Source organism: Trichosurus vulpecula, chromosome 1 (assembly GCF_011100635.1).
Source record: "Trichosurus vulpecula isolate mTriVul1 chromosome 1, mTriVul1.pri, whole genome shotgun sequence".
NCBI lineage: Eukaryota > Metazoa > Chordata > Mammalia > Diprotodontia > Phalangeridae > Trichosurus > Trichosurus vulpecula.
The window spans coordinates 57879074-57993881 of record NC_050573.1 but is presented as its reverse complement, the minus strand read 5'-3'; the positions used below and the strand labels follow the sequence as shown (position 1 = coordinate 57993881).

Below are 114808 nucleotides of genomic sequence, written 5' to 3'. Positions count from 1 at the left end.
GGGAGAGGGAGGGAGGGAGAGAGAGAGAATTATTGTTCCTTTGATACAAATTTGCAAAGTGGAGATGGAGAGTTTTATACTAGGAATACCGAATAGGCAATAAGTCAGTAATACAGTGACAGAGGGAAATTGGAGTGGTTGAACAGCACTGTTAGCCTCCACAGCTACAGAAGACTTTATATTTATCAGATTAAATTTTATCTTTTTGGATTTGGCCCAATGTCCCAGGCTCAGTTTGATGGCCTTTACTTAGGTCACTGCTATGTATTTAAAAAAATATGGCAAAGAACTTGAGATTTTTATCCAACTCAGTATCCAATATTTCCTGTTTGGCTCCCTTAGTAATGAGTTCCTCAGACAGCGGTAGTATATAATGGACTGGAACCAGGATTGAGGAGACCTGGGTTTAATGGTTATCAACACTGACTTGTGTTGTCAGCTCAGACAAGCTATTCTGTTTTAGAACATGGAACATCATACTTCAGGGGGACCCTAGGATCCGGGAAATAGGATGGCAGAGCTGACTGAGAACTTACAAAATAGCAGGCTGGAGCTAGAAGGGAGCCTAGAACATAAAACACAGAATACAAAAGCTAGGAACACCCTTAGAACATAGAAATTGGAGTAGCAGTGTAGGAGGGCACTTAGAGGCACTGGACTCTGAGAGCCTGAAGGATGTTAGAACACGCACAGAGGAATGCTGGCATTAGAAGAAACTCTAAAGCATCAAATGTTGGAATTAGGAAGGGCCTCAGTTTCTTCATCTGCAAAACTGGGAGAATAACTTTCACATTTCCTATTTCATAGGGTTGTTGTAATAAAAATAAAAACAAACAAAAAACCCCAACTGTTTGTCAGCCATAAAGCCCTCAAGAAATGTGAGCCCCAGATTAGAAGCCCTTTCTTTTTATTTGATCAAAGGAATTCTACTCTTCAATTTAATCAACTGACCATTTATTCTCAAATTACAGGGCCCATTTGGCCGGGAGGGAGGAGGAAGTGAAAGCTCTACACCTGGATCAGTTTTCATTTTACCTCTCAGGAGTGGCATTGGCCCAAGTCTCCCTGAGAGGTTCACAAAGAGTCTGGATTCTTGGTGTCCTAGGATTCTGAACGAACAGGAGAGGGAGGGAGGGAGTGAAGGAGAGGGAGAAAGAGGGGAACAGAAAGAGAGAGGGGAAAGGAGAGAAGGAGAAATAGATTCAGCGAGAGCAACCGTCCTGAGAGCCAATTAGCACTGTGTGAAGTGGCCATCCCAGGGTTAAATGGGACACTCAACATCTCTCTGAGACCAAGAATGGGCAGATACCCACAAAGGCACTGGGTCTAATTGTCCGTTGCCACATTCAAAGAAAACAGTTTGAATTCCTATTGACCAAGACTGGAAGGGCAAGGTTGGAGTGAAAAACTGTCAGACTGGTTTTAATACAAGAAGAAAACTCAGTTCAATAGATATTTACTGATTGGCGGCTCTGTGTTAGGCAGGCACAGTATCAGATAAAGGACGTCCAGTAGACATCTTAAACACAACATGTCCAAAACTGAATTCATTTTGTCTCCCACTGTACTCTCCCCTGCTCCTACCCCATCTCTTACTGTCAAGGTACCAACATCCTGCCAGGCTCCCAGCTTCCTCCCAGGTGCGATCCCTAGCTCCTCACTGTCTTTCACACTCTACCCCCCTGCCCCCCCATATCCAATCTGTTGCCAAGACCTGTCAATTTCACCTTCAAATAGTCCCTGCCCTCAGGGAGTTTACATTCTACTGGGAAATTTCTTACAGTCATAAGAGTCATAGCTGGTCAGAATTGGAAGTCCCCTTAGAACACAGAAGATCATCCTCACCCTCACGGACATTTGTATGGTCCTTTAAGGTTTGCAAAACACTTTACAGGTATTATCTTAGTGCAGGACTCGGCACAGTACCTAGCGCATAGTAGGGGGTTTAATAAATACTAGTTAACTGATTACCTCATTTGCTCTTCACAGCAGCCCTGTTAGAAAGATGCTGTTACAGCCCCCATTTCACAGATGAGAAAACTGAGACCTAGAAAGGTCCTTGGTTAGGATCACTCAGCTATTGAGTGTCTGAAGTAGGATTCAAATCCAAGTCTTTCCTGACTCCAAGTCTTGCATTGTATTTAATCTGCAAATATTTTGAGCTCATAGGTTGGGGCAGGATAGGTAGATTGGACAATCATCAGCGTAGAGATGGTGATTAAATCCATGGGAGCTGATGAAATCACCAAGTGAGGTAATATAAAGGGAGATGAAAAGAAGGCCCAGGACAGAACTTTGAGAGACAGCTACAATTAGAGGGTGTGATCCAGAGGAGGATCCAGCAAAGGAGAGAGAAGCGGCGGTCAGAGAGGTAGGAGAACCAGGAGAGAGAGGGCGGCACCCTAAAAACTTAGAGAGAAGAGAGTATTGAGGTGGAGAGAGTAATCAACAGCATCAAAGGCTGCAGAGTGGACAAGAAGAATTAGGATTGAGAAAAAGTCATTGGATTTGGCAGCTGAGAGGTCATTGGCAACTTTGGAGAGAGTAGTTTTGGTGGAATGATGGGTTTGGAAGCCCACATTTTAAAAGGTTAAAAAAAAGGAGTGAGAGTTGAGAAAATGAGGGCCCTATGCTACAATGTCTGGGAAGATCCTTAGATCAAAGACTATCAGAGCCAGGAGGACCCTTAGGACAGAGAATATCAGAGCTGGGAGGGCCCTTAGAGCACAGAGCGTCAGAGTTGGGAGGACCTTTAGAACACAGAATGTCAGAGCTGGGAGGGGCTTTAGAACAGGGAATGTCAGAGTTGGGAGGGCCCTTAGAACACAGGGTGTCAGAGCTGGGAGGACCCTTAGAACACAGGATGTCAGAGTTGGGAGGTCCCTTAGAACACAGAATGTTAGATCTGGAAGATACCTTAGAAGAGACAATTCTCCAAATCAGTTTATCCAGCCCCAACCTCTCTGCTGAGATCTAGGCTATCATCAGTAACTGCCTACCGAGTATGTCAAAATGGATGCCCTGTAGACATCTCAAAATTAACATGTACGAAACACAGCTGGAAATCTTTCCCCCCAACTCTCTCTTTCCTGAACTTCCCCCTTACTATCAAGGACACCACCACCCTCCCAGTCACCTAGACTTGAGTCTCAGTATCTTCCTCTGCTTCTCACTCACACTCACCCCACATATCCAATCAGTTGCCAGGTTTTATCATTTGTGATCCCTTTATTTCCACCCTGGTGCAAGCTCTCACCATCTCGTGCCTGGACTGTTCCAATGGCCTTCTGGTCACTGCTCCCTCTGCCTCAAATCTTTCCTCACTTGGGTCCCTCACCCAAGTAGCTGTCAAAGTGATCTTCCTAAAGCATAATTCTGATTGTATGATCTCTCCTTCAATAAACTCCATATTATTGGAGTTTATTTATTCCCTCCAGGATCAGATATAAAATCCTCTGTTTGACTTTTAAAGCCCTTTACAAACTGCTCCCTCTGACCTTTCTTTGCTTCTTCCACTTCACTCCCCTCCCCGTCCTCTACGATCCAGGGACACCGGCCTCCTGGCTGTTCCTACCACAAGATATTCCCTCTCCACACTGTGCCTTTTTACTGTCTATCCCCCATCCCTGAAATGCTTTCCTGTCTTGCCTTGGCTTCTCCGGCTTCCTCCAAGACTCAGCTCAAACCGCACTATCTTCAGGACTGTTCCAGTCTCCTTCCTTCCCACCCCCCCTCCAATAATATCTTCCCTCTGAGATTACTTTCCATTTGCAGTGTGTACACCTTGTAGGTACATAGCTGTTTGTTTCCCCAATTAGAATGTGATCTCCTTGAGAACAGAGACCATATTTTCCCCTTTCTTTATATCCCCAGGGCTTAGCATAGTGCCTAACATATAGTAAGCATTTAATAAATAATTGTCAACTGTTGATTGAAGGGCCCTTAGAACGCAGAATTTCAGAACTGAGAAGACCCTTAGAACACAGAGTATCAGGGCCTTTAGAACACAAAATGGCAGAACAAGTTGTAGTATATAATTGTTAACATTCTTCTTTTAAATTTTAAGTTCCAAATTCTCTCCCTTTTTCTGTCCCCTCCCCCATCTACTGAGAAAGTAAGCAATATGATACCCATCATGCAAGTGAAGTCATGTAAAACATACGTGGCATATGATTGTGACATAATACTATTGTGTTATAGGCAATGATGAGCAGGATGATTTTAGAAAAACCTATGAAGACTTATATGAACTGATGTAAAGTGAAGTGAGCAGAACCAGGAGAACAGTGTACACAGTAAAAAGCAACATTGTAACTATGATCAACTATGAATGACTTAGCTGCTCTGACCAATATAATGCTCCAAGATATTTCCAAAGGATTCATGATGACAGATGCTATCCACCTCCAGGGAGAGAATTGATCTACTCTGAGTGCAGAATCTCTTTCTTTTTCTTGCTTTTTTTTGGTTAATATGGAAATGTGCTTTGCATGACTTCACACATATAATGGTGTCATACTGTTTGCCTTCTTAATGGGTGGGGGACTGTGGGAAGGGAGGGAGAGAATGTGGAACTGAAAATAAAAATTTAAATAAAAAAAGACATAAAATGTCAGAGCTGAGAGGACCCTTGGAACTCAAAATGTTAGAGCTGTAATAAATAATCCTGACTAGTTGACATCTGCTTCACTGATTTTCCTTAAGAAGACAGAGTATTCCATGATCAATTCATCAATAAGCTATCATTAATTATGTGCCAGGCACTGTGCTAAGGGCTGAGGATACAAACAGGAAATAAAACCCAGCCAGTCCTTACTGAGAGTAGGGAATTTGCATTCTTTTTAAAAAATTTCAATTTATTATTTAACATTCATTTAAAAATTTTTTTGAGTTCCAAATTTTCTCCCTCCCTCTCACTTCTTCCTCACCCATTGTAAAGGCAAAAAATGTGATATCAATTATACATGTGAAATCACTCAAAATATATTTTCATTAGCCACGTTGCAAAAAAAAAAAAAACAAGAAAAATAAAGAAAGTGAAAAAAACTATGCTTCAATTTGCAATTTCCTTCTCTGGAGGTGGATAGCATTTTTCATCATGAGTCCTTTGAAACTGTCTTGGATCATTGTATTGCTGAGAATAGCTAAGTCACTCACAGCTAATCATTATACGATATTGCTGTTACTGTGTACAATGTTCTCCTGGTTCTGCTCACTTCACTTTGCATCAGTTCATATATGTCTTCACAGGTTTTTTTGAAACCACTTCCCTTGTCATTTCTTATAGCTTGATAGTATTCCATCACAATCATATACCACAACTTGTTTAGCCATGCCCCAGCTGATGGGTATTCCCTCAATTTCCAATTCTTTGCCACCACAAAAAGAATTGCTATAAATATTTTTGTACATATATGTCCTTTATTTTTTTTTCATTTGCCCTTTGGGATACAGACCTAGTAGTGGTATTGCTGAGTCAAAGGATATGCATAGTTTTATAGTTCTTTGGGCATAATTCCAAACTGCTTTCCAGAATGGTTGGATCAGTTCACAACTTCACCAACAGTGCATTAGCATCCACATCTCCTCTAGCATTTTTCGTTTCAATTTTCTGTAACATCAGCCAATCTGATAGGTATGAGGTGGTACTTTGATGTTGTTTTAATTTACATTTATCTAATCAATAGTAATGTAGGAATTTTTTCATATGACTACAGATAGCTTTGATTGCTTTGTCTGAAAACTGCCTGTTTGTATCCTTGACCATTTGTCAATTGGGGCATAACTCATATTCTCATAAATTTGATTCAGTTCTCTATATATTTCAGGGAGCTTACATTTTAGTAATATAAGAAATATTGATAATTTATGTGGGTTTATTTTATATCCTGCAACTTTGCTAAAATTGTTTATTATTTCAAATAATTTTTACTTGATTCTCTAGGGTTCTCTAAGTATATCATCATATCATCTGCAAAGAGTGGTACCTTAGTTTCTTCTTTGCCTATTCTAATTCCTTCAATTTCTTTTTCTTCTCTTATTGCTAAAGCTAACATTTCTAGCACCATATTGAACAATAGTGGTGATAATGGACATCCTTGTTTCACCCCTGGTCTTACTCGAAATGCAACTAGCTTATTCCCATTACATAAAATGCTTGCTGATGGCTTTAGGTAGATGATACTTAGTATTTTTTTTTAAATGCAATTTATTTATTTAACATATTTGGTTTTCAGCATTGATTTTCACAACATTTTGAATTACAAATTTTCTCCCCTTTTCTACCCTCCCCCCCACTCCAAGATGGCTTATATTCTGGTTGCCCTGTTCCCCAGTCAGCCCTCCCCTCTATCACCCCCCCTCCCCTCTCATCCCCTTTTCCCTTCCTTTCTTGTAGGGCAAGATAAATTTCTACGCCCCATTGCCTGTGTATCTTATTTTTTAGTTGCATACAAAAACTTTTTTTGTTTTTGAACATCTGATTTTAAAACTTTGAGTTCCAAATTCTCTTCCCTCTTCCCTTCCCACCCACCCTCCCTAAGAAGTTGAGCAATTCAACCTAGGCCACACATGTATTATTATGTATAACCCTTCCACAATACTCATGTTGTGAAAGGCTAACTTCATTTTGCTCCTTCCCAACCCATTCCCCTTTATTGAATTTTCTCCCTTGACCCTGTCCCCTTTCCAAAGTGTTTGTTTTTGATTACCTCCACCCCCATCTGCCCTCCCCTCCATCATCCCCCCCCTCCGCTTTTTTATCTTATTCCCTCTTCTTTCCTGTGGGGTAAGATACCCAATTGAGTATGTATGGTATTCGCTCCTCAGGCCAAATTTGATTAGAGCAAGATTCACTCGTTCCCCCCTCACCTGCCCTCTCCCTTCCTCCCATAGAACTGCTTCCTCTTGCCACCTTTATGCGAGATAATCCACCCCATTCTATCTCTCCCTATCTCCCTCTCTCAGTATGTTACTCTCTCATCCCTTAATTTCATTTTATTTCTTTTAGATATCTTCCCTTCATCTTCAACTCACCCTGTGTCTGCTCTCTCTCTTTTACATATATATATAAATACATATATATATACACATACATACATATACACATAGATATATACATACATACACATTCACTTATATATATACATAAACATATACACACACACACACACACACACACACACACATATATATATATTATATATATATATGTATATATATGCATATTCCCTTCAACTACCCTAATACTGAGGTCTCATGAATCATACTCATCATCTTTCCATGTAGGAATGTAAACAAAACAGTTCAACTTTAGTAAGTCCCTTGCAATTTCCGTTTCTTGATTACCTTTTCATGCTTCTCTTGATTCTTGTGTTTGAAAGGCAAATTTTCTATTCAGTTCTGGTCTTTTCACTGAGAAAGCTTGAAAGTCCTCTATTTTATTGAAACTCCATATTTTGCCTTGGAACATGATACTCAGTTTTGCTGGGTAGGTGATTCTAGGTTTTAATCCTAGCTCCATTGACCTCCGGAATATCGCATTCCAAGCCCTTTGATCTCTTAATGTAGAAGCTGCCAGATCTTGGATTATTCTGATTGGGTTTCCACAATACTCAAATTGTTTCTTTCTGGCTGCTTGCAGTATTTTCTCCTTGATCTGGGAGCTCTAGAATTTGGCAACAATATTCCTAGGAGATTTCTTTTTGGGATCTATTTGAGGAGGCGATTGATGGATTCTTTCAATTTCTATTTTGCCCTGTGGCTCTAGAATATCAGGGCAGTTCTCCTTGATAATTTCCTGAAAGATGGTATCTAGGCTCTTTTTTTTGATCATGGCTTTCAGGTAGTCCAATAATTTTTAAATTCTCTCTCCTGGATCTATTTTCCAGGTCAGTGGTTTTTCCAAGGAGATATTTCACATTGTCTTCCATTTTTTCATTCCTCTGGTTCTGTTTTATAATATCCTGATTTCTCATAAAGTCACTAGCTTCCACTTGCTCCAATCTAATTTTTAAAGTAGTATTTTCTTCAGTGGTCTTTTGGACCTCCTTTTCCATTTGGCTAATTCTGCCTTTCAAGGCATTCTTCTCCTCATTGGCTTTTTGGAGCTCTTTTAGCATTTGAGTTAGTCTGTTTTTTAAGGTGTTGTTTTCTTCAGTGTATTTTTCAGTACTTTTTTGGGTCTCCTTTAGCAAGTCATTGACTTGTTTTTCATGGTTTTCTCGCATCCTTCTCATTTCTCTTCCCAATTTTTCCTCTACTTCTCTAATTTGCTTTTCCAAATCCTTTTTGAGTTCTTCTATGGCCTGGGGCCAGTTCATGTTTTTCTTGGAGGCTTTGGTTGTAGGCTCTATGACTTTGTTGTCTTCTTTAGGCTGTGTGTTTTGGTCTTCTTTGTCACCAAAGAAAGAATCCAAAGTCTGAGACTGAATCTGGGCGCGTTTTCGCTGCCTGGCCATATTCCCAACCAACTAACTTGACCCTTGAGTTTTTCAGTGGGGTATGACTGCTTGTAGACTAACGAGTTCTATGTTCTACGTTTGGGGGGGAGGTGCCAGTTCTGTCAGAGCCGCACTCCTCCTTCCCCAAGGACCCCCAGTCCAGGCTGGACTTAGATCTTCAGCTGGCTGTTGCACTCCTGCTCTGATCCGCCACTTAATTCCTCCCACCAGGTGGGCCTGGAGCCGGAAGTAACAACAGCTGTAGCTGCCCCACCTCCGCTGCCCCCGGGGCTGGAAGCCGAACCACGAACTCCTTCCACTCCCGCAGCTTTTCCCACTAACCTTCTCCGCAGTCTTTGGTGTTTGTGGGTCGAGGGGTCTGGTAACTGCCGCAGCTCACATATTCAGGGCGCTAGGGCCCCCTCCGCCCGGCTTCTGGTCTGGATCGTCCATGCCGCTCAGGCTGGGCTCTGCTCCACCCCGTTCCCAGCTCCCAGCTCCATGTGGAATAGACCTCACCCAGAGACCATCCAGGCTGTCCTGGGCTGGAGCCCTGCTTCCTTCTGCTGTTCTGTGGGTTCTGCCGTTCTAGAATTGGTTCAGAGCCATTTTTATAGGTTTTTTGAGGGACTCGGGTACGGAGTGAGGTCTGTGCTTACCAGCCGCCATCTTGGCTCCCGATACTTAGTATTTTAAGGAAGGCTCCATTTATTCCTCTGCTCTCTAGTGTTTTTAATAGGAATAGGAGCTTACATTCTAACAGTGACACAACAAGTACATGCTGAGAAAATAAGAAGAAAATAAATAAAAAATAACTACAAATGAATTAGGAGGTAAAGCCCTAACATTTGAGGGGATCAGGAAAAGTTTCATTTTGAAAATGTTGCATTCTCTGAAGCAGGAGGGAAAGCATTCTAAACATGGGGGTGGAGGGACAGGGGATGGCCAATGCAAAGATAAGGAGATGGGAGATGAAGTGATGAATGTAAGGAAGAGAGACTACATACTAGTTCATAGAATGTAGGAGTGCAAGGAACATAACATGAGGCTGGAAAGATAGGTTGGGGCCAGGTGGTAAAGGGATTTAGAAGCTGAAAAGAGGGGTTTATCTTATGGTATGAGGGAGCAACTGGAATTTATTAAGTAGAGGAGTAACATAGGCAAATATGTGCTTAAGGGAAATCACATCGGCAGTAATGTGGAGGATAGACTAGAGTGGGGAAAGACTTGAGACCAATGAAGGAACCATCTCAGTGGTCCAGAAAAGAGCTGATGATGGCCTGGACCATAATAGTGGCTTTGTGAGCAGAAGGAAAGGGCTATATTGAGGAATATTGTGAAGGTAGAAATGGCAAGATTTGGAATTGATTGGATATGAGAGGTGAGGGAGAGTGAAGGGTCAAGGATGATGTTGAGATTACAAATCTGGGAGACTGGAAGAAGAAAGGTTGTCTTAGAAACAGAGAACTTTGGAAGAGGGTAGGTTTGGGGGTAAAGAAAATGAATTCTGATTTTGACATGTTGAGTTAAAGATCTCAATGAGACATAAAGTTTGAAACATTCAATATGTTGTTAGTGACCTCAGTGGGACTGACTCAGAGGAGAAACTGGGGCTGAATGTCTATCTATCAGTCTATCCATCTATCCATCTATCTATCTATCTATCTATCTATCTATCTATCTATCCATCAATCAATCTATTGATAAATTATATAGATAGCCAGAAAGATAGACAAATCACACAGAAAGACAGATAGGTTGATACAGAATAGACATCTAATACATATAAGGTGATCTATCTCTATCTCTGTCTTATCTATCTATCTATGTATCTATGTATCTATCTTGGGAAACATAAGCATAGAGATAATTGAATCTATTGGACCTGATAAAATCACAGAGAGAGAGAGAGAGAGAGAGAGAGAGAGAGAGAGAGAGAGAGAATGAAGAGAGAGAAAAGATTCCAGGACAAAGCCTTGGTTTTGGGGAGTGATATGGATGACAGACCAGCAAAGGAGACTCAGAAATAATGGCCAGTTGGGAGGGGGAAGGGAAGGGAATAAACATCTACAGAGCCTCTAATGTGTGCCAGGCACACATTACATATATTTTACAAATAGGATCTCATTTGATCCTCATAATAACCCTGCAAGGTAGGTGCTATTATTATGATCCCCATCTTACAGTTCAGGAAACTGAGACAAATAGTTTAAGTGACTTGCCCAGGGTCACATAGCCATCAAGTGTCTGAAATAAGACAGGTAGGAGGAGAACCAGAGGATTATTCAAAGTCCCAGAGAGCTTTACCCATAGTCTCAGTTTACCCAAATCCTACTCCCAGATGATCCCCCAAAAGAAGCAAAACACCTTACCAATTACCAATTCACTTCCTTCTGATTTTGTATTGCCCTGCACAGGGACTCTGGACAAAGTCCATTAATCTAGGCTGTGATCTCAGGATCACACTTCCTCATGGGAGGCAGGAAGTGACCTCGTAGACAGATAGTAATCCCAAACCTGCAGGGACCACAGACTATTAGAGCAGGAGAGTTCCTTAGAGATCATCCAGTCCCCTCCCTCCCTCTTACTTTTATTGAGAAGGATGCCATTCTTTGTGAGCTCCACTACTGCCTCTCCCCTCCACCTCAAAACCCCTTTCCATCTTTGTTTATAAGTTATTCACAAAGGGCCCCATCTGCTTCCAGCCAGCCACATGTGCTGGCTCAGCACTCTCTCACTCACTGTGAGGATGACCAAGCAATTCCTTATTGTTGGCTATTGAGCAGGAATAGCTGCTGACTCTGTGGGCTTAAATTTCTTTAATCGATCATTAAAAATGTTAAATTACTAAATTTTAAATTTAACTATTAAATTACTAAAATCCAAATATTAGATCACTAAATTGGAATGACTACATTTAAATTTTTAAGTAATAAATTCTTAAAATCATTACATTTTTATTTCGTTTTTACATCATCTAAATTTTTCCTGAGAATTCCTTTCCTTATTTTCCTTATTTTAAAAATTGTTTTTAAAAAGAAGAGAAAAGCAGCAAAACATAAAAAAAATTTTGACACTAAAAAGCAATGTTCTCCATCTGTGGACCCCCTCCTCTTCACACCTCTACAAAGGAGTGGGGAGGAGTGTATTCTCAGATCTTTTTTGGGGGGAGGGACCAAGTTTGTTCTTTTTCATTTATTGACATTCATTTTTCAATTGTTTTGTGATAGTCTTTCTTTCCTGTTACACTGTTGTAGCCACTGTAGGGGCAGTTAGGTGGCATGGTGGATAGAGGACCAGACCTGAGGTCAAGATCTAAGTTCAAATGTGTTTGACCCTGGGCCAGTCACTTAACACTGTTTGCCTCAGTTTCCTCAACTGTCAAATGAGATGGAGAAGGAAATGGCAAACCACTCCAGTATCTCTGCCAAGAAAACCCCAAATGGGGTCATGAAGAGTCAGACATGACTGAACAACAATTGTATGTGTTATTTTCCTGGGTCTGATGACTTTGTATCAGTTTATATAGATCTTTCCATGTTTCTCTGTATTCATCATATTTGTAATTTCTTCCAGCACAATAATATTCCATTATATTCATGTGCCACAATGTGTTTAGCCATTCTGCACTAGATGGGCATCTCTTTTAATTCTTTGCTATCACAAAAAGTGCTGTTATAAATATTTTGTGGTATATGGAACCCTTTTTTTTAAATCAATGACCTCCGTGGGGTACATACGTAACAGTAGAATCTGTGGGTCAAAAGATACGACCTTTGGGTGGGCAAGAAATTTCACTTCTGTGGGCTAATAGAGTCACCTGCACAGGGACATTGTGAATATGAAGATATTGGCTCTCCCTCTCCTACCTACCCCGCCTCCCATTGATACAGTCATAGAAAGGCAAAGAGGCATTAAATTACTGTAAAAATGCAGCTACCCTGGTGATTCCTTTATGAAGTGCAAACAAGATTCTTGACTGAGTTAGAAAGGGAGCCTGGCCATTGGCCTAGAAAAAAACTAACCACACCACTGTAGATCTTTAAAAGTCTTCCAGCTCTAGTCAATTCATAAAGTTTGAATTCAGGGGAGTTCAGGCCCTGAGTAGCTTTGTGGAGGAAACTCCTGGGTCTATACCAGAGGATAGGATGAAAAGTGAATTTTTCTCTTTTTCCTTTCCTTCCCTGCCCCCTTCCCTCCAACTCCCATAAGACCCATGGAGTCTAGCAGGGGAACCACTTGATCAGTAGAATACCCCCTATCCAGCAGTTCCAGTGTTAAGAATTTGTGGAAGAGTAGATGAATACTCTTTAGATAGATGTAACACAGAGAGGCAGTCAGTCATTCAAGGCTTCAAGGATCAGGCCTCCTGGCAGTAGAGAAGAGAGCTGACCATAGACTTTAAGGGAAAACTAGACCCGACTATCAGCCAAGATTCAAGATTGGAAGAATCCACTTAAGACGAAAGCTATCAAGACCCTATAGCACCAGGGGTATGGGTTGCTTTGGAAAGTGCTTTGTAAATTTTAAAGGAAGCTAATAATGAGAACGGATGGCTCACTTCACCTAATCCAATGCTTTCATCATTTTACAAAAGAGGAAGGTGGGCCCAGAAACCAGCTTGTCCAGCCTTTCCTGTACTTCTTTGGCTACAGAGCATTTTGGATTTTGAAGTACATTGAAAGAGTCCACAAATGCTGGTCTGGGGACTCTGAGAGTCTGCAGGACTCAGCTCTCAAAATGATTCATAATTTCATCAGTGTGAGTATCCCAGCCAACAGCCCAGATCAAAAGCTACTCCTTTGAATTTGGATCCACATTCTCCCACAAACTGACCATGAGAGGTCCATCTAACATGCTAGGGCCCTTCCTCAATTCTCTCGACATTCGGAGGATTCCGGCAGAGAATGTGGTCTGTCCACGGGTTATTCCTTGCTCTCCCCATGACCAGCCCATATTCTTTTTAGTTCAACCCATGATGGTCTGGAACAGAGCATGAGGCTGGGAATATTCAGAAGTAAAACTGAAGAGGGCAACCTAGTTTTCCTACCTTGTCTCCCTTTCTTCCATATTTTTCCCCATAAGTTGCATATTTTCATATTCAATATTTTAGAGAAAAAAATATCACTATCCTAGAGATTTTCTTATGTTTAGGAACAAGGTTCAGGAATGCTGATGTAGCTCAACCCTAAGGCCCAGGGACATTTGTGACTCGCTGGAGGTGACACAGCAATTACTGGGAGGGCTGGCCAGACTCGGGACACAGGGCTCCGGAGACTGCCTCTCGCCACACTGGTCTCACTCCATCCTTTGGCCCCGTTTAAAAGGAGCCCAGCTTGTTAAGACCAAGGGATTTCTGTAATCTTACTGTGTGCCTGTGGAACAAAGTTGTTAGGCAATGGGTAGGAAGGAAATCTTAGAAAAAAGCAGCAGCTGCAGCAAACCACCATTTTAATTACAGAACAAAAGCAAGTGAAAACAGGGAGAGGTGAGAGGTGCCAAGGACTAATTATAGTTGAAATTCCCAGACCTGTGGCAATCCAGGAGCAGTTACCAGAGGGTTTCCCCAGCTCCGCCAGTGTGTGTCCTTGGGCATGTCATCTACTTCTCTGTGCCTCAGTGTCATTGTTAGTAAAATGAAGGGGTCGGGTTGAAAGATCTCTAACATTCATTATTTCCAGGTCCCTTCCAGCTCTGAGGTTCAACAGCCTAAGGTTCCTTCTAGCTTCGTTACTAATTCAGCTAACATTCATTAAATATCTATTGTGGGAAGGGCACTGAGTCGCGCACTAGGGAACTGAAGAATCGTCATGCTGAGTGCTAGAGATACGTAGGCAGAGGAGGCAGGCCCTGTCCTGGGAACTGACTTATGAAACTTAAAACACACACACACACACACACACACACACACACACACACACGCATGCACACTCGCGCACGCGCACACACACACACACCAAACTTTACAGATGAGAAACTTGAAGCTTAGGAGAAAAATCCAACATAAGGAGTTAAAATGGGCAGCACCTTACGTGGTCCTCCATGGTTTACAAAGCGCTTTATCTATTCATTTGATTCTCATAACCACCCTAGGAGTCAGGTGCTAATTATTATCCCCGTTCTACAGGTGAGGGAACTGAAGCAAAAAGGGGTTGAATGACTTGTTCAGGGTCACACAGCTAATGAGTTTCTGAGGCCTGATTTGAACTCAGGTCTTTCTAACTCCAGGTCTTATGCTCTAACTCAGGGTTGTCCAAAATACGGCCCACGATTTTTATGCGGCTTGCCTGTGGGTTTTAATTTTCACAAGTGAAAAAATAAAATAATAATTTGCATGCAATGCATATTGGATTTTTTAATTCCACCACTAATAAATAATCTCATTGATGTTAATTTCTTTTGGTGTTTTTATGCTGTATTACGGAGGGAACACATCGCATGGAATTTTCAATTGATCTGCGGGATTTGTTCTGTCTGTATGATGCAGACTAGTCAGCATGCACGTACGTTTATACTGTTGTGTTGTGTCTTTGTTGTTTTGTGTTTGCTTTCGACAGGCGCTTTCGCCTGTCGCATTGATGACGCATGTTCCCCCACTTTCCATTATTATATTTTTTATTCTGGGTGCAGCCCTCAAACAATTATTTTATTTTAATGTGGCCCTAAGATAATTAAAGGTTGGACAACCCTGCTCTAGCTAACCACTGTGTAGCATTAAGTGACCTGCCTGTGAAGACTCAAATGTGTGAGAGCCTGGGATTTAAATCCTGGCCTAGACTCCAGGTCCTTCCACTATTACCACACTGCCTCCCCTAGTAATGGTGGTAGCAGCTAAAGCTTGGCCTGGCTCCCTATACCCCTGTAGCCCTAGGCCCAGCCATTTAACCTTTCCTTTGAATCATTTAACCCTTCCACCCTGCCCTCTGATTCCAGACTGGGGTGCTGCCAAGTCCCCTTGGACTCAGTCCTGGCAATACAGCTCAGGACCCCAGCTGCTCCATTGCCCCTGGTGCTGACGCTCTGCATCCTGTATCCTTCCTGTAACTGGCCTGTTGTCTTGGGCATCTTGGCTAAGCCCCATCTTTCTTTCCCAGTCCTAGACTGCCCATGTCCCAGATTTGAATCAATCAATCAAGCATTTATTAAGAGTCTGTTCTGCGCCAGGCCTTGTGGATAGAAAGACAAAAGAAGTCCTTGCCCCCAAGGAGCTTACATCCTATAGGAGGAAACATGCAAACATTTAGAAGTATGAACAGAACACGTACATACAATAACATACACATTAACTACAAGGTTATTTTGAGGGAGGGCACTAGCAGCTGGGGGTACCGGGGAAAGCCTTATGGAGGAGGAGGTGGTGTTTGTGCTGATGTTTGAAGACTCCTAGGGTACAAAGAGGCAAAGGCAGTGAGGGTCTGCACTCCAGGATGGGGTGGGGGACAGTTCATGCAAAGGTATAGGGTGTCTTGTGGGAGGCACAGTGAGGCCAGATTGGATACACTTGGTGTTAAATAGTCATATATAATTTGAAGCCGAAATGGTAGGTTGGAGCCAGGTCGTGAAAGGCCCGGCCTTGAATGCCAGAGGAATCTGTATTTGAGCCTGGAGGTAACTGAGCAGGGGGATGGCATGGGACACCAGCTCAGTAAACAGAACCCTGGCGCAGCTATGACCAGGCAAGGCCTTAGTTTGAATCCCCATTAGGCATTTACTAGCTGTCTGACCCGGCAAGTCACTAAAATCTTCTGGGCCTGTTTCCCCATCTGAAAAAACAAGAACATCCCTTTTTGTAATCCTGAAAGCATTCTGTCATGATAGTTATTATATAATCATGTAAGGGCTTCCCGTTTTTATTATTATTGGAGTGGGGAGACATCGGCTTGAGGCAGGAAAAACAAGTAGGTTACTGTTCAGTCTAGGAGGGAAGTGGAGGAGGGCCTTTCACCCGGTGCTGGGCACATACACACGGTTATGACTGCATCTACATGACTTGGCTTACAGACTCATCTTTGTCCTGGCCCGGGCCTCCTTGCACCCGACTGGGGGAAGCAGCAAGGAGAAAGGTCAGACTGGTTTTCAAAGGTTCTCACTCAGGGTGCATAATAACAAATGAGAGATCAGTGAGGGAGAAACTGCTCTTTCTTTAAGTAAAGACAGCGATGCAATGAGTGAGCACAGATGGCCCCTACTCGCTCAGCATGTCTGCTAGGAGAGCTCGCCAAGCTTCTTGCCAAGGCCCTGATATTTTCCTCTTCAGGAGCTTAAAAGAACATAGAAACTCCAAGAAGGCTCTTTTGTGGAGGCCTGGCTTTTGTGGCTGGCCTGACATGGGCTGCCTGTCTCTCGGGCTTAGGATGGCTCCACCTAATTGTCGGGATTGGCAGGCGAGGCTGGGAGGTTCAGCACACAGTCCAACTTTAGGGGCAAGTGGGCATGAGGACGGTGGTGGTAAACACAGTGGCGGCAGGTTATGCTCTTCTACATTTTCTTTCAGATTTTGGAGAAATGAACAGAAATAAATTGGATTTCATAATCCAGGTCCACCAATTATTCCTAACCACATGAAAGAGAGTTATTTTGTAACCATAAAGAACATTCAGGGGCAATCGGAAGGGGCCTTGGTGGGCATTTTAATCTCAACTTGAACATTGCCAACAGGTTGTCTTCTTAACTATGTGAAACCTTTCAGTGATGAGGAGCTCATTACCACAAAAGAAGGTCCAATCCTTTTAATTCTTACTGCTCTGAAGCAGCCTAGGGCAATGGAATAGGAGGGGGGACCTCTTGGGATTAAGCTCTTCTACCAGTCAGTCAGTATAACCTCATATAGCCTCTTCTCTGGGCCTCAGTTTCCCCATCATAAAATGAGGGAGTTAGGCCACTTCTCCGGCCTCTTTCAGATCTGGCAATCTACAAAATCTGTCTTTCTGCAACTCCTCCTCACCCCACCCCACCTTTTTGTTTCAAGTTCTATGCTCAAGGGCCAAGCAGAACACAGCTAATCCTCCTTAGGACAGCCCTTCCCTATCTGAAGAGAACTCTCCTGTACCAGTTTGGTCTTGTGGTTAAACAGGCCTAGGTCCTTTACCCCATCTCTGCATGGCCTGGCTTCTGCCTTCCACATGCACGTGTTAAAACAGTTACAACTGTAGCCGACTCCATGCAGTCTGATGCAGAAAAAGGATTTATTTTAAGGATGATTTCGCATAACAAAAACCACCACAATATAACATGATGCAAAACAGGGGAGAGGAAACAAACCTGTTGGCTAACTCCAAAAACTATTTTCCCCTCACCCAGGGTTAATTCCATACGAGTCTAATAGAAATATATATTAAAAAAATAAGTACAAAAATAAGCCACGATGGTTTACACAATGCGCCCTTCAAGCCAGTGTTCTGTGAGTCGGGTTCTTGGCCAGTTGTTGTTTTTGGAAGGTCGGCAGTTCGGCGCTCTGGGTTCAGAACCTGCTGCTGGCAGGTGGATTTCTCCCCTCCTATACAGGCAGTGAGAGGCCTTGTAGTCGGCCCCTTTTGGACAGAGGGGAGGCAGTCACCTGGAACGTTCGTTCTGGGCACATCACAGAACCCAAGCGGGCGGGGGGGGGGGGGGGGGGGGGCGGGGGGCAGGGTTGGGGTTGGAGGGTAGGGGAGGAGAGGGCTCTGCGTTTACAAAGGAGTGAAGTGGGAAAGCAGTCATCCTCTTTTAGGAATAGAGAGGAAATGAAGGAGATGACTACTTTGGGGGAGGCCCGGACATTTCAGGAACCAAAATCTCAGGAAGCCTTTGTCGTTGTGCTAAAAAGTTAAGAAACCTTTGGTTTTTGGCCTGTTAACAAAGGTGTTCCACAGATCCGAGTGGCCACCTATCAATTTCAGCTCTGTAAATGTTTATAAAATCCTTTAGGAAAACGTGAAGAGCTGACCAAAAGGAGAGGGACAAAACTTGTCACCTAAATCTTAAAATTTTCTAGTTCTTTCTTAAGGCACATAGACTTGTAGTAATTCTTTTCCAATGAAAGCTCCCTTGAGGGCAAGGTCAGTGTGTGAGAGCAGTGAGGTGCTCTCCAAGGGTCTGCCCTGCTGTGAGAAGCTGCAGGTGACCACCTACCAGAGATCGCAGTCACCGGGGAGGGCTCACATCTCAACAGCAGTCTCTGAGGCCTGGGGAGAAGCCCCTGACCTCCCTGGTTCCTTCCATTCGTGGCTATTCTGCAAGGAGAGAGCTGGAGAGTGTCGAGAAGGAAAGACAATTGCGCTTGTGGAAAACCACAGTCTGGGCTTCTCACTTGGGTTTGTGAGAGCCTGTCACATCATGTCTGGGGATCCCAGGGGCAGAAGGCAGGGCCTATGATCAAAGAGATCCCAAACTAGGCCAGTGTTGTCCCCAAACCTGAGTCAGTAACTGGAAGGAAAACTCAAGGGGAGATGACAATGTGGTGTTGTGTGCCTGGGAACCCTTCAGCAGGCCCAAACCATTACTGGTTAAGAGATAAAGAACCGTAATGCAAACTTGTAAGTGAAAGGGGAAGACCACCATACTTCCTGAAAAGGCCTCCAAGGTTGAGGAATCTTCTTCTTTTCTGACTTTAGTCCGGTATTTGTAGGGACACAGGCTGCAGACATGCACCCATATGCGATATACCTACCCTGACTTCAGTAAAAGAACTGTTTTCCCTTTATCTTTTTATTTTTGCTCAAATATAGAGAAGACCCTCATATTCCCTTCACAAGCCCAAGAAAATTTCCAGCCACTCTCCACCAATTCACCCAATGAAGGGATTTCAATTTATCTGTCCTTGTAGAAGGTTCCTGGTCCCGGCAAACTGCTCCTCTGCAACCAAACTCTAGCCAATTCCAATACAAAAGCACCATAAGCTTCCTATGTTATTAGGTGAAGTTATAGAGGCTTCTAAGAGATGATCTGGCAACTAGTTACAAAAAGCAGCCCAGAGGGCATTCAGTCTGATGAGGCTGACCACTAGCCCAAGATGGAGGTAACAAATTAGTCTACAGCAACCACGTGAGGAGGCCCCCTGCAAGGGGACCTTACCCCCTGGCAAGGCCAATGTGCGCACTATTCACCTTGGAAGGGGGAGTATCAGAGGATGGTGGAATTTCAAATAATCTTTATGGTTTTTAATGTGGAGTAATTGCAAACAGGGCCCTTCTGCCAACAGGGCCGCATCTGGCTGACTCAGTCTTGCCTTGTAATCCCAGTTCTCACTTCCTTCCAAACAGAAAGTCATTCTACAGCTCCTGGGGCAGGGGTAGGGGGTAGGGTGCTGCTGGGCCCCAGAGAGTCTGACCCTGACTCCTGCTCAGCTACCAGGGTGAGGAGGAGGGGGAGACCAAGGCGAGGGGCCCCAACCCACAACTCTGGGAGAAGACTCCTTTGGAGTCTGGGGTTTCTGATGGGCTTAACAGAAGAGGAAGGTGGAAGGGCATTACACAGTGGGCCTCAGGGCAAGGATAGTCAAAATAAGAACCTGAAGCAAATTAGTAACGGAGCCTTTCTAGCCCAGAGCCACATCTTCACTGCTATAAGCTGGTTACAGAAGGCTCCCTGGCCAGTGACAGGAAAGGAATTGAAGTGAGATGAAGGAATACTGGCAGCCAGGCACAGATAAATGTTATGTGCCAAATTCTAAAGGATGCCCCAAAGGAAACCTCACTGCTGGGGAAGCTTGGTCTCTTCCACAGAAAAGTAAAATGATCTTTCCCCCTTTTCAACCCCCCCCCCATGATGGGGGAGCGGGTAGGGAGAACAAATGCAAACAAACTTTCAAATCAAAATAAGCAAAAGGAAGGTGCTGGCCACGGCTGGGCACCTGGCAGGGGCAGGGGCCGCTGGGCTCGGTCTAAGGCCAGTGGCTCCCGGAGGGGTAGCTGGGCACTGTGGGGTACTCGGGCAGGCTGCTGCCCGAGAAGTTGCTGAACTGTGCTTCCCTTGTGGGCGGGTTCCTCCAGTTGCCGGTATTCCACTCATCCTGGGCTTTCTGGAAGCTGCCCCCAGAGCCACGGTAGAACCTATGTACCTGGAAGAAAGATGGGAAGGGTCAGTAGTGAGAAGCAACTTCTTCCGCTTTCAGAGTCTATTCGGTGTTGGCCAGTGTACTCAATGGAGTCAACTTCATGGAGATTATCATTATTAATTTAAGAAATGTCATAGAAGAAAAGGAGCTATAACAACACACTTAGTAAGTCCTTACTGTATGCAGAGCCCTGTGCTTGGGGCTGGGGGTGCAGAAACACAAAGAAGGCAGGGTCAGGAAAGGCTCGTGCAGAGGTGGCAGGAGTGAGGAAAGGATGTGCTCCAGGCATGGGGACAGGAGATGGTAAATCATAAGAGGAACAGCAAGGAAAACGGGAAGGGGACAGATGTAAGGGAACAGCCGGGGGCAGATATAAAGGGTCTTAAAAACGGGAGGAATTTCCTGGTGGCCATGGGAAACTATGGGATTTTCCAGGGTAGGGGAATGACATGGTCAGCATCTACACTTTATTAGGAAAACCATTTTAGAATAATCTAGGGGCGGATTGGAGAAAGGCCGCATTGGGGGCTGGGAGACCAATGAGGAGACCACTGTGAGAGGCAACGAGGGGCAGGGAGAGGCAGAGGAGAAGGGAGAAGGGGACAGGTGTGAAGATGATCCAACAACTGACTGGATGTATGATGAGGCAAGGGGGATGTGGAGCTGAGCATACTGTGGAGGCTGGTAGTACCCAAGAGAAACAGGGAGATCTCATTTCTGGGGCAAAGATTCTGATCTGGACATGTCGAGTCTGAGAAGCTTCTGGGATGTCTGGTTTGGAATGTCCAATGGGCAGTTGGTGATATGGGGCTATGGCCTGGGAGAGAGACTAGGGCTGGGCATATAGGTCTAGGGGTCAAATGCATAGAGCCAATTAAAGCCATGGGAGCTAATGAGATCACTAAGTGAGGGTACAGAGAGAAAAGAAAAGGCTTAGGACAGAGCCTAGTCAATTCTGTGACTTTCTTACGTGCTGTCATATCGGGCTTACAGAAAGACCATACCAACGGGCAATGGAAATGGACCTGGAAACACTGAATTCTGTAATTTTGATTGATGCCTATGAGGTGATATCAGCATCATGTAACTTGCCTTTCTTAAATTTTTAATGAGGTAGTTTAGGTCAACATTTACACACACACACACACACACACACATTTACATACATACATACATACATACACATACAATTTATTTTTTCAGTTAGCTGCTCATATCCTTTGACGATCTGTCTGCTGGAGACCTGAGTCAGTAACTGGAAGGAAAACTCAAGGGGAGATGACAATGTGGTGTTGGTGCTGGACACCTCTTATCTCCCTGAAAGTGGAAGAAACAACAAAAGCTTTCTATTGAGGGCCACTAAGACCAAGCTGCTGGCTGAATTTCAAACAATGGGGTGTTGGGAGACAGGGACCACTACATCTCAGTCTGAAATAAATGAACAGGAAACCTGCTGGGCCTGTTCTGATGCTTCTCCTCAGACTCCAACAAAGAGGTCAATGAAAGTAAAGGGGGTCACTGGCCTCAGAGTCTAGAGGCTGAACAAATAGATGAGATGCTCTCAAGGAGGAAGTTCTGATGCTGCAACACAAATGATTGTGGTGAAGAAGAAAAGGGGGAATTGTCTAGAGAAGCTGGTGTGCTGGTAGGGAACTGATCCAGAAATTTGAGAGTTTATCTAAAAAGAGATATACAGATAAATGGAAGGAAATGCAGCTGACAGAATGAATACAAAAGAACCTAAGGGCCCTGAAAGAATGTCAGAGCAAAAGGCCAGGATGAGCCAGCACCACAGCACTGAAGGCCACCAGTTTTTTTAGAAGCTGGACTAGAGGCAGAAGAATAAAGAAGAGTTAGGACCGATGACAATAAGGGAGGAGAGAAGACAGAATTACCCCACTCCTTTTCTGCTTCTGTTTTTCCCTAACAAGGAGAATTATCTTGAGGACCAAAAGTGGTTAACAGAGAAAGCCAAGCTAAGTGAGGAGAAAGTCATTGAGGGGAGCTAGTCACCAGGCCCAGATAAACCATATTTCAGAGCAAGGAAGCAAAAGTGGGTCTACAGAAAGTCTGGCACAAAACACAATGTGGCCACATCATTCCAAGAATGCTCAGAGATGAAACGGCCAGGAGGACAACGAACAGATGTAAAATGGAGAAAATCCATGCCAGTATCTTAGAAAATATAATTTTACCATCAGTGACAGAGGAACTGACACAGCTAGACCCTGACACTGCAGGCTCTCGCAAGAGTCATCGCAGGGAGATGTCAAAAGAAGGGGCAAAGAAATCTCAAATTGGAGTAATGCCTAAAAAGACAAGTGAACGACTTTTAACGGGTACTGACCACAGACCTTTCTCATCCTTGGACCCTCTTTAAAAGAACAGTCTCCAATACGTAGAGCCTGTATCAGATTGCATGCTGTCTTGGGGAGGGGGGAGGAGAGGGAGGGGGAGAAAATTTGGAACTCAAAAGCTTGTGGAACTGAATGTTGCAAACTAGAAATAAATAAGTATTTAAAAAGAGAATAGTCTCCATAGAAATTGAGGGCATCCTTGGAGAGAAGCAATTTGAGCAGGCCGGATAGGCTAGCTGGGGCAAACACCTCGCCTGCAGAGGTCCCCTTTTCAGCCACGGCAGGAGCTGGTGTCTGTGGTTTACAAAACAAAACCCTCAAGCCCTGAGTTTGGCAGCCAAAGATACCACTCTGGAGTCAACAGGGGTCTTCCATGCAAGGGCCAGGTCCAGACAGGCATCCAGTGACCCGAGTCACAGGGAATCATGCAACAGGGAAGCAGGGATTTGCCACAGTCCTAGAGGATGCTTATGCAGGGCCAAGGGAAGATGCTGAGATCCACCTGACATGCCTGTTGGTGGCCAGTTTGACCCATGATATCCTCAAACACCTTGAGTTTTCCTCGATGGGAACATGGTTATACGAACAAGACTCACTGACCTAACAGTCTACTGAGGGATAAAAAATGCCAACTGTGCGGCCTCTAACAGTCCTAGACAGCCTGTCCATAGAGAGACTGCACGAGCCCAGGCACGTGGGGGAGGCATTGCCTGTGGACAATGATGTGGGCAAAGAGAAGAAGTAGTCTTAACAGAAGGGACTCTATGTGGGAAACTTGGCGGTGCTTTTAACAAAGCCGTGCTGCTCCCTGGCCAACAACCCACCTCCTTCACATGAATGTTCTCTTGGAAATGCTATGTGGCTGCAAATGTTGGAACAAGACAATCTCCAAGAAATTCAAGTTGCAAGTGACCCAAAGGGCAATGAAAATATGTGTGGTGGATCAACTGGGGAATGGCTGAACAAGTTGTGGCACATGATTGTGATAAGAAAATGGGAGGGAGGTGGTTCAGAAACACCTAGGAAGACTTAAATGAACTGATGCAAAGTGAATTGAGCAGAACCGGATCACTGTACACAGTAACAGCAATACTGCAACAACGATGAAATGTGAAAGACTTCCCTACTCTGATTCAAGACAATTCCAGGGACTCAGAGACAGAACTGATAACTCTGAGTGTTAACTGAAGTATAATTTTTTCACTTTCTTTCTTCTTGTTTTATTTATTTTTTGGCAGCATGGTTAGCATGGAAATATGTTTTGCATGATCTCACACACATAACCGATATTGCATTGCTTGCTTTCTCAATGGGTGGGTGGGGGGGGGGGGGCTGGAGGGAGGGAGAGAATCTGAAGTTCCCCCAAATTTAAAAAAAATGTAAAAAATAAATAATACATTTTAAAAATTAAAAAAGATGCATGGTAAACACAAGGAAGCTAAAGTGAGGAGCACTGGATAAAGGGCTTCATTTAGAGACAGGAAGACCTGGGTTCAAATTTTGCCCAAGATATTGATTAGCTGTACAACCCTAAGCCCATTCCTACTCCTCTCTGTGTCTCAGTTTCCTCATCAGTAAAATGAGGCAGCTGGACTGGATGGCTTTTAAGGTCCCTATGATGCTGTACGTGGCAAGATGAGCCGCATGTGGAGAACACTGAAGAAACGTGTGATCAGCGCAGTAGGTAGGGCAGTCCTGTGAGGAGGCTCCCCTGCTCCCCCACCTCTGGGAAGGCCTCTTGCAGTGAGGCAGGGCCTCTGTGGAGGAAATATGGAAGAACCTGAACAAGGATCTTCAAGGATAAGAAAGCTCCCAAGGGTTTGCACTCTGTATCACCCTGGTGGGACCTGAAAAACACAGGGACACCCAAAGACTTACCCTCACAAGGACCACACACATCATGGCTGCTGAGAGGGTGAACATGATGGCTGGGAAGATCATGAACACAGCAGCCACGGCATTTGTCTGGAAGAAGAAGATTGCTGACCACCAGCCACTGTAAAGAAGAACAAGAGAAGAGGGTGTGAGTGGAAGAGCTGGGGAATTCAGGCCACTTACAATGCATGTGACCCATGAGAGCTGGAAATCAGGCCTTCTGCAGCTAGTGTGAACAAAGGGAAAGGAATGGGGTGGGAGCCAGGAGGAGGATTACAGGATTAATCAGGTGGTTCACCACCCTCACCTCTCCTGGCCCTGTCTACCTTAGTGACACCAAATCTGGGCTTCAGTGGGTGAGCGCTAAAGGGTGAGGGGACAGCTTGGTGAACAATAGAAGACCTATCTCCTCAGCCTCCTCAGTGAAAAACAGCATGGGGATTATCTGTTACACACCCTACCTCCCCATCACAGCAAAACCCCAGGAAAAGCAGGTGTGGAGGGACCAAACATTGGACTGGGAAGAAATCTTGGAAGTCCTCTTGGCCAACCTCCTTATTCTACAGGAAAGGAAACTGAGGCCCAGACAGATGCCTCTAGTCAGAGCCAAATGACTTGGCCAAGTCATTTCCTCCTAGTTTATTATCTGTAGAATAAGAGCGAGAGAGAGACTATAAGATCTTGAAAGTGTGTTCCATTCCTGAAACTAGGGTTTCAGGGAAAACAAAGGGGTTCTGTAAAGGGACAGAAAGGGTAATACAGGAAGGAAGCAAACAAGCATTTAAGAGTCTACTATATGCCAGACACTGTGCTAAGCACTTATTTGAGCCTCATAACAGCATTATAAGGTAGGTGCTGCTATCACCCCCATTTTACAGCTGGAGAAACTGAGGCAAACAGAGGTTAAGTGATTTGCCCAGGGTCACACAGATAGTAAATGTCTGAGGCTGGATTAGAACTCAGGTATTCTGACCCAGCATTCTACCCACTGTGCCACCTGTCTCCTGGATGGTATTTGTCCTATAGCTGCACCATAGGCTTGAATGAGGTAGCAAGGGCTTAAAGAGTCAAGAAATCTGTTTATAAGAACAAATTTCATTCTCTAATTGATAAACAATTAAAAAAAAGTGAACACAGAGTTTTCCATGGAAAAGAAATCCAAGGCATTGAAAGCCATATGAATAAATGCCACAAATAACTATTCGAGAAATGCAATTCAAAAGCAATCCTGAGGTTCCAATACACACTCATCTAACCAAAGATGACAAAAGAGGAAAATGACAAACACCGGAAGGGCTTCAGGCAAACAGGCTCATTAACGCATTGTTGGGGGAGCTGTCAATTAGTACAGTCACTCTGGAAAGCAACTGGCAATTCTGGAAAGCTAGGCTGCACAGTGGATAGAGCATGCGGCCTGGAGAAAGAAAAACCTGAGTTCGAATCCAACCTCGGACACTTACTAGCTGTGTGATCCTGGGCAAGTCGCTTAAACTCCTTGCCTCAGTTTCCTCACCTGTAAAATAGGGGTAATAACAGCGTCTACCTCCAGGGCTGTTGTGAGGACCAAATGAGTCATCTGTAAAGCACCTTGCACAGTGCTGGCACACAGTGGGTGCTATACAAATGTCCGCTATTATTATTCCAAACTCTGACCCTCAAATCACTAAGCTGTGTGTATCTTTTGACCCAGCTAAATACTATTTCTAGGCCTATATTAAATCCCAAAGAGGTCAAAGAAAGAGGAAAAGGGGTCCACGTATACAAAAACATTGGTTGAAGCTCTTTCTGTGGTGGGAAGAACTAGGAACTTCCCTATCTATTGGGGAATGGCTGAACAAACTACGGCACTTGAATGGGACAGAATTCTATCTTGTGCTGTAAGAAACAATGAAAAGGGGTGGTGTCAGAGAAACCTGGGAAGACTTATATGAACTGACTGAAGGGTGAAATGAGCAGAACCAAGAGAACAATTTATACAGCAACAACACTGCAAAGACAAACAACTCTGAAAACCGTAATAACTCTGATCAATGCTACTATAACAACCAATCAGGATTCCAGGACAGATGATGAGGCAGGCCGCCCTCTTTCTGACATGGAAGAGATGGACATTTTTTGGGATGTGGCCAATGGGGAATATTGCTTGAGTATACCTATTGTTGCAAAGGTTCTTTCCTTTTTTCCAGTGGGGAAAGGGAAGGTGAGAAAATAATTAAATTAAATTTTAAATTAAAATTTAAAAAGTCAGGAACCCTAGTCTTGAATCATTGGTGAATATGAATCACTAGTGGATATGACCCAAAGCAATCCACCTAATCTCTCCGGGGCTTGGTTTCTCCATCTATACAATGTGAGCTCTATGTTATGCCACCTGCCTCCCTAGACTTATGTGAGATAAGCACTTTGTTTTAGATTTTTTTTTTTATTCTTAACACCATCTCCCCTCCCTTGCACTTCCATACACATAACAGAACAGAAAAAGAGGAGGGTGCATGAAATAAGGAATCTGTTACAAACAGCTTGCTTCTCTTTTTAAACATACAATAAATTCAATGTGTAACTTTTAAAACTGAAACAAGTCCTTTGTAAACTGTTAAGTGCTCTAAAAAACTGAGTCATGATTATTACAGTAACTGAAATAACAGTGGGAGAAGGAAGAGAAGAAAAAGCTGGGGGACTGTCATTCCTGTTGACCAGGCCTCCATCTCTAGGCCGAGGGCTCTGTGGCCCTGCTGCTGTAGAAGCTTCTGGATGGTCAGGCGCAGTAGCACAGGCCTGGAATTGTGGCTACCAGCAGAGGCTGAGGCTGGTGGACTGAGTTCAGGAGCTCTGAGTCACAGGAGGACTACAGCTGATCTGATGTCCTCACTAAGTCTAGAACCAATGTGGAGAGCACCTGGGAGCGGGAGGCCATCAGGCTGCCTAAGGAGGGGGCAAACAGGCTTAAGCTGGAAACAAGGCAGGTCAAAGCTTCCATGCCTATCAATAATGGCACTGGGCCTCGATCCCATGGGCCGCTGCCCTTCCGCCTGGGCAAGACAAGGAGACTTGGTCTCCAAACAGGAGCCTCTGGCTGCAGGCTGGTGGCTGGCTGATGTTGGCTAGTTGGCCTCAATTCCACCCACAGTCCTAAATCCCATCTATAGTGCCAGCAATCACAGGAACTACTGATTCATCTTCATTTGAAAATTTTACATTTGGCAAAAGGTTTGGGTTCCCACTCAATAAAAGCTACAGGTTAAGTGAATCCCATAAATGAGCAGCTGGCCTCCTGAGTTGTAATAAGATCGATTTCATTTATTACCTTAATTCAGGCTCAAAAGATGACTTCATTCAGAGCTCTCTGAATAGATGTGCAATAAAGTCCGAGCGAATCAACTGCAGACTGTCATTGAAATGAATAATGACGGCCCAGTTTTAATCAGGGTTTGTGCAGACACTGTTCTCGAAGCTGGCTGCTTCCATTACCACAGGAGAACAGAGGAGCCTGACCCAACAGCACCTCTTATCAACAGGAGATAGGCTGGGTTAGCTTGTTTGGCAGTCTGACTTCATCCTTTGCTCCCAGAGACTCAAGTTATTTAGTTCGGTTTGTTTTTTTAACCTAAGGTACTGTGCACAAAACCTCTCTGCTCATCTGCTGCTGAAAGGCAGATATAGCCACGGAAGCCTTCTGTCCACAGTCACCTCCAGCTGAACCAAAGGCAATGCCTGCACTGAAAAATGGGCTCTCCCTTCTGACTTCCGTAATCTTGGCAACATCTAGTATGCTTGCAGCCTCAAGGTCTTACCTGACTCCCCGTCCTTGGTCCTACAGTCACCTCCGTCACTGAGTCTGGTGACTCTCCCTTTATAGGCCCTCAACGCCTCCCACTTTAAGAGGCTCCTAATCGGTGTCCCCATTACCAGCACCTCCCTCCCTCGCTGATCCTGCACACGGTTCCCAGATGAATCTTTCTAAAAGGTTTTGATCTCCCCACTCTGGTTCAGAAACACTCCAGGGTCCCCAATACTTCAATGAGATGTGTTTCCATCAGCACTGGTACTGCCTCCACTCCCCCACCATCCTGGCATGCTGCAGCGGCCAAACCTCTGGGGGGCGGGGAGGAAGGCTTTTAGAATCTGGTGAGGTCCTTTGTTGACAGACAAATAATTACCTCTGGGTCTGCTCTTCCTGGGTTCAGCCTTTGAGGGCCATGATGGAGGGAGCTCCATCACAGTCAATGTCATCAAGTTAAGCCACCTTTCAGGATCCTGCCTATTACTCAGGAAGGCCGCCTCTGTCACGCTGCTTGTTCCCAGCCACCCCTGACCACCTCTAGTCTCTCTGCCTGCCCAAATTCTACCCACCTCCTGTCAGAGCCGAGTGCAAGATGGGCCTGGGAATCAGGAGGCTGCATATAGCAAGGAGACCTTGGACAAGACAGTCACCAATAGCTTTCTGGAACCTGATTTCCTCATTGTTAAAAGTGGAATCTCTTGCTTGGCTCTTCTTAGCTGTCTCCACACTATACTACCTACTCTTCAGCCTCCACTTGCATCCAGAATTGAAGGTTCCACCTCTGGGACCCTGGGCTCTGACTAGTGACCACTTCTTGGTCACTGACTGACTGACCGACAGCCGGGTGTGCATACACTCCCCCAAATCCTATTTCTCAGGACAGTAATCAGTTCAAAATTATCATTCCAGCTAAGGCCCTGGCTACTAAGGCCCTTAGGACTCCAAGTTCCATTCACCCTGACTTCTCTGGCCAAGTTCCAAACATTGTTTACTAGAGTGGAAGCTCTCTGAGGGCAGGGCTGTCTTTGCTTGGGTTTGTATCCTCAATGTTTTTCTTTGTTTTGGGTTTTGGTTTTTTTTTTGGGCAGGGCAATTGGGGTTAAGTGACTTGCCCAAGGTCACACAGCTAGTGTCAAGTATCTGAGGCCAGTCAATGTTTTTCTTTAGCTTATTCATTCATTCTTGGGCACATTCACACTCTAAAAGTTGGGACCTAGAACAGTGTCTTTCTTCCTTATAGCAAGAACGCAATACAATATTTGTGGAATAAAATGGAAAGACTCCTCTACAGAAAGCAGCCCTGTGGACATAGTTTTTAGCACTTTTTATTTTTGCCAGTATTATGATTGATTTTTCATGTCCTTGGTTTCTTTTCCCTAACTAGGATGTAAGCATCTTAAAAGCAGGAACTAGGCTTTAAAAAAATGCAATTTAACAGGATAAATGTAAAGCCTTAAACTTGGGGTCAGAACATCCCCTGCTTCTGTATACAATGTGAAGAATGGCTAGACAACAGATCCAGGGACTTCAATGAACTGGAAGCCCAAGCTCAGGTCTCTGAAGCAGCAATGAGGCTGCAATCTGGGGCTGGGGAGAGGGATGAGTAACAGTGCAGCCAGTGCTGGGAAGCGTGGCCGTGTCATCAGGAGGGAGCCAGAAAATGGAAGGAAGGAAAGAGAAAAGGATGGTTACTGACAGAGCAGGCATCCCAGAGCATGGGACACCCCCACTGGTATCTGCCCCAGTAAGACTGTGTCTGGAGTTCTGGGTTTAATTCCAGTGCATTAGGAAGAACAGAAACAAAGTAAAATGTATCCAGGTGGACGACTAGAGACCTTGTCATACAGAGATGTGCTGAAGGAATGGGAGATGGTTAATCTGGAGAAGACTAATAGGTGTGCATGTGGGGGTGGGGGTGGTGTTAGGGAAGGGAAACCTGCTTCTGGGAAGTTGGGAAGGTTGTCTTGAGAAAGAAAGATCGGACTTTCTCTGCTTGGCCCCAGTGGGCAGAACAGAACAATGAAAAGGACAAGGTTTCCACTCAACACAAAGGAAAATTTCCAGAGAGGGCTGTCCCAAAGTGGAACATGTTTCCCATCAACTGGAAGACTTCAAGAAAAGGCTGGAGACGACCACCTGCCCCAGGGAAACAGGGTTATAGAGTAAAAGGCTTCTGAGGCCCCTTTCTTTAGGTTTCTTGTTTATCTCATTCCCAGTGAAAAGTCTAAGCAGTGCCTTGTATACAGAGTGTCTACTGAGGGAACAAAACAAAGCGTTATAATATTCCAAATGACAGGGAACAAGGCAAGAGGGAACAGTAATTCAAGGTACCTCTCTCAGATGTGGCTCACTTCCTAACTGGCAGCCCAGTTTTATATCTAAAATTCTATTTCTCTCATAGTCTTTCTAAGGAAGAGATCAAATGATAAATATGAGAGTGCAGTGTAGTGGAAAGAGGAAGTCTTGGGTTTTAGCCCAGCTTCTGACACATTGCTTTGTAGTCAGTTGGTCAATGATCATTTATGAAGTATTTACTATGCGCTAGGTTAGGCCTTGTCTTAAGTGCTAGGAATACATATATGAGCAAAGACAAAGATAGTCTCTGCCTTCTAGAAGCTTACATTCTAGCGTGGGAAGATACCCTAGAAACAGGAGCTGAGAAGTGAGGGTGGGGAGGATGGAGACAGGGATGTGGTAGTGAAGTCCAGAGAGTCAGAGGCCCAAAAAGAGTCAGGGCCCCAAAGTGGAGGCCCTGGGTAAGAAGACCACCGGTGCTAGGGGAAAGCACCTGAGCTTCTAGCTGAGGCACAGTGCTCAAATCTAGAGAGGCAGGACACGATTTCCAGATTTTACCAATGTGCTTGTAACCTTTTTTTTTGAGACTCTTAAAAAAAAAATCTATCTTACTTAGTGCAGAAGAGCAGAGCCCAATGTACCCAGCTAATAAGCATGGAAGCTAGGTGGCTCCTTTTGCCCTCCTTAGGCAGCCTAGTGGCTCCCCACTCTCAGAGGCTCACCCAAATGGTGCTGGACTTAGCCTGGACACCTACATGGCTTAGCATGCTGATGATCAGAACTCCTAAACTCAAGCAATCCACCAGCCTCAGTCTCTCCAGGGGCATCATGTCCAATGCCCCTGTAATCCTTTAAGACTCTTAAGTTATAGACTAGTTGCCCATCCACAGAGGCAGGAGGTCCCCATATTGATGAAATTACAAATATAGACCTCACCTCTCCCCCAAATGTCTATCTGGGAAACCATGCTGCCATCCTTTTATAATCACTGCCATGTGATAAATATCACTTGTTAGCAAAGTGACAAATGCCGAAGTCATTTGATGTTTTAGTCTTCAAATGACCGCCTTAATTAGGGGCTAGGAGCTGAGGGTATAAGGACAAAAATTAAAAAGTCCCTTTCCCTCATGGAGTTACATTCTGATGGGGAGACAAATACACATAAATACCTACCAAATAAATGAGGTAATTTTCTGGGCAGGGGGTAGGTACTAGGTTGGGGCCTCAGTTTCCTCTTCTATAATGGGAGGGGGGTAGACTAGCTTATCCTCTGAGGTCTCATCCAGCCATACGCAAGAGTCCTTTAATGGTATCCGGTTATAGGCCAGGGGGACCATGGGAGCAGTCAAGGTTGCTCTGTGGGTGACAGGCCATCTAGGGCGGGCAGTTTTGGCTAAATGCAGGGCTTCATGGCCTCAGATTCATTAGGACATGATAAGTAAACACTGTTCTGGAAAAACAATGGAGATCTCTCCCCACAAAGGAGATTCTTTAGGGAACTAATAGTAATAGCTACCCTGGAGGAAGCACAAGGAAAAAGGGGAGGTGCTGAAATTTTAATTTACTTTATCTTATTAACAAGTCAGAAAAAAAACAACAAAAACCCAAACCTTTGGAACCAACCTGAGGGGCTGCTCCACAGAGCAAGACATCTCCAAAGGAGATATCCAACCTCCCGGCTAGAAGTGAGTTTTCTCTCATCTGATCTCCTGTACTTTCTCCTTGTACACTTAACTGCAGTCTAATCTGTGTTTTTCTTACCCGTACATGTCTTACCACCCTGACCAGAAGGTAGGAATCATAGATGTAAATCTGGAAGGTGGCCTGGGGGCCATACAAGTCCAAACACTTCAATTTACAGATGAGGAAAATGTGCCCCAAATAAGTGGCCAAGTTAGAATTTGACCCCAGATCCTCTGACTCTGGTAGAAAGGACTTTTATAAATCATCTAGTCAACCTGGTAATAAAATTAAAAACTAAATGGCTGCCCTTGCGTCTGGCACATATGTAATTCAAATTTATGATTAATTTGGAGAGAAGGCAGGGACTCTTTCAGGAGTTGAAACTGCAAGAAGGAATGGAAGGCCAGCATTTGAGTTCTGCTCCTTCCTTCCCTCTAGTGGCTGATTCTTAAATAGTGCAGTCATTTCTAAGCAGGCATCTTTCAACTGGAATTAAGTCTTTATCTGCTCTTTTGTTGACCAGAACCAGAAGCTTGCAACAGAACATCAGAGCTTAAAGGGCACTGGAGATAATCACATTCAATCCTCTCATCTGACAGGTGAAGAAGCCTAGGCCCAGAGAGTGGAAGCAGCCCAGCAGCACTCTGCATAGGACCTGGTACAGAGTAGGTGCCTCATATTTCCTGAAGCCCCAGAGGCTCTGCGGTAACGCTGACAGGGGTCTCGGTTCTCAGGCTGCCACCCCCTCGACAGTCCCTAAATGCATCCTGAGCCCCAGAGCTATGCTGGAGGTGGGGAAAGATACAAGAGAGAGAGAAAAACAATGTGACAGCAAGGAGAACATTGAGGGACTGGAGTAGGGAAGGGCAGCAGGACGTGAATCTGGAGGCTGCCCTTGTAACCCCAAATCAGTCACACCAAGTCTGGGCCTCAGTTTCTTCTTCTGTAAAATCAAGGAGTTGAACTAGATGATCTCTACACCCCTTCCAGCCTTGTATCCTATAAAACTGATGAGACTTCAAGTGGGCTGGGGCTGGTTTAAGATGGCTTGATGGCGAGGGTGGATGGTGAATGACACACTTGAGAGAGGTCTGTTGACAGACTGTTGATTGTTGTTGCTGTTCAGCGGCGTCCAACTCTCCATGACCCCATTTGGGGTTTTCTTGGCAGGGGTACTGGAGGGGTTTGCCATTTCCTTCTCCAGCTCATTTTTCAGATGAGGAAACTGAGGCAAGCAGGGTGAAGTGACTTGCTCAGGGGCACCCGGCCTGATTTGAACTTGGATTCTCACCACCACTCTATCCACTGTGCCACCTAGTTGCCCTTAGACTGTTGGTTAGAAGAGGGCAATAAAAATTGCTTTGTAACATTTACCCCAGGCAGGTGTAGGTTATGATCACCTACAACCTAATTACCTCTCTTTTACTGCTGTGCTGGCTGTTATTTGAATATTGTATTCTTATTTAAATTCTGTCTTTTTCCCTCCACAAAACTAGAAGCCTCCAAAGGAGAGGGACTGTCCTGTATACCAGTCTATCTCTTTGTAAGGTCTGGGATGCTGAGCACAAAGTAGGTGTGTGGTAAAGCTCTTCATTTGTTTGTTAGTTTCCTCTGGCATTTCCATACCATAGTGAACAAAACTTTCTTTCTCTCACTCTTTGCATCTATTTGCGCTCTGAGGCCTCACTTCCCCCAGATGCCCCTGCACCCCTGGCCATCCTCTCCGGCACTGGTCACACCACAGCACACCCTCCCCTCCACACACAAACACACGGGTCCTGGAAAGAAGGTTGGAATATTCCTTGTGACCCACTCAGACTCTCCTTATGCTGCTCCAACTCCTCCTTACAATTTGCTCTATTAAAACTTCCCACTTTATTCAGACTAGGATGGCTATTGTACACTTTCTCAATCAACCCTTCTTTAATCTTTAATCTCTTCCTAATCCATTAGCTCCTTCTCTAGTGTCTTCAAACACGCCTATTTCTCCACCTAGCCTTTTAAAAAAAACCCTCACTAGACCTTCACCCCTTCATCTATCACCTTACGTCTTTCTGCTCTTTCTCAGCTAAACTTTATCCTTCCCTCCTGGATCCTCTCTCCTATCTGGGATTCTGTCCTGGTTTAGTAAATAGAGCACCAGGCCTGGAATCGGAAAGATTCATCTTCCCGAGTTCAAATCCAGCCTCTGATGCATGCTAGCAATGTGACTCTGGGCAAGTCGCTTCACCCTGTTTGCCTCAGTTTCCTCATCTGTAAAATGAGCTGGAGAAGGAAAAGGCAAACTCCTCCAGTATCTTTGCCAAAACCCCAAATAGGGTCACAAAGAGTCGGACACACCTGAAACAATAATAACAACAAACTCTCCCCAAGGATCCTGTCCTGGGCTGTCTTCTCTGCTCTTTCTCATTAGTGACCTTCTCTGCTCCCACAAGGTTAATTATCAGGTCAGAGTAGATGACTCAGATTTCTGTACCAACCCTTAGTTTCTCCCCATGTTTCTGTCACAACTTACCTACTGGACACTTCAAAGCAAATATCCTGGAGACATCACACACACACTACGAACAAAACAGGCCCTAGATTTTCCCCTCCTAACCCGTGCCTGCCCGGCCTCTCTACTTCTGCTGAAGGTGCCATCACTGTCACCCTGAATCTTGTCACCTTGTCATCACTGAATCTTCCCATTTCTCCCGCCCCCACATCTCTGGGTGGGAGCCCTCCCACCTCAAACAGCTGCCACGTTAGCTCAGACCCCACCACCTCTGGCCCCCTCGTCCCTGTCCCTGTCTCTAGGCTCTCCCAATTCCTGTCATCAAAGTAATTTCAAGTGCAGATCTAACATCACTCCTCAACTTAACAAATTCCAGTGGCTTCCTACTGTCCACAGGAAAAACTATAAACTTGTTCAGCTTTTAAAGCCCAATACAACCTGGCCTCAACCAATCTTTCCAGTTATGTTACATATTACTGCCCCTCCCATATCCTGGGATCCAGCAAAACCAGCCTCTGTGCTTCACTCAGTGCTTCATCTCTCATCTCCACACCTTTGCAACGGCCATCCCTCATGACAGAATCACCTTTCTCACAGAATCCCTTTCTTCCTCTAAGGCTTGGCACAAGTACCACCTTACCACCTTTTACAGGAAGCTTCTCTCCCTCCAAACCACCTAGCCCTGTAACTAGATAAGTACAGAAACAGTAAATCTAAAGTGTGTTTATTTTTTTTTGTGGGCTGTCTCCCCTCATTACAAGGTTAGATCCTTGAGAGAAGGGATTGCTTCCTCCTTGGGAGATGCTCAATAAATGTTTGTAGGCTGATTGCCTCTTAGAGTCGATGTTAAGCATGTTCCTTGTTCTAACAGGATGTGAAAAGCAAGATCTGTCTGTCCCTACATATATAAGCCAGGTGCCTGCCTCCAGTCTAGCCACATTGTACCATCCTTATTATTACTAGACTAATAACCACAAAATTCACACTTCTGTGGCTCCTTTCTAAAATATTTTTAGTAAAGTTTATTTTACAAACATTATTTATAAATGTAAAAATTTATGGAGAACTATAAAAACAGTAGTTCCTTCCTTTGTTTTTTTTGGCAGGGTAATTGGGGTTAAGTGACTTGCCTAAGGTCACATAGCTAGTATGTGTGTCAAGTGTCTGAGGCCAGATTTGAACTCAGGTCCTCCTGACTGCAGGGCCAGTGCTCTACTCACTGCACCACCTAGCTGCCCCTAGTTCCTTCCTTACAACTATCCTCTGAACAATAATGATAGCTGGCGTTTAAATAGCACTTACCATGTGCTAGGTACTGAGCTAAATACTTTATAATTATGATCCTATTTGAACCTCACAACACCCTGGGAGGTGGTTATTACCCCCATTTTACAGTTCAGGAAACTGAGGTGGGCAGTGCTGAGGTGATTTGCCCAGGGTCATGCAGGTAGTCAGTGTCTGAGGCTGGATTTGGACTCAGTTCTTCCTGACTCCAGGCCCAGCACTCTATCTGCTGCACTGCCAAGCGGCCCCCATTACTCCCAGTTTATTTACTGCAGTGCCTCATAAAGCTGCAATTCCACCAGTAAGAGCACATGCTCCTAAAGCAGACAAGAATCGCTCTCCCACTTGGACGGAGGCTTGCAGAGCTTGCTACGGCCGAAAGGGGCCCAATGGCCAGGCCCCTGCTGCCGGCTGGTTCCTCCGGGTACACAGCACAACTGTATAGAATAGGAACTGAGGCCCAGAGAGGGAAGGGATGTGCCCAAAGCCATCAACGCAGCAGAAACGGCTGTGCTCATGTCCGGCCCAGGCCTCCCGACCCCCTTTTTATTAAACTTCACAATGCTGCCTCTCAAGCTGGCCTCCATGAGGTTCTTTTCTTCCTGACCAGGAGTTAGGCTTCTCCCGATCGCCCCTCTTTTCTTTATATTCCGAAGCACGAGTGTGTGGAGTGCTTGTCTTCCCAGCTTCTGGAGGGCAGCCTGTGAGGACGTGCCTACTGCAGGTTGTGATGGAGGCCACCTGGCTGTACTTGAACACAGCATCTTAGGCCCTCAGAGCCAGAAGGAAGCTGAGAGGCCCCATGGCGTGCATCTGAATCCCCCTTCATGTGCTGTTTCCTCTGCTAAGAACAAGAGCCCTGGGAGAGCAGTGACAGTCTCCCTTTTTCAGTTGTACCTCCTGAGATGAGCCTAATGCTTAGGTGACCTTAGGTACCTAATCAATGCATTTCCATTTCGTTACTGTGGTGGTCATACCTCTGGCTTCTCAATGTCCTTCCAATGTCCACCCAGAGCTAAGCACAATAAATCCTAAGGGGGACCATCACTTCCTTATTCGTGGAAGCTTAATGAAGCCCAAGACTGATTGATTAGCTCGGTTCAATTCAAACTGTCAACATTAATTAAGTATCTGGCACCTTAAAAGAACTTTCAAAATTCTGAACTCAACAAACACGGGAGAACTTTCTTGTACAAGGTAGAATGGAGAGAGGACAGGACGTGGCTTGCTTTCCTGCAGCATGTACATTCCAAAGTTATCCCACACATCTGTGTTTCCTTCTCTTCTGCACATTAAAAAATGCTTCAAGGTTCCTTTTTCCTTTCTTTTAGTCACCATCTCACCTCTCCCTCTCACCTCCTTGGTCTCTCAGTTTGGGGGAAGAAAAAAGTCTTGCAACAAACAGAGCACTGACTATGTCCAAGGCATTGTGCTAGATACTGGGGGCACAAAGAAAAAGTGAAACATCCCTGCCTGCATGGAGCTTATATTCACCCCATGTCCAAGGAAGTCACAGGTACCCAAATGAGAAAACACAAGGTGATGTGGGGAGAGAAAACATGATCAATATGGAACAGGGGAAGAAGGCACAGAGAAGGCTTTGTGAAGGAAGCAGTACTGGAGTGAACACTTGAAGCACGAGGAGGATTCCGAGAGGCAGAGAAGTGAAAGGAGCACATTCCAGGCACAGGGCACAGCTTAGGCAAATGAATGGAAGTGGGAGATGTTTTGTATCAGAAACAGTCAATCTTCCAGTTTTTCTGGAACCAGATGTGCAAATTGTGAAATAAAGCTGGACTGGGGTGGGGTGGGGGTGGAATCAGGTTGTGGAATGTCTTAAATACCTGGTTGATTTTGGATTTTATTTTACAGGCAAAGGGGAGCTGCTGAAGACTTTTGAGTGTGGGAATGACGTAATCAGACCCCTGACTTAGGAAGATTATATTTGTAGCTATGTGGAGGTTGGATTAGAGATGGGAGAACCTTGAAGTGGGGAAGAAATCAGGAAGCTATCATGACACTCAAGGTGAGGGGTGGCAAGTGCTTGAACTTGAGTAACAATAGTGTAAATGCGAGAAGGTTGTAGGTGCAGGAGATGTCAAAGGGGCCAAAGGATGATGTTTAGATTAGGAGCTTGAGTAAATGCAAGGAGAGTGGTCCCCTCAGGACAGACAGGCAGGTTTAGAGGAGGAAGGTGCTGAGTTCTGAAGTCCAGAAGGGAGGTCTTGCTGGAGATGGCTAGCACGCAACAGGCAATCTCAGGAAGGAGAAAATGGAGTCCCTGGGAGGTGATGAGAAGCCCTGGCAGAGAAAACCAGGGCATGGGGGGTGGGTGGGTGATAAAGCAGCAGAAGAGATGGACAAGGAGCAGTGGGAGAGGCAAAGGAAAAGTAGGAGAAGGGAACCACCAGAGTACCCTGGAGGTGAGAGGGGTCAACAGTGTCCAGAGCCGCTGGGATCAAGGAGGACGAGCCCTGGGAAAAGTTTAGTGGGTAAGAGACGATTGTTTGCTTTGGAGAGTGCTGGGGTGGGAGCCATATTGTCAGAAGCTCAGAAGGGTGTGGGAGAGGGGGAAGCATTTGTATTTGGTGCCTAGAGTGGTTAATCTTTGATTCAGTTCCTTCATATTTGCCTTACCATTCTGTTTTAATTAAATGCCTTTTGCTTTGGAGAAAGAAAGACATTGATAAGGGAGCAGATGGGGAAGATGCTGAAGCATTGAGAGTAGGAGATGACATTTTCTGAGAATCTGGCAGTAACAGGGAGGCCAGATATAGGATCACAGCAGGGTTATGGGAAGGTTTTTAGAGATGGAAGAGACATGGACATTTTTAAGGCAGGAGGATGAGTGCTATTAGAAAGGGAGAGACCAGAGATCAAAGAGAAGGAAGGAACGATTGCTGGGTTAAACTCCAAGAAGACACTGGAAGGGCTGAGAGCACATCAAGCTTGGACTTGACAATCAGGCCCACTGCTTTGTCAGAGAGGCGAGGAAAGAAGAAAAAGATGGGGGGAGAGATCGAGTTTTTGAGGTTTGAAGAAGCAGAGATGAGGGAGCTCACAATGTATGGCCCCATTTTTCTCTTGAAAGTAGGAAGTAAAGTCACCTGATGGTGCAGAAGAGTTGTTGCACAGAATAGGGAAGTCAGAGAAGAATAAAAAGACTGCCATGAAACAATGAGAGACTCGCCAACATTAGGTAACACCAATTGTAGTGAAGCCAGAGGGCACAACTTCCTGATTTCCTCCTCCTGTGGTACTCACGAGTATGGGAGTAGCAGCAGAGAAGGCAGATGTTGAGGGAGACCATGGATCGAGGACTGAGATCCAAATGAGGACAGAAGAGGCGGATGGTTTGAGAGAACAGAGAAAGATGGATGGTTTCTAGAGGGCACCATGAGGAAGGAAAATAGATATAGGACGTCTCCTGAAGTCTACTAAAGTCTCCAAGTAGGAGGCAAAGGTAGGATAAATAAGACAACGGCAAGGATGAAACTCCTTTAGAAAGTCAGGGAAGTGACCTGTACATTGGCAGTGAATCTCAAAGATGACGGTTTCCTAGTGATGGTGGCAGAGGAAGGTTTTGGGAGCTACTAACTCCCCTTGAGAGGAGAGAATGCCCAGCACTGGGGGAGGGGTTAGGGGATGGAATATCTTCTGGAAAGATGCAGGTTTCTGAGGGCACAGACAGTAGGCTGAAGGTGAGGAAGAAATCTAAGATGGAGAGTTTGTTCATGGTTCCCAAGGGCTGGTGGAATTGGAGGGCAGAGCAGGAGTAGGGCAGGGTTGGACTGAGACTATAGGGTCAGCAGTTACTACAACTACTACTGCCACCACCACCACTGTCGCCGCCGCCACCGCCACCGCCGCCACCACCAATAACAACAGACAGCATTTACACAGTGCCCGTGTGCCGGGCACTCAATTATCTGACTGTGATCATCATCACGACCCTTGAAGGTGGTGCTCTATTATCCTCATTTCATAGATGAGGAAACTGAGACAAACAGAAGTTAAAAGTGACTTGCCCACAGGCCTAGAATTAAAGCCAACCCTGCCACTGTGGTCTGACCAGGTCTAAAGACCTTCCCGTCATCTTACTGAACTAGAAGGACCTGATTAGGCCGGATGAACGGCAAACCGACATAGCCAACACACAGGCACAAGAAGACTGTTCCCAGAACAAAAAGGAGTCTGCTCCTCAGTGTCTAGCCTGAGCACATGCAGAGCTATGTCAGTGAGAGGCAGGGCCTTCTGGGCCACTGTGACACAGAGGATCACTGCCTGGGAGGGCTGCAGGGATGTGAAGAGGGAAGGTGGAGCCCTAGCAGAGAACGTGCATGCCTGGATCTCTGGGACAGAAGGGAATTTTAGCTCTCTGGGTCCTATAGCTATCAGTCAAAACTAATTTGGTGGGTAAAGCATTTAAATAAATCCCCGAGCCTGACACTACCAGAGAGGAAGAGACCTGGAGCCAAAGAGAACAAGACTACTCTTTCTCCTATGCAACCCTTCCATTTTTGGAAGCCAGTTCTCCAGGGTCCCTCTTTTCTGGTCTGAATATTCCCACTTCTTTTAATCATTCTGATTTCAAGATTCCTCGACATCTTGGCCTCCCTCCTCTAGTCTCTCAGAATGGAATGAATGCCATTATTCAAATGTTCAAAAAATTCTGGAAGAGTTTTGCTTACCATGCTCCCCATTTGGGGAAACCGATTGCTTGAAAGATGGTCAGGATAAACTGTGCACCAAAGATGAAGAAGAAGGCCATAAAATTAAAAGAGCTGTCAGCCCTGCAAGGAAACACAAAACAAACAACTACTTTTACTGCTAGCTTTCTGCTGTCAAGTCAGCCACTTCAAACTTCAGTGTCCTGGTCTGTCAAACAAGGGGGTGAGACTAAGATGACCCGGGATTGGGTGGGGGAGATCTTTGCATTTGCAAAATTCTGTGCATCAGAGGGACTGCAGAGATCAAGGGTTGGAGGAGCGTACAAGGTAACAATCAACGAGTACAGTGTAGGGAACGGAGCCCCAGACTTCAAGTGAGATCTAGGTGCTAATCTCCACTCGACTCCTTACTAGCAAGGCACCAAGGTGGCACAGGGGGAAGGCTGCTGCGCCTGGAGTCAGAAGTTGGCCTTGGACACTTACTAGCTATGAGACCCTAAGCAAGTCACTTAACCTCATCTGCTTCAGTTTCCTCCACTATAAAGTGGAGATAATGACACCACCCACCTCCCAGGTTTGTTGTGAAGACCAAATTAAACAGTATCTGAAAAGCACTTAGCATCATCTCTGGCCCGTAGTTCTATGTATGGTAGCTATTACTAGTCCAGGAGTCCATGAACTTAGTTTTTAAATGTTTTGATTACTCCACTTCAATATAACTGGCTTCTTTTGTAAATATCTCTATGTTATTTCAAAACCCATGTTACTTTTAGTTAAAAACTATGTTATTTTAAAATGCCTGAGAAGGTGTCTATTGGCTTCACTACAGTGCCAAAGGGGCTCCATGACATGAAAAAGGTTAAGAACCTCAATTTCCTTATCTGTGAAATGGAGGTACTATTTCATTGTTACTGTGAGAACGGTGCTCTTAAATGTAGCTACAGTACCCAACCCGGAACTCCAACCTTTGCTGGATAATAGGTGGTTAATGATTGTTAAATGAATAAACAGACAGCCTTTGTCCAGGTGCAGACCTGTCCCAAATGTCAATTCACAATCTGGAAAGATTGAATCAGTGAGGCAAATACTAATTTTTAAAAAAGTCCTTTCACTAAATACACACAAGCTTTTTATAAGGATATCTAGGTACAGTTCCCTCCCAGGGCAACACACCCAGGTCAATAACAAAAGCCCAAGGGAGTAAACTATTGTCCACATCCAAAGAGTTTTACATGATTTCCCCAGGAGCAGGCCTTGGTATGTTCAGCTTATCTCTATCCCCTTTCCAGATCTCTATGACTAAGGGATGAGCAAGCCCTTTAAACCATTAAGGCCATGCAGCTTAATCAATCCTTTAGGGCCCAAGGCTTTGACAGAACATATATTGCCTAAGACATTCATCAAATAGGGCCAGGAATGATTTTAGAGGCAACATTCTGGACAAGAATTAGAAAGAAAAATGGGTGTGTGTATGTGCACACATGTGTGTGTGCGCACGCGCATGTATGTCCTATCAGTCAAGGAAAGTCGACAAGCATTTATTAAGCACCTACCATATTCATCAACTATGCTAAATTCTGAAATTACAAAGAAAGGCCAAACCTGCCCCTGTCCTCAGGGAGCTCACAAACTAATGGAGGAGACAAGATGTAAACAACATGTACATGTAAGATAGATATGGGTAAATTGGAGGTGAGCTTAGTAAGAAGGCACTGGCATTAAGCAGGAAGAGGAACAGATTCTTTCAGAAGGGGGTGTGTGACCTGAACCATGAAGGAAGCCAGGAGGCAGGGGACTGAGGAGGGAAAGAGTTCCAGATATGGGGGACAGCCAGGGAAAAGACAAGGAGTGCTGTGTCTGAGGAACAGCCAGAAGACCGGCAGCCCTAGACAGTGGAGCATGTGGAGGGGAGTGAGGTGTAAGAAGACCTGAAAAGCTGGAAGAGACCAGGCCACAAAGGGCTTTAAAAGCCAAACAGAGGACCTTCTATTTGATCCAGGCAGGAAAGAGGGAACACGGAGTTTAGTGAAAAAAGGGGTCATATGGTCAGACCTGCACTTTAGGAAGAGAACCTTGACAGTTGAGCCTGGAAGGATGGACCGGAGTGGGGAGGGGCTGGTGGTGGGCAGCCCCTCCCACAGGCCATTGCAAAGTCCCAGCTAGAGGTGATGAGGTTCAGCACCAGGGTGGTGGTGGTGTCAGAGGAGAGAAGGGGGTGCATCTGAAAGGTGTTACAGAGGCAGAATTGACAGGACTTGGCAACTGATCGGCTATGAGGGAGGGGCTGTGAGAGTGATGAGTGGAGGAAGACACGCTGGCTTTGAGCCTGGCTTACCGTGGTGCCCTTGACAGGGAGAATGCAGGGTGTGGGGAAAAAGAGCTCAATGAGCTCTGTTTGGGACATGTTGAGTTTAAGATGACAGGCAGATGGAGATGTGAGCAGAAGAGAGGCTGGGGCGAAATAAAGAGATCTGAGAATCATCTGCATAGGAATGGTAACTGGAATCATGGGAGATGATGAGCATATTGAATGAGAGGTTCTAGAGGGACAAGAGAGCCCTAATGGAGCCTGAGGGGACACTTGAGGTCAGCTGAGGTGGCCAGGATGATCCGGCAAGAAAAACGGTGATGGAGCGGCAGGGGAAGAGGAAAGTCGGGAAAGAGCCGGGTCCCCCAAAGAGCTAGAGAGAGGAGGGTATCCAGGAGAAGGGGGCAGTCACCAGTGTAAAAAAACACAGAGAGGATGAGGACTGAGAAAAGGCCATTGGATTTCACTATTAGGAAATCATTAGTAGCTTTAGAGAAGCCATTTTGATTGAACGATGAGGCCTGAAGTCAGAATATTGAGGGTTAAGGAGAATCAGTGGAAAGGAAGTTGGCAACATCTCCAGGAGTTTAGTCACAAAAAAGGGAAGAGACACAGGATGGAGCTACCAGGAATGGATGGATCGAATGAGGATCTTTTGGAAATGGGGGGGGATGCGGTTGTCTTTGTAGGAATTAAAGAAGCAGCACGGAGACAAGGAGAAATGAAAGCTTAGTAAGAAAGGGGAATGATATGAGGGCTAATCTGCTGGAGAATCAGGACTTGCGCATGGAGGAACAAGCCAGAGGAAGGGGATCTCCTTAAAGGTTGGATGCTTTTCGTTTTTGTCTCATCTCTAGCAACTAGCACAATGGCTTGCATACAGTAGGTGCACAATGAAGATTTGCTCAAATGCAGCAAGAGTAACATCAGTGATAAGATGAAAAACTAGACTGTTCTAATTACAGATTTTGAGTCAATAAGCATTGAAATCTCCTTCTCTAAAAAACTCTAATTCATTTATTTATTCAATCACTTACTCGACAATTATTAAGCACCTACTAAGTCCAAGTTCTGGTACATGGCACTGAGGATAATATATAGGGCTTTTTTCCTAAAATAGATTTTTATTAAATTTTTGTTTTTCATGGCCTAAATTTTGCTCTGTATCCCTCCCTTGTCCAGAAAGTCATCCCTTTTTAACCAGAATTTAAAAAATAGATAAAAATTCAGCAAAATAGACCAATACATTAAAAAATATCTAACATTATATTCAGTATTATACACTCATGCCTACCTAGACTCTGCAAAAGAATAGGTAGTGGTGGTGGTGGTGTGTGTGTGTGTGTGTGCGCGCATGTGTGCGTGTGTGCACAAAATGGTGTTCTGCCTTCAAGGACCTTAACTGAGTTCCACAGGTCCATAAACTTGTTCTTTTTTTAAATAGATATTTTGATAACTATTTCAACAGAAGTGGTTTCCTTTGTAATCCTCTGCATTTTCTTTTTTGGATTTAACAACATGACTCTGAGAAGCGCTCCACAGGCTTCAGTTGATTGACAGCTGAAGAGGTCCAGGATACAAAGATGGTTATGAATCCCCGTGGTAGTGGGAGGAAGGACCTGAGTACCTCCGGCAAAGGGCCATGTTTACATGGCTACCTTTCAGCTCTGGAAAGCAACTGACCCATAAAAGAAAGTCAATTTAGACCTTCGTGGTTCAGTTTCATCCTCTGTACAATGCTGCCATTTGAATAAATGGTCCTCCAAATTCTTACTAGCTCTTAAATTCTAGGATTCTCTGCCTGGGAGCTCTGACTTGCCTGTGTTGTGCACTTTACCTAGAATGCTGCTGGACTGTGGCAAGAAGGATCTCCCACAGCCTGGTAACTAAGTTACCTGTTAGCCATCAAACTGGGAAAAAACACATCCAACCTGCTGTCTCCTGATAACCATATCCAAGGGCAGCAGCAATAAAAACTCCCTTCCATTATTTATAAAGCACTTGACTAAGACATTATCTTCTTTGTTCTTCACAGTCACCCGCAGACTCTGGGTGGACCAAGATTCACCTCTCCACTTTAGCTCAGAGCCATTCAGTTTGGCAGTGGGGAAGCTGGGATTTGAACTCGGGTCTGTTGGCTCCCAGTCCAGTGATTTCCTCCCTGAGCACAATAGTGCTGTGCATTCCAAGCCGTACAAGGAGCCACCTAAATCTCCCAGACAGCCTGACATGACTGAACCCGGAAATGACTCTTGATTGGTGTATTAGTGAATCTTCAGTGACTTCCGATGGCCTGCTGAATCAAGTTTGACCCAGGGCCTCCATTACCCATTACTTGGTGCCCTCCTCAGCCATTACTATCCTCCTGCTTATATCTAAGCCTCAGCCAAACCAGACTGCCTGTTATTCCTCAGACATGATTCTTTCTGCCCTTGCCCTTCCCCAAGCCTCTGTACTGGTACAAAGTCTTTCCCCCACTTTGTTTCCATCGGCTGAAACCCTGATCCTTCTCTGAGGCCTGGTTAACGTACTACTTCTTCCTTGAAGCCTTCCTTGATCCCCCCCATCCCCATAATGAGCCTTCTCCCAACAGATCATTTGACACTTTGTCCGCACCTCTCATGTATCATTGTCTCATAGCTCTCTATGTTCTCTCCCCTCACTGGACCGTGAGCTCCATGAGAACAGAACCACATTCAGAGTTAACCTCTCTCCTCTAGTCTGGCACCATCAATTGCCTACTGGAGATATTGAAATGGATGGCCTGTAGATAGCCTAAATCCGACACGTCCAAATGGAACTTAACATCTTTTCTCCAAAATCATCTCTCTTCCTAAATTCGATGTGACTGTTCCAGGCACCACTGTCCTTCCAATGATGTAGATGCCATCCTCTCGTCCTCACCTCTCTCACCCCTTACATCCAAGGAGCTGCCAAGTTCTAATGATTTTGCCTTCCCAGTCTCTTCTGTATACAGCCCCTTCTCCTCTGACACTGCCACTATCTTGGTCTTTTCTCCCTCCAGTTCATCCTCCACTCAGCCATCAAAATGATCTTCCTAAGGCACAGGTCTGACCCACCCCTCCCCTGGTTAATAAACACACAGGGACTCACTCTCACTTCTAACTCAACCAGAACATCCTCTGCTGAGCTCTTAGAGCCCTTCCTCCCAGTCTCCTTTCACCTCAGCTTCTTGCACATATTGTGACTCAGTGACACTGGCCTCCTCGCTCTTCCTCACACATAATACTCCATCTCCCAACTGAGGGTTTTCAGGGCTGTATCTCATGCCAGAACCTCCCCTCTGCCTCCTTCATTACCCTAGCTTCCTTCAAGACTCAGATCAAACTCTGCCTGCAATATGAAGCCTGTCTCAATTCCTATTACTGCCGGTCTTCCACCTGAGATTAACAAATTCATCTTGTATATAGCCTGTATGTAAACAGAGCTGTTTGCATGTTAGCTCTCCCATTTGAATGGGAGCTCCATGAAGGAAGATCCCCTGGTTTCTTTGTATTCCCAGTGCTTAGCATGGTGGATGCCACATAGGAGGTACTTAATGTGCTTGTTGACTTAACTTGAATCTCAGCTCTGTTATCTCCTGCCTCTAAGACCAATAACCCTCAGCCTCAGCTTCCTCTCTGCTCATCTGTAAAACAAAGGGATGGGCCCAGATGGTGCTGAGAGCCCCTCCTAGCTCTAACAGTCAATGATGCTGAAGACCTGGGTGTCATGTTATCAGAGGAGTTGTGGTTCAATAATCTCGTGGTATTTCTACCTGGCTCCTGCCAAGCCCAGTCCTGTGCACACCTCAAGTTCTCTTTGATTTGTGATCTTCCTTCCCTCCATTGTGGAGGTGTCCTCCCCTATACAGAGAGTCAGTCACCTCCTTAGTACCCAGGAGGGACGCTGGAGGGGCTGTAGCCAAGAAAGTCATCACCTTGTGGCCAGCCTGGCAATGAGTGTCTCCAAGCTCTTCAAGGCTAGCCTTCAAAATAGCATTCACACAAGCTCTTCACCTGACCCACACTCATAGGCCATCTAACTCAGTAGGGCTTGCCAGAATTTGGGCTCAGCTCACACAACTCTAAAAGATAAGGGTCATGTGTCATGACCATGCCATATGTCATCAGAGCAAGACAGCAGTGGAGGCACATACATACATAATACATGTTTGTTTAATTCAATTTAATTTATTCAACATTTATTAATTTACTAATAGAGGTAGCTAGGGGGCACAGTGGAGAGGGCCCTGGGCATGGAGTCAGGAAGACTTGAATTCAAATCTAGACTTGGGCCTTTCCTGGCTCTGTGACCCTGGGCAAATCACTTAACCCGTTTGCCTCAGGATCTTGAACTGTAAAATGGGAATACCAGCACCTGCCTCTCAGGGTTGTCTCAAGGACCAAGTGAGATCAAATTTACAAAGAGATCAGCACAATGCTAATGGTTTCCTCATCTGTAAAATGGGTCTAAAAATAGCATCTAGGGTTGTGGATTGGTAACTAAGGTGCTTCTATTTGTTCCAGGATCCACAGCCATTTAATTTAGATTTTTGTTAGGCCATGGACCCTGGAGGGGTGCAGTATGATATTAATTAAGGTGGCACTTTTCTTTTTTTTCACTATTTTCTCTTTTAGAAATGCTAATGTAATCAAACGTCTTTGCTTCCCCAGGCCCACACCCTTTTGCTAACTAGATGCCAAACCCCAGTCTCACGCCCTTGTGCTGATTGGGTGTGAATCCTTTGAGCCCTGAATAGAGTACAAAAGCTCAAAGGCTGGCATTCTCCCTTGGGGCTCTCACTCACTGGAAGAGTAGCCTCATGACTCTGGGCAAACCGCTGTAACTGCCCCCCCCCCCACCTGCCCTGGCCTCACTAACCCAGATGTTGGTTTGTATTTAGCCTGTTTATAATGTATGTTTGTAATTTGTTTGTACATGCTCTGAAGTTCTGAAGCCAGGGTGCTGGCTTTTCCTCCTGAACTAAGTGAATGATATTTGTATGTTGGATTAAAGTAAGCTTGTTAACCCCTTAACCCTGCTTTCCTTAGTAAAGCAGATCAAAGAACCTGTGTTAGCAGCCTTCTGTGTGCTGGTTGTTGTTGGTTGTACACCCCCCACAGCAGCTGCTAGCCAAATTGTTGCTACAGGTTGCTGTGAGGATTGATCTAATTGCCTGTTCCTTTCCTCTTTCTCTCCTCTACTATATGCCAGGCACTGTGCTAGGCACTGGTGATATCGTTGTTCGTCCTTCGTTTTTGAAGAAGACCTTCGTGGCCCAGCCCCCTCCTACAGTCCCAGTCTCCTGACCCTTCCTTCCTGACACGTACCCTTTGAGCCAGTGACCCTGGCCTCCTGGCTGTCCCACCAACAAGACCCTCCACCTCTCACATTCGGGATTTCTCTTGAGCTGCCCCCCCAAGCCTGGAACGTCCTCCCTCCTCTGCTCCAACCACTGACCTCCCTGGCTTCCTGCACAGAGCTTACCCTGCACATATGTGTTTCCTTGTTGTCTCCCCCATCAGACTGTGAGGCTGTCTTTAGCCTCTTTGGGTATGCCCAGACCTTAGCAGAGCACCTGGCCCACCGCAGACACTACACAAATGTTAGCTGCTATGATGGTGATGATAATGGAAAGAACACTAAATTTAGAGTGAGAGGATCTGGATTCAAATCTTCTGGTGTGACCTGAATCCTCAGGTTCCTCATTTATAAAAAGAAGAGATTAAATTAGATTTTTAAGGTTCCTTCTAACTCTGATTCTATTTTCTTTATGGTTAAGATAGCCGAGCCTGTAACCTTCTGTGATACAAAGGACAGCAGCTAGGTGGCACAGTGGATAGAGCATCAGCCGTGGAGTTAGGAGGACCTGAGTTCAAGTCTGGTCTCGGACACTTACTAGTTATGTGACTCTGGGCAAGTCACTTAATCCCCATTGCCTCCAAAATAAACAAACAAAGGAGAGCAGTCCCTGACACACAGCAGGCCCTTATCGATGTTTGCTGACTGACTGTTGTTCAGTTTCAGTTGTATCCAACTCTCCATGACCCCATTTGGGGTTTTCTTGGCAGAGACTCTGGGGTGGTTTGCCATTTCCTTCTCCAGCTCATTTTATAGACAAGGAAACTGAGGCAAACAGGGTGAAGTGACTTGCCCAGGGTCAGTGTCTGAGGCTGAATTGGAACTCAGGTCTTCCTACTCTTGGCCCAATGTTCTAACCACTGCACCACCTAGCTGCCACTTGTTGATCGATCGATTCTCCCTTAAATCATCAGAAATTCTCTTTCTTGTCAATTTGGCTCAGGAGTGTTTGCCTTAAGCCTTGATTTAAACCATCTGTCATCTAATTCAGGAAAAGAACACAGATATGGGAATCAGCAGACGTGGATTCCAGCCCCAACTCTGCCACTAACTCAGCCTGTGCCTGTCCCAATACGGGCTTCGATTTTTCCAAACATTTTCCAACATAAAATGACAAGAATGGAGCAGATGGTCTCTAGCGGCCCTTGTAGCGACTCTCTTTAGTTCTCCACTCTAAGATTCCATTTATTTCAGATGCTCTAGGATCTGAAGCTGCTTCTGGCTCGGACATTCTGCGTTTTTACGTGCCATTACAGGCCCATCAGGGATTGCTCTGTGCTATAACATCTCTTCCAGCTCAAGTTAGGTTTTTATGCTCTGGGTTTCTTTTTAGTGCTAACATCCTATATACTCTGAGGTTTTTCTCTGCCCCCTCCTAGTTCTAATATTCTATAATCCTATGGACTAACGAAGGACCAAAAATTCACAGAGAACAAAAAGGTTTCTGAAATTACCTGAAGGCTTTGTAGGCAGGCCGGAACCAGCACACATAGCTGCAAGGACTGAAGAGAATTAGCCAAAGCACGGCTAAGCCAAAGTTCACTCCATCGCCGCCGGCAATCCACCAAGCAAGGCAAGCGATGAGATTCACCACGAGGGTGATACAGTAAACTGGAAAGAAGAAAACAAAGAAGTACAGGGATAAGGCTCACAACCAGCACTCTGGCCTCCCCCTCATCCTACTGCTGCTTTAGGCCTCACCCAATCTCCACTGGGGCCCTCTGACCACCATCTGCTTCCTTCCCTCCTCGCCCATGGGGCTGATGAGAACATTCTGGAACTGAGCAGCCTGAGCCTACTGACCGGCCCCTCACTGTAGCAGGCTGCTCCTCCACAATTTACCTTAACAGCAGCTCTGGCCCACTCCCTACAAGGTTGTTTCAAGCCTCTCTTCAGGCCTCATACACCCAATGCCCATCTGTACCCTTCCCTCACCCCTCCGCTGAGAACCAAGACTTAGACTTTACTGAGAAAACAAGGCCACCTCTGCCTGGTCTCCCAGGCTTATACCCGGAACAGTATACCCAACTCCTCATTTTGCCTCACCCTCCACAGCATCACTTATGCCTAATTGCTTCCTTCTCCTGGTCAAGGCCGAGACAACAGCCTCCTAATTGGCTCCCCTTCCCAACCTGAATCCCACATAGCTGCTCTTTGACTGTCCCCAGATGATCAGATTCCAGGGGCTCCCAAATGCAACTGCAGTAAAATCTCAACTTCTGTTAAAAGCCCTGGACAACATGGCCCCGGCTGACCTTTCTAACTTCCCTTCGCACACTCCACAGAGAGCCACACTGCATTTCTTCCTGTTCTTCGTGTGTGACTCGCCAACTCTCATCTCCGTGCTTTTGCATTGGCTGGATCCCATGCCAGGAATCCACTCCCTCCTCACCTCTAGCACTGCCTTCTACATGGAGCCTTTTCTGTTCCCCACAATGCCTAGTGAGTTCCCAGCCCAAGTTACCTCGTCATTGCTTTCTATATATCCTGTATAGGCTTATTCAAATCCTGCATCAGACACTTGCTAGCCTCATGACCCTAGGCAAGTTACTTAACCTCTCTTAGCCTCGGTTTCCTCACCTGTAAAATGGCTCTAAAACAGCACCTAGGGCTGTGTGAGGACTGAAACAAGACCTCACATGACAGTGCTTTATAAATCGTGAAGCCCTCTATGAACACGAGCTATCACTGTTGTTGCACACACTGTGTCCCTCAGTGCAATGGCAGCTCCTCAATGGCAGGAGGTGGCATCTTTGTTGTTGTACTCACAGTGCCTAGCACACAGTAGGTGCTAAAATACAAGTAAGCTCTCCTGAATATGGAAAAATCAAACCAGAGTCAAAATTCCTGAGCTGTCCCTTTTCAGCAACGTCCCAATGGAGGACTCACACTTGAGGAGAGTTGAAGACAGGTCAGTGGTGGTCATGAGACATTAAGCAAAAGGAGGATTAACAAAACTTTTTTTTAAATGACCAGAAGAAGAAAAGTACCAGGGTGAGAGCAGAGCTGCAGGATGGCTACTGCCCATCTGGGGTCCTTACCAAGTGCAGTAGCACATGCTGAGCCCCCAGGGAGCACAGCCAAGTAGAGGCAGCCTGGCCCAGGTGAGAAAAACAAGCAGCTTTAAGGTTCTATGCTAATCATTACTGGGATCAGACCTGGGAAGGAGCTGCTGCACCTCTGGCCTGGGTAAGATAGGAAAACCCAGTCTGGAAAAAACATTGCAGGGGGGAAAACATCCCATTGGAGATCTCCATGTGGGTGGTATGTTCCCCAAACAGGAGACTATAATAGCAAATGCCCTGCTTTTAAAATTATCCCAAAATGCAACTGGCCCAGATTGTGAGCAGCTACCAAGGCTGGCTTCACTACAGCTTGTGCTGAATGTGCCATCTCTCCTCCTACCAGCTCAATGCCCCCAAGTCCCCTCTGCCCATTTCCAGACACAGCAGCAGCTGCCACACTTGCTCCTCTCCCCTGCTCCCAGCAATCCCTTTTTAGCCTCTCAGACTGACCCACGGTTCCACTACTTCTCCTTGGCAGGGAGTGCTGGACGTTTATCCCTCCCTAACCCTTTCTATAGATTCTCTGCTGCTTCCTGGCTCTCTGCTGTGAGACGCATGTGCCCTTGCTGCCACCTCCCCTGACCTTGGTGAGGCAGCTCCGGGATAAAGGTGCCCACCTTGCAGAGGGATACAGTGCATTGCCCTGATTAGTCAGTTGGTCGGTTACCCAGGAAGGCGTCAAAACTGGGAGGTCCAGCTCCCTTGCCCTCCTCACACCCTGGCCTCCCGATTTCTTGCCAAATCACTGGACACTAATTGTACACAGAAAGTAGCAATAAGTAGCGATCTCCAGCTAGGGATGTTGTGGGGTGTGTGGGTGCATGCAGGTGTGCGTCTGTGTATGATATTCTTTATGAAGGAAAACCACAGACCCACAGAACTTTCACTTAATATAAATAGCTGAGATTTATACTGTCAGTTCAGCTTAGGAAATAGTGAGGCATAGGGGAAAAAGCCCTGGCTCTGGGGTCAGAAAGCATGCTTATGACCTTTGTAACCTTCGGCAAGTCATCTTAACCTGTCTGGGGCTCAGTTTCCTCACCCACAAAATGAGAGAATTGGACAAGATGGTAGGAGGTCCCTTTGGACTTTAAGAGTGTGATCCTATAAAACCAGCCACCTCCCTGGGTGCCAGGTCATGGGGAGGGGTCCATCAGAGCTGTCCCACCACCGTCCTCAGCTCTGGACCGATGATCCTTTAGATCTGTGCATGTCTGCTCCTCGCACAGGCCCCTATGCCTCCCAACCTCTAGAGGATAGACAAGAGTGGCGATCTAGCTCACCAGTACAACTTACTACACTCCCCCATGTACAGCACACTGCCTGGCACACTGGATAGAGAGCTGGCCTCAAAGTCAGGAAGGCCTAGGTTCAAATTCCCTCTCAGACACTCACTGTGGCTGGGTGACCCGGGGCAGGTCACCCACCCTCTCAGTGCTCTAGGCAACTGTCCAAAATGATAATTTACAGAAGCTATCACCCTGCAGAGGGAGTCTCCACACCCATGAGTGTCTATCAGCAAAACCACAGGTTCAGTCTTTATCCCATATTTTAGGAAAAGGAAAATATTTTCTCAAGAGCTATCTCCCGGTGAGATCTAACTTGAATTATAAAAGGAACTTACACCAAAACGCGCCGTGTGGAACAAATGCTCTGCCACCTGGGGGTCAAGGTAGAGCAACTGTTAAATTGCTAACACCTGCCATTTAAGACCAGTGTTGAAATCTGAACGTCTCTAAGGTGTATTAAAGGTGAATTAGCCAGGCCTTGAATGACACAACCACAGGCTCAGTCTTCTGGACACATAATACCCCGACCCCAGTTGGAAACGCCAGGGAGAAGGCCTGAGTGTGGGTGATGAGGAAAGGGCCCTTGAACAAGGGGCCAGAATTTCAGCAGGCAGAGAAGGGGAGAGGGCTCTGTAGGGTTCGGGAGCTCAAGGCCAGGGGCAGCTGCACTGCTGTGGGACGAGTGAGTGCTAAGTGAGTGCTTCGTGAGCACCGTTTAAATAGGAACAGGCCTGGGAACGGGCACAGCAGGTTTATGGCAACAGAATCACGGAGATGATGAGCAAGAGAGGGGCCTGATCAGAGCTCATTTTAGCAAGATGAACCAGTTAACTTGTACAAGGCAGCCTGGAGGAGGGAGAGAGGAAGCAGCAGGGGTACCAGGTGGTTAGGAAGTCCAAGGCCAAATAAAAGAAAAGGCCTGAAGCAGGTCACCACAGTACAACCAGGAAGGGCCTGATGGGAGAGAGGCCTAAGAGAAGGAATGCTGTTTAGTAAGATGCTCTCAGTGATGACAGGAGTAACAGAATCAGAATCATGGGATTTGAGGTGGGTGGGAAAGCCGCAGGGGCTGGAGAATCCAGCCCCAAAAAGAGACCCTCTGGGGCGGGTTCCTTCTTTTCCTTGAGTTACATCAGAATTGCTCTGGCTGACCTCTCTGTTCTCTCCTCCTTACATCCAACCTCTGACAAACTTACCAAGGCCAAGCCACTCCACTTGTGCCCTTTAACCACCTCCCCCTGGTCTCCTCCTGTCTCTCTCATCCTCCTTCTCTCCCTCTTACCTCCCTCACCTTCAATCTTTCCTTATTCACTGGCTCCTCTGCTGCTTACAAATGTGCTTGGGACCTCTCATTCTTTTTTTGAAAATGAAGTAACATCTTTTGTTTTTCTATCATATTCATTTCCAAATCTCTCTCCCCCCACTCATTTTGACAGTCAAACAATATATGCAATGTTCTATACCAACAGTCCTTCACTTGTGTGAGAAGGGTGTGTGCTTGGGCATGCCTTCTGTTCTCTTCTCTGGACTGCACAGCTCTTCCATCTGGAGTGGGTTTGTTTCTTTGCAGCTTCCTCTTGCATGGTTGTAGACATTTCTTACACTGTTTTTCTGGCTCTGCTTACTTCACTTTGTATCAGTTCATATAAATCTTTCCCCATTAAAAAAAAATTTTCATTTGACCTTGCTTCCTACTCAGGCTATCATCCTATATTTGGGCTCCCTCTCCAAAGCCAGACACCTAGAAACACTTGTTGCCTCCAATTCCTGATCTCCCCCTCACTTAGCAACCCCTTGGCAGTCTTGCTTCTAATCCTCTCACTCAACTGAGTGGGCTCTTTCCAAGACTAGCATCCCTTCACAGCCTCATGTCAATCCTTGTTCTACCTAATACTGCCCAGCACCCCCTCCCTGCTCCTGGACACTCTTTTCCCTGAGCCTGCTCTCTCTTAGATCTCTTCATCCCTGCCTGGACACTCCCCTCAGTCTCCTTTGGTGAAACATCATCTTTCACCCACCCAACAAGGGTGACATCCTCCAAAGTCCTGGGCTGGCCTTTCTTCTCTCTCTACACTTTCTCCTTTGGTGATCTCATCATCACTCATTGGTTCAACTACCACTTCTAGGCAGATGATTCCCAGATCTATTCATGCAGCCCTACTTGTCTCCTAAACTCCTCTCTAATACTCTCAACTGCAGATATCTACAGGTACATTCCCTACAAGTATCTCAAATTCAATGTATCTAAAACAGAAATCTTAACCCCTTCCCCCTATCCCTAGGAGAAAAATCCCCTGCACGGCTCCTCCCATAGCCTGGACCATCGCAACCTCTCATGGGCACTCTTGCCTAACAGGCCATCCTGTTCCCAGGCTCAGACTGTGTCACTTCCCTTCGTCTCTCTATTGCCTCTAAGATAAAGTTCAAACTCCTCAGTCTGGCATGTAAAACCTTTCCCAAGCTCGTCCCCACTCACCTTCCCAGTCTTCTTCCATACAACTTCACTTCCTGCCCTCCAGATCCCAGCCAGCTTAAGCCTAGTGGTACCCCGTGTCCACACCATATAATCCCCCTCCAAGCTTGGCTCCCAGCACACGGGGCCCTCAATGTCGGGCCCATGCCTCCTAAGGTCCACAAGCAGCAGCTAGGGGCCTCCTGTGGCATGCGGGCTTTGCTCCCATCCTCAGTTACTGAGCTCTTGAATGTCTACTTTGAGTCTGTATGTTCTGTCTGTATGTTCTCCTTTCTCTCTCCAGTAGAATCTAAGTTCTCCAACTGTTTCCCTTTTGTCTCATATCACTAGCACCTGGTACAGTGCCTGAGAGCACACAGGAAACACTTAATAAATGTTGGTTGAACTGAATTGAAAGCTTATCTGAAAAATAGTTTTTAAAACCTACTGGACAAATGGTCTTCTGGCCCTCTCCTTGAAACTCCCCAAGGAGGGGGAACCCACTACCTCCCACGGCAACCCACTCCACATCCGGAAAGTTCTGCTTAGGAACGTTTTCCAGATAACCTAGAACAGTCTCCTGTCCTTGTAGGCCCCTAAATCCATAAATAAGTGAATGCCTGAATGAATAAGCTTCTAAGTGAGTCACGTTAACTCATCTGTCAAATTATCTCTAAGGGCCCTTCCAGTCACAACAGTTTGTGATCCAAAGGCCCTCCCAGCTCTGTTCTTCTAAGTTCTAAGGTTCCCCATCACCTCCAGTTTTGACACTTTATGTTCTAACACTCTCCTAGCTCTGGCGGGCTGTTTAAAGGTTAGGGAATATTCCTAACCTTAATTGTGTCATTTCACATAGTTTAAAATAGTTCTTTTAAACCAAACAGATGTATTCATCATTCTTTCTACTTATCCCATCAGGGTTTCCTTGGAATGGCTCCAATTAGTGCTTACAGATCCATAAATGGTAAATCCTTCTCACGATAAATTGGTGGTCTATCGGAATCTCATCAGAGAAGTTCTGGTAGAAGCAGGGCTTCAGAGGGATAAACTTCGGCAGCGGAGGAAAGTTGTTAGCTTTTTCTGTAAAGACAAAAACAATTATACTTCATCAGAATTAGGTTACTGAACTCGGAATGCTTCATTGACAGCAATGTCAGTCTTGGAGCACATTTGCTAAATTTCAGTTGGTTTAGTGAAAAAAAAAGGTATCTTTTTTTTTTCCCACCCAAGTTCACAGTCCCTGAAATCTAGACTAAGAACCAACTTCTTGTCTATAGGAAGCCTTTTTCCTTTTCCAGAATGGCAAGTAAGGGCTTTCCTTCCCCTGCTGGCATTCAGTGACCTTGTATTTACTCTGTACATTTTTAGATTTGTGCCTGTCTCTACTGCAACAAAGTGAGCTCCTTTGGAGTTGGGATCGTTTCATTCTCTGTGCTTGAATATGCAGCCTCCAGCATGTAGAAATGTTAAATAAATTCTTGCTGTTTACTGATCTGTTGCACAGAACATGGAGTCAAAGAACCCAAGTTCAAATGCTCCTTCATTTATTACCTGGGTGGTGCTGGCCAGTCACTTTGCCTTCTGGGACTATTTACCCATAAGGACTCAATGATCTCCAAGGTCTCTTCCAGGCCCCACCTCCCATGACTGTGGTATGAATGTGAATTTGGGCTCTGAAGAGCCTCAGCAGCCAAGGGGGAGCTTGCTTAAAGCCCTACCAGGGCCTAATCACCTTGACTATCTACCTAGGGCATGGAGGGAAGAGTTCTGAGCTCCAGTCATGTGAGCCATGTCCACAGAGAAGAAACCTTGCCTCCTTGCAGTATCAGGATTGTTATTACTACCCTGAAGCCCTCCTCTTGATACAGGCTGGCATGGAAATGACCAAGGGCTCTTACATGTTTTCCAAGTGCATCCCAAGTTCCAGCATGGCCCTGCCAAGCTGGAAAACTTCACAGGCAGATCCAGAGGCAGAGTGCCTGCCTATAGCCCAAGGCCCTGCCTCAAAAGGACTGAGAAGCTCATCACGAGGTGAGTCACAAGGAGATGAATTTCTCTATCACAGCAACTGATAAAGACCATCCAAGGGGGTGGAGAAGAGCCTGAGCCATCAGTGGAGGCTGGAAGAAACAGAAATGTAACTGACCTCGTGATCTCGATGAGCTTCTGAGAACGGTGGGGAAGTTTTTCTTGGGATGTTAAGTTGCCTTCCTTTTTTTCCTTTTTGGGATGTCAGGATGTTAACTAAACAGCTCAGATCTTCCAAATCAACAGATTTTGGGCTCCCATAGCAGCCATTCCACTCTGAGCTCACTCTTTGACCACCTAAAACTCTCTGTGCCTGCCCCACGATGATTAGCATAGTGCCACCCCATCCTTCCTTACTCCACCCCAGTGATTCTGCACCACTGGCTGCCATTGCTCAAACCCTGCTCTTGGCCTCCTCCTATCTGCTCCCTTATTCACAGCCCCCTCAATGTGGCAAGGCAATCCTTTTATACCCGATTGACCACTATCTCACTCACCAAAGTGGCTTTTCCAAACCTTTTCATTCCTACTCGAGCCTCCCACGATTTCCTATCCTCACCACCCTCTCAACTGAGGATCTTGTCTCACTGAAAAAACTGAAGCCATTCACCATTATCCCCTGCCTCCCCCCCTTCTCCACAGTTCACCGCATTGAGATGCCTTCTGTTACTAGCTCCTCTTTCACTCCATCTCTCACAAAGAGGTAGGCCGCCTTCTTGTGAAGGCAAAGCCCTCTCTGCCTGTACAAGGGATCCCATTCTATCCCACCTTCTCCAGAAGATTGCCCCCTCAATCATCCCTATTCTTACTTCAAGCTCTGTCTACTGGCTGCTTCTTTACTGCCAAAAAACACGCCCACTTCTCCTCATCCTCGAAAAACCCTCACTTGATTCCTCCCTCTCTCCTAGCTGTCGTGCTTGTTGTTCAGCCATTTTTCATTCACATCTGTCTCTTTGTGACTCCCTTTTTTGGGGGTTTCTGCAAAGATACTGGAGTGGTTTGCCATTTCCTTCTCCAGCTCATTTTACAGATAAGGAAACTGAGGCAAACAGGATTAATTGACTTGCTCAGAGTCACAAAGCTAGTGTTGGTTGAACTCAGGAAGTGTCTTCCCGACTGCAGACCTGGCATTCTATCCATTGCGCCACCTCCCTACTATCTATCACCCTATATCTCTTTTCCCCCTTTGTGGTTAGACTCCCTGAGAAGGCCATCTACATCTTCTTAACTCTCTGCAACCTGGCTTCTGGCCTGATCATTCAACTAAAACTGTTCTCTCCAAAGTTACTGATGACCTCTTAATTGCCAAATCTAATGGCCTTTTCTCAGTCTTTATCCTTCTTGCCTCTCTGCAGCCCCTGGCTCCTCTCCTCCTAGATACTCTCTTCAGCTCTACTCTCACCTGTGTAATCAATCTTGTTTTCTTTGCTGGATCTTCAGCTAGGGGTGTCCCCCAAGGCTCTGTCCAGGGCCACCTTCTCTTTTTCCTCTATACCATTTCACTTGATGATCTTATCAGCACCCACAGTTTCAATTACATCTCTATGCAGATTACTCTCAGATCTAATTATTCAACCCTAAACTCTCTCCTTACCTCCGATCTCACGTTTTCAACTACTTTTCAGACTATTTGGCCTATTCTGTTTTTTGAGATGTTATTTTCCTAGTAATTTTTTGTACCTCCTTTACCAAATTGCTGACTCTCTTTTCATGACTTTCTTGCAACACTCTAATTATTTTCCCCAATTTTTCCTCTATCTCTCTGATTTGGTTTTTAAAATCATTTTTGAGATCTTCTAGAAGTTTTTTTTGGTCCTGAGACCCATCCAAATTTTTTCTTCAAGGTTTTGCATGTAGCTGTTTTGATTTCATTGTCTTCTGAGTTTGGGTTATGGCTTTCCCTGTCACCATAGTAATGTTCTATGCTCAGGTTCTTTTTCTGTTTTTGCTCAGTTTTCTAGCCTATTTCTTGGCTTTTAACTTGTTAGTTTTCAGGTCTTCCATGATGGTATGATCTAAGGAGAGGTGTGGTCATTATTCTCCTGGCACTCTTTTCCACCCTGGAACTATGACCAGGGTTCTGACCGTGTGCACTCTAATGTACTAGTGCTCCTCCTTGCCCAGAGCCTGCAATCTTGAACCACTTACAGACAATGTAACAGAGTCCCACACCTAGTGCCAGCAAAGGGTCCCCTGTAATCTCCACCTGACCAGCTGTCCAAGCCCCCTGCCATCTGTGTGGTGACAGTTCCAGAAGCTACCGGGCTGTGATTCAGCTGCTCCCCAGACCAACAGCTGGCTCGCTGTGGTGTGTTCTGCACTGTGCTAGACTGTGACCTACTCACATCCTAGTGAGACAGATCTTTCCTGCTGACCTTCTAAGTTGTCTTGGTCTGGAGAATTGTTTCACCCTAACCTTTTTGTTAGTCCTGCCACTCCAGAATTAATTTTAAAGCATTATTTTAAAGTTGTTTGGAGGAGAATTCGGGAGAGCTCAAGCAAATCTGCCTTTACTCTGCCATCTTGGCTCCATCCCTACTTTTCAGATGTTTCAAACTGGATGTCTTGTAGATATCTTGACTCAACAGGCCCTAAAGAGAACTTATTATCTACCTCCCCCTCATAACTCTTCCCTCTTCCTAATCTCCCTGTTACTGTCAAGGACACCACTCCTAGTCACCCAGGCTTATAAGTCAGATGCCATCCTTAACTCCTTAATCTTATTAACCTCACATAATCAGACTACTGCCAAGTCTTATCATCTCTGCCACCATAAAATCTCTCCTTTATGTACTCTTCTCTTCATTCACAGAGCCACAAGATGGAGCAGGTCTTCACCCACCTTATGCCTGGCCTATTGGAATAGCTTCCTGGTCTGTCTTCCTGTCTCAAGTCTCTCCCCACACTAGTTCTCTCTACACAGCTGTCAAACCGATCTTCCTAAAGTCAAAATCTGACCACGTCACCCCCTGTTCAATCGACTCCAGTGGCTCCTGTTATCCCTGGGATCGAACACAAAATCCTCTGTTTGGCTTTTTAAGCCTTCCATAACACGGTTCCTCCCTACGTTTTCAGTCTTCTGACAACTTACAGAGCCTTCCCTACTCTGTGATCCAGTGATTCTGCCCACTGACTGTTCCTCCCAGAAGACACTCCATTTTCTGATTCTAGCCATCTTTCCTGGCTGAACTGCATGCCTGGCACTCTCTCCCTCTCAGCATCTCTGCCTTCTGGCTTCCCTGGCTCCCTTCAAGTCTCAGCTGACGTCTTACCTTCTACAAGAAGCCTTTCTCAGTCCCCCTTAATTTCAGTTCCTTTCCTCTGAGATTATCTCTAGCTCACCCTGTAGTTGTTTTAATGTGGTCTCCCCCATTAGGATGTGACTGCCTTTGAAAGCAGGGACTAGTTTAGTTTTTGTCCTTTCTTTGCCTCCCCAGTGCTAAGCAAAATGCCTGGCACACAGTAGGTGTTTAATAAACACCTTGTTTTTGGACTGAGAACTGAAAACAACAAAAAGACAAAACCACATCCTGGGAAAACCTCCAAACAGTGAGAAATATATGTAGAGTTAAATTTCCAACTTAGTGTCTTATGTAAAATATGCAGGGCTTTTTTTATAGCACTTTTAGCCTTCATGTTATGTCTGGTGATTTAACAGAGAATTACTACTACTAATGACCAAAGCTAACACTTTATACAGCACTTTGAAGCTTGGAAATCGATTTACTTCATTTGATTGCCCCCCCCCCCCCCCCCCCCGAGCCATACTAAGTGACAGGGACAAGATCTAAACTCTGGTCTTCCTGACTCCACAGTCAACATCTACCCACTTCACTACCTGGTTGCTCCTTATCTCAAGTTAGTCTCAATTCCAGGTAAAGAGTCAACGTCAAATTAAAAGCAGATAGATACCACACCTGCTCAAATCTTGGCCTGCTGTTAAAGACTTTCTCCTCCTTGTCCCTAACCCCAGGTGAAAATGACTGATCTCTCCTAAAACCTTCATGGCACTTAGTTGAGCTGTGGCCTTTTCACTTACTGCATTTTCTCTCCTATTCTTTATTCGTGTACATGTCCTTCCCATCCCCACCCCTAAAGGAAGCCTGGAAACTCCTTGAGAACGGGACTTACGTCATCTCCATCTTTGTGTGCCCAGAGCTCCTCACAAAGTGCCTCAGCATACAGTCAAGTCCTTATGGAGGCTCTCTCTCACCTTGAAAAGCAAGTATTCTCAAGTCTGGAATGCATTCCCTTCTCACCTCAATCTCTTAGAATCCTTGGATGTTTCCTCCCAAAGTCAGCTCAAGGGCCCACTCTTACATGAGGCCTTTCTTGACTCTCCCTGTTGTTAGTGCCTTCCTCTCCAAATTACCGAATATTTATCTTGTATGTATTTTGTATCTCCTTCTATGTGGACATGTTGTGGAATTTAAGATCCTTGAGGGCAAGAATTGTTTCTGTTTTGTCTTGGTACCCCATTACACAGCACAATGCCTGGCATGTAGCCATTTAAATAAGTTCTGACCGAATGGCTTTGTGAGCCCCCACCCAATCTGGCTGAAATCTCCCTTTCTAGGTTTCTTGTATATTACTTTCTGTCACTTAGTCTACATTCCCACCAAGTGGAATGGCTGGGTGGTTTGCTGTTTCTCCTCTGGGAGATTTCCTTTTCAGTTCTCAGGCCTTTACACAAGCCACCCACCTTGCCTGAAATGCACTATTTCCTCTTTCCCAACTCTTGAGAGCCCCTCGCTCTCTCCACTGCGCAGTTCAAGGGCTAACTCCATATAGGAGGCCTTTCTTGATTCCCAAGCAGCTAATGCCCTCTCCCCTAAAATGACTTTGTATGTATTTTCTATTTAATTTTCTATATAAATGCCGTTTCCCTCATACTGTCTAAGCTCCTTAAAGGTAGGGACTCAACTTGGCACATAGAAGGAGCTCAATAAATGCTTGTTGATCAAATGAATGCTAAGAAAGCAATTAATACTAAGTTAATAGAACCTAATGCCCAGAAAGGAGACAACATTTCTCATATAAGTTGCCTTGGTCAGACTACATCTGTTGCATTGTGTTAATTTCATATATTTTAGTATGGACGTTAGTATATTAAAATGCCTTGAAAGAAGAGTGGTCAGGATGATGGGAAGATTTTCAAACCACTGAACAATGAAAAGAAACAGGGATATGTATGTATGTATGTATGTATGTATGGGTATATACATATATATGTGTATATATGTATATGTGTGTATTATATGTTGTATGTGTGTATGTATGAATTGAGGAAAGAAGAGTCCTTTGGTTACTAATTACCTTTGCTAGGTGAAAACACTTCTTGATGGAATAATCCAATCAGAACTAGGTGTCAGCAAGGTCTGGACATTTCCCTGGAAAGTCTGTTTAGACTGGCTAAGGAACCCTGGTCACACTGGAAGATCTATATAAAACTGGGGGCAAGTTCTGAGCCCAGATTTGCATGTCTGGTAGGGGAGAGGAGAGAAAGCTGACTTTTGGTGGGGGAGGGATTGAGGCAAGTGCCTCCACTTTGACCTAGGCTTCTTCCCACTCCCCCAAGTCCCGGTCTCTGTGGTCAGAAGACCCTATGGGATTTGAAGGGTCTGGCATTCTCATCTTTCCAACCGAAGTCTAGCAGTGCACTCAGCACTCAGGGAAGCTGTGGCCAGCAGCAGTATCCACACCAGGAACCAGGAGCAGACAGGTCCCCATGTGGAAGGTGTGCCCCACAGAAAGGCTCCACCCCCACCTAGGGCATCACCCTGAGGACTCCTTCCAGGGGCTGGGAAAGACCCCTTCCCCCATGTGCTCTCTGAGGGTGTCCCAGACTTTTGCAGAGGGAAATGGTTTATACTAACTGTTGTTACTATACCAGCTCCTTTCTAAAAGCTAATTTAAGTCTAAGGGACTAATTGATAGCCCTCATAAAGGGGGTGAGGACTCAAGCACCAGAAAGCCAACCCTTTCCTGACCCCTCAGGCCTCATCTCAGAACTTTAAGGGGAAACTTAAGAGCCATGCTCTGGGGACCCAACTCCTCAGAATGAGGGGCAGCTGGGACAGTCACCCCAGAACATGAGCTTCACTGGAGAAGAGAAGACTTGAGGTATCTTCGAAGACGGAAGTACTATCACAGGGGAGAGAGATAAAACTCGTTCTCTGAGGCTTGGGAGGATAATGAGGAAGGAAGTACAGGCAGGCCAGCTGATGTTTAATTTAAGCAAGATTTTTCTAATAATTAGGGGTCTAACAATGCAAAAGTCTCCCCTGTAAGGCAATGAGCTCCTGTTACTGATGGTCTTTGAGGAGAGGCTGGTAAATACTTGTGAGGTTGTACAGCGATTCATGCTACAAGCAAAAACTGACAATACCTAGATTCACTCCAACTTGAAGATTCTGATTGTTGTAACATTTTTAATTGTGCCCCTATCTTTTGATCACTTGTGCCCCTATGTACATGTATGCATGTATGTACTACTCTATTATGCAGACTGTAAAACAAAAAAAGGAAATGAGGCTAAAATTCTGAGTCTGTAAAAAGCAGTAAGATTCTCAACTCAAAGACTGATATATTTTAATAAAGAATGAGACACAACTAATGTTCAGCCATATTTCTGAAGTATACGAACTATTCCCAGTCCAATTCTAACTTCTGGAAACTTTCTCTTTTTGGATCTGGACCTGTGATTTCATTAGTGTAGGGAACACCTGGCAAGGAAGTTGCCTTCACCAGTGCAGAATGCCAAAGAGTATACCACTCCCAGTCAACCAACTGCCGAACGCGCCACAGTGGTCTCCAAAAGGAGGACCTTGGCCTGATCCCCTGGGCAGTGTGGTCAGACATTCAGACATTCATGAAGTGTCCCATTAAAAATGTCCCATGTTGTACCTTAGGTAGTTGCTTGCCCCTAGTCTCAGCCTTGGATAGTTATACGTGGGACCTGGGAGGGTACCACCTGTCATATGGTGCTGAATGTCTCTTCTCTAGCCTAATTTCAGAAGCCAAGTCTGTACTCAGGTGAGACAATGGCTGAGAATACCAGGTGCTATAGGCTTCGGGGAGGCTAGGGGGCGCCGTAGCGCAAAGAGAAGGGGACTTCTTGGAAGTCCAGCCTCAGACATTTCCCAGCTGTATGACCCCTGGCAAGTCAATTCACCTCTATTTGCCCCAGTTTCTTCACCTGTAAAATGGGGATAATAATAGCTCCTCCCTCCCAGGGTTGTTGGAGGATCCAATGAAATAGCATCTGTCAAGGCCTCCGCAAACCTAAAGCGTGCTATGAATGCTGGCTACCGTTACTGCTTCTGAAGGTAGAGAAAGCTGTCTCATGACAGCTAAACAAGGATCCCGAGAATGGCCCCCACAGGAAGGGGTGTGAAGCAGGCACTCTCACACCTCAGGCTCTCGTGGGCTGTGTGCAGGGGCCAGAAAGAGCAACTGGACTGAGGGGAAGCCATGCTTTGAGGCCGCAGTGAGCATGTCTGGAGCCAGCAGGAATGACAGAGCCCCTCTCAGCTGGCAGGATCTGTTGGAGCCTGTGCTGGACTGCCCTGCCCTTTGGGAACCCAGGCTCACCCGTAAACTACCATGAAGCACTGCATGGGGCCTTCTAATGGTGGGGGGCAAAGACTGAAAGAGGAAAATGACACGGTTACTTTAACTGGACAACCCACCCCAAAGCCAATACTCCACTTCTGCTTTCAGCGTCCTCCCTGCTAGAGTGCTGCTGGACTTGGAAATACAAGCTACTGATTGTGTCCAGTGTGTCCTGCCTCTGGAAGGAGGGGCCAGGACTGGAGGTGGAGTGGACGCTTCAGTCCCAGCATCCACTGCAGGGAGCAAAGGTATGTATGACGGGGCAACTGACAGAGCAATGCGGGACAACCAATCAGGATCCAGCAAATCCTAGCTGGTCACCAGAGCCAAAGAGCCAAAAGAACAAGCCCCACTTCTGGAGCTCTGTAAGGGCAGCATGGCCTTTTCTTCACAACAACCTAGGAAGGAGGACGGGCAAGGACCTTTCTGGCTTTCCTTTGCCTCCCCAGTGACTACAGCCTGACAACCTGCACTTAACATTAGTTCAATGACTAAATAGTATTTCCATTCTATAGATGAAGAAACTAAGGCTCATAGCTAGAAAAGTGCTAAGGGTAAATAGGACTATTCTCAGCAATCCAATGATCCAAGACAATTTAGAAGGATGAAAAATGCTAGCCCCCTCCAGAGAAAAAACTGATGGAGTCTAAATGGAGACTGAAGCATGCTTTTTTAACTCAATTTATTATTTTTGGGTTTTTGGTCTGCATTTTCATTTACAGCATGGCTAATATGGAAATGTTTTGCATAACTGCACATGTATAATTTATGTCAAACTGCTTGCCTTCTCAGGGAGGGGGGGAAGAAAGAAGGGAGAGAGAGAATTTGGAACTGAAAATTTTACAAAACAAATGTTAAAAATTTTAGTTTACATGTAATTGAGAAAAAAAATCTTAAAAGAGTTAATAAGGGGTAATATGTAGATGAAAGCTGAATCTTCAAGAGACAGGAAGCAATCACAGAGAGGCCTTGGCTGTCAGGGAGGAAGGAAGATGAACAGCAACAGGGGAGATCAAAGTGGTGGCTGAGGCCCAGAATGCTCAGGACCCAAGGAGGAAACCGAGAGGCAGGAGCCAGAGTCCCCAGCCTGGCTTATCTTTCAGGAAGGGGGCATGTGGGATAGCAGCAGCAGAAGCCCAGAAAAGCTTTCTCTGGCAATTCTCTCTTCTGCCAGAAGAGTGGGCTGAGCCCTGCTGTGCCACTGTCTGTGCCTTCAGAGGCCGGGGAGCCTCGAGGCAGCAACCCCAGGCCTCCCCATCCAGGCTTCAGTTTCCGCATCTGTAAAATGAGGGGTTGGGATCTAAGGTCCTTTCCAGCTCCAAGGCCAAATTTCCCTCAAGTGAAAGTGGTTTTTGCCTTGTGGCTTTCCCAGAGCACTCCATCTGGCTCTGCCCTTTGCCCCACCAAACGCTACCGCACATAGCACTAGCCTGTGGACGTGCCCCACATCTAAGACTCTACACTTGTGGAGTACCCCCAATGCCTCAGGGTACAGGGCCCCCAAGGCCCTGTTTCCAAGATTACTGTTAGAGCAGGGGCCAAGCACAGTCAGGCCTCCCCATAGCTTCACACAATCAGCTGAGCTAACAAGACTCCTCAATGTGGACACTGAGCATTTCCACCTTTATAAACGCCCAGACAAGGTATTCTAAGTCAAACAAATCAGAGTCAATCCAGTCACCTTCTCATTAAGGAAGTCACATGCATTAAACAGTTAATAACAAACCATGGCGCTGCGCTGTACACTACACCGTTCCTTACCTGACATTGCTCTTCCAGACACTCCCCCAAGTCAGCCGACCGACAAGGATGGCAACCCTAGAAGAGAAAGGGAAAAAAATCACAAGTCACACCATGCCATCGGTTGCCCGCGTGTCCAGATGCATTGGGGCGGGGGGGTGGCCTTCATACAACCACACAGCGTAGGCCTCATGCCCATTCAGCCCCATCCAGACAAGACGCTTCAGCTTGTGCTCGGGTGCTGGCATAGACACCAATACCTACAACTGCAAAACTCAATCAAAATAACACAGGAGACATCAACTCCTCTTCTGGCTGACCATTTTCCTTTTGTTCCTAACTCTTCCAGAGATGCTTATCATATGACTGGATGGCAGCAATTCGCTCTCTCAATAAGAGCATCAATACCTACCAACCCGGACAGTTCTTTCATACAAAAAGCTGCTGTCACAAAACCAAAGGATCGTGGATTTAAAGCTGGAAGGGACACTAAGCCAGCAAGCCCAACGCCTCCCCCTGTCATTTTACAGAGGAGGAAAACAAGTCCATGAGAAGAAGCAGTTTGACAGCCAAAATTCCCCAGGGCAGATGTGGCAAATGCAGGATCTGATCCCAGGATCGCTGACTCCAAACTAGTGCTCCTTCCCCTGTCCCACACTGCCTCTGGTCCATACTGGTTCCAGCACTCAGAAAACAGTTAACGACTGCTTTCTGAAGTCTTTGGGGGATGCAGGATAGCCCAAGGGATAGAAAAAGATCACCTCAGGGTGACCCTGTTACACCTTGTACTTCCTTGTCCCTGCACCACTCCCTTGTCCTCAATGGCTGCCTTCCTCCTTGCTGATGCCCTGATCAAACCCCCTGTCCTCCAGGAAGCCCACCTTGCCTCCCCACCCCATGGCTCTCTTCCTCTCAGGACAGCCAGAGCAATGACTGTACGCTACAGCCACCTGACCCTCAGGAATTTGCTAGTCTTATAATACTAACCATTTCTTCCCATATTTACACTTCCTCCCAATTTCTCTTTTCACTGAGGGAAGCCCTGCACAGAACCGGCATTCCTTAAAAGTGAGGTACAACTGCATTTTTTTTTTTAGCTAGAAAGCTAAACCAATCAATGAACATTTATTAAGCACCTACTATATACCAGGCACTGTGCTAAGCACTGTGGATACAAAAAGAGATAAAAGACAGCTCCTGCCCTCGGGGAGCTTACAGTCTAAGGAGGTAGACAACATGCAAACAGATGTATACGAATTAAACACTATACAGGATATGTAGGAAATAAATAACAGAGAGAAGGCACTGGCATTAAGAGTTGGGAAAGGATTCCTGAAAAGATGGGATTTTAGTTGGGACACAGAGGAAGCCAGAGAGGTCAGCAGGGAGAATTGAGGAGGGAGAACATTCCAGACACGAGAACAATCAGAGAAAATACCTGGAGCCAAGAAACAGAGGGTTTGGTTCATGGAAAAGCCAGGAGATCAGTGTCACTCGATATAAGATATACCTTGGGGAGTAAGGTATAAGGAGATTGGAGAGGTAGGAGGTGGCTAAGTTATGAAGGGCTCTGAATTCCAAACAGATATTTTATATTTGTTCCTGGAGGCAATAGGGAGAGGGGGAGAGGGAGAGGGAGAGAGAGAGAGAGAAAGAGAGAGAGAGAGAGAGAGAGAGAGAGAGAGAGAGAGAGAGAGAGAGAGAGAGAGAGAGAGAGAGAGAGAGACATGATCAGAGCCATGCTTTAAGAAAATCACCTTAGTGACTGGATGGGGGATGGACTGGAGTGGAGAGAGTGGAGAGAGCCTTAAGGTAGGCTGACCCATCAGCAGCCTATTGCACTCAAGGTGTGAGGTGATAAGGATTCGAATTCCAGGGGTGACAGTCAGAGGAGAGCAGGGGGAGTATTTGAGAGACGCTGCAAAGGTGATATCAACAAGCCTTGGAAACTGCTTGGATGTGGGTGTGAGAGAGAGTGAGGAGTCCAGGCTGACTCCTAGGTTGGAGCCTGAGGGACTGGGATGGTGCTGCCCTCTCCAATGATAAGGAGGTAGGAGGGGAGACTGTTTAGGGGAAAAGATGATGAGTTCTGTTTTGGATATGTTGAGTTTAAAAGGTCTCCCGCATGTTCAGACTGAGATGTTTGTTTAAAGGCAGCTGGAGATCTGAGCTGAGAGGTCGGCAGAGAGGCTGGAGCAGGATTTGGTAGACTGGAGAATCATCAGCACAAAGATGATAATCCATGAGAGCTGGTAAGATCATTAAGTGAAGTTGTGTAGAGGGAGAAAAGAAGAGGGCCCAGGACAGAGCCCTGAGGGACACCTGCTGTTAGAGGGCATGCCCTGGATGAAGATCCAGCAAAGGAGACAGAGAAGGAGCAGTCAGAGAGGTAGGAGGAGAACCGAGGGGCAGCCAGAGAGAGAGAGAGAGAGAGAGAGAAAGAGAGACGGGGGCGGGGGTGGTCCCAAAAACCTAGAGAGAAGAGAGCATCAAAGAGGAGAAGGTAATCAACAACATCTAATTCTGCAGACAGGCCAAGGAGAACGAGGACTGAGAAAACCCTCAATAGCTCAAACACAGTTTTCTTTTTTAAGTAAGGAATTCAATTTAAAAGGTCAAGCTCTGCCTTTCTGACACAATGATCATTATGACATGCAGTTGGAGAGGCAACCCAATAAGCCAGTCCCTTTGTACCTCTATCTTAGGTACCAAATAAAAATATGAGAAGACAGATGATGTTAATACGTGGTTTTCTAAGCCAATATGTGGCCTGCAAAGATCCTTAGGTACAGTTCAGTGGCCCTGTTTCTATTCACAGCTACATATGGGCAATGAGCTGAGCCCCAGAAGGAAGGGTTCAGACTGGGCTGCATCAGGGAAAAGGCACAGGGTTTTCAATGAGTCCATGCTGCTCACTGTTCCAAACACACAGCGTTTCTCCCAGGGATGCTACATGACTATGCATCATGGAACACTGTGATCTCAGAACTCAAAACACAGATTATCCCAGAAGCAAGGAAAAGACACACAGTAGGTGTATATAGGGGCAGCTAGGTGGCGCAGTGGATAGAATGCCAGAAAGTCTGGAAGACTCATCTTCTTGAGTTCAAATCTGGCTTCAGACACTTACTAGCTGTGTGACCCTGGGCAAGTCACTTCACCCTGTTTGTCTCAGTTTCCTCATCTGTAAAATGAGCTGGAGAGGGAAATGGCAAACCACTCCAATATCCCTGCCAAGAAAACCTCTAATGTGGTCATGAAGAGTTGGACGTGACTGAATGAACAACAAAATGTGTACTGGCCACAGTACATCACAAATAGTGACCTGAGCAGGAGAAGACGTGTATGATCTGAAAAGGACGAAGACCAGTCCTGAAATCACAGCAGGGCCACCAGACAGGGCTGCCTCAGAGCTGTGCTGGTTTCCAGGAAATGCGAGAACGAGGGAAGGAAGGGCTCTAGGACACTGTGCAGATCTTGAATCTCAGACTTCTGGGAAGGCACAGTCAAGAATCACACAGGGCGGCCGTCCTGCTGAGATTGTCGATCCACTGATGTCATACGATCAATTTCATTCAGTAACAGGATTTCATCATGTACTACCCTCACTGAACGGATTTACTGACAGAAAACGGCAACGCAGCAATAAAGATGGTGAGAGTAACGATGGTTAACATTTATATAGTGCTTGCTATGTGCCAGGCATTGTGCTAAAAGCTGAGGATACAAGGTAAGGCAAAAGTTGATTCCTGCCCTCTAGGAGCTTCCAGTCTAATAGGCGAGACAATGTGACAACAACTATGTGCAAACAAGATTTAGACGGATAAAGAGGGGCAGTCTCACAGGGAAGGCACTGGAATTAAGGGGGACTGGGAAAGGGTTCCTGTAGAAAGGGGGGCTTTAGCAGGACCTTGAAGGAAGTCAGGAAGCTTAGGCGGTAGAGGTGTGGAGGGAGAGCATTTCAGGCATGGAAGACAGCCAGAGGAGACACCAGGAGCTGAGAGACAGAGAGTCTTGCAGAGTGCTTTCCTCACAATGATCCTTTGAGGAAGTTAGTCATACATATTTACCCCCATTTTACAGATGAAAAAACTGTAACCTTATGAGATGCTACCTACCAAAAGAAAAAGAGTGGTTAGAACGAAAGGCAAATGCTTTGGGAGAAGACAATTACTTCAAGTTTGTTGTCTAAGGTTGGACGAAAGCAAGTACCTTATAACACCAAGATAATCCTTATTTAGTTTTTCTAGTTTATCTCATAGCTATCTTACTATTTAAAATCAGGATCAGAAACCTGATTTTCCCATGCACAGAACTCATTAAAAAGACTTTATTTCTTTAGCCATCAACAATAAACTGACAAGTATTTACTGAACATCTCCTATGTACCAAGCATCGTGCAAAGTCCAGTGGAAGATACCAAAAAAGAAAAAAGACAATAACTGTAACCAGGACCCGCAACTAGAACTTTGTCTCTAAATGCCAAAGCTCAGAGGGTGCTAACAGCAGGAAGAAAGTGAATACAGCACCTGGCTAGCCCTAATAATAGCTAACCCTAATACCTAACATTTGTGTAGCGCTTTAAGGTTTGGAAAACACATCAGAAATATCTCCCTTTATGATAACAACTATGGGAGGTAGGGACGACTATTCCCATTTTATTGATGCTGAAACTAAGACAGAGCTTAAGTGACTTGTTCAGGTCACACAGATTTGAACTCATTTGAACTCGGGTCTTTCCCAACCCACGCCTCTAGGGATCCTTTGTATCCTTCAAGTTTCAGCTCATGGGCCACTTTCCTGACCCCTTCCAACTGTTAGTAAAGCAAAATGTTTTTGTACTTACTTAGCATCTACTGATCAGTAGATGTGATATATCACCCCAGTAAAATGTAAGCTCCTTAAGAGAAAGGATTATTTTATTTTTGTCTTTATATTCCCCCTGCCTGCACAAAATCTGATATGCAGTCACTGAATAAATGTTTTTGGTGATAGGCATTGTCAGTGCTGAAAGTGCTATGGAAAATGGGTGCACTAATGCATTACTGGTGGAGCTGTAAATTGGTACAACCATTCTGGAAAGCAAATCTGGAATTATTCAGAATGTTCATGCCCTTTGACCCAGAGACTCCATTGCTAGGCATATGGCCTAAGGATGTCAATGACCAAAAAAAAAAAAAAAAGGCTCCATATACACCAAAATATTGCAGGAGCAAAGAATTAGAAACAAAGTAGATGCCCACCTACTGGTGCATGGCTAAAGAAAATGTAGTACATGAATATAATGGAATTTTACATTACTGTGAAAAACAATGAACGCAGAAAAGCATGGAAGGACATATGAATTGATTCAAAGTGAAGTAAGAAAAAAATACACACAACCGTAACAACCAAACAAATGAAAATGAATGCTGCAAAATTATAAAGCTCAAGCTTGGCTCCAAATAAGAAAGGTGACAAGAGAGATAAAAGTAGTTAAGAATTACTCTGTGCCAAGACAAAGCAAGATACAAAGACAAGCAAGATAGTCCCTGCCCTCAAACAGCTTACATTCTAATGGGAGAAAGATAGTTTCTTCACCACTTCATTACACAAGTGATGGACTATGGGTGTAAAACACTCAATATGTCAGATTTGTTTTTTTTTTTTTGCCATGGTGATTAATTTAACAATTTTTTCACCTTTATTTCTCTCTTTTTCTTCTTTATTATAAGAAATAGTTCTCTGGGAGAGAGCTTTGGGAGGAACACAGTGGGAAATACAAGTGATATAAAAACAGACAATATCAATGAAAATTTATTTTTTTAATTTTTAAAAAAAAATGTTTATTGAACTGAATCCAACCTTTATCTGTTAAGTTTCTGGGTTTTGCAGCAATCTCCTTTCTACACACGTGCAATCTAGTCCCTGACTCTGCCAGTGTTTACAATACTGGCACCCAGCATGATTTAAAGCTAAAGCCATCTTACAAGTAGTCCGACCCTTTCATCTGCATACATGAGGATGCTGAGGCCCCAAGAGACAAAGCACCTTGACCATGGTCACATTTCTATGTGTTTGGCACCAGGTCCCTTCACTCCAAATCCAGGACCCAGTGTTCCGTTAGAGCAGTCACCTCCTCCATTGTGGGAGTCACAACCAGCAATTAGAGATTTAAGAGACAAAGTCATGGTTCTCCCCCGTCACCATGCTGCTGCTAAAGCTCTTTCCGAGCCATGTTCCACAAAGGGTCCTCAATTTGAAATGCTGCTCAGTCAAACTCACTGCTCTGTGGAGCCAGAATAAGTACTGGATTCTCAGCTCATCAGACACTTAGGAAGTGCAATTAATACAAGTACGATTGTGTGTTACCCAGCCCTCAATGCAAATGATGGTAATAGCCCACACCTGTGTGGCCCTTGAAAGTCTACAAAGTGTGTTCCCCACAACAACCCTGTGAGGTGGGTAGTGCAAGTACTGTTATCCCCATTTTACAGATGAGAAAACTAAAACTAAATTATTTGCCTTGCCCATGTTCACACAGCTAGTAAGTTCTGGCAATGATCCAAATTTATTTCTCTTATTTTTATTTTGGTATTTCAAGGCTTGTTTTCCATAATTTAATTAAAAAAAGACATAGTTATCATAAAAAGTCACATCCAGGATTTTTGAGATTTAAAAACAAAGTAATGGTTCTCCCACTTCATCATGCTGCTAGAGACCCTACATCCCAGTCACATACCAACAAGGGCCCCCAGTTTGAAATGCTATGCAGCCAGTCATTCAGGCAGCCATGGACTTTGCATGATCACAAGAAGGGCATGCAACAAATCACTTTCCAGGTGTAATTAGCCAGTAAGTAGTCTAACAAATTCATAAATGTAACCAAGAAGATCACTGAATTTTTGTCTTGAGTGACAAATAGCTAGATCATAAAAAAGAGGGAGCGAGAGAATTGCCTGTGTGGGACCACCTAAGGGTAGCCAGTACTAGTGAAGAGAAATGGAAAGTCTCTTGGCTACCTGGGAGAGATGGGGATAGGATATGGGCTGCATCATGATGAAAAGAGAAGGAAGTGGGAAAGAAAAAAATGAAGGCTATTTGAAAGACTGGCTGTCTGCCTAGCTATCCTCAGTTAAGGAACAACACTGGTCTTCCAAGATGCCTCTGAACACCTCAAAACGATGATTGAGGTCCTGTCTGGTATGAATCTTATATTTGGTGCCCAGGGCCCCATCAGGTGATGCTGTCCCATAGAAGACCCTTTGAATCCGGGAATGTACCAGAGCCATGGCACACATTACACATGGCTCACTTGTGATATAAAGCTCATAGCCAGTACAGATATAGGGCAACCCATCATCTCTGGACTCAAATTTTCGTACCGTCCCAGCTCGGATAGCTTTTGAGGCTGATGGGTCTCTGTTTCCCAATGGTAAAGCGGTACAAGCAGGATAAGATTTAAAATTATACGTGCCTCTCCCCTGCCCTTGGGCAACAAGGTCTATACAAACCATTGTGGCATGCAGCAATGGATTTGAGGCCCTTCTACAATCATGGCCTACAGCAAGAACGGTTTCTGTCGCCGGATCAACGACTACGGCCCCAATAGCCTTCAACCCCTTTGCTGCTCCTTGCTGGGCTGCCCAGATGGCTTGTTTCATGTAAGTCTGCATCTTCACCTTTTCTTCCTTTGAGAAAAGGTGCCCCGTGAGGGCACTGGTGACATATTTATCTTCATGAAAGGCTGTAGGCCAATGGAACTTGGCTTCTTCGAACTGCATCCTGGTCAAAGGGGGATGGGCAGGTACACGAACAAGGAATGGTTCCCCTAGGCCACAGCAATCTACTTGTTTATCGGGCAGGAGCTCTGAAAGCGTATGCAAGCCTTCTGCCTTCTCTTTCCCGGGCTTTGCTAAACAAATCAACATTTCCAATGGGTGAGGACTGGCCTTGTCTGTGCATGCTCGGACTCTTTTGAGATGCTGCTGGCCCTCTAGTGGGTACACAGCTGATATTTCCTTCACCAAGCGAGAAGTCTTTTTCTTGTCTAGGATAGGTACTGCATATGCCAAGACCAGTTCAACTCCCTGAGACTGCTGATCTGAAAGTACCGGGAAGATGTGCCAAGGAATTGTTTTGTGTTCCATTACCGAACCATTCTCTTCACCATGTTCCCCTGGGCACAGGACACGGTCCATCTTCTTCACCGAGATAGTAGGCCGCAAAGACTTTGACTGTAGGAGACAGAGATCGGAGGAGAGCAACATCTGTCAATCGGAGAGAGACAGCAGATAGGCCTAAGTAAAGCCATAGTTATGTGGACAGACAGTGCTGCAAGATGGATAGAGTACGGACATGAAGTCAGGAAGGCCTGGGTTCAAATCCCACCTCTGATGCTAATTACACATAAGGGACCGTGGGCAAGGCAATTCACCTCTCTGAGTCTCAGTTTCCTCATCGATAAAATGGGGATGGCAATACCTATAGCTCTCCAGGTTGGTGGGAAGCTCAGCGGAGGAAATGTAGGCAAACTGCTCTGCAACCATTACAGTGCCACCCACACACACGCTCGAGTCACAGCTACTAGTACTGAACGGCCCAAGAAGAAACGACCTCCTTTGTGACTCTGACTGCATCCCTAGTTTGTTGTAGGACCTCTGGTGCGTGTGCTCACTGAGGATGCCCAATTGTCCTAAGCCCTGACCCAGGTGATGATGAGCTCTCACCACTCTGAGTCAGAAGACCCACATCATTCTAATCCTGGCCTTGCCACTGAATCTTGCGATGACCTGAAACAATCCGTTTCTACCCCTGAGCTTCAGTTTCCTCACCTGCAAAATGACAGGTTAAACTAAATAAGCTCCAGGATCCCCTGAAGCTCTGCAGGTGAAACTCAATTCACAGAGTCCTTTCTATACAGCTAAGACTCTTAGCAGTCACCTGGCCAAGCCCCTCCTTTAGAGATCACAGTTTTAGAGCTGGCAAAGAATCCAAAGACCCAAGCCCCTCCTTTACAGATGAAGAAACTGATGCCAGAAGAGATTAAGTGACTTGCCCAGGGCGGCAAAACTAAGAGTGTCAGAAGAAGGATTTGAACCCTGGTTTCCCTGACCCCAAATCCAATGGCCTCTCCTCAGCTGAAGCACAGCCCACCACCTGATGGCTTCCTCACTGTCTGTGAACTTATCTTAATGGACCTCTTTACATTTCTCTCTGGAACTCACTACCTGGCTCTTCACAGACAATACTAATACAGTGGTAGTTGTGCCTAGAATTTATACTGTTCACTGTCATCCACAGATCAGACATCACCTACATGCTGCTAAAACATCTTCAGTGATTGCCTTTCGCCTCTAGGATAAAATACAGGCTGATGACTCAGCCTGATATGAAAAGGCCTCCCCAATCTAGCCTTCACCTACATTTCCAGTCATTTCTTATTGGTCTCCTATCTGTGTCCTCTGTTCCACCCAAACTGGCCTATGAACTGTTCCACAGACTTGATATGGCTGTCTCCCAGATCTAGTACACCTACTTTCTCCTTCTCTTAGAATCCTTAGGTGCTACTTGTTTATTCAAGCCTTTCCTGATTCATCTCCCCACCTTGTCAGTGCTTTCTCCTCCCTCAATTCCCTTGTATTTACATGTCTGTACGTATTTTAGAACCTAATAGAACGTTCACGTCCTGTGGTGTTGTCAATGCCTCACACTGTACCTTACACAAAGTATGCACTTTGTGGGGAGCCAGCTATATCCTGTTTAGGCCTCTTAGACCTCTGCAAGGCAGGGTCAATTGAAAATGGGTCTATTCACGGCAAGGCCAGTTTTAGGATAAGAAGACTTGGCAAAGACAACCCGCCTTTGTAGCTGATTACCCACATGGGAGATCACAGAAATGTTTCAGCCTGGTTATCTATACACGAGAGAACATAAATGTTTCAATCTGGTTAGCCTTGAGTAAAAATAGTGTCTTGCTCCCAGGAACAAGGAGATAAAAACTTTAACTAATGCTTTATTGTACTCTTCTTTGAAGTCTGGATGACTCAGCAATTAACCTGTATAAAATACTGTCAGTAACTTCACTAAAATCAGTCTACAGCTTGACTATACGACTCGCCAGCCCCACGTCTTTGTCTTTTTGTGTCCATTACTTCATCATATATTCACACCACTGTGGGCAAGCACTTACTGTTTACTGAATTAAACTGATATTTGACAAGGTCTCTCAAGTTATTCTTGTGGAAAACGGGAGAAATGTCAGCTAGACGATCATATAACAAGGTAAATCAAGCCTAGCTGACCACCTCGACTTGGACAGTTCCTAGTGGAGTGTCCCAGGGAGCTATGCTTGGCTCTTTACTATTTCACACTTTTTTCAATGACTTGGATATAGGTTGGAGAGAGAGCTCACATAATGGATTAGAACTATCAACTACTCTCAAAACCAATTAAGAAGAAAGTGACAAAAGCTGGAAGGGCTGAGGCACTCGTTGTTAGGGGAGCTGTGCGGTGGTCCAGCTACTCTGGAAAGCAATTTGGTCAACTATGCATACTCGGTGACCTAGGGACACCACTTCCAGGCTTACACTCCAAAAAGATCAATCAGAGAAAAAGGAAAAGGACTGATGTGTATGAAAATATGTATAGCAGCAAAGAACCGATAACCAAGGGAGTGACCATCAAATGAGGAATGGATGAACAAATTATGGTACGTTAATGTAATGGAAAACTACTGTACTATAGGAAATGATAGAAGGGATGGCTTCAGGAAAGCCAGGAAGGCCTGCATGAGGTGATGCAGAATGAAAAGAACCAAGAGAACACTTTATATAGTAACACCAATATTGTAAAGGTAAATGACTTTAAAAGACTTAATGCACTGGCCAACCAGGATTCCAGAGGGTTGATGATGAAACAAGCATGTTACCCACTTCTGACACAAAGGTGACAAGATGCAGAATGAGACATACTTTTCCTGCATATGGCCAGTACATGAACTAGTTTTGCCTGACTATACAAATTTGTTACAAGGGTACTTTCTTATTTAATTGTGGGAGAGGTGGGAGGGAGAAAAAAAATGCTTACCAGTTGAAAAACATTAATTTTAAAAAATAAATACTTGGGTTAAGATTAAATCAGACAGATAAGATGGAGAGCAACCAGGATGGTGAAAGGCCTCCAGTTCACCCCAAATGAGGACTGGTTAAAGGCAGTGGGTATTTTTAGCCTGGAGAAGAGAAGATGCAAGAAACACATAACAGCTTCAAGTACTAAAAGGCTGTCATGTGGAAAAAGTGTTAGAATTATCCCGTTTGCCCATCAACTGGGGAATGACTGAAAAAGCTGTAGTATGTGATTATGATGGAACACTATTTTGCTATAAGAAATGATGAGCAGGCACACTTCAGAAAAAAATTGGACTTACATGAACTGATGCAGACTGAAGGGAGCAGAACCTGAAGAACATTGTACGTGGTAACAGCAACACTGTGCAAAGATCAACTTTGATAGACTTGGCTCTTCTCAGCAATATAATGATCCAAGGCAATTCCAAATGACTTATGATGGAAAATGCTATTCAAATCCAGAGGAAGAACTGATGGAGTCTGAATGTAGATCAAAGCACACTATTTTCACTTTTTTTTGTGTGTGTTTTTTTTCCTTCTGGTCTGTTTTTTTTTTCTTTCACAACATGACTAATATGGAAATGTGTTTTACATAATTACACATATGTAACCTATATCAAATTCCTTATTGTTTTAGGGAGAAAATTTGGAACTCAAAAATTTTTTAAATGATTTGTTATAATTTCTCTTCATGTAATTGGGAAATATTTCATGAAATATTTTTTTTTAAAGCAAATGTTGTAAAATTCCAAAGAACAAGCCTGGTCCCAAAGAAGCTGTATGAGAATATGCCTCCCTTCCCACCTCCCCACTCTGCAGAAGCGGGTGTTCACAAAAGTGGGTTTCTGCTGGGATAGTCAATTGCATATATTTTCCAAATTTCTTTGATGTATTGAACAGCTTCACTGATTTTTTTTCCTCTTCTTTTTATTTCCCCCTTAAAAAAATATCTACTTTATGGGATGACTTGAGGAGGAATACTGAGGAAAATTTTGGTGATGCTAAAAAAAAAAAGGTAGCAATAATTTTTTTTTTTTAAAGATGACTTAGATCATTGATACCGTCAAAGCTGGAAAGCAGGCTAAGAAACTTGAACTATCAAAGAGCACAAATCATACAATTTAGACGTGGCATGGACCCTAGAGGTACTTTAGTCTAACTTTGTCATTTCACAGAGCTCCAGAAGAGCCAAATGACCTGACCACGGTTACCCAGCCTCTTTCCACCACCCCACACTGGGTTATTGCTCTGGGTTTCTCAAAACTCCGCATTCAACTCTAGCAATACCAAACGCCCCTTGAAAGATCTGGCCCAGTACTTAGCCAGCATCACTGCTAGCACACAATAGGTACTATCTGAGTCAGCACCCTTGAAGGGGCCCCTTTTAAGTCTGGGAATTGTGAAAAATAACCAACCTTTTCTTTTCAGTTATTTTTAGTTCACCAGAAGAGAGTACTCATTTCTCTTCAAAGCAACAACAGACACAAGGCCAGTCCTCATTTCTTACCTTTCTACCACCAGCCTTTGTAAAATGAAAGGCTAGGCTGATTACTGAGCAATACGTTTCTCCCAGCTTTATCTCACATTACTCCCCTTCGAGCATTGTGAGTTCTGGCCAAACTGGACTGTTCACGGTTTTTTATGTCATCGTGCTCTCTCACCTCCATAGCAGGCCATTCGTTCCCCAAACCTGGAATACACTTCTTCCCTCCTAACCCTGTCCTGCCAGAATCCCAGTGTTAGAGATTCCTCTACTGCACATACTGGACTTCTGAAGTCCAGGCATTCGAGGCGTCATGCAAGAGGAGAGCCTACGTACTGAGCACGTGTGCAGAGAAGGGCCAAGCAGAAGATGCTCTATTCATTTCAAGTTAAATCGCTACATACCCAAATAAGTCATTCTATGAGGAGAGAAGGGAAAAGCTTTTTCTTGGGGATTTTATGCTACAACAGAAAGCACTTAATGGCCCCAGGGTTGGGAACTGCTGGCCAAGCAGTGGCTACCAAGGGACAACCTCAAAAGCCCCTCCTCTTCTTTACCCCACAGCAAAGCACATGGTGCTTTGTGATCTAGGAGTTGGGGAATTGGACTCAATTTTAGGCTGTCGGTTCTAGAGCTGTGAGCAGGGAAGGCTGGGGCCAGAGCCTGCCGGGGGGCAGTCTGTGAGGCTCTCTGACTATGACGGTCTCCTCGGCCTCCCCCGGGGCTTCTCAATCTGCTTTTCAGGTTTGTACCAAGATGGGGCATCAACACACCACAGCTGAGGTAGAAACCTTGGTCAGTACTACAATATCAGGTCTGTTTGTCCTAATCAGGAGAGGAGACCTAGGTTCAACAAGGCTTGGTTTTATGGTTAGTGACTCTAACCAACAAGCTTAAGGATAATGTAATCACTATCCAATCAATACCCAAGGATATTTGTGCTCCTACGTTGATATACAGACAACAGGCCTACAGAAGATTCACATACATTTGGTAAACCAGTGATGGCAACCATGTCTGGCCATTGATATCCAGCAAAGGGTTTTCAACATGCACACCAGCCTGTCCTGACCAATATCTGATCATCACAATTGACATTGTGTGAGGTAGTGAGAGAATAAAGTGTGAAGACTTCACAGGGAATATGTATATATGTATTTATATCTAAAATGTTTGAGAATCAATATTTACAGAAAAGGGAAATGGGATAAATTTGAGTCTGTGGGAATCTGATTATTTAGCCTTTAGGAATGTCTTTCTCCCCCTCCTTCTTTAGATTTATAGATGTCACCTCAGCTGTGAATGGAATACAAGACTGTGAAAGCTTCCCTATGAATAACTCATGCAAGGCAGTATTCAAATAGAGATAGTAAAAATTTAGTTAGGATGTGAACCTCACCAGGCCTAAGTTTCGTTTTCCTGTAAATCATATGATTTCGGGGAAACCAGATGATATTCCCCTCTTCCCCTCCTCTAGCCTACTTACAAACGGCCATCTTTGCATTAAAGTTTCCCTGTAAGGTAATTCTGTAGTTTCTGTGCATGTATTGGGTAAAAACTTATTTCTGCTTAGATTGTGAGGCCACTCGTCTCCGCAAATGGGGATGGGGATCCAGCCTCTGGGGTGGGATTTCTTAGAATTATTTGTACAAGGGTATATATCTCCCTGCTTGCCTCCCCTCCCTTGCCTCTCTTCACTGCTATCTCCGCCCTGGCAGTGGGAGATGCCCAATTCTCGAGACTTGATCAAATAAAGCTTCTGGTTTTTTTTCTGCCTTGAGAAACCAAGACATGTTTTTTTTTTTTTACTTGAGTCAGTGATCTTTTGACCCACACAACATGAACAAGCTGCTTATATTCTCAAAGTGCTGGGGGTGCCTCTGTCTATTAAAAATTCAAGATGGAGTCACTCATGCCACACCTTGACTCCACACCTCAATGTTGCCTTCCTTGATCACTTCAGGGTAAAAATGATCTCTCCCTTCCCCTTACATCACATTCTGCTTGAATGCTTATTTGTCTATGTATCTGATTCTCCCCATTAAAGTGTAATTTCAATGAAAGCGACAACTATAATTTTTTCATCCCTAGGGCCTGGAATTGTCCTGCACATAACCCAGACCAAAGGCACTTAATGTTGGGTGAAATGAATGAAAAACAATTAAAAACAAGTTTAAAAATTTTCTGTAGGAGACTCACAACACAATTTAAAATCATCTTTAATGCTGTCAACTAATCAACACGCATTTAGCAAGTGCTTAGTATGTCTTGACACTCTACTAAACATAAACACTCATACTAAACATAACACTCTGAGGTATGAGATCCAATACGTAACGTTCATACAAAACAACCTGGAAAATATCAAGGCAAGATATCATGGAGGGTTAAACTGTGTATTAGAAATTCGGAGGAGAGGGAAGGCTATAAGGAAGGGCTGTGGGGGCATCTTCTAATTATATGCCACTTTAAAGTTTACAACGATATAACAATCTGCGACCACACTACTTTTTCAGGGGGTGAAGCCACATGAAGAGGCAAAATGGCCTTCCCCTCCCCTAGTCGTTGAACTAAAGAGTATCAAGGCCCAAATATAAACCCAGGTCCCTAGACCCTTAAGCTAGTCCTTGAAGGATGGCTAAGGAACACGACCAAAGGTGAGAATGAGTACAGTCAATTTATAAGACAGTGATTTCTTTGGTCTGAGCAGAATGAAGGGTGCCTATTATAAGGTTGGAGGAGCTATGCAGTTACAAGGAGGAACCAGTTGAGGGGAAAATGTTACCTCCCTTCCTTCTATGCAGACGAGTGGAATCAAGGATAGGTACACCACATACACCTGGTCAGACTCTGCTGATGTACTGAACTGCTTTCTTTCCCTCCTTTTTTATTGTTACAAGGCTAGGGGAAGAGGGAGAAGGGATATATCTGGAAATGAAAGTAATACAGAAACAAAATATATTAATTTTAAAAAGAAAAGCCAAGATCTCATAGCCATAAAACAACCTACTCACCAACTCATCCCATGAGCATTGCTGGATTAATAAAGCAGACATATTTTAAATGTGCCCTACCTTAGACACTCTGACCATCTCAAAGTAAAGCCAGTCACCAGATCACACGCATACTTTGTAAACCTTAAAGTGGCACAAAAATTAATCAGTGATATTGCTGCAAATGATGGTTTGAGTTTATAGTGCAATTACTAAGTAGTATGACAGCCTGAGGACCTGTCGCTGTTTCTACGGAAAAAGAGATGCTAATTTCTCGAGAGCAGGCTTGCAGACAGCAGGTAAGCTGCGGGCTAGCGGGGCACACTCTGCCAGGGCAATAAGTGATACTCTGACTTCGATTTACCTCGTGGCTTTCCCACAACTACCCCTCAGGTAGGTAGGCAGGGCTTGTGAAGTCGTCATCCTCCACATCAAACCGATGAGGGGCCTGAAGCAAAGCTGTCTGACCCAAAGTCACAAAGCAAGTTTCTGGGATCACAGGATTTAGAGCTGAAGGGAGCTGCTCAGAGACCTTTGAGTCCAACCCTCTCACATTACAGAGGAGAAAACTGTGCCCCAGAGTGTCCAAGACTACTAAGTCACCCCAATAATAAGGAAAAGAGTTAGAAATTAAACCGAGGCCTTGAACTCCAAACCCAGAGTCGTCCTCACCCTACTCCACACGAACCAACCTATGAATTAAGAGTTACGGTCCTGCCTGCATCAGAACAACAGGTATGACTCCAAACAGCATGAAAACAATTTCCCAAGAGCCCCAGCACGAAGGCACAGCATGATGTCACTCTGTCAGCTGGCTTTACACCAGGAATGTAGAAAGTCCTCAGTGCCTCTCCCATCCCCCAAATGAACATAAAGACCATCTCAGAAGACAGAGAGAAAAACAGAGTCGCTGTTGTTACTTTCTCACTCCCACCCAACTCCTTGAGTAGCATTTTAAGCTGGAACATGATTCAGATGAGTTGCTGATGTTATCAAGAGATGGGGCAAGGCATGGGAAAGCGTTAATTTTCATACAAAATGAAACCCATTACCACAGAACTGATTCTGGATTTCACCGTAATAAAGAGCAGCAATATAGGTACAAAACTGGTCTAAAATATCTCAGCCCGAGACAAAAATGAGAAAAATATTGGAGACGGAAGAGATGTTAGAGACCACACAGTGGGGGGATGGAGAAAGAGTTCTTAACTGGAGTTTGTTGTTTAAATATTTTAATCACTATTTCAACGTAAGAAGGAAGGAAATAGCGTACGTTACATGCTAGGCATTACGTAAAGCACTTCGATCCTCTCCACAATCCTGAGTGGTGGGTGCCATAATTATTCCTGTTTTTCAGTTGAGAAAATGGAGCTAAAGGTTAAATGACTTGCCCAGGGTCATACAGCTAATTAAGTGTCTGAGAGTAGATTTGGACTTAGCTCTTCCTGCCACCAGGCCCAAAGCTTTATTTATCTGCTGCACCACCTAGAAACTAATAATCCATTTCTTTGTAATTTTATGTATTTAAAACCACTCTCCTAAGAAGAGGTCCAGAGGCTTCACTAGACTTGCCAAAGGAGTCCACAACCCCCCAAAAGTTAGGAATCTCTGATGTAGTCCCACTCCTTCAATTTACTAATGAGGAAAGTGGGTCCCAGAAATCAAAGAGACTTGTCCAGAGTCACAGAGGTTAGGGCAAAGCCAGGAGTAGAATACAGATCATCCCGTCAGGCTCCTGGTCTCTCACCTGGTCTGACAAGCAACCCTAGATGTTTAGTGATACCTCAATCAAAGAAGAAATCCTTTGGGGCCAAAACTTTAGGGCAGAGCAAAGCAGCGCAGTGGGCCATGGCAGCCCCATGACAAAAATAACTCCAGGGCAAAGCTTCCCTTTGTCTCTGCACAGCTGACAATAAACAGAACTGAGCACTGACAAAACCCCGTGGTTTGGGGGGGGGGGGGTCTTCTGCAGCTGGAGCCGTCAAAGCCCTCCCATGAGGGCCAACTTCAGGGTCTCCCAGATCCTCTTTCTCTCTCTTCAACAATATTCTACAACCGAGAACTTCTTTCCAGTCATATAATTAAGAGGTGCTCATTATCTGCTGACTGTAAAGGGAAGATTTGGTTTGGTCGAGCAAAATGCTGCCCTGAAGCTCTCCTACAAGAAGGTGTTCCCTGGGCATATTTTAAAATCAATGTGAGGTTTTTTGAAAGATGTGACAGGAGTAATTTTGTTGGATCACACTCAGACTAGCCACATCCCAAAAAGCATAAGGTAGGGAGAGTGTCCCAAGGTGTCTGCCACCGTATGGAGGATGACCACTGCAGAGGATTCCCTCCAGACTAATGGTTCTTAACTTGGAGTGGGAGAACTTGGTTTTGTTTTTAAATATTCAGTTAGTATTTCAGTACAGTTGATTTCCTTCGCAATCCCATGTGTTTTATTTTATGCATTAAAAAACATTCCTCTGTGCAGCTAGGTGGTGTCACAGGACACAGAGCACTGGGCCTGGAGTCAGAAGTCTTGAGATCAAATCCAGCCACAGACAGGCTCTTGCTGCGTGACCCTGGGCAGGCCCCTTCACCTCTGCCAGCCTCAGTAAAGGCCTCTCTCCCCGTATTATTGTGAAGACAAAAGGGGTGCATACTTGCACAGCATTTTGCAAGCCCTCAAAGTGATCCATCAATGCAAGAGGTTATAATGATTATTCTGAGAAGGGGCCAACTGCCCAGGGCTCTGTGGCACAAATGGGGAAGAGAAGCTCTGCTCTAGATTGAGAGATCCCTGCCCCGATCTCGGGGGTAGAGCTAGAAGAGACCCTAGAGGCTGTTGGGTCCAATTCAAAAGAGAGAGAGGAAATGACCAGGAGAGAGGAAGTGAAAAGATTGAGGGTGCCCAGGACGGACTGGGCTGAGGGATTCGAACCCAGGCCCTTCTCCTACTGTGCCTCACTGCACTGCACTGGGGGCATCAGGCCTGTAACCAGGGAAGAGGACCCGTGCCTTGGAACCTCACTCAGCAGCTCACTGTGCTCCTCATGTTGTTGTTTCAGGGGAGGAAACTGAGGCAAACAGGGTGAAGTGACTTGCCTGGAGTCGCACAGCTAGGAAGTGTTATATTGTCATTACTGACATGCTAGGTCTAGGAATTTTCTCTGTATTTCTCCCAGCACTCACAGTTCTCTGCATCCAGATGATCGAATACATGCTTGATGGATGGAATAATTAATGAGCATGGGAAGCACTAGAAATGAAAGGCCAAGGTCTGTAACTTTCCAAGGGGTCGGTCCTGGGGGAGCTGCCCACTCACAGGGGGCCTTTAAGCTGGCCCTGTGACGATACCAACAGCTCATACCCCTGGAGCTCTCTAAAGGTTTACAAAAAGCTTTCTTCACCAAGAACCCTACAAGGTATATGGTGCCAATTCTCACCTCTGTTTTACAGATAAAGAAACTGATTTTTGGTGATTAATTGACTGTTTTAGGGTCACACAGCTACTGAAAAAAGTCTCAAGTTTTCTGAGTCGGGGGGCTCTTTTCAAGATTCTGCACTAGTCTCTGCAATATGACATTATAAACTACATTCCAAAATCTCACAGAGAGTGGAGTTTTCTAGCACCAAAAATATGCATGTGTATTAAAATATTATTAAAAAGTATTTCTTTTAAGAAGCTTCCTGCCCTCAGTTCTCTTTCCTATCTCCTGCCATCATAAAGAATCACAATTTCAAATCTACAAAGTTCACAAACCTGTGAGTTAAGGAGGGATATTTTAATATCCCCATTTTAAAGACATAGAAACTGAGGTTCAGAGATGAGCTGCTTTGCCTATAGTCATACACAGCTATTCAGAGGCAGTCAGGATTCAAACCCAGGTCCACCAACTCTAAATTCAGAGCTCAATCTCCCAAACTGCCCTGCTTCTCCTTCATTGCATCTGCGTGCAAAGAGAGTGGCAAACTTCCAAGCAGGTGGTGGTCCTGAGATGCAGAAATACCCCATAAAGAGGAAACAGGCCACTGATGCAGTATGGAGACTCATAAGCAGTATGGATGGAACCCGGGGAATGGGTGCCCTACATCTTTACACCGCAGCATGAATGGGCATCCCTTCTCAAGGGAGGGGAGCTAGATGCTGCTGCCTCTGGTACTTGAGCACAGGCTTGAAGGCTTCTTGTGATGGAGAGCCCATTTCCCTTAAGTAAAGCTCTAATTATCAGCTGGAATTTCTTATACTGAGCTGACTGCAACATCCCTGCTGTAAGGAACACTATCTTCGGCCCAGAAGAACAGCCCTTCCGAAATCCGAGGGCTGCAGTCATGTCCCCCAGCCTTCTCTTATCCAAGTTAAATAGTCCTGGTTCCATCATTTTGTCCCCAAAGGACGTTTAGGAGTAATTTTTTCATAAACTGATTAATTACCTAGCTGCCAGGGTTAGGTTGGTAAGCCTGGTGACAAATGACTGGAATGGATGATTCATGGACACATCCTTTTCAGTTGTATGCTTCCTTCCCATATTCCAATTAGTCGGTGAGGACCTGGAAACATTCCAAACCAATACTCATTTACTGGAATGACAATAATCAGCCCTGTAGAGTGGATCAACTGTTTTTAGACTAAGGCACTATATTTAACACTAGATAAAAGGAAAGATTACAGCTACTGACATTCACAGTTCACCAAGTACACATGTTGGAAACACGGTACATTCAGGGTTTCTACATTTAAACCATTATTTCTGTTCTTACCCACAGGTGTGAACATCACTTTTTTTTCCCTTTAGGAAACGTTATTTATTTATGGACAGAACAAAGTTTTTCAAAATACAGTAATTAGTGAAAACATAAAGTATACTTATTATAATCACTTTTATGTTACATAAGCTCATAGTAAAACGTTTGTCATATAGTAACATGGCAAAGTCCCTTATGTTAATTTAAGGAGTACCATCACTGGGTCTGGTACAAGAACAAGGCACAGAATCATTACGACTCCTTGAAAGAAGTGTAACGGTTTATACAATTATTATTGGGGAATGAGGTAGCCTACATGTGTCAATTTTCCAGAAATCATTTTAACCACCCTAAATCAACATTTCTCCAAAAATATAAAACCTTTTTTTGCTTTCTTTAAGAGCAATTATAACATCTCATCTTCTTCTCTCTGGGCAGCATTATGGTACTGTGCTACAATACAATGGTGTTAACGGGTGCTAGTGAGGTGTGTGGGGCTGCTTGCTCTAACCCCAAAGAGGCCCAGACTGTTTTGGTTTTCGAGTTATGTTGACTTGTCTTCACTTTTTTGACTCTTTCACAGCTAGCCCACTTGGACAGTATTGTCTCCCTTTTCTTTCTTTTTTTTTTTTTTGAGGGGGGAAGGCAGGGCAATTGGGGTTAAGTGACTTGCCCAAGGTCACACAGCTAGTAAGTTCTTCTCCCTTTTCTAATGTGCTGTTAACTAAGCTGTAAGCTTTATGATGGCAGGGACTGCTTTATCTCAATTTACAGAATACTTTTTAGAGCTGACAGGGTTTCAATAAATGTTTGCTGAATCACATTAAGTTTTAATCTCTGCCAGGCTGAGGAGCCAGATAACCAAGCTCTTTAGAGCTGTGTGTAAAATGGGAACAAGGAAGTTCTCAGAATGCAGAGCAGCTCAGGGGCTTTTCTATGACTCATAAACATGAGCCTTTCTCTCCCTTTATTTTTTAGTTCTCACCCATTACGACCAGTTGAGATTGCCAAGTGAGTAGCCCTGCATAAGTAAAGCGTCACTGTACTAATATTTCATTAATCATGATAATAGCTACTCTTTTATTGACAAAACTATGGGTGAACATCACTTCTCAAAATGGCTCCTGGCCTCTCTTCTTCACTCCAACTGATGGTGGAAGAACAAAAGAGATACAAAGTCTAAAAGCTAATTGGAAACCCAATGCCTTATGAAAGCAAGGAAACATTATCCCCACTAATTATAATTCAACGGTGATATCACCAATGGCAGTATTCCCTCCATCACTACAAACAAAGCCACACCCACCTCATCCTCGGCCATTCTTAAGAGCCAATATTCCCCCAGGTTTCCTCTACAAAGGATTGGCTCAACATCCTGGAGCAGGTCTTCTTCTTCCATGAGTACCAGCGGCTGGTTCTAGCTATCCCTGACTCCTCTTACAAAACCAGCTGCTATTACTACCTCAGAAAAGCATTTACATGGACAAGGAGTAATATGGTCTCTGAATGTGTGAGGATCAAAATAAAAAGATAAAACCCACAAATACTTGCCTGAGGGGTAAGGAGAGGGTAACAACTAGAATACCCTCAGAATAGAGAAGAACTGGGAAAATCTAGGAGGAAAAGCTTATTTTCCAGGGGAAAAACAGCCATATGTGTTAAATACTTTTCTTGTATACACAATTTCATATTTAATATTTCAGATGGAAAAATACCATTAGTGTTGAAATTACTGCATAAAACCCCTTAGGGTTCCATGGAATAGTTTAGGCAACACTGATCTCCATGGTCCTTTCTGTATCTAAGTGGTTTTGGATCATCATAGCAAAGCAAAGCAAGTATTTTCTAAGTAGTACATGGTTTGAGGGAATTGGATAATTACATTATTGTCAGCTTTATTTAGAAATATGTTGATACTAATGTCTAAAAGCCCATCATGCATAAACCTGAGGTCTGCCTGTCCGGACTAGACTGAATTTAGAGCCTGAAAACCTGTGTTCAAATGCTGGCTGGATTGGTTACTACTGATGGGTGATCTCAGACACAGCCTTTATCATTTCTGGGCTTCAGTTTCTTTATCTATAAAAAGAAGGTTGGGCCTAGACTAATAATTCAGTGATTCCCAGCGGTCCCAGCCCTTGGCAAGAGGGTCTCGGCAATTCTCCAAATGTATACATGTGTAGATACATCACCGCCTTCTGCAGACTGAATAAAAATTAGGCCTTACATGTACATGTATCACTGCTTGTGCTGCCATGATTCAAATCAACTCGGACCAGAAATACAGCCTCCACAGGATCATTCCCTTCAGACTCTGGTACCAACAAAAAGTAAGAGATTTTAGGAGATTCTGAGACAGGCTTCAGAGTTGAGCCCACTGGGCTACCTCCTTAAGATGCTCACAGCATCTGAATGTCCAACAATCAATGTGGTAAACCCACTTAGAGGTGTTTCTTAGGTTTCAGTGACTATCTACAACTGACTTCTGTATTGCACAGGGTCAGCCCCAAGCCAAACCAGCCTAAGTCCTTGCTGTAGTGTTATATCCCATACCACGTCTGAGGCTGGGACAGCTAGGTAGTAAAGCAGATAGAGTCCTGGGCTCAAAGCTGTCCCCTGACAATTACCAGCTCTGTGATCCTATGCAAGTCACTTAACCCCTCTCGGCCTGTTTCCTGATGTGTAAAATGAAGGGGTTGGGCATGAGACCCTCTGAGGTCCCTCCTAGCTATTAAGTCTAGATTCTATGACAGTGACAATTTCAGTCACACAATACTGCCCATGATCTTCTGGAGAAAGGACCAGGCATGTCTGAAAGCAAAGGATATTAGGTGAAGACTAAGACTCAGTCACAAGAACTTTTATTTTTCCCTTAAGAATTGGATGGGGGAAACTACAGCGAGAGAGGAAATTGATGAACTCTAATGCAAACTGAAGTATAATTTTCTAACTTTATTTTTTTCTTTTTGGAGGGAATTTGGTGAATATAGAAATATGTTCCATATTATTTCACATATACAATTTATGTATCAAAAAAAAAGAATTGGATGGGGCACAGCTAAGTGGCACAGTGGATATAGCTCTGACCCTGGAGTCAGAAGGATCTGACTTGAGCAAGTCACTTATTCCTGATGGCCTCAAAAAAAAAAAAAAAAAAAAAAAAAAAAGGAGGAAACCTGACCTGGACTCATGTGATGCTGAATCTAATCACCAATGAGTAAATATTAAAAGTGCTGCTACTACTTTAGCTTTGTTTCTTAACATTGTCCATGGTGAGGCTGTGTCACTGCAGATCCTACAATTCCCAGCTGCCCTGGGAAGCCCGCCAACCTCAGGACTACCCAGGGTTCCCAATCAGCACATAAGATGAATGTCTTTCCCCTACACTGTCGGCCTGGCTTCTGACTTCATCACTCAAAGGAGGCCTCTCTCTCCAAAGTTACCTGTGATCTCTTACTGCCTCACCTAGAGGCCTTTCCTCAGTCCTCTGGGCAGCCTAGGACCCGCTGAGCGCCTTCTCCTGGACATTCTCTGGGACCCTGCTCGCTGTTGGTTCTTTGCTGCCTGTCTGATAGCTCCTTGTCAGCTTCATTTGCCGGCTCTTTATCCCTCTCCAGCCCCTAACTACAGGAGTTGCCAAGGCCTCTTCTTTCCTCTCTGTTCTCTTAGTGACCTTCTCTTTTGATGACCACCAGTCTCATCCCTGGCTTCAGTTAAACTAGACATCTTGTGGGGAACTCAAACTCACCATATTCAAGCCAGTCCTCCACATCTTTCCCCACAACCCACCCCTTTAACGGACCTGCCTATTTCTGTCCTGCCACCCTTCCCGTCATCCAGCTTCATAAACTGGGGGTTCCCTTCACCTCCTCACTCCTCCTCGGCCCACACATCCAGTCAGCTGTCATTTCTACGTCCACAACACCTTCTGTATCTGTCCCTTTACCTCCACCAACACAGCCAACGCCCTGGTTCAGGCCATTATCCATCATTACATCCTGCCTAGGCTCCTGCATTAACCCATTTGGTGTATCCTTGCCTCAGGTCTCTTTCGCAACCCAGTCCATCCTCTACACAACCACTAAAGTGATTCTCCTAAAATACAAGTCTGATCAAGTCACTCCCCTACTGAATAAACTCCAGTGGCTCCCTATTACCTCTAGGATCAAATATAAACACAACCTTCCCCTCTTCACACACACACACACACACACACACACACACATTTCGCTTCTTCCCACGCCTTTTCCCTGGATCTCCCCCTGTGCCTGGAATGCTGTTCCTCCTCAATTCTGTCTCTCAGAATCTCAAATTTCCTCTGAGGCTCCACTCAAGTCCTACCTTCTCCATTAAGTCTTTCCTGACCCCACATTCTTTCCCACCCCCACCCCACTGGTACCTCCCTCCTCGCATTATAATGTATCTCTTTGCTATATACCTATACAGAAACACTTTATACACCTATCTCCCCAGGCCAAACTGCAAGCTTCTAGCACAGAACTTGACACAAAGAAGGCAGCTAATAAATGTCTCTTGGTTGACTGATGGCTTAATATATATGAATTATTTCAGAATTTACTATGGACTAGACAAGGGGGCAAGACTGTCCAAAGGAGTTCATGCATTGTTACAAGAAGTCCCACAGGACCAAGGCCAGCTTCCTGAACAGGATGAGGTCTAAGACCAGGTTCCTGAACAATCCTGGGCAGGTCCACACTTCTCTTTACTCTCTGCTAACCAAGGTCCATGTTTGGGAAAAGATAACATGGGCTCTTTTAGGACTCTCCCAGGACCCACAGGTTCCTAATGCCCATCTGGGGTCTCCTTGTACTCCTCTTCCTTCCTAAACCTCCTTCTTGACAATGACCTGGTCACCATATCACCACTGTGCGGTCTCAATTGAGGAAAACTCATAAAAATACAGTAATAAGTGAAAAGTCATTAAAGCTTAAACTCTGTGAAAAGTGGGAAGCCTGAACATGGTGACCTGTTAAAAATCCTAACTTAGATGCCAAACACACTGAGTCACAACTTAAGATACTACGACCTATGAAAGCCATAACAAGAATACCACGATCAGAACATGATCTATACATACTTATGTTTGGGTATAACATTGGCTCAAGCTCATTACTAAGCAGAAAACCAAAAATATCCACCAATTTTCCTTTTGTTTTCTATAATTACCACAGGGATCTTGGGGGTTCTTTGTGGGGATCCACCGAACTGTCTGGCAGCTGCCCCAGATTGCCCCTGTTCTGTAAGTAATGATTGATTAGACTACTACCTATAATCAATTTGGACCTCCCTGGCCTCTTCCTTTGGCATCAAAAGGACACCTCACAATCATAGGGGAGGTACAGGGTTTCCCAGCCAAGGGGATGCCAGACCTTACAACCACTGACACTTGGCCCTCTCTAACCACTCCCAAGGACTGATGGGAATCTGGTTGTCATCTGTGTCCCCATCTAGGTGACCTTCAGAACCTAAGGATTCCTCTAAATGAGCTTGGAAAACTGAATTAACCACTGTTAAAATTCCACATGGGCAGATGTTAAACAACTCTTACGGACTGTCCTTCTCCTAAAGGTCACACATCACTTCATGGAGGAGGCATAGGCCAAAGTAAGGTCAGGACTTTGCTGGAAACTGAGTGGAACTGCTTGATATGATCCCGGTAGTCTATCCCAGAAAAGCAGCTTAGGGAAAAATAGTGATTAGAATCAAAGGAAGGACAAGTGTTCTGTCAATAATTTAGATCACTCAAAGAGGAATCTGTAAGCGACACTCTCAGTGAACAATGCCGAAGGGACAGCGGTGCTGCTTTTGTTCAGGGTCTCCTCCCAAAATGACAAGAACTACGCCCACCAGCTGTGCGGCTGGCAAACCAAAACCTCTAACAATTGGCAGCAGCTGCTGACCACAGCCTTAACAGCCAGAAGGAGAAAAAAGAAGGCCCCAGAAGCCAAAGGAACACACTGCAGTACCTGAACCTGCAGTCAAAGGAATTCACAAACTAAGACATAAACGAGTCTCCAGTGTAAAGGGGCATTCGGGAACCCAGGGTGTTGCTGAACAACGTGCTTTCACGTGCTTTAACTATACTCCGGCCAATGGCAAACTGAGCGAGTGCCCTCAGGACCCCAAATACCAGAAGGCCCTGCCCTCAGTGACTCAGAAATGTTCCCACTAGCACATACTTCATCAAAGCCCCTCCTGTGCCCATTGAGAAAATGGTCCATATGAAGAAGACTTAGTAAGCAGCTTCTTAGTATTTAAACCATGAGTCTACAGACAGATTTCAGGGAGGCTATAATCACAGGTGGGGAAAAAAAATACATCTCTTTTCACTAACATCTCACTGAAATTTAGCACCTCCTTCAATTACTTAGAAACAACATTGAGAAGGAATATGCCAGTTTCACCAGCCTGGCTATCAAAAACAGTTCAGGGTATAAAAAGGGTGAAGAAGCCTTGTTCTAAAGAGTTTTCCTCAGAGCGCCCAGGAGGAAACAGCTCTGCTCAGTGTCTACAATTTCCCCATACGCCTCCTTATTGACACAGCTGTGAAAGTGAGAAACCTCATCAATGAGATAACCAGGTGCCCATCACCAAGCCCCTTTACCAATTACCGAAGGGCCAATTCTGACCAACCTGCCTTTAGACCCTGCCCCACCCCCAACATGAGCTTGTCAAGCAGAGTCCTAAGTCTCCAACGGAAGTACATTATTTATTCTACTCCAGATAGAGTCTTTCTTAGTGCTCCAGCAGAAAATGAAACGGCGATGCTAACAATTCTTTTATGTAGCTGGCCACCTTAACCCTTAGCCTCTTTGGATCCGCAGGAACACAATCTCAGACAAGCTCCACCGTGCCACTAGTCCCAACATGAGAACGAGAGGAGCTATATTTTAACAGCTGAGCCAGTGAAAATGAATCTAAGTCCAGGAAAGCCACTAGGATGGGTCCCACAATACTATCTTGTGGTCAGTGATTATTTCTCTTTTAAAACGAGGCATTTCTAGTGGAACTGTAAATTGATCCAAGCAATTTGGAATCATTTTAAGAAGGTAACTAAAATGTCCATAACCTCTTTCCCAAGGATACTGCTGCTAGGCAAATACTGCTAGGGAAAAAAAAAAGATTCCATATATACCACAATACGTAGAGGGCCCTTTTTGTGGTAGCAAAGGACTGGCAACAAAGTAGATGCCCATCGACTAGGGAATGGCTAAACATATTTTGTACTTTATTATAATGAAATATTATTGCATCAAAAGAAATGATAAACATGAAGAAAATTGATAAGGCTGAAGAGACGTCTGTATATAAAGATAACAATGTAAACGGAAAGAACCAAAAATCCTAAACTGAATGAAATATTATTGCATCAAAAGAAATGATAAACATGAAGAAAACTGATAAGGCTGAAGAGACGTCTGTATATAAAGATAACAATGTAAACGGAAAGAACCAAAAATCCTAAACTGAACCCTACCCAATGATAATAACCAAGCTTGGCCCCAAAAGAGATGAGAAAATGGACCCCAATACCTTCACTGGAGAGGTGGGAGACTATGGGAGTAGAATACTGGATACGTTGTCAGTCAGTTAATGAGCTCATTTTGAGGAGCCTTTTTTCTCCTTCTTATTCTAAGGGATTGCTCTCTACATAGGAGAGGGAAAAGAAATTTTTGTAAGGCAATGTAAAAAGAAAAGATATTAATTTAAAAACTTTAAAGATAAAAATAAGACATTATTGTTATGACCATTAGTTTTACTGATTTTTTCTCCTTTTTGTCTTTTTTCTTTTTAAAAAGTTCTCCATGCAGGGGTCCTGGAGTCAGGAGGACCTGAATTCAAATCCAGCCTGAGACAATTGACACTTACTATCTGTGTAACCCTGGGCGACTCGCTTAACTCCGATTGCCTCGAAAACCTCAAACCAAACCAAACCAAAAGGTTCTCTGTTACAAAGGGGTAGCTCTGGGGGTGGGGTGAGGGGGTGGTAGAGGGAGAGATACAGAGGGCAATGGAGGCAATGTAAACAGGAAATATCAATAAAATTCCGTTTTTAAAAAGAGGTCTGGGAACGCTATGTAGCCATTGTCCAAACCCCTCTGCTTAGCTTTTAGAGCCCTTCACAACACAGCGCCAACCTATCCCCTAGCCTCACCGACATTACTTCATGTTCTCTGGGATCCGGCCAAACCAGCCTTTCCTCCATTCCTCACACACAATCCTCAATCTCCCTCCTCCACGCCTTGCACCAGCTATTCACTGGGCCTGGAATGCCCTCCCTCCTCACCTCTGCATTCAAAGTAACAATCAAAGGCCACCTTCTAGAGGCACCCTTTCCTGCTCCCTCAGGGCCAGTGCCTTCCATCCCAAACTCTCTGTATTAGGTGACTTCACAAGGATCCTCTTTATATTTAGTCTATGTAGGTTTGCAACGTGCCTGTTGCCTCTCATTAGAATTTAAACTCCATGTGAATAGGAACTGTTTTGCTGTGTGTCCCTAGCACGTAGCGGAGTGCCTGGCACCTGGCAACTGCCTGATTTCCAGTACTCCCTAATCCTGCCATTATTTTATCATGTATCCTTTCAAACACGCAGTTACAGATCAGTTCTGCAGAAGCAGCTAGGTAGCACAGTGAGTAATCCTGCCTCAGACACTTCCTACCTGTGTGATCCTGGGAAAGTCAACTAATTATTCTCTACCTCAGTTTCCGCATCTGTAAATGGGGCTGAGAGCACCTGCCTCCCAGGGATGCTGTGAGGACCAAATGAGATAACAAATGGCCAGCACGTTTTAAGCCTTACACATTTTCTAAATGCCACTATCATTACCACTACCGCCTTCTCAAGAGTGCTGAGCATTTCTCCTAAATTCCCTTGACATAAGAAAACACTAAGTATGTAAACTGCTTTGCAAACCTCTTTTTTGGTTGTCGTTCAGTCGTATCAGCTACAACTCTTCATCACCCCACTTGGGGTTTTCTTGGCAGAGACACTAGAGTGCTTTGCCATTTCCTTCTCCAGCTCACTTTACAGATGAGGAAACAGAGGCAAAGAGGGTTAAGTGACTTGCCCAGGGTCACAGGGCCACATTTGAACTCAGGTCTTAACGACGCCAGGCCCAGCGCTCAATTTGCCACACCACCCACCTGTCTAGCAGCAAACCTTAAAGTGTGATATAAATGCTATTATTGGCGTCGTCATCATCACCACCACATTATTCTGCACTCCCCCTATTAAACTCCAAACAGTTTCTTTGCCATAGCCTTGTAAGGGCCACATTCTGCCAGGCCCAGGTAGCCCCAGCATACGCTGAAGCTCCTTTGCTCTCTTCTAAGTCACAGAAGAAGGAGCTGCACGATGTTGTGTTCTTAGCTCCTTCACACCTAGCTGGGTGAAACCTACTAGGCCTTCAAACCTCTAGAGAAAAGCTCCAGCTGTTCTTACCTCAAGCCCATTACTCAAACCATGGCAGCTCTCAAGGGGAAGGTGCCTTTCTTCCTCACTGATTAAGCCCCTCCTTAGGGCTTTTCACCTACCTCCTGGGCTCCAGATGCACACCATTCTAGGGGGACTGGCTGGTTATGTCATGGCTGTTAAATCCCTACAAGACCTTAACACGTGCACTACCCTTCAACTACTGAGATTAAGACCAACTAAGCCATAGCTCACCTGCCTCTTCCAAATCCTTTATCCCGTAATGCCATGAAAAAGTCTGCTTGTGGTGCCCTCAGCTAGTCTCATGGGACAAATCCACCCGGCAGCCTATCATACAGCTCAGCCTTTAATCTTCTTGTGACAGCCCTACATCCCCAGGCAGCTGTTGCGGTCACTCCAGCCACTGAGCCCCTCTGTAAAATGGGGCGAATGCTCGTACAACTGAGCTCCCCAGGCTGTCCCAAGGAAAGAGTTTCACCAATATTACAGGGCTAACACAGGCTTCCTCCACTGAGTTTGTGTCCTGAACCCCAGTGCCAGTCAGTCTGGGGAAGTCTATGGTGAGGCCTATGGAGCCCTTCTCAGAATCGTGTTTTTAAATGCATAAAGTAAAATACATAGGATTACAAAGGAAATTATACTGAAATAGTTACAAAAAGATTAAAAAATTCAGGTTAAGAAGCTCTGTACTAAAGAAATGAGAGTAGGTGTTCTAACATATGCGCAGTCTGGTGCACTGAGAAAGGACATTGGTCAAGAGTCAGAAGATCTGGGTTTTGTGATACTGATTATAAGCAAGTCACTCAGACTCCCTGGGTCTCAGTTTTTCCATCTGTATAATGGGAAAAGGGATATCAGCAGTTGTGTCACCACCTAGAGCTCACAGGTCTATATGTTATAGGAGTCTTAACAATACTACTGAAGGTTAGCGGTTGGTCATCACCACTTTTTAAGTTGAAGGCCAAGTAGAGAGGGAAACAACAGAGAGTTCCTCAACAGGTAGGAAACTCCGTTTCCAGTTTTTAGCTCTGCGGCCCTTCCACCTGGCACAGCACAGGAAGGCAGTTCCATGCTTTCCCAAGGATGTGCCAAAGTGCTGACTCCTCTCTATTTGTCCCGAGGGTGGGACCACTGACCAGTACTGGTTGTCGGGATTCACAGAACAAGTGTGGGCAGCTGTCCCAGGAACAGGAAGGAGGGCCCTGCCACCTGCCACCTCTCCGGCTACACACAGCAGAGAGAAGGCAAATGGCTGGCAGATGTAAGCCCCGCCCAACCCTTCACCCCCACTAGTGCCAGGGGCTGTCAAACTCAGTGTTACACTGCAAGGTGGGAAGAAACAACTACAGCCCAGGTCCTTGGGTCGTTTTCTTGATTTTTGTGGTCTTCCTCTGAGGCCGCATGGAATACTGGACAAGGCACTGGATTTAAGAGTCAGGAAGAGCTGGATTCAAATCCCACCTTAGTTATTTCTTGGCTATATGATCCTGGGCAACTCACTTAACTTCTCTGGGCCTCACTCAGTGGCCAGCTCTAAATTTGTGATCCTACCTGTTTTCTTAATCACACAACCAAATTCTAGCCCCTTCACCTGTGCCAATGCAATCATGGGTAGGTAAGGATACAAGAGTGTGACGTGAGAATGATGCTAGCAGTGACAAAGCTCAGAATGAGCCAGTGCTCCAGCAAGGAAACCGAGGACAACACCAAGTGGCTTCTTCACTCTCCTAAGGACCAGAGCAGGTCCAAGGCAGGGGCAGTACTGCTGCTGGGGGCAGACGCACCAACAACAAAGATAACCAAGGAGCAAGTGAGAGAAGGCGAGGACACTCAACTCTTACTTTGGATCTGGTTTCTCTGCCAATGAGAATGAACTGTGGACTAGAAAGGATAGAATCACGTGACTAATAGGGAGTTGAGGAGGTCCTAAGACAGCCCCTCAAAGCCGCTGTGTTGAGTTCAAATCGGCCAGCCCCAGATAAACTTCGTCCCTGGACCCTGAAAGAATGGGGAGCTGTGATGGCTGAACCAGGGCCAGGGATCTCGGAAACATGGAAGAGGACAGGGAGGTCCACCGGGCTGAAGCAGGGCACAATTTTCAAAAAAAGAGAAGAGAATGGAACTGCAAACCAAAGGCCAGCAATCTTAAGCTTGATTCCTGGCAAAATTCTGGAGTGTCTTATTAGAGAGAGTTGGCAAACATCCCATCTAAAAATAAAAAAAAGGAAGCAAGGCTCGAAAAGAGCCAGGACAGCTCCACTAAGAACAGGTCATGCTAGGCGAACTGTATTTCCTTTTTTGATAGGGTTACTAAATTGGTAGCTCAGGGGAACGCTAGGTATATGGTTGAGACTTAAGCAAAACATGACCAAAGTGTCTTGTGCTAGCCTTGTGAACAAGATGGAGAGGCATAAGCTAAATGAGATAGTACAGAGAGAAGGACAGAATTTAGAAAACTGACTGGCTATATCCCAAGAAAAATCATTAATGCCTTCCTGTCAACTTCAAAGCATGCTGGCAGAGGCCAGGCACCAGGGATCTGTGTTTGGGCCTAGGCTGGTCAACATTTTTATTAGTGATTTTCAGGGGTTCTTCACCTAGGGTTCATGCTTTAAAAAAAAACACGCTATTTTGATAACTGTTTCAACAGAACTGGTTTCCTTTGTAATTTATAAACCTTATTTTTTAAAGGTTTTTATTGGTCCTTAGGCTCACCAGACAGTCTGCCAAAGGGGACCAGGACACCTAAAAGATGAAGAACCCTACTTGAGGCAAGGTGACAAGCATGTCAAGTCTGCTGATGACAGAGCTGGCAGGTAGGGGACCTACCTGATGGCCAAGACAAGATTCAAGATGACCTGTGAAGACTAGAACATGAAGCCAGACTAAGATCCAATTTCACAGAGACAAATGTAAAGCCTCACACATGGCCTGAGAAAGCCTGACTACACAGATCGAAAATGCAAGAGGGAAGGTCAGGGAGCAGTTTGTTGGACAAAGACCTGGAGGTCTGGGGGATCGGCAAAATGCAGCATGAGTTGTCTGTGTGGCCTAGTGGCCATAGAAGCCAAGGCCATCTTGGGCCACATCAAAGAGGGGACACTTTCTCTGTCCTATGCATTGGTCAGACCACATGTGGTCGGCTCCGGTAACCAGCTGGGGTGGGGCTGATAAGCTGGATTGTGTCCAGGGAAGAGCAGCTAGGATGGAGAAGCGGTCTGAATCCAGGCCACATAAGAACTGCTTAAAGAAACAAAGGATGTTTAGAATGGACTAGAGAAAATTCAGGGAGAATACAGCAGCTGCCTTCAAGCATCTTGAACCCTGTCCTGCGGATGTGAGATCACTCAGACTTGTCAGCGTGGGCCCAAAGGGCAGAACAAGGAGTTATGGATGGAAGTTGCAAAGAGGCAAACTTGTAAGTCTGATGTTGAGAAGATTCTCCCAATATAGGAAAAAGCAATGGGCAGCAGTGAGAGGTGGTATACGCCCTCTCACTGGGAGTGGTCCAACAAAGGCTGAATAGCTTCTTAGGTTCTGCAGGGATAGAGTAGGGGGGATTCTCTTCTAGGAAAGGGTTGGATGAGGTGCCCTCTGAAGGCCCTGCCCCCTCTGAAATGCTGTAATTCCTTACAAGGAAGGTAACCTCAAGTCACCACTAAGCAAGACTGGAAATCTCACCCCCTGAGCAAAGCTTTATGACAATTATAAGCTATTCCATGGTACTCGTCTATGAGCCTTCATCATAATTAATCAATTTTGGGGAAAAAAATGCCCAGAGCACAGTCACATTTCATAAAAAAGCCAAAGAGAACCAGCACTCATTCCCAAAATTAAGTTATTAATTAATTTGTAGATCTTAAATCACTAGATCTGAGGTCTTATTCTATTCATTAAATGATCAGACCGTGCTGCACCATAGGGGAGGAGCCGGAATTAGGTGAGCCAGGCTATCTACCCTCCTGGACCACAGTCTAAGACAGGAAGAAGACACAAACTTCTTTTCAGTGTGAATAGGTTTACTCAGTGTCTGACTTCATTGGTATCGTGGGCTCCTCATCAGAGAACCCTAAGCCTGCATGTAACCCCCCCGCCCCCCCCATCCTCAAGCAACTTTCTAAGACTATAAACTGCAGGCCAATTGCATGTCTACAAGGGGGGGTCCTGAGAAGTAAAGTGACCTGGCCGCGGTCACACACAGCCAGTACATGCCCAAGGCAGGACTTAAACCCAGGCCTGGCTGACCCAGAACCCAGATCCATCCACTACTACACTATGCTGTCTCTCTACAAACAAAGAACCAGAAGACACAACACGATCTGGTAAGTGCTTACAAGGTGCTATGTGAGGTCCAATTCAATTCACTAAACATTATGTAAGCATCGACTATGTGCCATGCACTGTGCTGGGGACACAAAGAGGAAAAAGGCAGTCCCTGCTCTTCAGGAGCTTACAATCTAACGGGGAGGTGGGGTGGGGCACGGTGCCCAACATGCAAACAAGTGAAAACAAAACAAGCTCTGGACAGGATACAAGAGGAAATTATTAACAGAAGGGAAGCACCCCCACTGACTTGGGGGAATAGCCAAGAGGGGGCTTTACAGACTAGGAAGGAAGGGAGTAGGTAAAGGGCTAAGTGACTCCCCAGGGTCACACATCTAATGAGCGACTGAGGCTGGATCTGAACTCACGTCTTCCCAACTCCAGGTTGAGCACTCTCTCCACAGAGCTACCTACCAGCTACCGAAAAAAAAAAAAGGTAAAAAAGGTATAAATAAAAGTACTAAAGATTTTCCAAAAAGAAAAAAAACAAACTTCAGTGAAAAGAACGTAAGAGGACCACAGGACCAGGAGCTGGAGAGGAGCCTGAAGATCGTCACCCAACCCTTTCACTGAAGAGACAAGGAAATCAAGGCCTGGCAAGGTCCCGTGACTAGGCCAACCTTCAGCTTCAGCACTCTGACACCTCTCGGCATCTAACGAAGCAGTTCGTTCTGTTACAGAGAGGGTCTTAGCTGTTAGGGAGATACCCAGTCAAAATCCACCTCTCCCGAAGGAATGAAGGGTGTTTCTACTGCATCTAACTACTTAGAAAGATGTTAGAAATTCAGAGCTGAGCTCAGTTACGTGTTTCTGATTCCCCCTCACCATTAGGTCTGGAAGAGCCTTGTTGTAATACCCAGCTGTAGACTGAAAACCCCCAGACTGGGGTGTATCACTTCCATACTTTGGAAGCTAATGGAAACACTAGAAAGACATGACTGATTTACTCATTCCAGGGGGCCAGGAGGTACAATGGACAGGATGCTGGACTTGAGTCAGAAAGCCCTGTGTTTGAATCCCACCTCAGTCCTTCCCTAGCCTCAGTTTCTCCATCTGAAAAATGGGGTTAATGACAGCACCCACCTCGCAGGGTGGTGGCAGGGATCCAATGTGATAAACTATGCAAAGCACTTTACAAGCCTTACAGCATCACTAGCATGGTGATCTCCATAATTTACACCATTTACAGTATATTTTTTCTTATTTTTTTTTTCAGTGCAGGAATTCCTTCACCAGGACAATGAGTCTGTCACTTCTAGTCCTCTTACATGCCCAAAGCTTAGACTACTAACTGTCTAAGCCAGGTCTTCCAAACTCCAGCCCTCTCCCCCCACCCTTCCACACTGCCTCCCCACCTACAGAAATGCTCAAATTGGCTATTGCTACTTGTGCAGGGCATGGGGCTTGTCTGAAATTTTCTCTAGCTGATAGGATAAGATGGAATACCATCCATTCCCTACCACATGATTCCCCTGGTACACAAAACCAGGCCCAGGCTCCATGAAAGCAGCCACTGTCTCCAACTCAAAACACAAAAACACCCTTATTTATCTCTAGCAGAACGCTAACTTCTTCCTAAGTTAAAAAAAATAAGCAAACATTATGAGAAACCCACTGGCGGTGTCCTAATCCATTTCCTGCAAGTAAGGAGAAAAATGTGGGGGACCAAAAAGTGCAGTGCTTCCCTTCCCCCCTCCCCTTTCAGGGTCCCAGGTGAATGTAATCAGCATCTTTGTTCTGACAAATATCCTTTGCACTTGCTTTGCCTCCTCCTCCTGACCCCCCAATGAAGAGACTAAGGACCCCCCAACTGACTCCCAGTTGAGGGCGCTTTCCATTAGGCCACACTGCCTGAGAAAACTCACCTTTGGGTGGTGCAAGCAAAGTCCCCCTCCCCCCCCCATGTCTGGTGTCAGGGGATACTGGCCAATATGCTAACCAGGAACACAATTGCAATCCTAGAGGGAGACAAGTCAGAAGAATACAGTCAAACTTAACACCCTGACCATGTGTTCTAATTAGGTCAAACTCGGTTAGAAAACCGCCTACTGACCCAGCTTCTTGTGTCTGTCGCCACCTCACTAACCTGCCCATCACCTCAACTCCCCTGCTCACCAGCACACCCACACTTGTACGTTTCCACACTCCTGGATTTTCCAACTGGCTTTGTTATGGGGCGCTGTTACTGCTGGAACCAGAAGGCCTTGCACCGTGCGGCCTACTTAGTGTTGCTTAATTTCATCAGCCTGTGACCCGAATCACTGGTTAGCAACCGAGACACGTGAGGGCAGTGAGGCTGTGGGCAAATCATTTAGTTTGAGGCAGCCATACAGTGGAAAGAGCTGGCCAGAGTCCTGGCATGGCCACTTAGAGCCTATGGGAGTGCAGGCCTCATTTAAATAAAAGGGGCGACCTATGTAACTTAAAGTCTCTCCCAGCTTAAATGGTACAGGGGTAGGATCATTGACTTGGAAATCAGATGTCTCAAGTTTAAATCTCATCTCTAATGCTTACTGAATAACCTATAGGCAGGCAAGTTCCTTAACCTCCAAGGGCCTGTTTTGCCTCTGTAAATGAGGGGCTTGGCCTAGATGTCCTTTGAAATACCAATGATCCTACCTCCCACCCCACAGTAGAAATGTCCCCTACAGCCATGGAGGAGAAGCGATCATTCAGCCTCCACTGGAAGGTCACCAGTGACAACTCACTATCTATTGATGTAAATGAAATGTTTCATTTCACAGTTGTTAAGTCTCCCTTACTTGACAAACACCAACTCAGTAAATACACTATGCTGAGTACTATACAGAAGGAAAAACAAAGTTAAGACCCAGTCCCTGCCCCAGCCCACAGTTAACATGGGGAGTGGGGAGGAGAATGACATAAATATTTTTATTTCAACTGATCTGTGACCTCATCAATGTGGTTCTCCTTCCATAAGTACAACACATCCCTACACCTAGCCATCCTGGGATTTCTGCCCACAAGCTCCTAGAAGTGATCTGCCCAATGTCTTGGGAGTCCTTCCTCTAACCTCTTATGTGTCTGGCACCTCTCTGGCATTTTGTATGTACAGTACCCACTTTACACAAATTTGCATCGCACAAATCTGGCTTTAAGTAAAAAATTCCACATTCCAAAAAAACCCCTACCTACATTAACTTTACTGTACAGAACTGTGTCCAACCATCATGCCTTGCCCCATCTCCCCGTGCTCTGTGGCCTCTCACTGGCCCCACCGAAAAAGAAAAAAAAAAACAACTTTTAAAAAACCCTCCAAGTGAAAACAAAAGAACTTACACAGCAGACACCACAGCTGCTGCAGGGGCTTGGCTTGAGACCTCTGGGCCCAGAAAGAAGGGTGTCTGGCCCGTCTCTGGACCATCTCTGCTTTGGGTCAGTGCAAGCTTGGATACATGTCTAGTCCCTGCCCATCTGTTGCCTACCCTCTCCTGTCTATGTCCATGTCCAGCCCCCAAGTGTCTGTCCCCTTCATGTTCTTCCTCTAGGTTCAGGCCAGGCCTCTACATGGCTGGCTCACCCGGTGTTCCTCCTTCAGGTCAACACCAAGGGTCCTAGAATCATGCCCTGACTCCCTCCCTCTAAGGGGGCTAGACCCCCTTCCTTCCTCTCTCCTTCCATCTCCTGCTGTCTGCTGGCAAATTTGCATAACTTAAAATTCCCTTTACGAAGATGATCTGCAGAACAGCCTGCTTTGATAAAACAACTGTGGGTATCTAATTATACACATGCTGTCTCTACTATGGGGCAGCTTGGTGGCAGAACTGAGAGAACGCTGGGCCTGGAGTCAGGAAGCCCTGAGTTCAAATTTGGGCTCAGACAGGTGTATGTGTGAGATCTAGCTGTGTGACCCTGGGTAAGTCACTTCACCCTGTTTGCCTCAGTTTCCTCATCTGTAAAATGAGCTGGACAAGGGCATGGCAAACCACTCCAGCACGTCTGCCAAGAAAACCCCCAATGGGGTCATGGAGAGACTGAAACAAGGGAAAGACAACCATCTCTAGCATCAGAACGTAAGCTCCTTTAGGGCAGGGACCGCTTGCGTCTTTGCATCTCTAGCGCTTGGCACGATGGCAGCCGAGCACATACGGGCCTGACTGATTGTCTAGCATGTAGTCAGCTTTGCAGACGCTTTTTCTTGCATTCATTCATGCTCCCGCAGGAGACAAGAGCATCTCCAAGTACGAAGGTGCTTCTCAAAAATAATTCCGTCCAACCAGCCCCTGAATAGGAATTCCTACAGCAGAGAGGCTGGGGTGGGTCACATGCAGCTGTCATTGGGGGAGTTGGCTGGGTGTGAGCAAAGATGGAAAAAAGGGCTCATGGGGGAGGGGGGGGGAAGAGAGATCTTCAGAGATAAAGAAGAGAAACACAAAGAAAGAAAAATACACTGCCCCCCCCCATGGCTCCCCTGGGAAAGTGCCTTCCTCCCAACTAGAAAAAAATCCCCCCCGTGAGCCCAGCCCACCAACCACGTGCGTGCCCAGCGGGCCAACCTGTCCTCCTACAGGGGCTTCACTCTAATGCTCCCCTCCCCCTCCAGCCATCCCGGATCCATCCCTCCCCCTCCTCCCTCCCTGAGCCCTCTTCCTTCCTTCCTTCCTTTTCCTCTCTTTCCCCCTCCCCTCGCTCCTCCCTTTTCCTTTTTTTCTCTCTCTTTTCCTCCCCTTCCTCTCCATCTCTGATCTTTCCTTTCCTGTCTTCCTCCTCTTCGCTCTCTCTTTCCCCCCTTACCCCTCACGTGGCCCCTCCCCAGGACCCTCCAGGCCCGGACCCAGGCCCAGGCCCAGGAGCGGCCGCGTCTGAAGAGGGGGCGTGGCCCGTTCCCGGAGCCCAGCCTCGCGACCTCAGGGAATCTAGGCCCCGCCACCGCCCGCCGGACAGATGTTTTCCCCGACCTTACCTGAGCGCAGCCCGAACACCGAGCTTCCTTCAAGGCTTAGCAACGGGCGGTACGCTCGCCGGCTGCCTCCTCTCCTTCTCCTCCCCTCAACCAGCTCTCTTCGCCGAGGCCGCGGGGCACGACGGGAGTCGTAGTTCCGCGGGACCAGACGCGGACCTACCGTGGCCGAGCTGGACTACAACCCCCAGGAGGCGCGGCGCGCCCCATCCGAATCCCCGCCCCCTCGGGCGGCCCTCTGCCCTCGTGACGGGGGCGTGGCCTTTCGGGAAAGTTGTCACGGGGCAGTTGAGGGAGGGGGAGGATGGTCGGGTGCAGTCCCTCTAGTGCGTGGCGACCTCTTTCCTCCTGGTGTCTTAGACGCTGGATGAGTGCGTCCCGCCCTTCCTGCCGCGGAAAGTCATCTGGCCGCCCTTTGAACACCTCCAGAGATGGGGTGCTTACACCTCTCAAGGCATCCCGTTGCTTTCCATTCAACACTTGTTCGTGAAGATGCTGCTTTTTTCCAAGACCATATGTACTAGGCGCTGGCTCTCCTTATCATTATTATTACTGACTTATTAGTCATGAAGCATTTAGTCAGCGACTACTGTGTGCCAGGCTCTGTGTTAAACCCCGGAGATATAAGGAAAACTATAAACACAAAAAAACCCAACCCAGCGTATGCCTTCAAGGAGCTTACATTCCAATGGCACGGGGTGGGGGTGGTGGGGTGGGGGTAGGGACAACATATAAATGAGCAGAGGTGTGCGAGATACGCAAAGCAGGGAGGAGATAACTGGTAACCGGGGTACTCCGTCTGTCAGTCAGTCAACAAGCGCCTACTATTAAGCACCTGCAAGTCTTCCTGACCCTAGGCCCAACGCTCTACGCCCCATGGCGCCACCTAGCGGCCGATAGAGAAAGCCGCTGCTTTACATATCTCGGTGGATGAAATGGATGAAAAGTCATTTAGGGTTAGAGGCATGGTGTGAGGCCACTAACTTTGGGGAGGAGAGGGTCATGTAGCTAAAAGTTTGTAAGACAGTTTGTTTGCCTGGAACTTGTGGAGAAATATAAATGTTAGCCTGATCTTGACAATATGCATTTTAGAAATGGAGAAAATCTTATTTTTTGCCCAAATTCTTAACTACAGGCGAATGAAATAGGTAGAAAGAAGTGTTGCCAAAAATGAAGTACAGAGGGCACTGTTCTGACGGTACATTCAGGCCAGGTTACAAATGGTTCTCTTAACTGCTAGTTTCATTTTTATTTTAGTGCCTGGCACATAGTAGGCACTTAATAAATGCTATGAATTGAATTTTCTTGATCACACGCAGATGAGGTTCTATTTAGAGCTGAAGAAAATGCCCCATAGCAGGGCAGGCTTTGTAACTAACATTTAAATAATTTACAAGTGAATTTAATCGTAATTTGAGTAATTTCAATTATTTGTACTTTGTATTCATAAAAATCTAATACTATATTCAGTAAAGCTTTGTGAGGAAAATATCAATTTATTTAAAATTACATTATTTAAAAAAAATAAAAATTAAAAAAAATAAAAAAATAAAATTACATTATTTGGAATAACTTTCCCAAGAATAAAAAATTTGAGTAGAAAAAAATAAAATGAAGGGATTTCGTTTCAAGGAGACTTCTAAGGTCCTTTTCAACTCTGTGAGATCCTAAGTAAGTCCAAAGCAACCAACCCCTCTTAAATCTAGCTCTTTCCCTCTTTTAATCATTTCCCATTTACCTAGTATGTAAATTTGTTCGCTTGCCTCTTCCATTAGATTGTGAGCTCTTTGAAGGCAAAACGCTGCCCTGTCTTTTGTCTCTGTATCACCAGTTCTCAGCACAGTGCCTGGCACAGTCGATTCTTAATAAATGCTTATTGACTGATTGACAAATTTCAATTTGACTCCTGTAGGGGGATGTATTGGAGAAGGAAGGGTGGAAGCAGGAAGTCCTGCAAGGTGGTAGCTCTGGCAGGAATTATTTAAGCAGAGAGAACGGACTAGATGTAATAGACACGGTGGACCGAGAATGGACCAAACTTGGCAGTTCATTGGATGTGGGTAGTGAGGGGAAGCTAGGAGTCAAAGGTCATTGAGACATTGCAAATCCTGGTGAGGTGAAAGATAGTGGAGAGAAATCAAGGCATCATCTAGCAATTTGGGAATATTTATTAAGCACCTACTATGCGCCAGGTATCGTGCCCAGCACTAGGACTCCAAAGTCCACTCCGTGTCTGGAACATGCCCTCTACATGATTCTATCTGCTGAAATCTTTCTTGTCCTTTAAGGTCCAGCTCAGTTGCCATCACCTCCTCCTCTTATCCTCCAGCTGAAGGTGAAGCATCTGACATCACATTTTCCTAAATTATTTTGTCTAGATTTCCAGTTTGCCGCTATCATATTCTGCCCTTTCCCGTGGTATATGTGATGAATCTCCTATACTTGGTTTAAGTGACTTGAAGGAAGACTCTGTGATTTTGAATTTTTATGTCCTCAGCATAATTTATACTTAATAAATATTTACCAAATTTATGACATGTTGCATTTATGCCAATGACATACGCTTCCCCTTCCCACAGAAAGTTCTGCCAGGTTTAGGGCACTTTGTAGGTATGGGTCAGTATCTGCACACAACCATAGCTCACAAGCCCCAGTGGTGTTTTCGCTTAACAAACCAAACAGAAAGGGGCAGCAAGGTGGCGTGGTGAGAAGAGCACCAGCCCTGGAGTCAGGAGGACCTGAGTTCAAATGTGTGACGTTGGGCAAGTCACTTAACCCCAATCGCCCTCCCCACCCCCCAAAAAAAAAACAATAAAAAAAAAACAAACAGAAAAGACACAATTTAAAGCAAAAGACATTTAATCAAATAGTGTAGGAAATTAGAAAATAGGAAAATATTTCCCTTAGACTCACAGTGTACACGCTGCCACAGGTGGCCACACCACCGTGGCGGGGGGTGTGTGTGGAATAGACACATAGCAGTATACACATGACCAGGGAACATACATGGAGTGGCACATGTGACCAAGAATAAAGCTGAAGGAGATCTACACAGGGGACATGTATGGAAGGCACACATATAGGGACACTTGTGGCCAGGGAATAGACGTGGTTAAGGCAACATCAATTTGTAGGATGCCCTCTTGAGACATAACTGTCTTGTCCTCTGATGCTATTTGCTGGGAATTATGTCTCTTTACCCCTTTTCTCTGCTAACCAGTGCATCTCTGCCAGGTGATGCATTACCTCTATTGGTAGTTTTGACTAGTTTCTCATTGATGTATTTATTTGCTGAACTATGCTAGTCTTCAACTGTTTTAGCCTCTTGCAACATTACTTTTCTCTGCTAATAATTGTTGGGGTGAAGTGAGTACTCAGCTTCCCATTGGCCAGGGAGGGCTAACATCATGACAGCCACACCCAGCCAGAACCCTTAGGCTGGGATTAATTCTGCTGTTTTGACTTGCTTCTACTCTTACTCCAAAGTCCTTGGTCCCAGCCAACTACCTGACTTGGGATTAGAAAACTCCTTTTAACTTCTGTCAAAGCCTTAAATGTCCGACTGTGTGCCCCCAGCTCTTTTTAAGGACCTTACACAAACAAAACTACCAAGGAGCCATGTGAGGCAGGATCCAAGGCTTCTTCTAGCTTCCCATAATTCTCTAGGTTGGCAGACAAATCAGCTTAACGCAAAGAACAAAAATGCTAGGTGAAGTCATATGGCTATATGCCCCCGGCTTAGATTATTTGTTATACATTCCTGCCTAACTGCCAGCCACAAAATTGCTGGACTTTCTTTAACATTCTCGTTAGCCACAAAACTAGATGAACCTCTCTGGTCTTCCTAAATCAACAATGGCTAAATGATCCTCTGTGACCTCTGCTTAAGAAGGCAAACAATATATTTGTAAAAGATCCACACAAAGTAGTTAATTTTTTTTTCATTGGGCATTTTCCTAGAAAGATTTGTTTACCTGGAAATATTACCTCTTCATTACACAGAGAGCCCAAACTGAGAGTCAAAAGACCTGGGTTCCTGGCCCTATCTCTAGGTTCTGACGCTGTCTCTTTCAGTGACCTCAGACCTCCCCTCCCTAAGGGTCTGTTTCCACCCCTGCCAAACAAATAGGGTGAAGTGCGTGTTTCCTAAGCTGTTTCCCAATCTAATGTTCTAGGAATCTATAAATAAAGCGCAGTGTATTTATAATATATAAAGTGTATTTATAATAAGGAATGGAGCTGGGCGCCAGGACTCCAGAGGAGTACAAGCGGATGTTGAGAGGAGATTGAAAGGTCAGAGTTCTCTTCCAGCTCTAGAGTTGGGAGAGCTGCCCACAGGAGCAAAAATCTTTGAAGGGTCCAGGCTTATGTAACTGATGTGTTTTGCAAGCGCAGCTGTTTCTCCCCTCCAGGCAAGCAGAAATGCACCCATTCAGCGAAGATTTTTGCTTTCCTTTTTGAATGGGGCTCTTCTGAGTTTTGCAAGGGAAGTAGGACTGATTCTTGGCAGTCTCTAAATGGGCTTGAGCCTACAACTTCACTGAGCCTTCATTTCTCTCTGACCATGTTTCACTTTTGCCTTTTGGAAACCAAATTCGCCAGCCGATTTGAAATAAAAATAAAAGGCCAAGGTAGCATTTTCACAAAATTTTAATGAGGAGCTGCCAGGATAGTCCTGAGAGGCAGGATGAGACAGGGGAAACTGTGCCAGGCCAGGCATCGAGGGACCTAGATTCTAATTCTGGGGCTGTCATTAGCTACTTGGGTGACCTTGAGTAGGACCTTCTGCCTCTCCCTGCCTGTCTCCTCAGCAACCTGGGCTTCTTCCTAAAATGGTTGATGATTCTTTCTTGAAAACGGAAACCTCCGTTTCTTCTTTCACAACAGGACTAATATGGAAATGTTTTGCATGATCACGCATATATAACTTCTATCAAATTGCTTACCATTTTGGGAAGGGAGAAGGGAGGAAGGGAGGGAAGGAGAAAAAATTAGAACTCAAAATTTTGTAAAAATTAATGTAAAAATTGTTTTACATATAATTAGAAAAAATAAAATGCTATTAAAAAAAAAGAAAATGGAAACTTCACTGGGTCTGTATTTATGCTAGGGTCCTCTTCCACTTCAGGTGGGCAGCTGCATGGTGCAGTGGATAGAGCGCCAGGCCTGGAGTCATGTTTCCTGAATTCTAACCTGGTCTCAGACACTTACTAGCTGTGTGACCCTGGGCAAGTCACTGTTTACTCCAGTTCCTCGTCTGTAAAATGAGCTGGAGACGGAAATGGCAAACCACTCCAGTATCTTTGCCAAAAAAACCCTAAATGGGGTCACAAAGAGGCAGACATGACTGAAACGACTGAACAACAACAACAAAACAAAAAAAAAAACCTCTTCAGGCTCTGAGGTCTGATCTTTCTTGGTGTCTCTTTTAGATTGTGTATTGTGTCTTCTTCATCTCTGTTCTCTGCTCAGAGAAAAGCACATGGCTCTGCCCAGAGTAGGTACTGAATAAATGTTTGCTAAAATGTGAGGATCAAATGAGATATTTGTAAAAGCACTTGGCACAGTGCCTGGAACATAGTAGGTGCTCTGTTGATACTTTCCCCCTTCCCTTCTCTAAATGAATGAGGGTAACTTGCCCAGAAACCATAATCAGAACCATAACTAGGATGGACCACTAGGGCTTCACCTCAGAGTCTAGAATTTAGAGTTCTTCGGCAATATCCAAACAACAAAGTTTAGCATCCAGCAAACAAGAATAGCTAGTTAAAAAGAGCATATTTAGGATCACTTGCCCAATAGCCTTGGTGGTATATGTTGCTTATCCCAGGCATAAGAACCCCTAGTTATCACTGTGCCCTGATCCATTTCCATGAATCAGGGGGTCATTAACCTAGGGTCTGTGAACTTGTTTTAAAAAATATTTTGATAACTATATGTCAACATAATTAGCTTTCTTTGTAATTCTCTGTATTTTGTTTTATGCGCTTAAAATATTATTACGAGAAAGAGTGAATACGTTTCACTAGGAGGTAGCCAGGTGGCCCAGTAGATAGAACACTGGCCCTGAAGTCAGGAGGACCTGATCCAGTCTCAGATACTTTCTAGCTGTGTGACCCTGGGCAAGTCACTTAACCCCGATTGCCCTCTCCCCTTCAAAAAACTTCACCAGACTACCCAAGAAGGTCCATGATGCAAAAAATGTTAAGAATCCCTTGTCTTATCTAATTTCCAAAATAGAGAACTGAGTCAAATTTATAAGAATATAACTCATTCCCCAATTGATAAATGGTCAAAGGATATTAACAGGCAGTTTTCAGATGAAGAAATTAAAGCTGTCTGTAGTTAAATGAAAAAATGCTCTAAATCACTATTGATTAGAGAAATGCAAATTAAAACAACTCTGAGGTACTACCTCGTACCTTTCAGATTAGCAAAAATAATAAATGTTGGAAAAGATGTGGAAAAATTGGAACACTAATGCATTGTTGGTGGAGTTGTGAACTGAACCAACCATTCTGGAGAGCAATTTGGAACTATGCCCAAAGGGCTAAAAAAATGGGCATACCCTTTGATCCAGCAATACCACTACTAGGTCTAGATCCCAAAGAGATCATGAAAAAGGGAAAAGGACTCACATGTACAAAAATATTTATAGCAGCTCTTTTTGTGTTGGCCAAGAATTGGAAAATGAAGGAATGCCCATCAATTGGGAAATGGCTGAACAGGTTGTGGTATATGAATGTGGTGGAATACTGTTGTTCCATAAGAAATGATGAACAGGCGGACTTCAGAAAAACCTGGAAAGACTTACATGAACTGATGCTGAGTGAAGTGAGCAGAACCAGGAGAACATCGTACAAAGTAACAGCCACATGATAATCAACTTTGACAGACTCAGCTCTTCTTGGAAAAACAATGATCTGAGACAATTCCAAAAGACTCATAATGGAAAATGCCATCCACATCCAGAGAAAGAATTATGGAGTCTGAATGTAGATCGAAGCAGACTATTTTCACTTTTTTTGTTTTTTTTTTCTTTCTCATGGTTTTTTCCTTTTGTTCTGATTCTTCTTTTACAACATGGGTTATGTGGAAATATGCTTACTATGACGGTATGTGTATAGCCTATATCAGATCGTATGCCATCTTGGATGGGAGGAGGGAGAAAAAAATTTGGAACTCAAAATCTTATACAAGTGAATGTTAAAAACTATCTTTAATACTATTAAGTTGCCCCGGGGTGGGGCAGGGAAGAATTGCTTGCCTTAGATGGCAAAGATTTCTGCCACTCTTACATGGAGGGGACTATTTTTGGCCAGGATGCTGGCCAGACACCTGGTAGGGTGTTGCCCTTCCCCCACTCTGCAGACAAGCCAGGGTAAAGGAGTCACAAACTGCCTCCTTGTTTTTGCTGAGATACTTTTTTCTTCCAAATTACAAAGCATTTTATTTTTCTTCTGATATACCTTGTGCAAGAGACATCTCTCTCTTCATGGGCTACACCCAGGAAAAGAGTTTCCTTTTTCTATTTTATATCACCACCTTAATTCAAGAAGAATTCAGACAATTATTTTTTTTTCTTTTCTCTTTAAAAAAAAAATAAACATTTTCCTTTTCTGGTCAATCCATTGACAAGAGCCATCACCACCAATTCACCAAATATTTTTCTTTTAAAAAGATAGACATTACAATCTGACAAGATACATACAACATTCAGGACAACAAATGCAATTTTTTCCTACACCTAAAAAACCTTAGCAGCAGTTCCCTCCTCTGACATTCCCTGAGCAAGGGTAGGGAGGGGGAAAAGGACAAGCAGTTTCAGAAATCTTCCTTTCCCTCCAGTTTGAGAGAAAGAAAAAAAAGTAGCCATACTCAGTAGTTCCTTTTTGTACTTATGCTTTGCAAATGAGGCATCAGAAATATTCCTTTATATAGATACATAAGCAACAATTTGTACTTATGTGGAAATCTCTTAACTTTTCTATACAACATAAAATACACAGAGAATATATTCACATAGAAGGGGAGAGAAATTCTTTTAACTTGGTAGCATAGTTCCTTTTGTTTAAGGTTCAGAAATTCAAAGAGGGGTCCGTCAAAAGACCCTAATTTTCCAAACATCCCTCCCCAGAATGAACACAGTAAGCCATAATTTCACTAGCTGTCTGTAGAATGATCAATGGGTCCCAAGGCCTTACTGATGTGGCTCCTCTTGGATGCCTAATTTGTTTGGCTAGTTGTCTTCACCTTGACAATGGAAAGAGCATTGGCTACAGACCCTGGGTCCAAATCCTGCCTCTGATTCTTACCACTCACGTGCCCTTGAACGAGTTCCTTAAAGGGGAGGAGGGTGAACTAGATGCCCTCTAAGACATCATCCAGCCTTAGATCTCTGATCCTATGATCTATGAATGCCTAGGCAGTCCGTGGATATGGTCACTCCCTACTGGCTTGTAAGTGAGTACATGGGGAGCAGCCTCCCACTCAAAGCATACTAGGAGGAATCAGAACATAGGCACATCACTTTCCAAAAATTGCTAATCCCTGGCTTCATAGTCTTCTTAACATGGTGCTATGTAGTCAGCCTTCTCCCATAAACCTACCTGATGCCTCATCGTGTGCAGTGTGGAGGTTAACCAGGGGCTCTCAAAGACTGGGCCATTGGAGTATAAGCTACCACAGATCCAGCCAAGCTGGAAAGGCTTATAGGGCAGGCCCAGGGAAAGAATATGCATCTGTCATTCAAAGACCAGCCCAATGAAATTAAGGAGAGGCACATTGCCAGGTTGGTCGCTGGCTGACAAATTTTTTTTAAGCACAGCAATTCCCGAAGACTACATACTAAGGCAACAAAAAAAAAAGACTTATTGTTCACATTGACAGATGAAATAATTAGAGGGGGGAGGGATCTGAAGTATGCACGTAATCATGTGAGAACAAACAGGGGAAATGCTGACATCAGAACCTGCCAGAAGAAAACAAAGGCCATGAGAAACTTTTAGATCCAGAGCAG

General features: G+C 45.0%; 2 protein-coding genes across 2 annotated transcripts; both read right to left on the bottom strand.

The window, feature by feature from the left end:
* Positions 1–17603: 17603 nt before the first annotated feature.
* On the bottom strand, positions 17604–105915 carry SCAMP4 (secretory carrier membrane protein 4). Its single transcript, XM_036768007.1, has 7 exons — positions 105793–105915; positions 66796–66852; positions 56344–56472; positions 50041–50197; positions 40936–41037; positions 24711–24828; positions 17604–20478 (listed from the first exon to the last, which is right to left on the bottom strand). The coding sequence occupies exons 2-7, from the start codon at positions 66800–66802 to the stop codon at positions 20302–20304; spliced, it is 690 nt and encodes a 229-aa protein (XP_036623902.1). The 5' UTR covers positions 66803–66852; positions 105793–105915; the 3' UTR covers positions 17604–20301.
* Positions 72620–105873, bottom strand: ADAT3 (adenosine deaminase tRNA specific 3). The gene is made up of 2 exons (XM_036767996.1): positions 105793–105873; positions 72620–74990 (listed from the first exon to the last, which is right to left on the bottom strand). The coding sequence occupies exon 2, from the start codon at positions 74952–74954 to the stop codon at positions 73875–73877; it is 1080 nt and encodes a 359-aa protein (XP_036623891.1). The 5' UTR covers positions 74955–74990; positions 105793–105873; the 3' UTR covers positions 72620–73874.
* Positions 105916–114808: the final 8893 nt, after the last annotated feature.

Excerpts from the sequence above, each read along its gene's own strand:
- SCAMP4 (XM_036768007.1), bottom strand. Across the intron at positions 50,198-56,343 it reads GATTTACCATTTATGGATCT|TTTACTGTATCACCCTCGTG; the intron begins GTAAGCACTAAT and ends TCTTCTTTCCAG. Across the intron at positions 24,829-40,935 it reads TTCCCCAAATGGGGAGCATG|TGGCTGGTGGTCAGCAATCT; the intron begins GTAAGCAAAACT and ends TCTTCTTTACAG.
- ADAT3 (XM_036767996.1), bottom strand. The coding sequence starts at position 74,954 with ATGGACCGTGTCCTGTGCCCAGGGGAACATGGTGAAGAGAATGGTTCG.